This window comes from Juglans microcarpa x Juglans regia, chromosome 6D, assembly GCF_004785595.1.
Source record: "Juglans microcarpa x Juglans regia isolate MS1-56 chromosome 6D, Jm3101_v1.0, whole genome shotgun sequence".
NCBI classification, from domain to species: Eukaryota; Viridiplantae; Streptophyta; class Magnoliopsida; order Fagales; family Juglandaceae; genus Juglans; species Juglans microcarpa x Juglans regia.
In genome coordinates this window covers 10560315-10704493 of record NC_054604.1, presented here as the reverse complement: position 1 = coordinate 10704493, position 144179 = coordinate 10560315, and the positions used below count along the sequence as shown (strand labels likewise).

General features: G+C 35.7%; 4 protein-coding genes across 7 annotated transcripts; 2 read left to right on the top strand and 2 right to left on the bottom strand.

Annotated features, from left to right (window-relative positions):
• Positions 1–12851: 12851 nt before the first annotated feature.
• LOC121235368 lies at positions 12852–21302 on the bottom strand. Its single transcript, XM_041131717.1, has 5 exons — positions 21105–21302; positions 16073–17302; positions 14381–15641; positions 13874–14229; positions 12852–13097 (listed from the first exon to the last, which is right to left on the bottom strand). Exons 1-5 carry the CDS (start codon positions 21300–21302, stop codon positions 12852–12854), a joined length of 3291 nt encoding a protein of 1096 aa, XP_040987651.1.
• A 17132-nt stretch (positions 21303–38434) lies between these two features.
• LOC121234262 (DCN1-like protein 2) lies at positions 38435–62219 on the bottom strand. Of its 3 annotated transcripts, none has more exons than XM_041130130.1 (11): positions 61877–62219; positions 54735–54796; positions 49988–50124; positions 49289–49347; positions 49135–49158; positions 42266–42348; positions 42084–42148; positions 41826–41875; positions 40895–40996; positions 39636–39695; positions 38435–38932 (listed from the first exon to the last, which is right to left on the bottom strand). In XM_041130130.1, the coding sequence occupies exons 1-11, from the start codon at positions 61877–61879 to the stop codon at positions 38798–38800; spliced, it is 780 nt and encodes a 259-aa protein (XP_040986064.1). In that variant the 5' UTR covers positions 61880–62219; the 3' UTR covers positions 38435–38797. The 3 variants fall into 3 exon arrangements, with proteins under 3 accessions (XP_040986064.1, XP_040986063.1, XP_040986065.1); XM_041130129.1 differs by having other exon boundaries at positions 41826–41932; positions 61877–62149; XM_041130131.1 differs by lacking the exon at positions 39636–39695 and having other exon boundaries at positions 41826–41932; positions 61877–62162.
• A 13951-nt stretch (positions 62220–76170) lies between these two features.
• Positions 76171–80687, top strand: LOC121233930 (metal tolerance protein 10-like). Of its 2 annotated transcripts, none has more exons than XM_041129702.1 (6): positions 76171–76528; positions 76638–76750; positions 76917–77162; positions 77843–77923; positions 79594–79824; positions 80063–80687. In XM_041129702.1, the coding sequence occupies exons 1-6, from the start codon at positions 76321–76323 to the stop codon at positions 80408–80410; spliced, it is 1227 nt and encodes a 408-aa protein (XP_040985636.1). In that variant the 5' UTR covers positions 76171–76320; the 3' UTR covers positions 80411–80687. The 2 variants fall into 2 exon arrangements, with proteins under 2 accessions (XP_040985636.1, XP_040985637.1); XM_041129703.1 differs by having other exon boundaries at positions 76172–76504.
• Positions 80688–117084: 36397 nt separating this feature from the next.
• Positions 117085–124623, top strand: LOC121235680 (metal tolerance protein 10-like). The gene is made up of 6 exons (XM_041132042.1): positions 117085–117416; positions 121657–121769; positions 122111–122356; positions 123092–123172; positions 123471–123701; positions 124005–124623. The coding sequence occupies exons 1-6, from the start codon at positions 117215–117217 to the stop codon at positions 124347–124349; spliced, it is 1218 nt and encodes a 405-aa protein (XP_040987976.1). The 5' UTR covers positions 117085–117214; the 3' UTR covers positions 124350–124623.
• Positions 124624–144179: the final 19556 nt, after the last annotated feature.

The window sequence follows — 144179 nt, the reverse complement described above, 5'->3', positions numbered from 1 at the left end:
AGAGGAAACACACAACCCTCTTCCTTATTCCACACCTCCCTCACCACCTCTTTACAATCCTCCTCTAAAGCCCAATTAGCTTCATATTTAAAACCTTGATTTTTAACCCAAATCCTCTTCCTTCCTTTAAGCCCATGAATCAAAATAGGCATGTGATATGAATTTCTTGCAGCAAGTACTTCTACTCATACCTCATTAAACACTTCAATCCAATCTGAGTTTGCAACTGCTTGATCTAGTCTTTCCTTGGTGAAAGACTCATCCTTATGCATATTGCTCCAAGTAAACTTCTCCCTCTTCCATCCTAGGTCATGCAGATTTCTTTTAACTAAAACGTCCCTAAAACCCTCCATCTGCTTGGTCTTCCTCCCTCTTTCTCATCATTTGAAATTATTTCATTAAAGTCACCAGCTATGCACTAGCCCCTCGACCCCTCTGGTTTTAGAGAAGCTAATAACTCCCATGTTTCATTCTTTTTCCCCACCTCAGGTTGCCCATAAAAGCCAGTGAATAACCACTTCTCTTTTGTTTCATCATCCCAAACTCAAGCGTTTATGTGCCTTTGTGAGTAATTTTTTATTTCCACATTCACCCTATCATTCCATAGTAGCAACAAACCTCCCCCTTGACCTACTGATTTCACACTAAAACAGCCCTCACAATTCAATCTTCTTTTCAAACTCTCAAAATTATCCCTTCCACTCTTCGTTTCCATAATAAAAATAATACTGGGTTTCTTAACATCTGCCATACTGCAGAGATCTTGAACTGTCCGAGGGTTCTCCAACCTTCGGCAGTTCCAACTTAGAATTTTCATAATGTTTGGTAGGGCTGACTTCCAGCCACTACCACTACCTTTGTAAAAACTCCTTCCATCTCCATTCCCCTCTTGCTTTTTTCCCTCTTTGATTTTTCTGCTTCCCCTCCATCACTTCATAATTTCTTTTTAAACTACTCAAAGTGACATCCTCATTTTCCCCTCTCACCCCCTAATTTCTCTTGCTTTTCTCTTCCATACCTCTCTTACTCAACTTATTTTCTGGCTTAATTTTTTCCTCCTCCCCCATCTTATCTATCAGCCCATACTCTCCCATTTCTCCTTCCTCTCCATCCTCAATACTAACACCTATCACATCCCCTTCTTCACAGTATCTCATTTTCCTTCTTCTTTTCTCTCCAAACTTACCATTGTTTCCACATACTCCTCTTCTCTACTTGTTTCATCAATATTTCCTTTACAACCATTCTCCTCCCTCTCCCTTCAACCCTCAGAGTTCCCCTCCAACCCATTTGTTTCAAACTCCTTGTCATTTTTTTCTCCCCCTCCCACATCTATTTTTCCTCTTTGTTTTTCTTTCCCCTCATTGTTGTAGTTCCTCCTCCTTAATCCTTGATTGTCCCTCAACCATACCCCATATTGTTCCCCCCATCGTCATCTCCTTCTTGTTTTAAACACCCTGATTCTCCATGCACTATACAGCCACATGAGAAACATAATCTAGGTAATTTTTCGTAGCTAAATGGTATCTATAGGCTTTCTCTTTTCACCTTAATAGTTCTGCCTCTGGGTATAGGCAGCTTTATATTCATCTTAATTTGTACTCTCAGAACTTTTCCCCATCCACTACCATCTACCTCCTCTACATATCCCACAATCCCACCTATTTGCTCTCCACGAGCTTTAGTCATACACATTAAAGGCAGGTTATGCATCCTTACCTAGAAACTCTTTGTCTCAAAACTCATTCTCTGTGGTGGAGTGAAACCATCAAAACTCTTCATAGCTAACAACTGATGGTCAAACAGGCATAGTCTCCTAGCCCACTCCCTCTCCTTATATCATCTTGGGTTTCAAAAGTAATAACAAAAATATTTGTACATACCTCCAAAAATTTTGCTGCCTTGCTAATCCTCCACACCTTGCCCATGGTTGAGCCCAGTACTTCCTTGCTTATCACTCTCGATGAACAAACCTTCCCCACCAGACTTATGTCCTCTTTGTATCTCAATGCTTCATCCTCTTCTTCATTGAACATTATGTCCATGGCCTCCCCTTCAGATGGTCGAAACTTGCACCATTTTTCCTCCAATTCCTTCAACTTCTCCATCTTTCACCATCGTAAACCTCCCTCTATATAGCACGGCTGCCACCTTACACTGCTGTCCTCCGCCACCAGAAACTCTCTCAATCGAATATTCCTCCCATGAGAACGTACCTTTCCGTTATAACTGCCGCCCTCTGACACCTCGTGCCTGAAATCGCTCACTCACGCACTTCACCTCCACCTTTTCAGAGAGAAAAGAGAGAGAGAGAGAAGAATAAAAAAAATGATAATAAGAGTAAGGTGGAGAATAGAAGATTGATCTTAAACATGTCAGAGCATTGGCATTGGCTTCATCAAAGTTATCTCTAAAATTTGATGAAAAGTACATGATTTCTATAAATCTAAAACTTTTCTAGTCATGACTCCACATTGAATTAGCCATTGAATTCATCAAAATAATAATATAATATTATTTTTTTAATAAAAATATTTTTATTTTTTTTCATATTTTACAATTACACTAATCATATGTTGATTAATAATTTAATTTGATTCTTACATTATTATTACAAGACAGTTGGAGATTAAATGTGAATAAAAAAGACCTTTGGAGATTAAAAGTGAATAAAAAATAGATTTGATGAATGAATAGTAGACTTTCAAATTTGAAGAAACCTATAGATTTACTATAGCTCAAAGTTTCACATTTATCTATTTGACTAATCCAATGCAGCCCTATTTTGATGAAATTCATCAAATTTTGCATTTGGCTAGGCTTTTGATGAAGCCAATGCCAATGCTCTCATAGCATATCCTCTAATAAAAAATCTGAAACTCAAACTAGCATGGCATATAATCAATTACATGATTTTAAATTCATTACAAAGCACCAAACATATAATCACATTCATAGGGGCGAAAAAAGCATCATAAGCTTTGATAGTAATGTTAGATAAGGTTAATTTGAATTATCTCAAGCGGAGCAGAATTTTCACAATCCTAAATCTTTAGTCGTCGTACAGCCCACGCCAATTGTTGTGATTGCACCTCTACATCTTTTAGGAAGCTACTAGAGTCTCCCAATATGATTCCACACTTGAATATCAAGAGGTTAAGATGGTTGTTCTAGAAAATTGTAGAGGAAAGCTTTTGTTTGTACGTTCAATGCTTTAGAAAATACTGCATGTAAGACTCTTATTTTAAGAGTCTCCTAATAGACGTAGTTAATTGACTTCTCTATAAGTTAATTAACTACTTAAAGTGGAGAATCAATTAATTACTTGTAACTTTGCCACTCATGTGGACATTATATGGGTCGTAGAGTTACCCATCTACTAGCAACTCTTAAAAACTAAGATTTGAATTATTCGTAAGCCATAAAAATTTAACAAAAACCTTAAACTCTACTTGTGTCCTAAAAAAAAAAAAAAATTCTTTGGAACGTTTAAAAAATTGTTAGCATAATCCCTTCATACCAAAAGGTCTAGAAAAACTCATCTTGCTATTTTGTTTATAAAAAAATAAATCTTAGTAATCATCTATCTTGGAGCTTAATTTTATCTCCACCCTCTATGTCGTCACTTGTGTTGAAATCATAAGCTTGAATCCTCATACCTTTGATACACCTGTTGAGTTGCTTCAAGTTGATTATGTTGTCAATGATTGTTTTAATTTTTTTAAATCTTAATGTGAGCACCCAAGTTCCGCTTGGGATTTGACAGAACTTGAAGTGTTGGGACGTGTAACATACGGTCATATACACCCGTTCATGACAGTTAAGAATGTAGTGCACCTAGAATGCAACTAACAGTATGCAATATTCATAACAGATAATGTTTTTAACAACACAATGTACCAGAACGCTATATCCCAAAACACAAATATATTTCCAAAATATTCACATATCCAAAAGTCAAAACATTTGTCTGAATAAAAATGAGTTTTGGAGATAGCGCCCCATAAGTATAGACATGAAATCAAACTATTGCACTAAATACCAAACCGCTCGAGCAGCTCGGTTATAAGCGCCAAAATGGAATCTAAAAGTTGGAGTACTGACTCCATAAGCTCCTCGAGTGTCCTCTATGGCCTACTCAACTTCATCCAGTTGCTTGAGTCTTGATCCCTGGTCTCCTGACACATCATGTATCATTACGGAGGGAATGGTAGTCGGGATTATCAAGTGAGATTTTACAAGTCTCAGAAAGTAAACTTCTAAACTACCAACAGTATCAGTAGGCATAAATGCCAATAAAATGATAGGTATCTATTATGACATGGACTTGAACATGCTTGACGTGACTTGTAAATAACATAGCTATACATAAACATAACATGACTTGACTTGAACGTGGCTTAAGTTGACATGAACACGACCTTGATACATATATACATGTTTGTTTATGTGAATTGCAGATGCTCCACGACCAATGGCAGTGTGCTCCTGCTGATACTGCACCACATCACATGCATTTGCGTCAGTTGTGAGGATGCCATGATAACTAGAGTTGTAAATGTGTAATTTGGCACCACCGGAGTTGGGTGCCTGACTTTGCTCTGGAAACTAGTTACTTAGGTCTAATTCGTAGCCTGTTGACTATATTTCATCAACACATGAGATTCAACATCCAATTTAAACACTTTAGTGTGGATATAAGAGTTCCACTCGAATAATTCCCCATCCTAACACTTAGGGTTGTGATAAAGTAAAAGATTAATGCATGACTTAGAAGTATTTCAAGACATACTCATGTAATAGATGACATGACATTCGTGGCATGTAATAGATAAACATGTAACATATGACATTCCATTCATGGCATGTAACAGATAAACGTATAACAAATGACATTGTATTTGTGACATGTAACAGAATGACATGTAACAAAGGACATGACATTTGTGGCATGTGACAGTGACATGACATTCATGTAACAGATAATTGATGACATGGCATGGTATATTATGACAATTAAAGTAATCACAAGTGGCATGAATATGAAAAATATAACCCTTGCCACTGTACATACATAAAAATACTGAGAGTGAGTTAGAAGTCAACTTACAGAAGTGTAGCGTAACATTAATCGAAGTGTAAAAAGAAGTAAGTTGAAATGAGACATTTTCTAAGGTCAAGATATCTCACTTAAACTTCATAAAAATAATACTTACTAACTTAAGGCTAAATTTGCAAAGTTACCCCTCTACTAATGAAAAATTACAAAGTTGTCTCTAAAATAAGGATTTTGCAAATGAACTCCAAAACTTACCAAAATTTACATTCCTCAACTCGAAGATTAGGTCAAATAAAACCAAACCTTGGTGTTTTTGGTCTAACACACCCATATCAACTCCAAGGAGTCCAAAAGTCTATAAATAACTTTCCTAACATGTTCATCATTCAAACCTAAGTGCATGCTTGACTAATCACAAAAATAAAAAAAAAACATAAAACACAACCTAACACAATCGGTTTGTATGAAAACTATGAAACGAAGTAAGCATGCTTATGGACCTGAAACAAAGTGACTAGATTCTTAATTTTCATACAGTAAGTCTTGAAAGAATACAACCATATACCTCACATTCATGTTCTAATTAGATCTAAGCATAAAATCTAGCATGTTATAGCAAAAAATTCAACAAAACATTATCAAACCCGAGAGCTTCTGGATTGAGTTTAAAACAACTCTTGCATGTTCATCATCATTCCAACAAAGATCTAAACCATAACTCCCCAAAACGTTATTCTAAATCCATAGATCTAAGCTCCAAGAACAACATTTATAATAATCAAAGCCATTGAATTGAAATCCTAGAGCTAAAATACAACCAAGGGGTTTAGGGTTTCGGTTGGCTTCGAATGATTAGGGGTTTTATTAGGGTTGAAACTCTCTTTTGGTTGACGAAATAGTATTTGGTTGGATGGAATAATGATTAGTGTAAGAGACCATGATGACAAGCTTGAATCACACTCCATCTCTTCACAATTTGTTCTTCTCTTAACATGTGTTCTAGGGTTTCCGAGTGAATGGTTAGGATTGTGTGGCCATGTGGCCAGCCAAAAATTTTCCTAGTGATCCTAAGTGTATTTGGACATCCTACATGGCGATTTGATAGTTGTTTGAACCAGTTGCCACGTGGCCCTCTCCTGAAGGGTTTTATTCATCCAAAATACTTGAATTTTTTTTATTAAACCATAAAATCTTAAATATTCAGATGACTCTAATGGCACAACCTGTTTTGCAAAATTCTATTCCTAAGTGCCTTAATTAAATAGAAAGGCAACTTTGTCACTACAGTGGATTGGGATCCGACTATGCCAATTGACTAAAACCTAATCAATCGCTCGATTTGTGAAATCTTTTCAAGATTTCACGACGTTTCTAAAATCTAAAGAAATTCATCTATCAAATTTATTTCGTTTTGTTACATTATTCCCTCATAAAAAAAAGATTTCATCCTCAAAATCTGGGTGCGCGTATATAAAAACATAACTAAGTACTACAACAACGTAATGAAGATACACACAAGGGCTACTACCCATCACTGGCTGTAGAGTTACTGGACGATGTGGGTGGAGGTGAGTTGGAATCCACTGCAGTGGTATGCTGTGGTAGATTGTATAGTGTGTTGTCATCCCACCAAGAATTGAAGCATTATTTTCGACGGTACAAGTGCCCTTCGTGTTGTTCTCTTCTTCACACCATGGTTATAGTTATAAGGGCTCTATAAGTGTTGTGGCCTAAAGGGGTAAATCGAAGACTTATTTATAGACTTGCTTTTGCCCTCGAATTGTGCAAATTACCCTTATCTCATGCGTTAGAGTGCACTTATTGCAACTTGAGTAAATATGGGAACTGCTCTCACTTGACCCGCTCACTTTTTCATGTAAACTCCTAGTTTCCTACATCTCCCCATTGTACCTTTACCAATGGTACGATTTTAAATCGTAACTTCTGCTCCTTTCAGTCTATGATTCATACTTGTCTCTCTTCATAGGTGAGATTCGACTGCAGTGGAACTAGATTTTGGGTTAATCATTCGAGGTTGCTAGTTTTCAAAAATTTTCCTTAATGAAGAAATGTGGAACACGTTATGAATACCTTTGTATTCTGCGGGTAACACAACCTGGTATGCCACTGGACCTACATTTTCCACTACTAGGTAAGGTCCAATATATCTTGGGCTTAGTTTTCCTCTCAGCCCAAATCTCTTCACCCATTCCATGGGTGATATTTTGAGATATACCAAGTCACCCTCTTCAAAGGTAACTCTTTTCTCCTTAAATCGATGTAGCTCTTCTATTTACTTTCACTCGTAGCCATCATTGACTGTATAAGTTTGACTTGTTCCATTATCTCTTGGATGGTCTCTAGTCTAATCACTTTTGCCTCTTTCAATATTGAGATGTAAATCTCAGATCTCGTTCGACACTATGGTCTTGGGTACTTCATGAAGCCTAACTGTCTCTCTTATGTATAACCGAGTAAGCTTACTCAGCATGTACGTAGTAGTGACTAGTAAAAAGTGGACACTCTTAGTTAATCTATCTATGATTACCCAAATAACATCTTTACCACTAGGGGTTCGGGGTCATCTGACCACAAAGCCCATTGCTACGTCTTCCTAGTTCCACTCTAGAATGGGTAAGGGCTGTAAATTCCAAGGTGGTCTTTGATGCTCAACCTTCACCTTTCGACAAGTAGCACACTTATCGATGAAGTGGGAGATGTCCTGCTTTATCCCTTCCCACTAGAAGCCTTTTTTCAGATCCTGATACATCTTCGTGCCTCTAGGATGTATCGAATATGGAGAGGAATGGGCTTTAACTAATATTTGTCCTAAAATTTCCTGATTACATGGACTACTCTTTGCCCTCTGTACAACAAGGTTCCATACTTGCCCAAGTTGAAATGCAAAGGGTCTTTTCCTCTTTGGATCCTTCCTCTGCTAGATCTCCAATTCATCGAAATCACTCACCCTCCTACATTGTAGTGAGAATTTCCTCTTGTGGTGAATCCTTCACCAACAGGTGCCTTATTCCCTCAAGAAGCAAATCCACATTTGTGGAAGCTTCCAAGCCCTTTGACCTTGACATGTGACTTAGTGCATCACTGACCAAATTAGCCTTCCCCGAGTGGTACTTGATTTCACACCGGTAATCGCTTATGGTCTGTAGCCCTCTTCTGTCTCATATTGATGTTATTCTGAGTGAAGATGTGCTTTAGACTCATATGGTTTGTATACACCTAGCACGCTTCGCCATACAAATATTGTTGCCAAATCTTTGGCATTCTTGAGTTTAGTGAATAACTGATATTCTTGGAGCTTTACTAATACTAACCTCAAGTGATTCTCATGACCATTGGCATCCTTGGAATATAGTAGAATTTTATCTATGAACACCACCACAAACATATCCAAGAATGGCTGGAACACCCTATTCATAATGTCCATGAATGATTGTTGAGGCATTAGCTACCCAAATGACATCACTATAAACTTAAAACAACCATACCTTGTTTGAAACTCTATTTTTGGTATGTCGCACGCCATAATCCTCAATTGGCGATAACCAGACCTAAGATCATTCTTAGAAAGCACCACAGCTCCTTGAAACTGGTCAAACATGTCATCTATCCTTGTTAGAGGGTATCTATTCTTTATGGTCACCTTATTCAACTCATGAATTAATGCACATCTTAAGGGTCATATCCTTCTTCCTAACAAATAGCATTGACACTCCCCAAGGCGATATACTTGGTCTAATAAACCCTTTTGTTAAAAACTCCTGTAATTGACTCTTTATCTCTTTCAACTTGGTTGGGGCTATCCTATAGGGTGCCTTACATACTGGAACTATCATAGGTTTCAACTCGATCAAAAGCTCAACTTCCCTAGGAGGTGGTAGTCTTGGCAATTCTCCAAACACTTATGTGAGCTCACTTACCACGAGTATACCTCGTACCTCCTTAGGCTCTTTCTCCTTAAGTACTAAGTGTACTAAATAGGATTCAACCATGCTTGCCAACTCCTTCTTGGCTTGTAAAGAGGTAATTATTCCCGACATTGATCACAACTTACTACCCCGGAATACTCTATATTCCATCCTAGACACTCGAAATGTTACTGTCCTTTGTCAGCAATCTATACTCCTGAAGTGCCTAAATAACCAATCCTTGCCTAAGATAACATCGAAACCTACTAATTCAAATACTATCAAAATCTACCTCCAAGTTAATTCTGTCTATCTCCAAGGGACACTCTGGAAAATTCTTGGTGCAGAATACGGTTTCTTCATTAGTTAATGCTACCAAAACCTTCTGCTGCATGGGTTTTGCCTTAAGACCACTTATCCTAACGAACGTAGGGGCCACAAATAACTGGGACACACTTGAGTCAAATAGGGTACTCGCTTGGTATTGTGATACTCTAACTCGTCCTGGAATGATCGAACAACTCGTTGCTTATACTATGTTCCTATAAGTATTAACTAACTAACTAAAGTCGGGGTCTCATAACCTGTGATGACGATTGCTTCTTGGGGCGTCCTCGTCGACTTCTCCTGGAGTAAGGGCGTACACTTTCGCTTGTATTGCCTACCTTTGGTCTCCTCGTCCTCCACCAGGGCTAGTTTGATACACTGGCATTGCCTGACGACAATCCTTGGCATAATGTCCCGACTGCCTACACCTATAGCATGAGAGTAGGGTCTGGCAACACTCTCCCTCATGAGCCTTATGATAAAAACCACACACTAGTATCCTTCCTCCCATGCATACTCTGAGAGTAGTTGGCGAGCATACTCCCATTCTTGACACAAACTTCTGAGGGAAACCCGAACTATTTTCCTTGCTCATGAAGTCCTCCTCTTTAGGCCAGTCAAAATGGCCAACAAATTATGTTGCCTGCATTTGATGATAGAGGCTATGTGCACCAACTTCTGAAAATCCTTAATCTCCAGACATGCTACTTGTGCCTTGATATGCATTTGTTGTCCGTCCTGGAACCTCTCTATTCTCATGCTCTTTGTAGAAATGGGGTGACGGGTAAACCTTCCTAGCTCTATGAATTTAGTAGCATATTGCTCGATTGTCATGCTGCCTTGGACCAAGTTAGTAAAGTCCTTTAACTTTTGCTATCTTATGATGGTAGAAATGTATCGATCGTCAAACTCTTTCATGAATCTTTCTCATGAGATCCTTTCCATGGCTCCCAGTCCCATAGTAAGAAGTTGTCTCTTGGCACTTCACCATAGTGTCGCCTCTCTTTGGAGCAAGTAGCTCACATATAACACCTTCTGACTTTCACTGTAGCCAAACACCACAAAAGTCCTCCTCAATTTCCATAATCCACCTATCCGCCTTTATAGGACCTTCGCTACCAAAGCATCGTGGGTAATGGTAGGCCAGAAATCGTTCATACATGAACCACAACTGCTCATCCTTAGGGGAATTGACTTGCTGAATTTGCATGTGGCATGAACAGAGCTCATGTTGCTGTTGTAACACATCTAGAATGAGACTAAGCACCCTTGCTAATGTGCTACTCTCCCTTCAGCCAATGGCTCCCCCTTGCGACTACCTATTGGTAGTTTGCCCCACAGAACTCATGGTCACACCATACTTAGACCCTGCCACATAACCCAACCTATCACTTCCTAGCTTAACCCTCACCTACTATAAGTAGATCAAGCCTACAATACTTTAAAATTCAAGTGTACGATACTAAAAATCAAATCCTATATCTTAGGTAATATTCCTATGTGACAATATGGATTTACCTAGAGTTGTATAAATGCGCTCTAATACCAAGTTTTGGTGCCCCGTTTCTCGGAAAAGGACTTGGTGAGGATCTGTGGTGCCAAGGGTTCCAACCGGTCAGCAACAGCCAGGGTATAGATTGAGAATAGGCATGCAATATTTACAAGAAAGTGTATGTATAAGTGAATAATCATTTAAGATCGTAGCGAAATAAGTATAGATATAGTAGGAGACTAAACACTATTTGTACCAAAGGTTTAAACCGTAAATAAGTTCATTCATTAATCACTCAAATATCCATATTTCACTTCATTTCCCAAATAATAATAATAATATACTGAACCATCTGTTTGTTCCCTATCTCCAAATACGACAAACCAAACATGATTAGTCGTGGGACTAACTAGTGCAATTCCAAACAAAAACAATAAAATTACTTAATAACGGAGACAAACCTCCGTATCTATTGCTCGGGGCGGGGTTGGTCCTTTTTCAGTACCTCTCTTGGGTCTACCTCTGCATCAAAGTTTACGGTTCCGACAAATGAAACCATGGGTAGGTTAAACAGGTATGACAAAATTGCTAATAAGAGACAATGCTTGTGAGGATATAATGCACAATTTTCATGTAAAGTGTTCGTGAATACGTATTTATGCATGGCGAGGAATCACCTTCTAAGCAAGAATACATGTTTTCAAGGGGAAGGTGAGAAACCACCCTCTGATTAAAACACAAGTATATAAGCATGGCGAGGAATTACCCTTTAAGGAGTTACCCTCTGTGCAAAACAATACAAGTATATAAATATATCATCAAGGCAATGAATCACCCTCTTCTCAAGCATGTAAAATCTCTTCATATCACTTTTTTTTTTTTAATATAAGAGAAGGTAGTCACATGTCCAATAGTGACCCCTGCCCAAGTTTATTAATAAGCCCTCGCTTGTGGCGGAGGAAAATCGTGGTTACAGTCACAGTACTTGGCCTTTACAAAAAAATAAAACTCCAAGTACTCAGAAAAATACAAACGACATCAAAAAATTAAAATACATTACCAAACATTACATTCTAAATTTACAATTAGCACTTTCGAATCTGAGGTAGGCCACATGCATCTGTTCTGATGATCCCTTTCAACAAATGTGGAAGCTCCGTTTGACCTATCCACACATGGGAAACTCCACTACTTCCTAGTCGTGTCAAAAAATCGGCAGCCTTATTTCCTTCCCGATATATATGACTCACATCAAAATTAATCTCCCCAACATTCCAACTATTTCTTCCCAAAAATCCTCAAGATACCAAAGAGTACATCTTCCATTCTTAATCCAATTCACTACTATTAAAGAATCCATCTCAATAACAAGATTATCATACCCCCATTGCTTACAATGTTTAAGACCAGCATATAGAGCCATAACTTCCGCAAGATTATTACTCCCATGCCCATATGACTCAGAGAAAGCATATACCACATTCCCTAATTCATTCCTGACTACTCCACCTGCACCCAACATTCCCGGATTATTTCGGCTACTACCATCTACATTCATTTTAAGCCACCCTCTGTTTGGCTTTTCCCATCTAACTGCCTTCAAAACTTCATTCTTTCTCGCAATAATAGGTAAATTCAAAGAATTTAACACCTTAAAATCATTATCCACTAAGCGAGAAGCCTTATTGATTTTAATACCTACCCAATGAATCCAATATTTAACCCATCTCCGTAAAACATGAACCTTTTCTTTCTTACCTTCCATTCTGGCTTTACATCTCCACCTCCATAAACTCCAGGAAATTATCACCGGAACAAATCCGATTAACGTACCAAGTTGAGATGATTTTGAAGCTCTCTGAAACCAAGCTTCAATTGTTGCTTTCCAAGACCGATTTGGGACAAATGGAATACCCAACATATTAGAACTGAATTTCCAAATGACTGCCGCTATGTACCCACTATACAACACATGATCAAACTCCTCTACGGCACCTTGTTCACAACACTCACACTTGGACACTAAAGATACACCCAAATTCCTTATTCAGTCATCCACACCTAGACTTAAGTTCAGGGCCTTCCACATAAACACAGACAACTTCTTAGGGATAGCAACATTCCATATCCAGTCCGTCCATTCAACATTATTATTCCTCTCCCGAACAAGACTCCAGGCACTCATGGACGTAAAGGAACCCTCCGAATTACCCAACCATACGAGCTTATCTTCTCCTAACCTTTGACCCTTAATTTCATTAGTAATTTCTGTAGCTTTACCTGCCCCTACTAACTGTTCCAAATAATTCAAATCCCAGCTATTATTCAACATAACCTGATTCACTTTCAAATTCAAATCACCCACAATCGGGCAACTCTCCCTCAAAGGCCCAGAACTCATCCACTTATCCTTCCAAAAATACACATTCCCCTCACGAATTCTCCATTTAGAATGCAAGAGTACAAACTGCAATTCCTTCGCTACAGATTTCCAAAATCGGGATCCTCTTGTTGGGTTAATCTCCAACGGAGCACACCATGCAAATATTTTGCATTAAAATACTTTTGCCAAATAGAATCAGTGCATAAAAGATTCCGTGCAGATTTAGAATGTAATGACCTTTGAACATCAGTTAATTTCCTCAACCCAAGCCCTCCCTCATCCACCGGACTACAAAGCTTTTCCCATTTAATCCACTTTCTCTTAGGATTCCCATTAACTGAACCCCAAAAAAATGTACTCAAAATCTTATTAATCCGAGTATAAACAATTTTTGGAACATGCATCACTGAAAGGAGATGAATTGGCATACTAGATGAAACTTGTTTTAAAAGAATCAATCTCGCCCCAGCGGAAAGAAAATTTATTTTCCAACCTTCAATCCGATTACGAATTCTTTGAACAATATCCTGGAAATGTAAAGACTTCAATCTTCCTGAGAGAATTGGAACCCCTAAATACTTGAAAGGAAACACCCCTTTCGAGAACTTAGTGATAGATAATATATGCCTTCGTCTAACACTATTAATATGCTTAGAAAATAAAATATGAGATTTGGCATTATTTACCTGTTGCCCCGACCATGAAGCATAGGTATTCAAAATACCAACAATTTCCAAAATAGAAGATTTCCCACAATTAGAACAGATTATCATATCATCAGCATATAATAAATGTGAGACTATACGGCTATGTCTCGGAAGAGAATAACACTTTACGATTCCCTCTTCATACTTCTTCTTAATCAAACGGGAAAGTACTTCCTCCACTAAAATGAATAAGTACGGGAATAAAGGATCACCTTGTCGTAAACCCCTTCCACCCTTAAAGAACCCCTTTGTTGTGCCATTCATTACAATCGAATACCAAGGTGTAGTAACACATTGCCTCAGAAGCTGTCGAATTTTCAGCGAAAAACCAAAACCTTCCAGTACACAAAATAAGAACTCCCAATCAATCATATCATAGGCTTTTGCAAAATCAATTTTCATCAATATATTACCTCCTCTGACTTTTTTTATTAATGTCACGAATTAGCTCCTGAGTGAGACTAATATTTTCAAAGATACTTCTACCTGGAAGAAAAGCTTCTTGTTCCTTTGAAATTATTCTGCTAAATAGCATTGAAAAACGGTTCACTAGGATCTTAGAACATATTTTATAAACCACGGAACAAAGACTAATCGGTCTAAAATTCCCAAATGACGTTGGATTCTGAATTTTTGGAAGTAAAACAATATAAGATGCAGTATAAAACCGCAGAAGTTCTGTCCCGCTAAAAAAATCCGTAATTGCTTCAAATACATCTTCTTTCACTAATGACCAACAATGTTGATAGAACCCCGACCCAAAGCCATCCGAACCAGAACTACTATCCTTAGGAATAGAAAAAAGAGCATTTTTAACTTCGTCCATCAAAGGAGGACTGCGAAAAATCTTATTCTCCTCTTCCGACACATCACCCGAAATTAAATCAGCCAAATTAGGCAATGAACTCGACTGATTTGCCTTTAGAAATTCCTCAAAATATACACACGCCTCCTCATGAATGGCTTCCGGAGAGCTAAGTACACGACCATCAGACATTTTCATTTCCATTACTATATTATGTTTCCTGGATTGTAATGCTTTAAAGAAAGATGATGACGTTTCACCCTGTAAAATCCAATCATGCTTAAACTGTTGAGCAAGGCGAGCTTCCTCCCTTTTTAGCCAGACATCCAGCTCCATCTTGTTTGCTAAAACATCCATTTCAACATCTTCTGAAAACCTCTCTTGCAAACTAGCTTCCCCTTCTTCCACTTTTATTTCTAAATCTTTAATATGTCGGCCAGTCCAACCAAATATCTCCTTATTCCATGTTCTAAGTACCTGTTTTAATCTCTTCAATTTTTTTGCTAACTTCCACAAACCAATTCCATAAACTCCTCCCTCCCAAGAACTCGACACACATCGCCAAAAATCCTCATGAGTAGTCCACATAAAATGAAATTTAAATGAAGAAGGACCATACCTGGATAAAGTAGCCGAAAGACCCAATAGCATGGGAGAGTGATCTGAAGACCTCCTGGGCAAATAATGATTATGCACCGAAGGAAAAAGCTCCAGAAATTTCAGATTGCACAAATCTTTGTCAAGCTGTGCCCATAAGCGAGCCATCCCCGATTGCTCGTTGCACCATGAAAATTTGTTCCCTAAAAATGGAATCTCCACCAGTCCACCAGTATCAATAAATGAACAGAACTCCTCCATTGCCATGAGAAGCCTCAGACATCCACCACGCCATTCACTATCATTCCGCAAAATGTTATAATCCCCCAAAATCACATGAGACAACTGCATAGTATTGATAGAAAGCAAATTCTCCCATAAAACCCGCCTATCTAGATACCGGCACTTTGCATATATAGCTTATATCAAAACAGTTGAATTAATCATCAATGAAATAAACTGATCCGAGCCTCCCACGACATCCACCTGTATCCCAGCAACCCAGAAACACCAAATTTTCCCAGCCTTATCCGCATTAGAAAGACATGCACTATACGAAAAATAAGTGCTCCAATAACTCAGCTGACTATCATCTAAAAATGGCTCCGCCAGAAAGAGAATATAAGGCTTGTGTACCCGAACTAGCTTCCGTAATCTCTTCTTTGAAGTGCCAATTCCTCTTAGATTCCAAAACATAATTTTATTCATCATTGAATATGTTTAGCGGGTCTGCTTGGAACCCTTACTGAACTTCTTAGCATTCGTTTAGGAATAACCTTCTTTTTTGATAATTCAAAATCAGAACTGCCATCCTTCTCCTTTGCTGGATGCGCCAACTCAGCCTCATCCTCAGACTTTGATTCCATACCAAGATAAGCTTGGTCAAAAATCGCCAGTTGCAAATCCTCCGAACTAGGAACCCGTGTACCTCCTATTTGCACCTTAGAATTATCTTCCAGTCCCTCCATAGCAGACACAACCACAGGATGCAAAACCTGGTCATCGCCCATAACCAAATCCAATTCTCTATCCGATTGAGCTCCACTAGATTCTGCCAACATTGTCAAATCTTTCTCATGCACTAAAGGCTCAGCTTCTTCCCTATCAATCTCAGTTTCTCCCTTATCAATCTCAGCGTCTAAAGACACCACCCCTTCAGTACTTCCATCCTTTAACTCATTGGCCTCTACATTATGAATAACCAAAACAGAGGATGACTCGATAGTCTTACCTGGTGGATCTTTTTCAGCATTGTCCGCATCCTCCTTCTCCTTAGGAACCCAAACTCTGTTCGATTTCATAGTCCTCAAGTTCATGGGATCTTTCCCTTCCTTGAGCTTAGTTTTACACGTTTTCAGATTATGTCCTTGCACTTTATAGCAAGAACAAAATGCTGGCAATGTTTCATACTCCACTTCTTGGCAAAAACTTGCAGGATGTCGTGGCGTTCCAATCCAAAAAGAAGAGATTGGATCTTGATCAATATTCATAAGCACGCAAACTCGCGCACCATCAGTTCTAGTTGCACACCTCGTTGCATTATCCATACGTAAAAATATACCAATTGGTGCCACTATATTCCTTAGATATGATTCTTGATAAAGGTTCGGAGGGAGGCTAGGGAGCATAATCCACACAGGTACCTGCACTGGTTCCTCATCCTCTTTAAAATCTACCGTCCATTGAAATGCCCGGTATGCAGCCCCTTCAATATCACAACTTTCCCATGATATGGCTTTCAAGAAATCATCTTCGTTTGAGAACTGTACAAAAACATTTCGTGGCTTGCGCATCACAGACACCATAGGCTGCGTCGAAAGGCCCCATCGGCTATGTATAAAACCTCTAATACGATCCAGAGAAGGCCTTTGCCGCAGGAACTTCAAGACCAAAGAAAAGCGAAACGGAACAGCAGACCGATCCAGTTCTTCCTTAGTAAATTGCACAAAAACTTCTCCCTCAACATGCCTAGGCTGCCGAAGTGGAATATTTACCTCAGGGATTGCCTGAGTCGGATTTCGCAATAAATCCACAAACGTCCTCTGCTAGACTAGAATTTGTGGTGGGAGTTGGGAACCCCCTGCATCAACCATGTTCGTTCGTGAAGGCACTCCCTAGTCAGGGAGCAAAAACCTCACACATAAGTCTTGGAGCGTTCTTGAATTTCTCACTTTTTAGGTTTATAGGTTTTGGAGACCCCATCTCTTCATATCACTTCATATAGAATCTCATCACAAAAAATCTAATTGCATAAAATGCCAACAGGGGAAATCACTTCATCGTTCGACTCGGGGAATCACTCCCACCCAACCAATGTACAAATTGATTCACCTCTTTCAAATCATCCAATCAGACACAGAAATATACTTGTTGCATTGGGGACACATTCTACGTGGCCAACAAACTCCAAACTCAAAGACACCACACATGATACATCTGGAGAATTCTACTTCCCAACTATCAAGCAAGGCGAATACAAAAGCGTTCCACCTTGATCACCACAAGACATTCTCATTCTCATGTGAAACTCATGACAACATGTAGTAGGAATTTGGGGTCATACTTGCACCCCTCGGGGCGGGGTGCTAGCTTTCCGTACCCAGCCCCCTGCCAGGTGTGGGGTTTGCCCATTGGGATCTGGCGCTGGGGCGAGGCCCATTGTCCAGGTGCCGCGGGGCAAATTTGGACTCTTGATCTATTCGGCCAAATGGGCCCATGGCTCATTGGGGCCAAACTCTATTTATGGGCCTAAAGATGGCCCTAGAACCTCTTTTTGGGCCTAAAAATAGTCCAGAACCTCTTTCTAGCCATTTTAGTTCCGGATTTTAAAAAACAAATGTCTAACAAAAGACTATATTTTACATATAACATAAAATGAAACATAAAACATAAAAATCTAAGTATTCTAATCTATTACAATAATACAAATTAATCTAAAAATATTACAAATTGTCAAATAATTTAAATGAGTTTTACAATATTACAAATTGTAGCTAGTAAGATGACTTTGAGTCTTGAGATTGGAATTTGGGGGTGTTGGCTCGTGGGCAGATGAGACTGTGAGATTATAAAACCTAAAATATTAATAAGAAAACAAATTAGAATTACAAATAATATATACATATGTAAAAAAGTTAAAAACATAAAACTACAAGTACAAACCAAGTGAGACTATCAAGAATTGCAGATTATATCATTGAGGATTTGGGAGTAGGGTTGGGCAAGTGAGGTTGTGAGTCTGAAACTATAAAACCTAAAAAAAATAAGAAAAAAAGATCATAAATATAAAAATTATATAGATATGTAAAAAAGTTAAAAAAAATTAAATTACAAACCAAGATGAGATTGAGATCAAGATGAGATCACTGAGACTGGGCTGAGACTATAAAATTGAAAAAAAAACAAGAAAACCAATTAGAATTACAAACAATATTTACATACTATGAATAAATAAGAGAACCATCAATGGTAGATCGAACTACGAAGTCACATTGCAGCCGATGTAGACGTAGGGGCATTTGTCGAAGTCGTCTCTACAACAATTAAATTCGAATATAAGTAATAACACAATATATTATATGCAAAAGTAATATTATAGCAATATCAAAGGTAAGAGCGATTGCTGGATGTAGACTGATCACCACCTGGCTCCTCCTCAGTCTCCACAAAGTCTACCACATCTGGAATATGAATCCGCTTCCCTTTTATCTAATTTTGAGTGCAAAATGAAAATCAATTGTCTCCACAGTGGTAGGAGACAATATCTCCTACACTCTTCTAGATCATACTTTGTACACCCCTAAATCGTTCCCCCCACTACTCTTTTTTTTTTTAAATCCAATCTTTAGTTTAGGTTGATTCTTTTCTTGTAAAGAACATTTAATTGGACTCTTTTTGCATTATTTATTCTTTCAAGTGGACCTTCAATCAGGATGTACCATGTCTCTTGTATTGACATCTATACACTTTATCACAATGGTTACATTTAGCTTGTGGGTTATTGGGGTCACCATCCTCTATATGGGTGAAGTGAGAACACACAATTGAAACTGGTTTCTTACTTGGTGAGCCCATGGGTGGCAAGGTAAGCGTAGTGGTAGGAGTAGGGGTAGTGTAGTGGTAAGGGATTCAGTAGGGTTAGGAGAGCTAGCACTCATACAAGTGGCTGGATTTACCTCAATATCCATTTCTGTTGACTCACAAAAACCTGATATGAAGGCATGATGCAAAAATCACACAACAAGAAGATTCATACGGTCATGATGGAATCAAAACAGTTTTGGGGCTTCAATATCGAAACCAAAATCCCTAAACTAAATTTGGGATCTTAATATTGAATCCCCTAAATTAATTTCGGGAATTTAGGAGTTTCAACAAAACATATTGATTAATTTGGGGTTTCAGATTGAAACCCTAAACTAATTTGGGGTTTCAATCTAAAACCCTATATTATTTTTGGAGTTTTAATATTGAAACCCCTAAATTATTTAGGGGTTCGGATCAATGTTTTGAATATCGTACTGGTGACTGTTTTGGTTGAGGCATTGAAGCGAGATATTTTGGTATCGGTACCGTTTCAGAATTGTCTATATTTGAATAAATTATATATAAATATATATATAAACTATATTCTAAAATATATGTATGAATAAATTATATATAATTATATATATTATAAATAGTCTAATCTGAATTGGAGGGTCAAAAAATAAGCTTGTTGTTTGAAGAAATGAAAAAAAAAGTAAAGGCAGAAATATCGGCCGGTACAGGCCGAAACTGTCGAAATTCTGATTGGTACGAAACTATACCCTTCTATGTACCGACTACGTCACAGAAATAATATATTTAGGCCGTACCGGTCGGTACAGTACGAAATTCAAAACCTTGGTTTGGATTGAACCCCTAGATAATTTTAGGGAATTTAGGGTTTCAAATTGAAACCCTAGATTTACAACACAAATTCACACGCACATCATCATACATTCACACAAATATCTCCATAATGCACAAATTACAACCCCATCCTCCAAATCCATTAATAAATCCCATCCTCCATTGGGATGGGGTGCCCAGATGCGAGCGGCTTACCCTGCCACTCGCATTCGACGGATGGAGCCATTGCCCTACCCAGATGGGGGAGGGGTAGCAGGGGGTGGGGCCCCACTGCCCTCCCTTAGTAGGAATGACTCGAAAAATTCTCAACAAGTCCATGGTGATTGATGCATGATAAGACTTAGATACACCCGAAATCACCACATCACCAATACGAACCATTAACACATCAAGATCTCCAAATCATGATGTAAAGATATTTGTAAACATAATGAAGGAAAATATTTATTATTTCATGAAAAGAAAACGAAATGTTACAAAATATGCAATGCAAATCCCATGACATATGCACAACATTAACCCCACATTTCCCAACGCTGTCTTAGAAGCTAACCTACCTGAAAAAATATTACGACAACATTATAGCTACTCTTCCTCTTCTCTCTGTCGGTCTCTTAAAGTCACTTCCTTTATTTGAAGGTTCTAGCTCCAAAGAAGATCCAACACTTTACGATCTTAAAAGTGAGATTTTGACTTTTACCCTAAGCCATTTTAGGGCGAAATCGTCAGGTGTCCTTTTGACGCCCTTTTGACTTATGATGTGCCTGAATAGGAGCCCTTTAGTCTTAGTCATCTATTTGTAGGATGGCAGAGACAAATTGATAGAAGAAGGCACACAAGTCTTTACAGCTTGCCTTGTGTCCAATCCGCCGTCCTTTCCCAAGTACTGGCCTTCTATGTGGTGCTTGAGCATACCTCTGGGTTCAAATGATATGGCCTACAAAGCCATAGCCTTTTCCCTATAGACCCACTCCAGATGTGACCTTCCAGATGGAGTGAGGGCTTTTGCATATGACAATGCTGCCCTCTAAGCATTTCCGTGTTATCTCGAAAATCTCGTACATCCGCATGGGTCTTGTCCTTGACTGTTGCTGGCCAGAGGCTCGTATCCATTGCTCGCCATAGGCTTGTATCTCGCCCTTCGTCTGAGCTACTAGCCTATTTAGCTTCTCTTCTTGCCTTTTGTACCAACCTTTCTCACTTTCGTCTTTGCTTGCCCGACATAGGGTAGAAAACCCTTTGTTACACCCTGCGTTGAGATGTGCCTACCATGCTTTCTATACGATGCCACTCATCCTTCCTTTGGACTAGTTGCACTCTGAAGACCTTGTCTCCTCATTTTTCACCAAACTAATGAGGGAAGATCATCTTTGCCTTCCACTTGCTAAGGAAAGGCTCTATTCTTTACCTTCCCTTTGCCCTCGGAAGGTGGTCTGTTCTCTTATGCTGGCACGATCGTCACTATGACTCATGGCTATTAAATTATCTCACGAAAGATATTGGAGCAAGCATAATCTATTTCACTATTGTTGAAAATTTGTGGAAAGATTTGCGAGATTCATTTACCCAAGGGAATAGACCGAGTCTTCTTCAACTCAAGAAGGAACTTTGTGCCCTAATGCAAAACCAATCAATTGTAAGCGTCTTCTCAATTTAGAGGATCATGGGATGAATTGTGTTCTTTACACAGATTCCTACCTACACCTGTGTACCCAGCTGTTCTTGAGGTTCCCTACGCATTCTGCTTGAATACTAGTAAAATGAATATATTCTTTATTTCTTGATGGGCTTAAGTGACTCTTTCTCTCTCATATTATAACAAGTCTAATCATCTTAGCAATTCTTCGATTCTTGATAGTGGTGATATTGACTACATAATCAATTCTATTTTGCTATTGACTTTTGTTAAAACCCTTGTTAATACCTATGACAAATTACCTAATAGTTCTCTTATTGATGTCACACATACTAGTTCACTTAAGATGAGTATTTTTTAACTCTTACTAACGTTTTAAAAGCTCCATCTTTCTTTTTTAGCCTCATTTCTATTATTAAACTTAATCTCAATCTTGTTGCTCTGTTCTTCTCCAAAACTATTACTTTTTAAGGGACCCATGCTCTTAGAGGATGATTTGACTGGCTAAGCAAGTGGTTAGTATATATCATCTGTTGAATGTCCCTATTTATGTTTTTTCAATGTATTTTTTTGCTATATGTTCCCTTTTCTTTTGATTTGTGGTACTATAGTTTAGAGCATCTATCACTAGGAAGGATGCAACTACTTCACCACTCTGTACCAAGTATCTCAGTCCCTTTAGTTGGGTGGGCGCTGGCTAGTCTTTCAGCCAGATCTCCTTAAAAAATTTTTTGTGTGGGTCTCCTCACACACGGCCCACGCCATTCGAGGTGGCCCAGCTCATCATTCATTTGCAGTGAAATTATGATTGCTCGACCTTGGAGAAGGACAAGGCTCGCTAAGTCAGAAAAGCGATAATTACAAATTCTCCCCAAGTATGATTTGAACCTACGGCTAGTCATTTAACTTCATCATTGCTAGAAATGATGATAATGTTGTTGCTTCCATAAAACTATGCACTAAACCTATTTCTTTTCCCATGGATCAGAACTTGTACTTATCCAAGTTTGATGAGACTCCCTTAGCTGATCCTCTCACTTATAAAATGCATGAGGTTTACTTTCATATCTTACTATCACTAGGCCTGACTTGGACTTTGTTGTGTAGGTTGAGTCAATTTATGGATAATCTCTATGACACTCCATAAGATAATCATCTAGCTTCTGCACATCGAGTTCTCATAAACCTCAAGGGTACTCCTAAACAAGGATCTTCTTTCTTACCATGACTTCTTTTCAATTGAAAACTTATTGCCATGCTAATTAGCCTACATGTTGTGATGCCCAGAGATGTGTTATTGGTTTTTGTATCTTTCTTGGCTCTTCCCTCATCTCTTGGAAGTCCAAGAAACAATGTATTATGTCTAGATTCTTTACTGAGGCACACTATTGTGCTATGACCACCACTGCTTGTGAGCTTCAGTGGTTAATTTCTTTGCAACATGATTTGACCATCCCTCATTCCAAACTTTCTCTCTTCTAATGTGACAACCAGGTAGCTCTTCATATTGTTGCAAACCCAATCTTCCACAAATGTAATAAACACATTGACATCTATTGCCACATTGTCCGTGAGATATTACAATTTGGTATGCACAAGACTTTATAAACTTTCACATTCGTAGCTGGGCGACATCTTTACAAAGCCTCTTGGTTTTGTTAATTTCTCTAGCATTCTTTCCAAGATGAATGTGCTCAATACCCACATATCATCTTGAGAGGGAGTATGAAAGTTATAGAAGGCTTAGCTATCACGGTAGGTAGACTTGTATAGTTAGTTATATAGTGCGCAATCAATTATGTGTAGTTCTTATAGTTTCTTATATTCTTGTAACTATAAATATACTGTCAATGTAATGTACACGAACAGATTAAGAGGAATGTACAAAAACTTCACTCCATCACTCCATCACTTCTTCTCTGAAGTCTCTCTCTTCTGCACAATCGTTCAAGCTCATACATCCAAGGTTTGAAGTCTAAGTCCTTACACTAATAGCCACAAGATGAAATTTGTTGCAATCAAGGTAAAGAAACATGCATCAATTTATTGGTAACATCTTAATAAGCAGAGAGCACGTGAAGGGAGAAATCAAATTGTGATATGGAGAAGAATGGGAATGGAGCTCAAAAAGAAGTTTCTTTTAGATAATTACAAGCAAGATGTTTCTCTTAAGTTCCACAATTTTAAGACATGGCATATTTAGTATTTGATATTGCAATGTAATGTCATGGAGCCTGAGAACAAACTATACCTATAATCTTTGTAGACTGCATGTTGAACTTTGAGACATGGCATATTTATAGCCTTATGGACTTCTAATGTGTATAAGAATGTAGCTAAAGTGGAAAAGTAATTGAAGGAATCCCATGAAGGTAGTTTAGTTCCACAAGTCATGAAACTCCATTTAAACTGAGGAATGTAGTTCTTTCCAAGACTAATTTTGCCAACACTTTATACCCCAATGAAAACCATAAATTTTGGTGACTAGTTCCAGTCATTCCAGCCCTCATAATGCCTATCAATGTTTCAAATGCCAAGGTATTAGTCACGTTATTCTAATTGTCCCAACCGTAAAGATTGTTTCTCTTATGAAGAAAAATGAAGGTGAGGAAGAAAAGTGTAAATCAATATACGATGTCGAAATAGAAAAAAAGAGAAGAAATTGTGTATGCTGATCAAGGGGAGAATCTTTGGTGGTTTAAAGGAGCTTAAGTGCAGTTTATGTATAAGATCATTTGCTATGCAACAATATTTTTCATACAAGGTGTGTTTCTTGTGGCATTACATGCGATCATCGATGTAGGAAGTTGTGAGAACGTTGTTTAAAAAAAGACGTAACTTAAAAATGAAAGATCATCCTCAACCAAACGAACTTTCTTAGCTTTGCAAGGATAAGGTGGTAAGGATTTGCAAACATTGTCTTGTTGAATTTTCTATTCGCAAGAATATTCGTATGAAGTGTTTTGCAATTCATTCCTATGGAGATTCTTGTCATTTGTTGCTTGTTCGCCCATGGCAATATGATAGGAAGGTATATGTCCGGTACATTATGATTAAAAAATACCTAATCTTCTGTTAAAATTTGAGGGAAAGTTGTGTTAGGACCTACTAAAATAAGAAGTTGTCCTAAACCTTCTAATGTAAAGGGAAATAACTTTTTTTTTGTCTAAAACTAAAGTCAAAAGGGTCTTATTGGAGTTTTGTAACCCCCGCTCCTTTCTTCTTCCGTAAGCTTCTCTCTTTCTTACGTAAGGCTCCTCATTTCCGACGTAAGCAAATTCTGATGACGGAATTATGCAATAGTCTGCCATTCTTTCTAGCGACTGCGAGCATCATCATGTGTGCCGAACCATGACGACGTGCCTCTCGAGATATTAGGTGACTTCTAAAGTACGCCCAGTGTTTAAATGTACTGAAAATATTTATATGAGGTGTTTCCAGTATCGTTGAGTTAAACTTGTTTTTAAAAGAGACAATTATAATATTTTGAAGAGCTCCAAAATATTATAATTGTCAGAGATCATTTTAATATTAATTATTAAAATGATTCCAGCTATTTGAAATATTAAGAGATTTAAATTATGTTGAAAGCTTTAATTAAATTAAATGGTTCATCCTTTTAAATATATTAAATAAGACTTCATCATTTATTAATGATGAAGAAATATTATTTTATAAACTAAAATTAGTTTAAAATAATATTTACCTTAATTCCTCTAAGTGCTTTTAATTAAGTTAACGTTTACGCATTTTCAAATCAGTATTTTAATATCTCAACGTTAGATCGTTTTGAGGACCCCAAGATGAAAGGACTGGGTTAAATACCCAGACCCCTCTCTCTTTCCCCTCACTTTTCCCCAGCTCTCTCTCTCTCCTCCCTCGCCCCTCAAGCGTACGCTGTACGCAGTCCATCTCCACGCCGTAGCTTCCATCACTCAGCCCGACGCCGCCGTGCATCGGCAGCTCTCACCGCTGGCACCGTCATACTCCTCTCCCTCCGGCGAGCCTCCCCGTGGCAGCCTCTCTCCCTCACGCTCTCCCTTTCTCCCTTTCAGAAGTGTAATGCCCGAATGGGCATGATGCCCATTCCACCACCGTGCGCCACCTACCGGCACCACCAACAGCCTCCCCTCTCACCGGTGAACCCCTTCCATGGAACCCAAGCCTAGGGAAGCCCCCCTTCCCCCTCCGTCGCACTCACGCACGAAACCCATTTATGGGTTTCGCACGGCTTCAAGCTACCGACGCTGCTAGCGCCACCGTGCGTGACTCCCACGGCCACCAGGCACCACTGTGAGCCTCCCTCTCCCTTCCTCTTCCCCCTTCACGTGACCCATGGCCAGTAGCCCTCCTCCATAACACAGCCTCCCTTTCTCTCTAACTCACAGGTTGCACACCGTGCACCACCACCCACGGTGGGTAACCACCGTCATCAGCCTCCTCAGGCCACCACCAAGCCAACCCAACCTCCCATGGCCCTAATCTGCCACCCATGCACGCACACTCTCTCTCACTCTCCCACGGCCTCTCACCCACTGTGCGGCCAGATCTGCCGTCGTGAGCCACCGTGGCGCCACCTCGACGCCACCATGAGTTCCATCGCACCTCCCTTAGCCGAGCCCTAGGGTCAAACCACCACTTTACGTGGTGGGTAATCACTGCACGTGATGGACAGTCACTGCGTGTGACTGACCGCTACTATACACGGCTAGATCTGCCGTGTTACGCTTATTGCCACCATCACAAGGCCTTCACGAGCCCTTCCAAGACCACACCTAGCTATCCAAATGCCCAAACAGTTAACGAACGTGGGTTAGCAGTCACGTATGACCTCTCCAACGTCATCGACTGTGACAATCAGCGAGCAACGCACGGGTATCTCGTCGATGGTATAACTCTCTATCCCTTTTAATTATGTTAGATATTGATTAGTGGACTAGGTTGTGGACTGTGCCGTTAGTATTAGGGGAATGACGGTGTAGTATTGAGATGCGCTGTGAAGTGTTGGGCGTATTTGTGAAGTGTTGTGGACTATGCAGTTGTGGAGTTGTGCCGTAATTATGGCGTGGTTGTGCTGTGCAGTGTTGTTGTGGGGCATGTGATGTATGGATGTCATGGCATGTGGAGTGGGAACAGTACACGCTAAGTGTACTTTGCGTGTGGCGTAGTGTGGGATAAGGAGAGTATATGTAGAATATACTCTCCTGGCGTATGTGGAGTGGGAATAGTACACGCTGAGTGTACTCTGTGTGTGGTGTAGTGTGAGATAAGGAGAGTATATGTAAAATATACCCTCCTGGCGTATTGTGGAATGGGATGAGTACACGTGGAGTGTACTCCATGTAATGGAGTGACGCACCATATGGCGGGTATGCCATAATGGTGATGTGGCGTAATGTGTGTAAATGGAGTACATGTGGAGTGTACTCTATGTGGTGGAGTGATGTACCATATGGCGTGTACGCCATAATAGTGATGTGGCGTGGTGTATTTGAATGGAGTATATGTGGAATGTACTCCATGTAATGGAGTGACACACTATACGGCGGGTATGCCGTAGTGGTGATGTGGCGTAACGTGTATGGAGTATACATGGAGTGTACTCCATGAGGCAGCGACACTCCGTGTGGCGTGTCTCAAAGATAAGGATGGTTGTGTAATTGATGGGCGTAGAACATGATGAATAGTGTTAGGAATTGTGGAACAATGTCCCAAAGTAGTTATGGTGCAGCCTGTAGTCTGAGGTGACAAGTGTCACCGTGATTGACTTACGGCTGGAAGCATGCGTGAAGTAGCAGAACAAGTGTAAGAGTACGCAGCGGAAGCATGATTGGGCAACGTCACGAAGTGACGTGGTTATTGACAGTCATGCTTATGATGGATAAGGAGTTAGCTTTGGAATGGCGTAACGAGAACGTGACGAAATGTCATGATGTTACGAGAGTACGTGAGGAATCGTCCTAGTGATGAGTTAAGGGTTGATGTAAGAAATGACGTAGCGGGATGTCAGGTGATGTGACAAGGTCACTGTGTAGCTTGGGAATAGTCTTGAGCTATATGATGTGACATAAGGCGTAGTTGTGAATGGAGCCTTGTCGCACTAAGTGTTAGGATGAACTGTAAGAAGGGACGGGTAGCATGAAGAGTCATGCTAGCCGAGTTAAGAGAATGTTGGTATCGGAGTATGACCCTTGTCCCTCCGAGCAAGTGATCAACATGTTATATGTTGATCTTAGGTGATAAAGGGGTAAGGTACATGTGTAATCTGGTTAGACACACGTGCCGGACGGATTCACCATATGTAATGGGTAATCTGTCCACAGTATAGTTGCACAGTGCTTAAGTCTCAGAGTTGGCTTAGAGTCGTGTGGCTTGTATGGATGGGAATGAGGTTTTAACGTAGTAAAGGGCATGTAAGTGCACGGGATAGAAGGAGAGTGTTCCAAGTATAGTGTAGTTCTATTTATAGTTTAAGTTGCTCATGCGTTAGATAGAGAATGACGTTAAGGTTATGTATGCATGTAGGTTGCCAGCTGACATGCGCATGAATGGACTGCATGGTATGAAAGTAGCATGGAGTCCAGGTAAGTATTACGTTCATGCCCTTCTAGAGTTTTTTAGAAATTACGAAACGAAAAGGAAAAGCTCTTCTCTTTAAGAAAATGCTTACGAAAGAAGATGCCATGCTTTCAAACGTATATGTATGTATGACCCCTCCATGAAAGCCCCCTTTTACGCACCCAAAGTTATTAACTGTACGCATGCGAATGGATGACTATAAGATGTATCTATTATATGTATTTTAAAAGAAAACGAACTGATGTAAATGCACGAAAGACGAGCTTGAGCCGACGCCTTCGTGGATCCTATGGACCGACACTGTCGCGAGCGCCGCAAGGTGATGCTCGTGGACGCCGCGAAGGCCGACGTCTAAGGTGATGCCTACGGATGCCGCGAAAGGTGAAGTTTGAGCCCGTGCTTTATGTTTTATGGACGGTGCAAACTGACACTTTTGTGAATGCCGCGAGGTGATGCTCGTGGACGTCATGAAAGAGGATGTTTAAGCCCATGCTCACGAAATGACGTTTTCTCATGAAAAGAAATGTTTTCTCATGTTAAATAAAAAAGAGAACTAAATGAAAGCTCCAGCTCTTCAGAGCTGGCATGAATGAATGAATGAATGAATGAATGAAAGCATGAAATGTATGAAGATACGTAACGGCCACGTGAATGAATGAAAGGGTATCAATGAATGGGCAGATTGCAATGCCGGGTAAGTAGTACTGGTAGTGCACCCAGTGCTGCCCCCTATGAAAAGGTATTTCCAACCTGTGGCCACGGGCGGAATCCAGGTCAAAGGGCCGCTAACCCTAACACACGGGGCGTAACAGTGTGTACCGGCCTATGAAAGTGAAAAGAAAGAATGTATGTATGTACATATGTATGCATGCACAAACGCACTTTAAGAAATGAAGGCACTGACGGGTGACACGTTTTACGAAAAGAAAGGAAAACCCCGTCCAGTAACGTTTTCAAATGAACGCACGTATGTACGCATGCATGTAAGTATAGTATGTACGAATGATGAATGCATGAATGAAAACCTACGTTATTATATTTTAACTGCATGAAGTAATGCTTACGAGTCTTCGACTCATTTTAGTTTTTATGCATGTCTCTCCCCCCTACAGGGAAGGAAATGAAGCACGGGACGGACACGGCCCATGGGGAAGAGCACGGAAGTCTAGGCACGAGGCTTAAATGTAAGAGAGGCCTTTTATTATTAAAATTGATGTTTTCCGCTGTAAACCTCTTTTATTGTAAAAGCACATTTTTATTTTATAAACGTAGAGTCTTGCACCCTTGGAAGAAGCAAAAAGTTTTAAATCGGACGGTAATTCTTGTCGTCCTTTCTCAAAATATTTTATAAAAAGACCTACCACAAGGACGGGCGTTACAAGTTTAGTGAGAATTATGCCCTTATTTTAAAAGAGAATGAGAAGTGTGAGATCCCTTCTACCATGCACACTTGAGTACCTACCTAATGAAATTCCATCTGGATTGCCACCCATGGAAAATATACAACATTCCATTGATTCCATTCCAAGTACTACTCTTCTTAACAAGACAACCTATGAAATTAAGAAAAAATCTATAATGAGGACATGGTTTAAACCACATCATATTACTCACACTATTCTTTTTAAAAAATAAAATAGAATTTTATGTTTTTTTAAAATAGGGGTGGTTGTCCACCCTATTTGGAGTGGTTTGTGGCCCCTCGACACTAGGGTGGCCATATCCACCTCAGCTGAGGTGGATTTTCACCAAGGTGGCAATGGTGGCTGCCTCCCTAAGGACAACCGGATTTATGGTCGAAGAATTGCCAGAGTGGTAACTACAGATGGTCTTATAAATAATTACAGTTAAGGATTTTAGCAGTTTAAGCTTTACATTTTAGGGTTTTAGTTTAAGATTTTAAAAAAGTTTCTAGCTTTTTACAAAAAGGGTAAAGTCTTTAGGTTGCAATTTGTGATTGTAGAATGTAAAACCTAGATTGTACACCACATCCTGAAAGCAACCGCACTCTAAAATGAGCCCCAAGGAGCAAAGGAATTACAACGATAAGTAGGCTAGCTTATACCTAAGGGGTTGGTTAGATAAAACATGAGCTTATGTGTTTGTTCCAGTTCTTCTTGCCCTTAAAAAGTAGGGTTGGGCAAAAGCTCCGACTTCGGTCGACTCTCGCTTTGACTTCGGCCAACACTCGCTTTGACTTCGGCCAACGCTCACTTTGACTAGGAGTCTGATGGAGTTGAAAAATTCAAAGTTTGGAGTTGAAGTCAGAGTTGCTGTGGAAAAAATAATCAGAATCAGAGTTGGAGTTGATATCGGCTCCGATCCCCGATCCCCGAACTCCGACTCCAATATTTATACTTGATATATTTAATATTGTAATGTATATGATAGGTTGAGTGGCCTAATGGTTGATATGGTGTCTTGGCAACATGAGAACTTGTGTTCAAGTCCCCTAGTTCCACGTTTTGCAAATTTTTTTTTTTTTTTTAAGAAAATCTTAAACAATGTCGTTTTCAATAGGCTATATATTCATCTATTTCAAAACCCTACACATTTCCTCTCTTTTCTCTCTTCCCCCTCCAATGCCTCTACTCTTCCGTTATGTATGCCACTCCATCATCACCTCCACATTCTTTGATCAGACCGAGTTAGATGCCATTCTCTTCCTCTTCTTCATCTTCTGCGTCGTCCCTCTTCCTCTTGTCTTCCTTGAGCTTGCTCGCTTGGTTGGCTTTAAACGCTTCAAGATTCAGCCCAAGGTCGGGTTATCTTCAACTCAAGTGTTTTGCTGCTACAAGGATGTCATACGCATGTTCTTCCTCGTCGTCGGTCCCTTGTAGGTTATCTTCAACTCAAGTGTTTCGCTGTCACTCTTTCTTTGTAGCTTTATTTGTGCATATAATTTCTTTATGTGGGTTATTTTTGCAATTTGATTTGGATTGTTTTCGTTTCTGTGGGTGATTTTGGCCATTAGTTTTGGATTTTGTTTTTTGGGCAATTTTTCTCTATGGCTCCAATGCTCTAACTCTGACTCTGACAACTTCAATTGAAGTCGGAGTTGGAGCTCAACTTGGCCTCCGACTTTGGTCAGAGTCGGAAGTCGGGGTTGGACATTTCCACTCCATCAGAGTCGGAGCCCAACCCTACTAAAGGATGGATTGGTACTAGAGGCATTTGACATCCCAAATGGTATAACCATCCATTTATAAAATTCATCTCGAGTTTTGAAAGCCGTCTTCCATTTGTCTCCTAGTCTCCTTCGAATTGATGATACCAACTTCTGAGATCGTTCTTCAAAAAGATGGTAACATCATGCAATAGAACAAAAGGTCATCAAGTCGCCAAATTGGATATTGATACTTGATTGTGGCCTTGTTCACTACAATACTATCAACACACATGCTAAGATCCATCATTGAATAATGCTTTTGGTCACCAACCCCTTAGCTATAAGCTACTTGTCTTTATAATTCTTCTTGCTCATTAGGACTCATTCTATAGGATGCCTTGTTAGGAAGACCAACACTAGCAATGAAATAGATGCAATGTTATATATCTTTCATGGGTAGTAATCCAGATAGAATTTCATCAAGTACAACATCTACAAATTCATGCAATCAAGTGTTCATGATGGGAGGCATCTCTCTCATACTTCTCATTCTCCTCTAAAACAACAAGGGCATAATTCTCACTAGAGTCCATCATGGCCCCTTCGACTCTAGTCTTAGTCAAAATTATTTCCCACCCCATTACAAAACCTCTCTCAAAATGATGCTGGAAAATGTGGGGAAAAGTGAAAGAATGACAAAATAAGAAGGAAAACAAAGTCCAATTTATAAATAAAACTAGCCACCCCAAGGAAATCCATCTAAGGGGTCAGAGTAGTTGTAATCACAACTCAAGGACAATTCCCACAATATACAGAGTAATGAGACTTAGGGCTAGCCTTCCATTGAGTTGTAATCACTACAATTCTGAGCACTAGCATTGGTTTTGCCAAATGCTAGTACAATGCAAAATTGGCAAAGATGTCTAAAAAATACTCTACATTGGCTAAAATAATGAAAGAATAATAATTTAACCAACCTCATAGCTAACTTTATGGGATAAAATGATTGAAGTTACCTAAAGCCACTTGAATGTCCTTTTTAGCTCAAATTTGACTACAATTATGCACAAGCAAATGGTAATGCTCTAGGTGGTGAGTTTTATCCATTATTTGAATATTTTTCTAGTTTGCTCATTTTTCTTCCACATTTTCAAGAACTTAAAATCAAAATATAGTATACAAAAAAAGTTGTAGTGGATAGTGTTAGTAGTCTAATAGCACCTTTTTTCCCCTTTTTTTGGAACAAGTTATGCGAATCATATTCTCCAGCACTTGAAATAGGTTATAAAATTGAAGAGATGAGGGTATTTCATTCCAACTTATAGAGAAATTCAGGTTGGCTAACAAAAAAACACCACATTAAAGGACATTTATCCTCTAATGTTAACTCATAGATCCCACCAATAGAAATAGAACCATCTGTCACGAGTGCAGTGGGCAAGGCTTGAAGAGGTTGAATGGAAGAATGGAAGTGCAGTCTGTGTAGAAGGTGAATCACGGAATTAATAGATTGGGAATAACAGAAATAACGAAATGAAGTCCTTTAGTGAAACGACGGGTTTTGGTCTATTATAAGGAATAAGTGAAACGACGCGTTTTTTCATTGTTGTATTTCATGCTTTGCGTTTAGTTCTTTGTAGTTCGTGTTTTGAGTATTAGAACATTACACTATTTTTCTTCTTCACGACTACTTCTATAAAAGCAGGAATGATCATGTAATTGGGATCGAAGATTTTAAGTGAGATCATTTTTTGGAGGTTGGGAATCCCTCAAAGATTCTCTGCAAGATTCACCATGGAATCTTGATTGTTCTTTGTGAGTTCTTTCTGTGCATGTCTTGTTGATTTCCTCTATGTGATTCTAAGTGATTGGCAGTGAGGATCTAGAAAGAAACTTACAAGTGGTATCAGTAGTAGTCGATCTTCGAGAGGTTATGATGGCGGATGGTACTCGTGGCGCCATGAAAGGTTAGCAAGAAGGATATCAAAAAAGCAAGAAATGGTTCAAAAGCAGTTGGAGAATCATCAACAAGCCATCAATAGTATGGAAGAAAGGTTAGAACAATTTTCTTACATGTTGCGTTCTTCAGTTGAAACTGTTAATGAAAACTCTTGTTGAGATAAAAGAGGTTTCTAAAGAGCCTAGAGGTCAGGAGGATAGGGGCTGTGCTTCAGAGGAATTTTAGATTAGATTTTCCAAGATTTGCTGGTATTGATCCTGCAAGATGGGTCTTTAAGGCCAACAAGTACTTTGATTTTTATCAAGTACCTTTCCATAAAAACTTAATGGTGGCTTCACACCATATGGAGGGGGAAGCATTGGTTTGGTACCAAGATGCTTTAGACTCGGGGCAGTTCAATTCTTGGGAATCTTTAGTTGTGGCAATGCAAGTCAAATTTGAGCTATCTACTTATGATGATCCAATGGAGGCATTAACCAAACTAAAACAAACTACTTCTACTAATTTGTATAAATCTTAGTTTGAAGCCTTGTCAAATAGGTTGAAAGGCTTGTCTGAGAAACATAAGCTTAGCTGCTTTGTTAGTGGATTGAAAGATGAGATAAGGCTGCCTGTAAAGATGTTTAACCCACTAAATCTGGGAGCTGCTTTTGGTTTAGCCAAGATGCAGGAAGAGTATGTCTTATCCGCAAGAAAATCTTGGAGACAGATTGGGCATTATAGTGATAAGTGGCCTGTTGACCATGGGGGTGATTTAACTACTAAAGGGCAGAAAAGCATGGTTCTTGTAAGAAAGATTACTTCTACTCAAATGGATGAAAAAAGAAATCCTAATCATATTTGCAAGTCATCAAAAGTGTATTTTTTGCATGGGGAAACTAGTGTTGAGCAAGAGGTGGTTGACTGTATTGAAGAGGAATTGTTGCCATAATCTGAAGGAGAGAAGAAGGGCATTGAAGAGTTTGAGGTCTCATTACATGCTATTTCAGGTTGCATTAATAGTAATGCCATGAAGTTGCTAGGGAAGATTGGCTCCATGTCTGTTGAAATTCTTGTGGACTCATGATCCACTCATAACTTCCTAGATCCATTGGTAGTGGAATCTGCAAATTTGAAGGTGATAGAAGATGGTGGTTTGCAAGTTAAGGTAGCATATGGAATCAAAATATTTAGTCAGGGTAAATGTGAAGAGCTAATTAGTATTCAAGGTACTAAATTCAGGGTTCCATTTCATGTCCTCACTCTTGGTGGCTGTGACATTGTGTTAGGAGTTCAGTGGCTAAAAACATTGGGTCCCATCCAATGGGATTTTACTAATATGTCTATGCAGTTTGGGGTTAAGGGCAGGAAGTTGTCATTACAAGGTATCAATTCTGATGTGCGGGAAGCTGGGGCCTATTTTTTGAAGTCCTCTTTTGTTAAGAAGCAAGGGTCGTTATTGCAATTAGTGGTAGTTGAACCAAGGTTGGAAAAAGTTGAGTTGCAAGCTAAAGTAGAGGAAGTGTTGCAGCAATTTGGGTTAGTATTTGAGGAACTAGTGGGGTTGCCTCCAGTTAGAGCCTTTGATCACCAGATTGTATTAAAGGAAGGCACTCCACCAATTTCAGTGAGGCCTTATCGATATCCTCACAACCAGAAATCAGAGATAGAAAAGATTGTGCAAGACTTGTTGAAGAATGGAGTTATAAGACCTAGTCAAAGTCCATTTTCATCTCCTATTATGTTTGTTAAAAAAGCTGATGGAACTTGGAGGATGTGTATGGATTATCGAGCACTCAATCAAGCAACTATCAAAGACAAATTTCCAATTCCTGTCATTGATGAGCTGGTTAATGAACTTTATGGTGCAAAAATTTTTTCCAAGCTTGATCTCAGATCAGACTATCATCAAATAAGGGTAAATGAGGATGACATACCTAAAACTGCATTTAGAACTCATGAGGGCCACTATGAGTTCTTGATAATGCCATTTGGGCTTACTAATGCACCTACCACCTTTCAAGGTTTGATGAACCATGTTTTCAAGCCTTATCTTCGAAAATTTGTGTTAGTTTTTTTTTTATGATATCTTGATTTATAGCCAAAATATGGTGGAACACCTTGCACACTTGAAAACAGTCTTATCTGTTTTACAGCAGCAGTCCTTGTTTGCAAAAGATCAAAATGCAAGTTTGTAGTTACTGAAGTTGATTATCTTGGGCATATTATTTCTGGAAATGGAGTAATGGCAGATCCAACCAGAATTTCTTCCATGCTTGATTGGCCTATACCAAAAATAATGAAGGCACTAAGAGGGTTTTTAGGGCTTACTGGTTACTACAGAAAGTTCATCAAGAATTATGGATCCATTGCTACCCCATTAACAATGTTATTGAAGAAGAATTCCTTTGTTTGGTCTGTAGAAGCTGAAGAAGCCTTTAATCATTTGAAGGCTGCTGTTGCAAAGCCTATTGTCTTGAGGTTGCCAGATTTTTCTAAAGAATTTACAATTGAGTGTGATGCCTCGGGGGTAAGGCTAGGAGTTGTGTTAATGCAGGATAACCAGCCCATAGCTTTTTTTAGCAAGGCTTTGAAGGGCAAGGCATTGTCCTTGTCAACTTATGAAAAAGAATTCTTAGCACTGGTATGTGCAGTGGGCAAGTAGAGGCCATATTTGTTGGGTCAGACATTCAAGATTAAAACTGACCAACAAGCACTGAAATATTTATTGGAGCAAAGGGTGGCTATTACAAGCACTGAAATATTTATTGGATTTTAATGTCGAATACAAGAGAGGTAGAGACAACAAAGTTGTTGATGCACTTTCTAGAAAAGAGGAAGAAGAGTCGACTAGCCCTTATTTCATTTCCCACCCCTGTGTGGTTAGAAGAGCTTAACCAAAGTTATGCATTTTTTGTTGGTGTGTCTAATCTTTTGATTTCTTTACAGCAAGGGAAGCAAATCTCTAAGGAATTTTCTCTTCAGCAAGGACTCATTTTCAGAAAAGGAAAGTTGTTGTTAGTTCCTTCATCACCCTTTCATCAAAAGGTGTTGCAGTATATTCACCATAATCCTGAAGCAGGCCATCTTGGGTATCACAAAACTCTACAGAAGGCTAGGATGGACTTTTACTGGCAAGGGATGAGGAAGGACATCAGGAAGTTGGTGAGGGAGTGCCAAATTTGCCAGATGAATAAGCATGAAACTATGCTGCTAGCAGGGTTACTCCAACACTTACCTATTCCCCAAAGTTATTGGCTTGATATTGCCATGAATTTTATTGAGGGCCTTTCAAGCTCAGGTGGTATGTCAGTAATTCTAACTGTCATGGACATATTAACTAAATTTGGCCATTTCTTTCCAATGGCTCACCCTATACAGCCAGTAGGGTGGCTGAGGTTTTCTTTAATGATGTATTTAGACTCCATGGATTACCTAAAACAATCGTGTTTGACAAGGATGTGGTTTTTTCCAATTTATTTTGGAGAGAGTTGTTCAAAATGCAAGGGACTACTTTGGCTTATAGCTCAGCTTACCATCCTCAATCTAATGGTCAAGCTGAGGCATAAGTGGGATCTAAGCCAAAGAGTCGGTGCACGTGGCTGCCTATGGCAGAATGGTGTTATAACACCACTGTGCGTTCCTCTACTGGTTTCTCAAATTGTTAGCCCCGAGGTATTATAGCCCATTTCAGATCCTTGAGAGGATTGGTGTGGTAGCTTTGTGGTAGCTTATAAGTTGAATCTGCCTTCCTCCTCAAAAATCAATCATATTTTCCATGTCTCATGTTTAAAGAAGAAACTCGGTGATCAGATTTTTTTCATCATCTACTTTGCCTCCAGTTGACAAAGATGGTAGTGTGCAGCCTGAACCTGAAGCAATCTTGGAGTGAAGGGTGAGGAAAGTAGGGAACCATGCCTCTACTGAAGTATTAGTTAAATGGGTAGGGGCTGCCATTGAGGATAGTTCATAGGAATTGCTCTAGAACCTTAGAGCTTCATATCCTCATTTGGTGGGCACAATAATGTGATGTGTCACGGGTGCAGTGAGCAAGGCTTGAAGAGGTTGAATGCAAGAATGGAAGTGCAGTCTATGTAGAAGGTAAATAACGGAAGAGGTTGAATGCAAGAATGGAAGTGCAATCTATGTAGAAGGTAAATAACGGAATTAACAGATTGGGAATAACAGAAATAACGAAATAAAGTTCTTCAGTCAAATGGCGTGTTTTGGTCTATTGTAAGGAATAAGTGAAACGGCACATTTTGTCATTGTTGTATTTCATGCTTCGCATTTAATTCTTTGTAGTTCGCATTGAGTATTAGAACATTACACTGTTTTTCTTCTTCACTACTGCTTCTATAAAAGCAGGAGTGATCATGTAATTGGGATCAAAGATTTTAAGATAGATAATTTTTTGGAGGTTGGGAATCCCTCAAAGATTCTCTGCAAGATTTACCATGAAATCTTGATCATTCTTTGTGAGTTCTTTCTGTGCATGTCTTGTTGATTTCCTTTGTGTGATTCAGAGTGATTGGAAGTGAGGATCTAGAAAGAAACCTTACACCATCACTTCGCTAAGTTAATTAGCGCTGTTTTTATTTCCAAACAGAAAAATTCTACTTATAACATCAATCCTTGGAAGATTCAAGAGGGCTCATTGTAACGCAACCATTTCCATTTTGCTGGCCCTACGTTTGTCACCCAATGTTCTGAAACTAAGAGCACAACAGCGATCATAGCCAGATATTATATACTATATTCTCGACCCTCTTCTACTTACGTTGACGTGACATCATCAGTTAACTCTCAAATTTGTCATCTCAAAAGATAAAAAAGAATCTAAAGGTTAATGAGCGATGTCATTCCAACATGGTAGGTAGAATGAATATGTGATACATAGCATAACTCAGATAAAAATGTGCTCTAGAAGCCGCAAGGATTTCTATGCAATCACATCACAAGAGGAGATTTATGCCCAAATCTATTCTGAACTCTGTCGACCATTCGATTAAAATACTTTTAGCAGCACTGTGAATCCATAATATTGGATCAATAAACATGAAGAGATATTTCAATTCCAGCATACAGATAAATAACATGAAGAAACAACTTCTCCAGACAATAGAAAATTCGAAACAGTGAGAGAATGCATTTACGCCATCAACAGTAGCACTGACTATATAAGTAGCATATGGATGTCACTAGAAAACGAAGGTTGAATTCAGACTTGTGACTTCTCATTTCTTGGGGGGCTTCCTCTTTCAATAAACCAAATTCCAGTCACATAACACCACATTTCATAACGCTAAATAATGATATGATAAAGCACCACTCCAGGAAACCCATCATCGTCTGTGGCTCAAATCATTCAATTGACCATTTTCGATGATGCCATTCTCATTCAAGTACTCAACAAATTCATCAATAAGGTAGGGCCACGCACCTTCAGCATCATAGTCTGACAATGTTGGGCCCACTGTCTGCATACAAAGCATGATAAAAGTTAGTAGTGACGAGACCGGCGGCATCAAGTCCTCCAAGTAACCTATAACTATAATGAATACCTTAATATGCTTTGAATTTCCATCAGAGATCTATACAGATTCAAAAGAACAGTCCCATTCTCTATGACTATAATGATGGGTTTATATGCTTCCATTTCCATGGTAAAGCGAGACTACGATATCAACCAAATTTAACCTTCCTCCACAGAAATGCAATTTAATTTATAAGACTTCAAATTAAACTTCTGGTAATTTATTTGTAAACTTCAACAAGATAAAAATTGATTTGGAAACCAGAATTTATGACCTCATTCTTCTACTGCACAAATTTGTTTACCTCATATCTCATCAATAAGCAAAAAGATTATTGACATGATGAATGGTAGGGATGGGTAGGGATGGGAGTCTATGACTAGCGTCATTTCATCTTTTGCTCATGATTCTAAGATAAAGAACATATGAAAAGAGCCAGCATAGCAATAAAAGAAAAATAAAATAAAGAAAAAATTCTAAGAAAAAAAAAAACAGAAGTAAATATATCAGTATATAATTTTCCCCTCCTTCCCTTTCATATGCGGGTGTAAACGAAAGCATGCACTTCAGCCCAAAATAATGAGCAGGAAAGCGTTTATTAATGCTTTATATCTTCTTTATAAGTTATTAATGCTTTATATCTTACCCTTGCAAACTCCAAAAGTTGAGACCATGTGTCCCTAGAAATTGCTTTATTATGCCGAGCCTGAGGCAGCAATACAAAGACAGAAAGCAAGAACCAAAGGGAAAAAAGTTAATTAATCCCCTCACAAAAGAGAAAATAAGCAAACTCATGGAGTTCATAACATTAGTTCAATAGAAAAAGGTTGTAAAAAGTATACCTAACTAGACACGGAGCTATTCATTGGATTAAATAATTTGTGAAGGCAATTTACCTAGTTGCCTAACTGACCAGAGTTTTACAAGAATTCATTAGCCCAACATTGACTCAATTGGATCACAAAAAATTTAAGGATGGCATAGTTATCACAAAATTGACTGGGATATAAATCCTTCACTCCCTTTCTCTCTCACCCCTCTCTGAATAAGTAGTATAAGCTTTATTATTCTCCGATGATTTTGTTTATAGGTACATTCTCTGATGATTTTGTTCATAATCAGATTAGTCCCCTTGATTCAACAGGACATTATAATTTCCTTCTTCAAGATCTTAACTTTTACAGTGCTGCATTTCCAGAGCCAGCATTCCTCTCCCTTCTGACTGTGTTCTTTGTTCAGCATCATCCAATATTTCATCAATAAGTAATGCGGCCTTTAAACTTCAAGCTTGTATTGGCAATGCCTTTTCGTTCCAAACATAAGTCTTTTTAGCATAATCTCACTGCTTAGGAGTTCTAAAATGAAAATTAAAAGCTAGGGAGCAATAAATAAAAGAAGGAAAAAATAGAAATAAAGGTTACAGAGTGCACTTAATAGAGAGAGAGAGAGAGAGAGAGAGAGAGTACACATAATGTAAATTAAAGATACATGTCTGCTTGTGTGTAAGGGGAAGCCAATATGGTGATTGGGGGGGGGGGGAACCTTTGGGGGTTGCGTATACAAGGCATGAGCGACTTCTTTTGGGGGCCAGGAAAAAAAGGAAAAGAAAAACAAATCTAACAATGTCATAGGTGCCTATGTGAGACACATATACGCCTATTCATTTATAGCTTCATAGACCTGAAAGTAGATCCACAGAGTCCCCTTTGATGAATTAAACACAATACACTTAGCACAATATTTTCATTTCCCACAGCAGTTCAGCTTAACATTGCTTTATTCCCAACTATACACTGCCAGCTACATGATTCTTTTCAAGATAGGTAACAGGAATTCACTTATGGATTCTCATCCAAAAGTTTGAAAACGTGGTTAAAACAGATCACACGATGGATGATAAGCTACCTGTAAGAATTGGCACCAGTGATCAACCAACGGCCACTGCTTTTCAGCAAACAGTAATTGCCACATTCCAATAGCCGTATCCAATGCTAAAGATTTCTGACCCTGAAATACGCAAAGACAAATCAGCCTGTGTGAATAATTGAGGTGAAGACCATTTGGGCATCAATTAATATAATAGATCAATAATATGTGAATAATTGAACTTCTAGTGTCAAATATAATTCACAGCTAATAAATGTAGTTCAGAGCTGTCCAATAAGTTGAAAATAGATTTCCTTTTAATTGTGAGCGCACATGGTGTGTCAAAAGATGCACATGCGTCCTTGTGAGTTTAAGGTCATGTTTAGATTCCAAAGGTTTTCAGATTTTTTTAGATTTGTTTTATTGGTAAACAAGATTTTTTTTATCATAAGAATAGGCAAGAGCTCAAGTGTATGGGACATATACAAGACCAACGCCTATGCACTGCTAGTTTTTTTTTTTTTTTTTCATTTTCAATTCAAACATCTTTTAAACACCAAAAAAAATCTCAAAAAAACAATATTTCACCCAATCATTTACCTTTGTTTCTGGAACCAAAAAAAACAAAAAAAGCACAAACCATACATTCACAGAAAATTAAATCAAACTAAAAGACTCTCCATCCAAATATATTTTCTACAAAGCCCACTAGCTTCAAAAAACCCGAGAAAACCCATCGCAAAGAAGTATACAAGGGATGCTCAGACAAATAATCTAAATCTAAAATTAAAATAAATGAACTAAGGTTAGGGTTTTGATCTTAAAAGAAGTATTAAGAATAGGCAAAATGAGTAGCCCAAGTGCCATGGTATGCTGCAAGAATTGACACACAAACACAGTTCTCATTTGTAGAATTAGAGATATATATTCATTTGTCAATCGAAAGCCTTTTATGTGGAGAAGAAAGTACCTTTTCTTTTGCCCAGCCAAATGCAAAATTATAGATCTCAAAGAACTTTTCTGGACAATGACAAGAAGCAAAGATTATTTCCGCAACAAAAGCACAATTGTTTATCTCTGAGTCAGAAAATGATAATCACAAAAATATCTTTAACATTACCTTTAAGAATATCAATTTAGGAAGCACTTTCCCAGAAAAGACTCATAAAAAATGATATCAAATTATAAATTCAAGTAAATAACAAACATCGTGAATCATTGAACATACGTTCATCTTTCAGCTCAGATCGCAGAAAAGGTATTCTTTCACGGAACTTCTCCAAAGAATCTATCCTGTCATTAGAGTATATAAACCATTGTCAGGGTTTCGTCATAATAATTCAAAACTCCCAATCCATGTGATTATAAAAAAAGGACAAGTAAATCAAACATATCTATTGATAAATTTACCCTAGTGCTTGAAGTCCACCAAGAAACTCCTGCTTGGAAAACTCACACATGGTGGCAGCCTTCATGTGCCATGAAACCACCAACTGCAATAACAGCGGCAACCCACGTTCTTAAGAATTGCCAAGCCACTCATTATCATCGTAAGCATTCATAAAGTGAGACCAAATATACAGAGAGAAATTATAAGTATGTATTCAACTACAAAATATCTCGATGTAGAAGTTTAATAAGAAGCATGGTTAAAATTTTCTCCATTGGAGATGTCTTGTGACCTCACTACGTGGAATGTTAGTTTCATCAGAGTAGCTCATGACTTTGAGGTAGAAGCCTTCGCTGCATTCTTTAATCTTCGACTCCATTGGTGCGACATGAGGGGGTGGAAACAAGCCTTCACTCCAATTTCTAAGAATTTACAGTTTCAAAAAGGAATAGGAGCAGTCAAAATCATAATAAGCATGCTGTTCATGCCGAGGATGCTTCTTTGGGGGACCATTTGGAGATATCTGGTGACCTCGCTTAGTGGAATGTTAGTCTCATCAGAGCAGCCCATGGCTTTGAGGTAGTAGCCTTCACTGCATTCTTTGATCTGCTTCACTCCATTGGTGTGACACGAGGTGGAAACAAGCTCCTTTGGGCCCCTTCCAAGGAAGGATATTCAAGGCCTGCTCTTCTTACGGAGTAAATTAGGATATTATGGGATTTGATTATAATTTACGGAGATATGATTTGGGAAATATTTATTGTATTTTTGGTGATAATTTCCTTTCTAGCTAGATTAGATATTGATGTAAATTAGGCTGTAAATACTTACCTTGTATAGCATATTAGACGCAGAGAATCTGGCAACAATCTTGTATATTCTCTTCTATATAATGAAAGCAAACCCTCAGTAATGGGTATTCAGACCAATTTGACACGGTATCAGAGCCCCTACTCTGATATTCATCTTTGTGGTCTTAATCCTTCGTGTGCAATGGGAAGAATTTTTTTTCCTTCCTCTGTTTCTGCAAGTTCCATCTTGCTCTCGATCAGTCGGTCCTTTTTGTGGTGACCCATTTTGTGGGTTTACTGTTCTATGGTAGTCAACCTCCTCTATGGTGCTGTTCGGTTTTTTCTGTGGTGGTTGAGTGGTGTTCAACCTTCTCTGTGGTGGTCGTTGCTCCGTTTCTGGGCAGTTTTTCTCTCTCTCAGTGCTTGCTCTGTGGTGGTTGGGTTGTTGTGGGACCATCGGCTCTCTCTGTCGCAATCGGCAGTTTCTGTGGCGGTTGAGAGGTGCTTGGCTTCCTCTGGTTGACATCGGTGCTGGGTGCACCTTCTTCCCTGCGTGATATCGGGCCTATCAGCACTCTGGTTTGCCGATTCTTTTGTGCTGGGCAGGTATCATTACTTGGGCTTCTTTCTTGTGGGCTTATTTTGGCGTTACCTGGGCTTCATTGCTATTGGCCATCAATTTATTTTTTTCCTTTGTCGTGACTGCCTAAGTTTATTTGGTTGGATATATTCCTGTTTTCTACATAACTTTCATCATGTTTATTGAGAATACTATTGTTCGCTTTACAAGAAAGAATTTTCCTACATGGAAATTTTAGTTTAAGATGTTTTTGAAAGGGAAATAATTATCAAATCATATTCATAGTTCTGCTAATGTTCCCACTGATGAAAAAGAATTTGCTCAATAGGAGGTCGAGGATGTTAAGGTGATCTCTTGGCTGTTGGGGACGATTGAGTCTCACCATGTGACCAATTTTCGTTGTTTTACTACGGCTCAGGCTATGTGGGATTATCTCCACCTTATTTACGACCAAGATCACAGTGCTCGGAAGTTCCAATTGGAATTGGAAAATAGTAATTACAGTCAAGGTAATTTACCTATTGAACAATTTTATTCTGGTTTTATTAATCTTTTGAGTGAGTATTCTGCTATTGTTCATGCTAAAGTTTCCCTTACAACACTCGTGGCTCTTCAAGGTTCATGCTAAGAGTCAATGCGATCAATTTTTTATGAAGCTTCAACCTGAATTTGAGCATGTTCGAGCCGGTTTATTGAACCGTAATCCGATTCCTTCTTTGGATATTTGTTTGGGAGATTTATTGCTTGAAGAATAGCGGTTATCCACTCATATGGGTATAACTTCTGAGAATGTAGCCTATGCAGCACAAAGGAGAGGGAGGAACAAGTTACAGTGTTTCAGTTGCAAAGAGTTTAGTCATATTGCTCGCAACTGTCCTAAGAAAGTTTGTAACTACTACAAAAAAGGGGCTCATATCATCAAAGACTATCGAGTGCGACCTCAAAATCGCCAATCCCAAGCTTTTTAGGCTGCTGTTCAATTCTCTTCTTCTTCTGCGCCACCCACTGTAAGCTCTGATTCATCTATTCTCACACCAACAATAGTCCAACAGATGATTGTGTCTGCTTTTACAACCTTAGGCCTGCAAGGTACGGGTACTAGCTCAACTTCTTGGCTTGTTGATTCAGGCACTTCTAATCATATGACTAGTAATACGATGGGTCTCCATGGTGTTCGTAAGTATAAGGGCACGCAAAATATTCAGATTGTTGATGGCAGTACTATTCCTATTACTACTGTTGGTAATTTGGGCTCTTCATTTCACGATATTTTTCTCTCCTGGATTGTCTACAAATTTGATTTCTATTGGACAACTGGAAGATAATAATTATGATGTTCATTTTTCTCATGGTGGTTGTCTTGTGCAAGATCAGGTGTCGGGGACGGTGATCGGTAAGGGGCCTAAAGTGGGACATTTATTTCCTTTACAGTTTTCTATTCCTAATGTTGTTTCTCTTGCTTGTAGCCACAGCTCCTGCCAATAATAATAAAGTCTGGAATAAGAAATTGGGTCATCCTAATTCTGTTGTCTTGGCTCATCTTATGAAGCATGATTTTTTGGGCAATAAAGATTCATTTTCTTCTTCTCCTGTGTCTTTTGATTGTGCTACTTGTCGTCTTGGTAAAAGTAAAACTTTACATTTTCCTGCGCATGGTAGTCATGCTTCTAATTGCTTTGAGATTGTGCATACTGAAGTTTGGGGTGAGTCCTGTTATTTCTCATGGTCAATATTGTTATTTTGTGACGTTTATCAATGATTATAGTTGATTCACTCGGATATATTTTCTTCATTCTAAAGCTGACGTGTTTTGTCTTTGAAAAAATTTGTTGCACTTGTCGAGACAGTTCAGTACTTGTACCAAAACTTTACGTTCCGACTCAGGGGGGAGTACATCTCATTCTTTTCGGACTTTTCTTTAGCAAGGGGGGATCATTTCCCAGCGTTCTTGTCCTTATACCCCTCAACAAAATGGAGTTGATGAGCATAAGAATCATCATCTCTTAGATGTTATTCATACTTTGTTGATTGATTCTTTTGTACCTTCTAAGTTCTAGATAGAAGCTTTATCTACTGCTGTCTATTTGATCAATCGTTTGCCTACTACCACTCTAGATTATGATTCTCTCTATTTTCGATTATTTGGCATATCTCTTGAGTATCAATCATTTTATACTTTTAGGTGTGTTTGTTTTGTTCATCTGCCACTTGTTGCCCAGTCTGTCACGTGTGCCTTTATGAGATATAGTCCTACTCAAAAAGGATTTGTTTGTTATGATGCTCAAGCAAACAAATTCCGGATCTCCCGAAATGTGATTTTCTTCAAAAAATCAATATTTCTTTCAGTCTCAAGTTATTTCTGATCCTCCTATTATTCTTCTTCCTGCTTTTAATGATGTGTCTTATTCTATTGAGCGATTTAAACCAGGTGTGCTGTATCATCGATGTCTTTCTCCTTCTTTAACGCCCCTTCCAACCATTGATCTGTCATCTGATTCTGTGATTCCTATACCTCGGTGCTTTACCCGGGTTACACATCCACTGGATAGGTATGGTTTTCTCTCGACATTGTTTCTGTTCCTCACTCTTATACCCAAGCAGCCACCCAAGCATGTTGGCAGCAGGCCATGCAACAAGAAATCCAAGCTCTTAAAGACAATCACACTTGGGATCTTGTGACTTGTCCCTCTGGTGTCAAACCTATTGGTTGTAAATGGGTGTACTCAGTCAAGTTTCGATCTGATAGCTCACTGGACAGATATAAGGCCCATCTTATGACTCTTGAGAGCCGGCAAGAGTATAGTATTGATTATGAAGAGACATTTGCACTTATTGCCAAAATGACTATTGTGCGGACTATCTTGACACTTGTTGCGTCGCAAGGGTGGTCTCTTCGGCAGATGGATGTGAATAATGCTTTTCTACACGAGGATTTGAAGGAAGAAATATATGTCTCCACCTCCTGGCATGTTTGCTACACCTCCCTCAGAGGTTTGTAGGCTACGCCGATTCTTGTATGGACTGAAACAAGCTCCGTGTGCATGGTTTGATAAATTTTGCTCTACCCTACTTGCTTTTCATTTTACTCAGTCAGTATAATTCTTCTCTTTTTCTTCACAAGACTTCCGCAGGAATTGTATTGTTTCTGGTATATGTTGATGACATTGTGATTACTAGCTCTGATACTGAGTTAATTAAGCAATTACAACAGGATCTCAAGGCCTCTTTTCACATGAAAGATCTTGGTCCCTTGCAATACTTTCTTGGCCTTGAGGTGCAGATTACTCCAATTGGTAAGTTATTACACCAGCACAAATACAAGCAGAAGGTGATTTCATTGGCTGGTCTCCAATCGGGTAACTCTGTTCTTACTCCCTTGAAGGTAAATCTTAAGTTTCATCAGGAGAAAGGCGAGCTTCTATCAAATCCATCCTTGTATCGGCAACTCGTTGGGGGTTTGAACTACATGACGATTACTCATCCTGACATTTCTTTTGCTATGCAGCAGGTCAGTCAATATATGCAGGCCCCCGACATCTTCATTTAGCCACTATCCGCCGCATTATCCGATATTTGAAGGACACCTCTACACGCAGGTTGTTCTTTCCTAAGGAATCTTCCTTACAGTTGGTGGGGCATAGTAATGCTGATTAGGCTGGATGAGCGGATACTCGTCGCTCTGTTATTGGCTGGTGCATTTTCTTAGGCAATGCACTCATTTCTTGGAAGAGTAAGAAGCAAGACAAAGTTTTCAAGTCCTCCACTGAGTCTGAGTATCGGAGCAATGTCTTCCACATGCTCTAAGATCATATGGCTCCGTGGCTTATTAGGTGAACTTGATTTTCTTCATCTTCATTTCACTCCTCTTTATGCTGATAATACCAATGCTATTCAGATCACCGCTAATCCTATCTTCCATGAGCGTACGAAACATATTGAAGTCGATTGCCATTTCATACGTGAATCCTTTGACAAACATGTGATACTCTTCCTCACATTTCCACCAAACATCAAACTGCAAACATATTCACTAAAGCTCTTTCTCGGCACCGGCATCAGTTCTTGGTTGACAAATTGATGCTGGTAGATCTACCAGCATCAATTTGAGGGGGGATGTTATAGAGATAATTTAGGATATTATGGAATTTGATTATAATTTACGGAGATATGATTTGGAAAATATTTATTGTATTTTTGTGATAATTTTCTTTCTAGCTAGATTAGATATTGCTGTAAATACTTACCTTGTATAGCATATTAAACGCATAGAATCTGGCAACAATCTTGTATATTCTCATCTATATAATGAAAGCAAACCCTCAGCAAAGGGTATTCAGACCAATTAGACAGCTCTTTCAATAATGCTCTTATCCCTAATGACAATAGTTAATTTCCTTGACAGAGTATCTGGCAAACTGGTACGTGTTTTGCATGAACAGCCTTTAAGGGGAAGATTCTCAACTTTGATAATTTGAGGAAAAGACACATTGTTGTGCTTGACTGGTACTACATGTGTAAAAAGAGTGGGGAGTCTGTGGCTCATCTTCTACTCCATTGCAAGGTTCCTAGCGTTTTGTGGAGTGGTTTTCAACTGATGGGATGGATCATGCTCAAAAGAATAGAGGATTTTATGTTATTTGAAGAGGTAGGTGTTTGTCGAGAAATCATAGCAAAGTGGAAAATGGTTCCTACTTGCCTCATATGGCGTATTAGGAAAGAGAAATGAAAGAAGATGAGTATTGTGAACCGACAACTAAGGAGCTAAAGACTATCTTTCTCCATGCTCTGCTCCTTTTGACAGCATCTATAGATTTCAATGAGCTTAATTTTACATGATTTTCTTCTATTATTTTCTCTTTCTAGATAGGTGAATTAATTGTATACATCCGGTGTACTTAGATTGCTTCTTTTCTGTTTTAAATTTAGTAATCTTATTACTTAAAAAAAAAGGAGGAATTCGGAAGTATATAAATCTAAATCTCGCCAACCTCCTTGATTAACCTAAATTATAGCCAACACTAGAAAAGAAAAGGGGCAAAAGGGGGCATTAACTGCTCAGACAAAAGACAAAAAAAAAATGAGGAAACTACGAAAATAATAAAATAAACGACCAACATATCACTTACAATATCAACTCAATGAACAGCCATGATTGAACTCTCTTTTGGCCTTTTTTTTAGGGGACAGAGGGAGAAGGGATCAGAATCCAACTATAAACTTCCTGATTCTGCCAGATTTCTAAAATTTTCTTAGACTGCTGAGTTTTAAATTGTACCTTCTTTATTACTGGAGGATCAGAAATTTTGTAGAACTAAAACAAAAATCAAGATTTAAAAGATAATTCCTCCACAACAAACAGATATTTAGGCATGCCTGCCTCAGAGATATCTGCCTTTTGTTGAATCTTTTTCATAGCTCGATAGATAATTTGATAAGCCAATGATTTTTTTCCGTGTTTCAGAATACGGTTAACCAACATGTTAACTAATCGATTCCGATCTCAAAGCGTTACACATACCGTAACAATATCTTGCGGATCCACCTGCAAAAAAAATGGGTTCATGTCATTTAAACTGTGAGCATCAATTTATTTAAGATAAACTTCGAATTTACTGAAGTCAAAAGTAATCACTAAATTCCAGATTTTTAGAAAACTGATTCGTAATAGCTACCTGAAGATCATTGCAAAGGAGAGTAATACCATCAACCAGTATCATATCACTGTATGGATCTGTGAAACATATCAGACACAATTTTCTTAGTCAAGAGATATTTCAGACATTAAAAAAAAAAAAAGTTATTTCCCCCGCCCAATTCTTACAAAGTCCTAAATTGAAGTTGGTTTAGTCATTTCTGCTCCTCAACGCTTACAGGCCGAAATTGAAAACCAACATTACAAAGACCCTGCTCCACTAAAAACTAACATATCGAACTTTCCGCACCAAGTCACGAGCTCTTTCAACAAAAGGGATAAAAAAAACTAATAAGCTCTAAAAAAGTCCATACTGATAAGCACTGTTTTAAATGACAAGTAAACCCTTTTTTTTATTGGCACCATGTGTCCAAGAGCAAAGCAAACTAATCACGGTGCATAAGCCTTCGCAAAGACTTTCCTGCAAGTGCACATCGGGTAATTCAAGGAGAAATTCCCCCAGCACGATAGTGTTTGCGTTCAAGAGGATTCGAACCTTAGATTTGGAGGGAGCATACCACCAAGACCAAGGCCCTTACCAAATATGACAAGTAATCTAGAGCTGTCTTCCACCACCACCCCCTCCCCTCCGGAACCCAAAAGAAACTATGCTAAGGGGAAGACATGCAATGCGATGCCAAAATGGGGCAGCCCAAGTGAGAGTATAAGTAAAGCTTGCCTTTATATCTATTGAAGAGCTCCTCCAAATGTCTAGAGTCGGTAAAGTTTTTAACCTGGGGCTGGCTGTAGAATACATCGAATGCTCCTTCAAGATTCCAATCACTGGCCTTTAAAGTCTGGTGGGCAACTTTTTCACTGAAATAGGATTGGAATGTAAGATTCTAACATCAGTAAAATTTCAGCTTAAAACCATACAAAAATAAGGCTACTCTCTCTATCTCTCTTTGTTGCACTCTCTCACACAATAGAAATGTGCATGTGAAAATACACAAACACTACCACATGATCTCAAGCAAAGCATTTGTATAAAGCACCTGATTTTCTTATCAATAAAAAGGAAACTATAGAAACTACAAGTACAAGATGACCGGCTAAGATCGCACAAACATACCTAATAAAAGCTGACCTAAGCCTTCAATTTCAAATGCATGATACTTGGGAGGGTGGGAAGGGGGGAAAGATTTGGTAAAGGGGGATGATAATAAAATAATATTTAAATACTCAAATTGTTACCAAAGCTTAAGAGGACTATAAGCTTGCAAAACTCAAACATCATCCAAATACTTTGTCAGAATTATGTCATCATTTGGCATTTTTTATGATTCTTCAAATCAGAATCATAGCTGTCAATGATCTTGAAAAAATCACTAATTCACTTTACTTCAAGCTCAAGAACAGTTGCATCAAGTTCCATGCTTTTCTTTATCAGTGAATAGTTGCATCAAGTTCAATGCTTAAAGGCAATCATTTATATTATGTCCAAAAACGAAAAAGGAATGCAAGAAATTCACATTCAAGTACTAAAATTTTTTATAGATAGCATTTGCAATATTGCAACGGCATATCATTCCACAAGGCAACCTTGCCATTAATGAATTTGACAGAAGATGGATAGATTTAATCACAAAAATTGTAAACTCAAGGAGGTAATTACTAAAATTAGAAACCTAGGAGCTTTTTGCAAATTCATAAAACCCAAGGACTAATTTTGCAAATAACCCCACCCCATATCGCCCATGTACCTCATTAGAACATCATCCGCCTTAGACCACTCTCATTGGATTAGCTAAAGTTAAAGTACATTTTTTATGAATGTAAGATGAATTTAGCTTTTAGCTATTCCATTCACATAAGTCTCCACATTGGAATAGCCATTTTTTCATTATATGACAATAAAATAATATAAGATGAATTTAATTTTGGCTATTCACATCAAATCTCCACATTGAATTATCCATTTATTCATTATATAGTAATGAGTAATTAATAATTTCAAAAATATTTTAATTTTTTTAATTATGAATTTATTTTATTTTATCATATTTTACTATTCATAATATTATATATTAATTAATAATCATATTCTAATTATATTTTTTCAATTATCATTTAAAAGGGAGAGAAATAATTAATATAAAATGTATTTGATGAATAAATAATTCCTTTCAAATTTGGAAATAATTTTAGAAGTGACTAGCTAAATTCCAAATATTTGGAATTTAGCTATTCCAATGTGATCACATTTTATGGTTTAATAGTTAAATCTTCAATGGATTTAGCTTTTAGCTAATCCAATAAGAGTGCTCTTAGAGCATTCTTATTGGATTGGTCAAATACATCTTCAAATTTTAGCTAATATCACATGAATTTACATTTGCCTATTCCATTTAAAATTCAATCCCCACATTGGATAATCCATTTACTCTTTATATAATAGTAAAATATTATTATTTTAATAATTAATTATTTATTTTTATTTTTATCACATTTTGTAGTTCTACCAATTAAATGTTAATAATAATTATATTCTAATTAAATTAATATTAAAAAAATTATTATTAAATGTTAATTATATTCTAATTAATTTAATTTGTTTGCTTGGAGTGAGAAACTAATATTTTAATGTTTGATGAAGCAATTGTAGTTAGCTATATTTGGTGAAGCACTGTAGCTGAAATCCAAATTGTTTTAGAGATGCCCAATCCAATGTGATGTTTTTTTGACACAAATTATCTAAATTTTAGCTATTCTTCAACTTTGGCCAAGCCAATGAGGATGCTCTTAGGCATGCCTAAATTTGGAATTCACCATGCCTTCCCACAAAGCCTCCCTTTCATTTTGATGCTTGATGCTGCCGAAGCCATTTCTCTAAAAGAGCATGGTTGAACAAAAGTAAGTGCCTAACTCCCTAACCACCATTTGAAATTGAAGGGCACACCTTAGCCCAATTTACTTGGTGAAATTTGAGCTCTTCATCTATACCACTCTATAAAGAGACCCGCTATGAATATAACACATTACAGAACGACTTTACATTAAACACCATGTGCTTTGAGGGGCCAACCAGATCTTATCTGCTCCACCCCTATTAGGCAAAACCAAATACAAGCAATACAAGAACGTGGTAATAAACTCCACCTCCTTGTATTGTGCCCCCATGACATCCAATTGGGGTGCATTACCATAACATTGCAAATGATCTAAAAATGAAGATTCCTCCAAAGCGAACAATGTTGAATAACTCTAGGAAGCTACCATGAGAGTCTGATCCCCACACTTGACCCTGTGCCGTGGTGAAATATGAGCTCTTCACCTGAACCACTCTATAAAGAGTCCTGCTATGAATATTACACATTATAGAATGACCACATTAAAAACCACGCACTTTGAGGGGCCAACCAGATCTTATCCACTCCACCCCTTTTAGGTGAAACCAAATATAAGCGATACAAGAATGTGGTAATAAACTACACCTCCATGTATTGTGCCCCTTTGATATCCCATTGGGCTGCATTGCTAGAATATTGCAAATGATGTGAAACAAAAGGTTCCTAAAAGCGAGCAATGTTGAATAACTCTAGGAAAGCTACCTTAAGGGCTAGTTTGGGTAGTTCACTACTATTCATTATTTTATTATTACTTTTCACTTACTTTTCACTATTATTTACTACTAGTAGTAGTGAACTACTCAAACGCAACTTAGACTATGTTTGGTTGTTGAAATCAACTCAACCCATCTCAAACTAATCATTGGTGAGACTCACTACTTTTTCAACTTCCCATAAAAAAAATTAAACACATCTTAACCTACTTCATACATTCAAACACATATCTCAACCTATTTACATTCAAACATATCTCAAATGACCTATCCAAGCAGGCGACATTCTGCTGTTCAATGGACTCAAAAGCTAGCCCATCGATCTTCGGCCTCCACTCCTCAAGTTCGGTAAGTAACTGCTCAAAATAACCAGCCACATGGTCTTGAATCACCAGGATCTCCGTACAAACAGCTCCATCAATATTCAGCATCTCAATGGCATTAGTTTGCCTATGGGAGTTTGCCACTCTATGAAAGAACTTTGTGCTACAATCACCCTCTTTCAACCACAAAGCCCGTGATTTATGCCGCCAAAAAATCTCATCCAATAGGGTGACCCTCTCTAGATCTGAGTAATTCTGTCCTCCAAGCAAGTTCCTCCAACGAAATTGCTCTTGTATACGACTTGTGTATTTGGGCTTTTGCCTATTCCTACGATTAATAAAATCTTATTTACCGATTCAGAAAAAAAGAAAAAAGAAAGGAAAAAAAAAAGGTCTGATCCCCACACTTGACCTTGTGCCAAAATTTTATCATTGATCCATCACGCACAACATATCTAGTAAAACTTTCACCCAACCCCTCTTGATATTTTTCCAAAGGCCTACTCCAAACAACCCATTAACTTCACTAGGACACCACACTCCTCATGAGCTACCATATTTTGCATCCACTATCATTCTCCAAAACACACTCTTTTGCATAATGCAAAAGCCATTTCCCAAGAGAGCTTGATAATAGTGTTACACTGAAATAAACTTCAGACTCTCATCCTCCCAAGGATACTAGAGAGCACGCCTTGGAACACTTGAACCAAATGGAATGAACTACTCCCCACACCACCCCCACAAGAAATCCATTTGTAATTTGTCCAAAAGATTAACACGGGTAAAATAGAACGATTTTCCATGCTGGAGATCAAGAAACTCATGTATAGAAGAGGCACCCAAAAGACAGTAATAATTCATACATGAAATAATCCATTTATAACAGGTAGCAGAAAAAAAGCTTTCTAGATTAGAAGTTCAATATGCATTAAAGATAACATTAAGGAAGTCATTGTAAGAACCAAATATCCGAGGAATAAGCACAATCTGAAGCTAACAACAACAACAAAAACACCCAAGACCACAAACCTTTCTTGTGTCAAGTTGCAGTGGAGCACCCAAAAATTGATAAGCTCTAGTTGGATTATAAATCAAATTTATGCCAGATTTTTGCATTTCTTGACATTACTAATAAATTGTGCAGGTGGATTGCTATATTTTTTGTGAGGCAATCATATTCAAAGAACAGAGGGGCCAACCGAGTAAACAAGTATACAATAGGAAACACCCAACTTGGGGGCAGACAAAAAAGAACAAAGGGGACAAAAAGGAACATCATACAATAAAATCTAGAAAATTAGTGAAACAGAGGCCGTCTAGAAATAAAGGGAATTGTGCAGGATGATTATCCCAGAAGCATGCATGCATTGCACAAAGATGATAGAGTACCCCATTAAGGTCATACTTTCAGGCCCAACCTCCACCATAGAAAGTGCTTTGTTGCAAGTACTTTGGCAGAGTAAATTAAAGGAGTATCAATAAGCCTCCAGATTAAAATTTAAAAAAAAAAAAGAAAAAAAAAAACGTTGGGGTATTACCTTGCACCAGTGATTGTCATAAACTGTTGGAGTTTGTCACGGTGGCCTCTACCTAATTTATGCTGTCAAAAAAGGACCAAAAAAAAGGGTATGCATGTATAAATATTATGGAATAAATACATGCATAACAATACCACAACCAAAACTCAATGCAATATGAATTCTGATTACAAATAAACAAAGATGAAAAAATTTAAAACAAAAGCACAAAGTTTATTTGTATAGAAATAGCATGTCAACTTAAACTGGTTACTAAATTGAACCTGATGAAATATAAAGCAAATGTGTAATGATCATGCATAAGTAAACCTGTTGCCATCCTCTGATATGTGTGAGGGTTATTCATGGAAACTCAAAGGATGACAACAAAATAAAGAATCCTCTCTAAATAGTACAGATAAGCACTTAAACACCGACCGCCATGAATGCACGCATGAACAAAGAAATACGCACAAGAGGTGCAAGCATGCTACTACTGAAGAAAGCTCCTACTTGAGAGTTTTCAATCTGATGGCCACACAATATTACCCCATAAAAATTATTAGCTTAATACCACATTTTTTTTATAAGCAACTTAGCCACTTAAGACCGCATAACATCACAAAAAATCAATATAGAAATGATTATTACGTAGGGAAAAATTAATTTTTTGATGACGAGAAATCCCGGAGACCATGCAAAAACCCAATGTCTTTTACCTAGATAAGCTCTGGATCCATGTAACGCGTTCCCATCACGTGGATCAGGTAAATCATTGGTTTTTTACAATTGGAACGTGAACCCTAGAAATTATTTGCACCCAAGGGTTCAAACCTTAAACCTAGAGGGAGCATACCACCAAGACCAAGACCCTTACCACTTGAGCCAACCCCTAGGGAGTATGTAGGGCAACATTAATGACATTAGTGAAACCCATATCCACCACTATCCATTAAATATTTTCATATAAAATCTCATTTATTTTATTCATTCTTCTCAATACCAACCCAAACCCAACATGCCTCCCATTCTTCCTCATTTTACTGATGAACTCTAAATAAATATGCGACTTACAAATCTGTGATGTTTCTTATTGACCAAGTAGAAGAAAATGCTTTAACCAAATGTTAAATGCATGCAATATAATTTGCTGTATAAGTTAATTTTGCATGTGTTTTTCACTTCCATAATTACTCCCATCACACACTCATTTTATACAATATTGTGAGTATGTGCTACTGATTTTCTATTATTGTTTATGATAACTCTATCCAACTTAAATTATACTCTATTCAACTTGATAGAACTACGTATTATTTATGAGTTTAGATTATTGCATATTTTCCTTAAGTTTGCAACTCCAAAGGCTTCACAAAAGGCAGTTTTGCATTTGTTGTGGCTTTTGATCTCCATATGGACATAAATATACATTGACAATCTCTCAACTAGTTGAAAAATAAGAATTAGTACCACTAAGGCCTCGTTTGTTTTCACAAGTATTCTCAACTCATCTCATCTCATCTAATCATTACAACTTTCCCAATTTCCCATACAAAATAAAATAAACAATTCAACATTTTCAAATCCCAAAAAAAATAATATTAAAAAAATATATTCTAATAATATTTTATTCAACTTTCAACTTTTATCTTAACTCATCTGCTAAAACAAACCATGGCCATGTTGGGGTATATGTGGAGACTGGTTTTGGAGCTGAAAAGGTATTTGCTGAAAGTTGGCTCGAGCCAACGTTCACTCGACATCACTCGACATACTGCTCAAGCGAAGCTCAAGTCCAAGAGTTCGCTCGGGTCCCGCTCGACACTCCGCTCGAGTGAGACACAAACCCTAGTGTTCGCTTGACCCTCGCTCTACACTCCACTCAAGCGAAGTAAGATTTCCAGCGCCACTCACTATAAATATATCATATTAGACTTGTGTTGAACGGCCTCAATCATATTTTGAGAGCAAACAATTGTCTAATGAGTGCATATAGTGTAAGAGAGCAAAAAACGCTTGAGAGTGTGAGTTGAGATTGAGTGATTGTAATCTCCTCTGGTTAATAAGATTTCTGTAACTCTGTGGACGTAAGCAATTTGCCGAACCACATATATTGCGCATCGTATTCTTGATTGTGTTGCTTTTACTTTATTTGTCATTATTGGTGTACATGTTTTGCATAACATTTCACAACAACTGGTATCAAGAGCCACGGTCGGATCTGAAGGAGAATGATGGCTGGAGATAAAGTGAATGCACCCAGGATCGAGAAGTTCAACGGCACTGATTTTGAGTACTGGAAGATGCAGATTGAGGATTATCTCTATGGGAAAAGGCTCCACCTTCCACTATTGAGAAAGAAGCCCGAGAGCATGGCTGATGCTGAGTGGACCCTGTTAGATCGACAAGTTCTAGGGCTTGTTCAGCTGACCTTGTCCAAAACAGTGGCACGCAATGTCAGTAAGGAGAGAACCAAGGTGGATCTCATGACGACTTTGTCAGGTATGTATGAAAAGCCGTCTGCGAACAACAAAGTGCACTTGATGAAGAAATTGTTCAATCTGAAGATGTCAGAAGGTATGTCTGTAGCTCAACACTCGAATGAATTCAATACGATCACAAATCTACTGTCTTCTATAGAGATTATGAGTTTGATGATGAAATCAGAGCGTCGATTTTGTTGGCATCGTTGCCAAATAGTTTGGAGGCCATGAGGACGATTGTGAGTAGTTCAGCCGGCAAGTCAAACTGAACTACGACGACATAAGTGACATGGTGCTTGCTGAAGAGGTATGTAAAAGAGACTCGGATGAGTCCTCGGGTTCAGGATCTGCCCTAATTGTTGACAATAGGGGCAGAGGACATGACAGGTCAAGCTCCAAGAGCAAGGGGAAGAGCAAAATGAGATCTGGGCAATAGATCACATGCTAGAGTTGTGGCAAGCCGGGCCACATCATGAGAAATTGCAGGAATCAAGAAAGTGCTGAGGATGATGCTGTGAACATTGTGGTAGAAGAAATTCATGATGCCTTACTTCTTGCAATGCACAGTCTGATTGATGATTGGGTGTTGGATTCAAGGTCTTCGTTCTATAGCAACTCACATCGAGAAATCATGCAGAATTATGTTGCTAGTAATTTTGGCAATATGTATGCAGTTGATGGAGAGACACTAGATGTAGTGGGAGTGGGTGATGTGCACATCACACTTCCAAACAGGAGCGTGTAGAATTTACAACAAGTCAGGCATGTTCTAGATCTGAAGAAAAATCTTATCTCTGTGGGACAACTTGATGATAACGGTTTTGTAGTAACGTTCTCTGGAGGAGCTTGGAAGATCATTAAGGGTGCGTTGGTCCTAGCACATGGTAAGAGATCTAACTCTTTGTATTTAACATCATGGTTCAATGATGTTCAGGGACATACAAGAGTGCAAAAAGGCAAGCTTGATAGCGCGAAACATGTGAGGAAGCCAAAGGGAGTCAGCTTTGTCGTTCCTCATGAAAGCCTGGAAAACTTGGCTAAGGTTGCCAAGATTGGTTCGAGACCAGATACTCATCGTGCAGTGGGAGTTGTGAGTCGTCCAGTGGATATGCTAAAAAAGGGCGATGTAAGTGGAAGACTGAAGTCAGACTTGACTTCAATATGTCTTCTGGCTTGAAGACGAGAGTTGTGAGCTGTAGAGATGATAAGGCTTGGCTGGAAACAATGGCTGGCATGTGAAGACCCAGCCTCCAAGTGGGAGATTGTTGGGGTATATGTGGAGACTGGTTTTGGAGCTAAAAAGGTGTTTGCTAAAAGTTGGCTCGAGCCAAAGTTCGCTTGATATCCCTCGACAACCGCTCAAGCGAAGCTCAAGTCCGAGAATTCGCTCAAGTCCCACTCAACACTCTGCTTGAGCGAGACACAAACCCTAGTGTTTGTTCAACCCTCGCTAGACACCCCGCTAGAGCCAATGTTCATTTGGTTGTTCCCTCGAGGCGCGCTCTACACTCCGTTGAGCGAAGTAAGGTTTCCAGCGCCACTCACGATAAATATATCATATTAGACTTGTGTTGAACGGCCTCAAGTATATTTTGAGAGAAAATAATTGTCTGGTGATTGCATACTGTGTGAGAGAGCAAAAAGCCCTAAAGAGTGTGAGTTGAGATTGAGTGAATATAATCTCCTCTAGTTAATAAGATTTCTGCAACTCTGTGGACATAGGCAATTTGCTGATCCACGTATATTATATATCTTGTTCTTGATTATGTCGCTTTTACTTTATTTGTCATCGTTGGTGTGTGTTTTGCATAACATTTCACAGCAGGCCTAAGTTGTCATGTGAAACAAATAGTCCATTTCGCTATTTGTTACAAGTAGCGGTGTTTACAAAAATAAGGAAAGCTCCAGATGCAAGGGGTGACAGCGGCGTCGGCAAGAAGGGCCACGAAGACTTCATCAAGGAAGAGGAAGGCCAAATACCTTGTAAAACCTGTCTCCCTCTCTCTCTTAGGGTAGAGAAACTAGCTCTACCTCTCAAATACCCCAAAATCCATCCAAGTCAGCACCACTCTGAACCCCAACACTTACTCCCAACGCCCCAGATGGGATTTTGACCCCAGTGACATTGTTATCGGGCACACCATTGCAAAGAATTGAGTGAAGTTAATGGATTATCATATTCATCTCCACCGATGGCCTTTCGTTGTAGATCTATCTCGCAACCAACCCTCCTCTCTCAAGATCGACTCCAAGATTGATCTCTACAACTCTTTGTCCCCACCACAAAAACCCATACAAACTATATTTCATCCCGCAGAGTTAGGAAATGCGTTGCATGCTTTGAGAAGCAGGCTCTCTAATCCAACAAATGTGTTGAAGAGCCGGGACCCCTCCCTGGTTCCGTGTCACCTGTGATTCCAACAGCCACGTGATTCGCTTGGAATTGGGCAATTCTGATATCTCTGGGACTTTATGTTCAAAGCTTGTGTAGCTCAAGCATCTACAGTACTTGGAGCTTTATAAGAATGAGATAGGAGGCAAAATCCCAAACGCATTGGGTAATTTAAAAACCTGTGTCAGCATGGATTTGAAGGAGGAATCCTAAAATCTTTATCCAAGTTGAAGCCACTCAGATTTCTAAGGCTAAGCAACAGCAAGCTGGTGGGATCAATTCTAAGGGAGCTCACCAACCTCTCTAACCTCAAGTTCTCAAAGTTTTAGGTAACCATCTTTCAGCTGCTCTTGCTTCTAATGGGTATTTGGAATATGCAGAAACGGTGTTCGATAAAATGGGTGTTAAAGGAGTTTTTCTTAGCACTCTTGGGTTTGGTGTGTTTATATGGAGGTTTAGTAGAAATTTCGAGATTGATATTGATGTTTATGCCTATACTTCTTTGATTACTGCTTGTGCTAGTAATGGGAGGTATGGAGGGACTGTAAAGTTTTTTAAGCAGATGGGAATTGAACCTATTATTGTCAGTTACAATACCCTTCTAATGGTTTATGGTAAGCCTGATTTTTTTAGGGAAGCCATACATCTTTTCCGGTTGATGCAAAAGAAGCATGAGAATTTAATTGTAATTCGTACATTTAGCAAAAGAGCTGGTTTAGTTGGACTTAGAGGGGATTGGAGTTGCCAATTTATTGATGAGGCTTTGGCAGCTAGTGGCACTTCTTGTTCATGGCTGGAGTTGCTGCCTCTATACAATTTGCAGAGACTTAATAATAGGGTTCTACAAGCTATTGGCAATGGTTGTAAGAAGTTAAAAAATCTGACCCTAAGTGCTTATTATTTCTTGAACTGTAGGGGTTTAGAACAATTGAAACAAGAACCAGATGGAGTTGGGGAGAGTGTTGACCCTGCATTTAATGATGGTGTCCAACGTGCTTTAATTGTTGACGATTACAAGGGGGCAATTGCACAGTGCATATCTGCACATAAAATGGCTGATGCTTTAGTTATTCCCCACGATGGTGGTGCATCCTTGTGGGAGAGCACTCGTGACCAACACTTTAGGGATGAGCCATTCACATTGTCTAAAGGTTGTTTCTACTATGGTGAACAATGATCGCTTGAGCATTGTTTATACCAAACCCCTAAGATTCTGGAAGGAAACCCTTGCTCTTCTCCGTAGTTTTGCACAAAGAGTGAAAAGGACTGAGCTCTATGACACGCTTATAAACGTTTGAATGTTGGTAACACGTTGGCTGCTACTCTTTGTTATATATGTGCTGGAAATATTGATAAAATTGTGGAAATCTGGTTGAGGAGTCTTCAAATTCAGCATGAAGGGAAATCATATGTCAATCTTCTTCAGGATTGGATGGAAAGAAATGAATTGAATGGTTTAGAAGCACGCGGATCTGTCCTTATGTACTTCTTGAGAGAGGCTTCCATGGTAGGGACCGAAGGCAGAAACTAAGAGACAGAAGTATGACAAAATTAGTGAAAAGAAAATCCTCGTATTTGACCCGGGTGGTGGAAGCACTAGGACTCCAAAGATTCAACAGCTTTTTGAGGTCTACTTTGGAAGCATAACCGCACCTTGTGGGCAAGGTGCTTTGAAGGGGAAGGGTTTGTCACAGCCCAAGGAAGAAACTGAGCTTTGGGCGAGAAGGCCACGGGCCATGGGCCAACATCTATTTTTCTGTTACGTTATTAGTTGCTTTTATTTACTTTGGGTTGTAACAGATATTGGGCCTCAACCCATAACATTTAAACCCTTTGCATTCAATTTTCCTATTCTCTAGCTAGGCCAATTTTGGGATATCACTGTGTAAGGAGCACTCCCTACTCAGAGGGGATCTATCGAAATGCATTAAGAATTTTCTGCTCTTCTCTCTATTCTCCTTCTTCTTTACTGGAGGTGCTCCCCTCGAAGTAAGCGATCTCAATGTATTTTTATCAAATGACTGGGGAGTGTTACACTTCTTTCTCTTGCCTTCAGTTTTCTCAGAAACCAAACATAGGCTTCCGCAGAGGAAACAAAATCAAAGGAAGCGAACTAAAATCCGTAAACCAAGAACTTGCCCGATAAAATGGGGCAAGAAACTAAAATAAATCACAGACCAAGAAAAAAAAATGGGAATCGCAAAAAACACAATTCTAGAAAGGTTCGAGAAACAACTCAAAATTTAAAACAGACTATAAACTGAATACAAAATAATCGAAACACTGACCATCTTATAGGCGTCGTGAATAAAAACCCTAATTCTGAAGAAGCAGCAGATGTAGAGAGAGAAAATTAGGGTTCCTCTCTCTGTCTCCGTCTCTCTCCCCCTCTCTAGAGTGTACAAGTTTTGGTTTGGATTTTTGTGCTTTCTGTTCTACCGTGGAGGTTTTTGTCTCTCAGTCGGTCCTGTAACGAGTTTACCAAAATGCCCCTCTGTTTGCCGCTTTTTAAGCTTGTCCAAGCTGCTCAATGATTTTTCTCTTTGCCCTTTTTGCCCAGCATTGGAACAGGGAGAATGACGTTCTTGATCGACTTTAAGAAACTACCTTAATTGTGAGAATGACGAGAATTGATTATGCAGCAAACCAAAGCAAGAACTTGAAAAAAAGTGCAACCACTTGGGGCTGCTATGATGCATTTCTTCCTTTCTTTTCACTATTTTATTGGACTTTTTTCCAATTTTTTAATTGAAAATATCACTCAAAAAGTAAAAAGAATCAATACATGCATTGGAACTAAATTACATCAATATCGTTCAACATTAAAATGATTTGTCACACTATGAGTAAATATTTTCATGTGGTGTGATGACACCAAAATGCACTAACACTTCATCTCAACCACAAGCTCATACATTACACATAGAGCCAATATGAAATTCTCGACCTAAATACGTTTTCAAGAGAATGATATTGGGGTCCCCAAAGTGTTTTGAGCTCATTAAATATGACGTCATCTACTTTTATTAAAAAATAATAATTCTATTTAAAAGCTTTCAAATAATGGTACTCAATCTACTCTTATTAAAAATAATCCTAAACTATGTATTGATAATTGTGATTGTTGTTCTTAACATGATTTCTAGTGATTTCTATATTTGGAATCAGAGCCTACATGCTAGGATCAGAATCCTTCATTTAAAAAAAAAAAAAATTTAAATTTTGAATTTTCATTTTTTTTCCTATACAACCCGAACACTCAAAATCAAATTCGTTGAAATCCGTTCGTTGAAAAACTTCAAAATCTTAGGACTTTTATTCCTCTCAATCTTCTTGTTCTTTTGATATATTAATCGGGTCTTTTAATTATGTTTTAAGGATGCAATTAAACCTTTTAATTTTTTGCCTCAATTTTGTGAAAAAAATTGAATTCCTTGTAAATAATTGAAAGACCGATCAAATTCATCAAAAGTTTATCAAACCAAGTTTCTAGGATGTTGTTTACTGGTTTTAGATACTCCTATTTCATCCTTTTGTCCTGGATTTGAGTTTTACAAAAGTTAGGGTTCATACCCATTTTAAAGTTTGACAATTCTATATCAAAAGTTGATATCCATTGTTTTAAAACACTATATATGTGTCTTTCAGGTTCTAATTGACTTTTTCCCTCAATAAATTTTGTTTTTTGACCCAAAATTGCAAGAAATTGAGAAAAACTCATTTTGTAACTCGGTTGACCGAATCCGGTAACCCACGACTTGACATAAACCTGGTTGAAGGTTGAAGATGTTTGTCTCCAGCCGAGATGAAGACCATGCACTTCAGGTGGCATGTGCAGTGCTTGAGACCTCCGAAAAAAATTTCTTTTTATTCAATTCTTTTTTCAAAATTTATTAATGAGCCCTATTAAATTTTTATATGATTTTTGAAAAATTTTAGTACCATCATAAGACACTGTTATATAATTTTGAATATTATTTACACAATTTTTTAGGGGCTACAATGTATTGATTATTGCAATAAAATTTTCTAGTGAATATTCAATGTCTTATATGATCTATGCATATATGTACTCTTCTATATATGTATTTTGGATGCGCATTAATTTTATAACTTGTTATGCGCAGTCTTTTATATATATACTTTTCAAATTTATATTTAATTTTAGATATATCTGATGTCATATATGATTGATCTTTTCATATTGTTTGTCTCTCAATCACATTTGAACTCTAACTTTGATTGTGACAAGTTGATGATTATGATTTTGTTGCATAATTATCATCTTGTGATTGAATTTTCTTATGCATTAAGACTATCTTATTTTTCCATTAAGAGAAATCTTTTGAAGCAAAAATGAGTGGTAGCTGCCAAAGTGGCACACTCACTGATATTTATTCATTTTTCTAAAAAAAAAAAAGGGTATCATAGCATTTTTTTAAATTATTGCACACAATATCTTGCCCAAATGTGTTATTGCGTGTGATATTTTGGAAAATGACATAAGGTAGTTAATGAGATTTCATTGGTCTAAAAATCACATTCTGCCTAAAGGTGATGGTATTTTGAAAACTGATGTGATTTTGTTGATTAGCTTCATGATATGTTTTAGGATTACCTTGTAGCGTGTTGTTTTGTCATCCAAAGGTGATTTTACAATGATACACCTAGGCTCTTACCGTAATAAGGCTTGTATGGTTTCGAGCTTAATTATGAACTATCTAATAAATAGCCCATGTTAGTTAGATAGATATGTTATCATTCATTGACTGCATGCATTATATTTGGATGATATGAAATATAATGTATTGTTTCATGTTTCCACATTTTTTAGTGTCTCCTCTCTTTCAAGTCAATTATCTGTTATTGAAAGTTTGACTGGGAATAATTATGTGAGATGGAAACGAGATATAGAAATAGCAGTTGTTCTTTTGGGTTTGGATTTTGTCTTGGAGGAGCAGCCTTCAAAACCCACAGATAAAAGCACTTCTGAATATGTGACTGAGTATGAAAAGTGAAAAAGGGCTAACAAGTTTTGTTTGAAAATTATCAAGCATTCTATATTTGATTCCATTATGGGTGCTATTCTGGACAATGGCAATGCCAAAAATTTTGTGGATGCCATAGGATAGATGTTTGTTGAGTCTGATAAAGCTGAAACAGGAGAATTGATGGATAAACTAATGAGTATGAGATATAATGGTACAAGTGAAGTTAGAAAATATATTATGAAAATGATACATATATCCTCTAAGCTATAAGCTCTCAAAGTTCCCATTGCAGAGCCTTTTCTAGTCTATCATGTTCTCAATAGCCTTCCTAGCCAGATTAATTAGTTAAGCGTTGCTTATAATGCTCAGCGGAATAAATGAGATTTAAATGATTTAATTGCAGTATGTGCACAAGAGGAGTATAAGATGCATCGTGAGACTGTTAAAACTGTGCAATTGGTTTTTCTGCCACCACTGAATAAGGGGTCTTCTCATAATTATAAATCTAATTTCTATAAGGGAAATAAGTCAAACCAAAATTAGCACAATAAAAGGTTTGGGCTTCAAACTTCTGATGGTGCTAAAGTAACTATAAAGAAAAATGATCAATGTAAGTTCTGCAAAATGAAGGGTCATTAGCAGAATGATTGTTTTAAGTTTAAGATTTGGTTAGAGAAGAAGAAGAGTTCCACAGGTACCTCCTTGGCCTTAGTTTATTTTGAGTCTTGTTTAGTAGATGTAACTTTGAATTCTTAGTGGATAGACTCAGATGCGAGTATTCATATTACAAATTCCTTGTAAGGGTTCATAAGCAAACAGAAGCCAAGTGAGGATGAAGTGAGCTTGTGCGTTGGGAATGGAGTTCAAATGAAAGTTGAGTTTATACAAGTATTAAATTTATATTTGGAGTATGGTTTTTCTCTTGTTTTGGACAACACAGTTTTTGTACCGACAATGAGACAGAATTTAATTTCTATATCGAAACTTGATGATTCTTGTTTTTCCTTTAAATTTGGTAATTGAATGGTTGGGTTGTTTTATTATTTTCGTTTGGTTGGAAATGACATTTTATGTGATGGTTTATATAAAATGTCTTTGCCTCTTTTTTGTGAAGTCTCTTGTGTAACTAATGTAGCAAAGAAATGGTCTTTAATCCATGAATCATCCTCTATGTCATGGCACAAGAGGTTAGGGCATTTCAAAGGAAAGAATTGAGAGATTGGTAAAAGTTGAGACACTTCCCTCTCTAAACTTGACAGATTTTGACATTTGTATAGATTGCATAAGAGGAAACCTACTAAATCCACAAGGAAAGGTTCCACTAGGAGTAATGGTCTTTTAGACTTGATACATACCAATATCAGTGGACCTTTATCTTCTACCATATATGGGAATAAATACTTCATAACTTTTATTGATGATTTCTCTCAATATGGATATGTGTACATAATTAATGATAAATCTCTTACTCTTGAGAAATTGAAGATATTCAAAATGGAAGTAGAGAAACAATGTGGGAAAAGTATTAAAATTGTAAGGTCTATCCATGGTGGTGAGTATTATAGGAAGTATGACGAGTACGGTCAAAATATGGGTAATTTTGCAAAATTTTTACAAGGGTGTGGGATAGTGCCTTAATACACCATGCCAAGGACACCAAAGTAGAATGACGTTTTTGAAAGACGAAATCGAACTCTGAAGGATATGGTTAGGAGCATAATGAGTAGAACAAATTTGCCAGAGTATCTATAGGATGAAGCCTTGAAAACCGCTATGTACATTTTGAACAAGGTTCCCAGTAAAACTGTTTCAAAAACTCATTTTGAATTGTGGATAAGCTGTAAGCTAAGTTTGACTCATTTCAGAGTTTGGGAATGTCTAACTGAGGTTAGGATTTATAATCCTCCTGAAAAGAAATTAGGCCCAAAATCCACTCCTGATTATTTTATTGGGTACCCAAACAGATCAAAAGGATATAAGTTTTATTATCCTAATTGTGCCACCAGAATTGTAGAGTCCATTACTGCCAATTTTTTGAAGAATGATGTTGGTGATTGTGAAAGTTCTGCATTGAAGGAACCTTTTGTTAAACCTAATCAAGTTGGTTCCAGTCCATGTTATACAGGAAAGAGTTGTTTCTTAGCTGATTGAAATTGTTAATGAAGAACCTGGGCATGAAGAAGAACTTAATTTTCCGCCTCCAACAACTATTGAGTTAGTTTCTAAGCCACAAGTCAGAAGATCACAAAGGGAAATAAGGTTTGTATTGCCTAATGATTACATTGTCTATTTGTTGGAGAATGATTTTAATCCTGAGAATATTGTTAATCCTGTTACTTTTAATCAAGCATTGAAAAGTTCGAAGTCAGATAAATAGCAAAATGGTATGAAAGATGAAATGCATTCTATGGAACAGAATGGAATTTGAGAACTTGTTGAACTTTCTCCAGATTCTAAGGTCATAAACAATAAGTGGATTTTCAAAAGCAAATTAGACTCAAATGTTGAACGAAAGAATGCAAGATTGTTGCAAAAGAGTTCACTCAGTGAGAGGACATTGACTATAATGAAACATTTTCACTAGTTTCATCCAAGAATTCTTTTAGAATTATCATGGCACTTATGGCACACTATGATTTAGAGTTTCATCAAATGCATATAAATACAATATTTTTGAATGGAGATCTTTGTAAAGAGGTTTACGTGAGATAGCCTAAAGGTTTTGTTATGAAGGAAAAAGAAAATTTGGTATGTAAGTTGAACAAATCCTTATATGGCCTCAAGTAAGCATCTCGATAGTGGTATTTAAAGTTTGACGAGGTTGTAACTTCTCTTGGTTTGGTTGAAAATATAGTTGACCAGTGCATTTATCTCAAAACCAGTGGGAGAAACTTTATTTTTCTTATTTTTCTTATTTTGTATATTGATGACATTTTACTCGCTAGCTATTACTTGGGGTTACTTCATAAGACAAAGAAAATGTTATGTGACGCCCCCAATCCCCGCGTGGGATGAAATGGAGACTTAGAGCATCGGGACATGCAACACAAGGTTACATACCCCTGTTCAAGATAGTTAGTATGCAATGCATCCTAGTATGCAACTAGCAGTATGCAATAATCGTAGCAGAAATAAAAAGGTTAAGGTGAAAAATATGCCAAAATAACTAAAACATCACAACTTCATTAAATAATCATCATGTTCAAAATACTAAAGTAGCATAGACTTATATACAAAGTCATATCATTCTCTTAATGCGATCTAAAACATAAAGGACTTAGGCTATGAATATCAAAATTAAGTCCAGCTTCCTCTTCAAATCCAACTCCTCCTCAATCATGCGAATCCAGTACTCCATCAATCTCGTCCTAATTTATTCCTGACACTTCTATCATTCCGAGTGGAATGATACTCGGAATGATAGTGGTCCCATAAAATGGTGAGATTTATTCAAAATTTCAATAAGTTAAACAACTAACTATCACAAAGATAAATCAATAATAAAAAAATGATAAATATGCAATACATGAGATGCAAAAAATCGGTATACATGTCTTATATCCAAATTCTTCAACATCTTTTAAAAATATGAAGACACGAATTTTTTCTCAATAAGTAATTTCGTCATTATTTTTTAAAAGATATAATTTCTTCATAAAAATTTCATTATAAATTTTCTTCATCATAGACTTACATCATTATCTTAATTAATAACGTAACGTGCGGTATTGTCACAGTTCCCCAAATGCAATGTGAATACCTGCCGGTGACCATAGTATAACTTATGTTGAAACTACGTTGTCTATAGACTCGTTCTCAATGCATTGGTAAATAGCATAACATCATAAAAATCATAACGTGTACACCCACCAGCGTTAGGTGTCATAACATGTTGACTTCGCTCTGGCATTCTTTGAAAAGAACTCATTCGAAACTTGTTGACTGTTTTTCGTCAACCTGGGGCTACCACTTCATTATTAAACACTTCAGAGTAGATAGAGGAGTTTCAGCAAGATAATTTTCCATCCTGGCTTTTGGGGTTGTGACAAAATGATTTTCATATTATGCTTTAAAAAAAATATTTTTCATGACATGTGTGTATATAGTAAATTTCACGCAAAACAAATGACATTTATAAATGTAATATGTAAAAATGGTGAAAATGTCATATGTTATGTAAGTATGCACTCGATGTGTCATATAACATAATAATTTATGCTTAAAATGATAATTGAATAATAAATGAAGAATTTATTAATAATTCATAAGAAATTTATCATGATGTAAGTTAAAGGCCAACTTACAAACTTCCGGAAAAATTTGAAATTAGCGTCATAGCTACATAAATCGTGTGTATACTAAGTTGGAGTTAATACTGTTATGGATAGTTTCAAAATCAAAGGCTTCAAAAAAATTGGATATTTACAAAAATACCCCTAGACTTTCAAAAAATTTCATTTAGGCCCTAAATTTTACTAATTGTAAACGAACTTCAAATTTAACCAAATTTCACGGACTTCATATTTTTGGTATTCTAAAACCATCTATGCCCTTAGATTTTTAAAATTCAAAGTAAAACATGTTGAATTAGTCCCAACCCGTGGCATGCATCCTAATTGATGCCTATGTATATTTTCAACTATTGATCCCTATGAATGGATGCATATGAGATTTTTTTTAATCATAATGATCACTAACATATTTAGAGACATTATGAAGTCTAATAATTGAGTAATCAAGTTCATCCCAACACTTAATCAAAGCTAAAAAATCTTTAATCACCAATATGTTGAAAACCGATTCATGCTTGATGATCAAAACAAGATAGATTTAAAATCTATCATGACATGCTTCTAATCACAAATTTAACCTTCCATAATTATGTTAAGATAATGATAGATCAGATCAAATCATGCTTAGGACATGCCATAACTAAATTTCTAATTAAAAACATTCAAACATTCCTTTAATTGATCCGGTTTTGCATTAAGCATCATAACCTTCTCAAAACTCAACCAAATCTCCTACCAACACTTGGAAACAAAGATTGACATGCTAGCTAAGATCAAAAGGAAGAAAACTAACAAATTTCGTGGCCTTCCAAGCACTCTAGACTGCCTTACACAAGAACACCAAAATTCACTCCGTTTGCACTCGTTTGATCTCTAAGATGGGTAAATGTTCTCAAGGTTCAAGATGATACTTGGAGCTGTGGTGTAGGTGAAATGATAAGGAGAGGAAAGTATTTATAGGTGGTCAAGGGGTGAGGGACGTCGACTTGAGTGCTTGGTGATTGGTTGAAGTGGGAGGTGCTCAAATCTTCCCCTCCACAATAGCTGCAAGGGTCCTGTAGATGACCCTCATTTTTCAAATTTGCTTGCATGAGCTTAGGTCATTTGTGCAGAATGAAATAGTGTCTTAAACCACCATCATTTCCCCTCCACAGTAGCTACAATGGTCCTGTAGATGATTTCAGGTCATGGGACATCATTTGGATGGCATAAGATCCTTCAAACCACCCTTGAAAACATGTGGATGAAGGTGGTTTTGTGGTGACAAAAAATCAGTTTGGTTTTGGATCTTTTTGGGCAACAAAAATGAGTCAAAATCTTTCATGATGGTCACAAAACTCCTTGTGATTAGGTGGAGAAGGAGGTGGCTTGGGGTGATGGTACAAACCATGGCAGGAGGCTGGTTCAAATTCAATCCAAATGGTTCCTACACAAACTAGACTAAGGTGCACCCAGTTTGGTTCTTTGAGTTGGTTGATGCAACCAATTTCATCCAAGGCTCAAACTGAGTTTGGGAGGATCTCATAAGATGTTTAAGGACCATATTACCCTTGAGAATAAACCACAAAAATGTTGAACCTAAGGGCAAAACAGTCCAAGCATTACAAAGGGCAATGCACAACACCGATTGAAACATGGTTTGGGCTTGTTATGTCATTTTTCTTAATGACATGTGCAATGGTTTAGCTAGGGTATTAATATGGTCTAATCATGGTTTAAAGGAGTATTAATTCAAGAAAATTTGAATTAAAAGGTTTAAGAAAAGATTAAGCATGATTAAGCTTCAAAGTATAGCTTAAAGTGCACTAACCTCAAATATGATGGTTAATGGCCTTAGTCAATTTTTAAACCTTAATTTGGGTACTTTGAGTGTGATTTGAGCTTAAGGAAACCAATGGTATGGTGTATTGGGTCTTTGGTCTTCGAATGGTAAAATGGGTACAAACATGACTTTGGGCCATATGGACTTGAAAAGAGCCAATAGTCCAATCTACACCAAAGGCCTTATATCTTCCTATACTTGAGCCAAGACTAGCATTGATTTCCTAAGGGTTTGGTTCAAGGTTTTCTTGAACTAGACTCATGAATGCGTTTGGGTCCTAAAAAGCCTCACCAAAATTACTAATGGGCTTGTCTCTCTAATCCTTAGCTCATTAACACTAAGTACTAACATTAATGTTAATCCCACTGTCAACCTTAATGAAAGTGATTAACCCAAAAATAAAAGCCTAATTTAGAGTACTTAAGGGTTAATCAAGAGTTAATTAAGTGGGGTGTTACATGTTATTTGCTAATTTTGAGATGAAAGATCTTGGGGAATCTTATTTGGTGCTTGACATTGAAATATATCGTAATAGAGGTCGTGGTTTGTTGGGACTTTCTCGAAAGGCTTATATGTGGCGTGTTCTTCAAAGGTTTGAAATGCAAAATTATGCACCTGGTGATGTACCTATCATAAAAGGAGATAAGTTCAACAAAACTCAATGTCCAAGGAATGAGCTAAAAAGGAAATCTATGAAGAACATACCATATGCGAGTATTGTGGGGAGCTTGATGTATGCTCAAGTTTGCACTAGTCCAGATATAGCGTATGCAGTCTGTGGTCGTAGTAGGTTTCAACCGAATCCAGGGCAGGAGTATTGGAAAGCAGCTAAAAAAGTTATGAGATACTTAAAGAAGACTAAAGGTTACATGCTTACTTTTTAGTGTTCAAATCACCTTAAGGTGGTAGGCTATTCAGATTCTGATTTTGCTGGATGTCAAGAAGATTTGAAATCAATCTCAGGTTATGTTTTTATGATGGTTGAGGGTGCCGTTTCTCAGAAAAGTGTTAAGAAAACTCTAATGGCATCTTCTACTATGCAGACAGAATTTGGGGCATGTTATGGAGCTACAGTTCAAGCCGTTTGGTTAAAGAATTTTATTTCTGGACTCAAAGTTGTTGATTTCATCTCGAGGCCAATTACTTTTTACTATGATAATAGCGCAGCGGTGTTCTTTTCAAAGAATAATAAGAGTTCTGGTGGGTCCAAGCACATTGACATCAAGTATTTGGATGTCAGAGATCGAGTTAAGGAAGGATAGACAAAAATAGTGCATATAAATACAGAGGCGATGATTGTAAATCTTTTGACTGAGGGACTCGCTCATAAAGTTTTTAAGACACATGTTGCTAATATGGATATTGTGGAAATTTTTAATATTTCTGGTTAGTGGGAGTTACTCATGTAAAAGAACTATGTTTTGGCTTGATCCTTTTACGGGGTACGTAGGCAACCCATATGTTTCAAGGTACAACCCCTTCCAACAACAATAATAATAATACATATATCTCCACTATTCATAAACTATGTCTTAAGTATGCATTTGGCTTATGTATTTTATTATGATATCATTAAGATCTCGAAATATAACAAATAAAGACAAAAGATGAGTCTCTTTTAGAGACATGTGGCTTCATTTTGAAGCATTATGAACTGATATGAATTAACACAACTTTGATCACATTGGTGCTAAGTTCATACTACATACTACCACACTGGTTGGAGGATGTGAATCCATGTCGATAATGATGTTAGCATTTGTAGTTGTGGAGTGGTCTTACATCGTTTAAGTGGTGTAACGACTTCCATATTCAATGTTGATATTGTTGTTAGACCGGATCGTGTTTTCTAAGGTGATATCATTAGAGCTATATAGGTGTGGCCACCTATGTAGTCTAACCCGAGAGTCATTTTCAAAATAAATCTTCATTTTATTGCAATCAATTTTTGTTGAAGTGGGAGAATTTTAGAATAATTTCAAAATATGGGCTTCCATTTGATTGCATATTTTGTGTTTTCTAAAAATGGGTTAGATATATAGCTCATAATGGTACTTTGGTTAAACCCAATATGTTGAGTGATCACTTGAGTTTTTTGCACCTTAATTGTATAGGATTATATCCCATTTGATGTGGTAAATTACATATGTACGTAGGCCAGGAAGCTTAAAAGTTTTATTCCAAAAATTTTCTAAACCTTAATTAGACTTAAAGTCTTTAATGAGAGGACTCTAAGTTTTCTATATCAATTCTTCTACGGACAGAGAAGTTGGCGTAGGATTTGCGTAGGGAAAAGTTATTATGCCAGGTCAAGTAAAACTAAAGAGGAAAAAAAAAAAAAGGATGACGAATTACAATTGCTTGCGAACTGAACTTAGAAGGCTGAAACTCACAAACACAAACAAAGGTGTTCATCATTTCCTGCCCGTAGAAAAATTGCAATCCATTTCTTTCATTCACGTTCATCTCCCTCATTCACGTTTGTCTCAAAAGCACTGATTTTTGTAACCCATTTTTGAAACACATTCAAGTTTGTTGTTCCTTCACGACCCATTCCTTGGCTGGGCTGCGCTGCACTCCTCCACCACCCACCTCACCGTCATCAAATTTTTCGAATTTACCTCTACCAGTCGTCTGCGTCGGTGTCATCTCTGGCAGCTTTGAACACTTCACCTCCTCCACCAGTCGCCGACATTATCTGTGGTAAGTGGGTTCATTTTCTCCAAATTTTGTGCTCATGAGGTTGTTATTACTTCTCTGTGAAGTCCCTCCCTCCATTGTTTACAAGATGTGCCAGTGCAGCATAAATATAAGTGATATAGTTTCTGAAAAATCAATCCGCGAAATTAGTATTCCAGGATGTAAACAGTGAAATATCCATCACAACACAGTTCCAAATTACATCCCCAACTGATACAAGATTGCAATTTAAGCTAAAATCATGAATTTTCTCAAAGCACGTGATTTATAAAAGGGGTTGCTCACACTTTGTTTCATGAAAAATTGTTGATTCCACCATTCAATTGAACAAAAATAGACAAACAAGACAGCTCAGAATTTAGGAAAAATTGTGAATAATCCAGACCCAACGTGAACCCTTTAGTCAAGAACAAATGGAATAAACTTGAGAGAGAGAGAGAGAGAGAGAGAGTACCTTCATGGGATCAAGATGGAACTCGGGTCGGGACATGAAGAAGGGAGGGAGATGGCTCTTGGGCTCTAAACCCATCTTGGGTCTTGGCTGCACTTCGGAGATGGAGGTAGTGAGAGTGAAGAAGAATTGATGAAGGGGAGAGAAATGGATTTAAACGGAGGAGGGAGATGGAGGAGAGAAGCCGAATGGATCGTTTGTGCGAAACACACCGTTTCATTTTCCACGTAGGCGTCCCTGTGCGAAGTCTCCTACGGATATCATTTTCGTTTCTATATTAAGAGGCTAGGTCCTCTCTCCTCTCTGTGTTTGTCTATTGGCTTGTCCCATTGAAAACTAATACTTTGTGAGGAGCAAGGAGGAGAATATTTAGCTGCTAATATTTATGGGATTTCAAGATTTGCATCCAAGCTAGATGTCTTCCGCAGGTACATCTCCTAAACTATGTATTGATAATTGTGATTCTTGTTCTTAGCATGATTTCTAGTAATTTCTATACTTTTAACTCTCAATTGTGACAACTTCTTTAAAATATATTTGTTCTCTTTTCTTGAGTTTTATAGAATTTAGATGAAATTGTTCTTAAGATACAACGTAAAAATCCCCAATTTTGTTTTGTTACTCTAAAATAGGACTTAATCTTGATATATGGTAATTTGAGTTATAAAAAATTGCATGCAATGAACTATTATTCTCCTTGTATATCCTAGTAGTCTTTTAATTTTGAGATCATTAATTCATTGATCTCCATAAATTCTTCATGGTCATGACATATTAATCAAACTACAAGATCATAAAATCTAAAATTTAATTAGAACGTAGGAATACCACAAACGACAAGTTAATTAATGCACACACGTACGCATGTCCGACCCCATGCATGCGTGCCATGTGCATGCATTCGTGGCCAGATGATCATGGGCGCGCGCATGCATGCGCGGCCTTGGGGTCTGCTGAGGAAAGAGAGAAGAATGAGATAAGACAGATTACCAAATAGAGCACAAAGTATTATCTGCAGTCTTAATCGATAGTTGTGAACGACGTGAAAGGTATATATTCCTGCAATGGGATTCCTTCCATACTTATGATTAAGATATTTCTGTAATTAATTAGACAGGCCAAAGTCAGCTCTTTCGTTCGATAGCACAAGAAATAGACGTATAAACTAAAAATATTGGATAATGCAACTTTTGTGTTGTAGTAGTGGGGGTAGTTTAGTCTTGCTACCCACTCCAAACCGCTCCTGTTGCAAGGCTAGCTTAATTTACCTACTATACTACCATTTATTTATTGGAATTATCTGTTATACACATTAATACATAACATATCTAATACGAAAAAGGATGGCTAGCCAGGTATCTTGTCGAGTTTTTTCAATAATTTAATTAAGAATAAGGCTGCGTTTAGATGTTAAACTAAGTTGAGTGGAGATGATAATATATTGTTAGAATATTATTTTTTAATATTATTATTATTTTAAAATTTGAAAAAATTGAATTATTTATTATATTTTATATTGAAATTTAAAAAAATTGTAATTATAAGTTGAGACGATTTATGGTTCTAAAGGTATCCTAAATCTCAAAGAGAAATCGAATTTGTTGGTTTTATAATACTTATACATTGTATTAAATAGTCCTCCTAAGGAACCATAATAATAATAATAAAAAAAAAAAAAAAAAAAAAAAAAAAAAAAAAAAAAACAAGAAGGAAACTAATCGCACAAAACACTAGAGTTATGTAACTCTTACCTCCATATAGCTGCAGAGAAATTTATTTAAGATCAATAACCAATGAGTACGACGGCCGTTCAATTATATAACACAGTAAATAAGTAAACTTTAATCAGTAAATCGGGTCAGATCAAGACTAAGGCCCGTTTTATTATCTGAGTTGAGATGAGTTTAGTATTTTTTTAATACTAATGAGTTAAAATGGTGAAGTAAGAGATCTATTTAAGATGAATTTAAATGTGTTTAGATGTTAAGATGAATTTAGATATATTTATAAAAAATTAAAAAAATATTATGAGTTCTGCGTGCAAAGAGTTGTTGAGTAAAAAAAAATTATAGATCCTACGTATAAATAGATTTTAAATTGATATAAATTTAATAATTTAAAATTTTAGTATTTAGACGCTAAACTCATATTAAAATTAGATTTAGCCCAAATTTCGCAGACCTTAAAAAAGAACTAAAAAATCAACATAAATTTTTATCGGGTGCGTAATCAATCGGGCCGCCCCCACGTCCTCCTTTTGCAAAAATACCCTACAATATTTTATTAAAATGACTTGCCAAAAATGGAAGAACTTTCGTAAAAATTATAAGTGACGTATACACATAGACTAGAATTATGTTGGCAATCTTCATGGCGTGCTTATTGAATTCTGAATTCTTTTTCAACCTTAAATGAAAGTTGCTCTATTTAAGAACTTGGAGAGAGTTCTTCCTTCCTCTTCATGTAACAAGAAGAAATGGAAAACGATCTTCGGACGGAATCTTTTGACTACCGAACGGAGCTTCTGTCGCCGGCGGGGATAGGGCCGATGGTTGTAGCAACAAGGCAGCCATCATGGCAGCTCAACATGGATGGATTTCAGTTGCCAGAGAGACACATCAATTCTGATTTTGGGTTTGGATATTTTGTCAAGGCATTAAGTAAGACAGTTCTTGTACTGTTAAGTAAGACATGATTTCTTGTTCTGTTTGAACTCTTGTACAACATCGTTCACTAGTTCTTGTTATGTTCAATTTACATTAAACTTCTTGTTACCTTGTCTCTTTTTGTTAGTGAGAGAAAGAAAACTTGCGGCCTTTTACAAGAGGCAGGTCAAAATCCTGGAAGGATTCAATGAAGTCGACAAATTTACTGAGATCGGCATGTTGCCTACAAGTTCGACCGAGGTTTGATAATATTGGTTGTGTCTGCAATGATTGAGATTGAGTTCTTGTTGACTAGCCACTTGGGATTCAAATAGCCTGTTACAGGGTCTCAGGATGTTATTATCTCTATCTCTGCATCTCTCTCTCTCTCTCTCTCTCTGATGTGCATAGAAAATTTGTGATTCAGGAAGAAGCGGAGCAAGTTGCTAGGAGCGAGAGGATGGCAATATATGCATCAAACATAGCAAACATGGTGATATTCGTGGCAAAAGTGTATGCTTCGGTTGAGAGCAAATCACTGGCAGTGATAGCTTCTACCTTAGACTCCCTTTTGGATCTTTTATCTGGTTTTATCCTATGGTATACCTCTTATGCTATGAGCAAACCCAATCAATATCGCTATCCTATTGGAAAGAACCGAATGCAACCTGTGGTAAGCCCCGCCCCTGTTTAAAAATATAAAACAAAAACTTGGGTTTAGTATTTTGATTCTTTAGAAATGATGTATTGCATTGTTTTGATTTCGATTCCGTCAATGAATTCGCCTTACAATTTAAGTATTAGCTGTCTATAGATTTATTGAGTTTTTCTAGTAAGCCTATGTTAAGATATAAAATAAATAATAAAATCTATATCTTCCCATAAGCTTAAGCGTTTAGGACAAGTGGTGATTTCACATGATACGCCTGGACTATTCTATGGATTAAACTCGACATAATGAGCGCATGCATATGGCTTTTTGCAGTCTAGGTTCCCTCTGTCCGGTTTCCAGAGGATATGATTCTACTATGGTCAAGCCCAGATAGGTAGACCACCCCAGTTTGCCCCCTCCTACCCATTTGAGGCTTAAAAAATGTGTTGCATTGTCAAATAAGAATAATATCATGGACCTTTACAATCGTGTGGTACCTCATTTCTTTTTTAAATGAGTTATCTTGTGGTAAGGAAAAGGGTAATCACATTTGTGGATTTATAGTTGGGTTTTCTGCTAAGCATTAGATGTTATGATGTTTTGAAATATTGGAAAATCATTACCTGCTTTTTCCCTTTTACCAACCATAGCATTGAGAATTCCTCCATTGTCTTATCTTGTTCAAATACACCATTTTGCAGGGCATTGTGGTTTTTGCATCAGTGATGGCAACTCTTGGATTACAAATATTGTTTGAATCAGGTCGACAGCTTATTGCAAAGGCAAGTTTCTCTTGTGGTTTGGGTCAAGCAACACCGGGTCTTGGTTTATAAACTTGTAGTTGTCTCAAAGTTTAAGTTGAATGTTATAGAATAGTACTTTAACTAATGAAAGTTGGTTTATCTAAATAAACTTAATTAAAGAGAATTGCTTTGTCTACACAGAAATCTTACAAAAGGACACACTCACGTAGTTTAATGTGATTTATCAGTTTGTTAAACTCTTTTTATTATAAAGTAAATCTATCGTATTACATTAAACCACGCAGCGTGTAAACTTCCTTGTGTAATTTTTTTAAAACTAAACATTTCTCTTAATTAAATTGGTGGATTTGATATAGATTTGAATCTCTCAAAAGATAAGTGGATGCCTTGATCTTTCCTCAACACTTAATATATAGAAATTATTAGGAATATTAAGTTCACCTCTTGTACTGTTATTTTATTACAGTTATCTTAGTTTGATAATCCAACTTTAATTAGTAGTAGTCTGTTAGTTTGTTAACTTTGGCTCTTTTATTGATAGAGCTCATTTGTGTAAAGAAGAAATGTTGCAATACAATTTAGTTTTCTTTAAGTTTTCATCTTTCAAGTTTTCTCTCTGTAGTTTCTCTCCCCCAACTCCATTTCTCACATGCTAATATATATAGCAATTTCAAGCTTTGCTAGCTGTATGTCTTCTCTAGTTTCTTTGTTGTTTGTAATATGATGTTCCTCCGATTATATATGTATTCTTCACCAATTTTGGATTTTTTGGAGATTTTATTCAAGTTGATCAATCAAGTTTTTACATTTGTTCTTTATTGTATCAATTGATCTTTCATCATTTTGTGTTCGATGCTCCAATTACTAGCTTCTTGTTTTCATTGTGTTATCCGAAATATTGCTCTTCTTCTGTTTGACGAAAGTCTTCAATTGGAATAACACATTCTTTCAAACTCTCTCTGTCCAAGACTTGATGTAGCTTCCTTCTTTCTTCATTTACAATCATGTTCTAGACTGTATATTGCCCTACATACAAGAGTCTTCCAGTTTTTACATAGCCACTGTCATACTCTATCAATCTTCAGGCAACATTAACATTGCAGAGTATTAACATCTATGGGCTTGGTGTTATTATTTCTGTGTTTTTTGCCTTCCCTGGCTAAGAATCTATGGACTTCAAGCAATCAATATTTCGTTTATGGACCATATAATGCAAGTTCTGTTGCATGTACAAATCAAGATGTTCCAGCTAGTGGGGGAGAATTAGATATACTATTTCACCCATGTAATTATGTTATATTACAGCTATTTTAGTTTGTTGGATAATTAGTTTTGGCTCTTTTATAAATAGAGCTCATTCTATGTAAAGAAGAAATACTGCAATACAATTTAATTTTATCATTTTTTTTCATCATTCATTTTTCTGATCTCTCAGTAGCTCTTCTTTTATCTCAGCTCCAATTTTGACCCAAAATTATTTTTTGGGGAATGCTAATATTTCTCGGTATTTTTCTTATTTTTATATGATCAAACTTGTCAGCTACCTTATATGACAACATTAAGTTCTATACAGCCTTTAATAAACGATTACTACTGAAATTAAGCGCTTGGGATGCTTGCTTACATTTCTAGTTTTTAGTTAACTCATTACATTTGCCTGAAGTCACAATTGACCTTATGCCATGCAGACTCAGCCTGAAAGGGACTCCACAAAAGAAAGATGGATGATTGGAATCATGGTCTCAGTCACAATAGTTAAATTTGTGCTCATGACATATTGTCGCAGATTCAAAAATGAAATTGTTAAGGCCTATGCTCAAGACCATCTCTTCGATGTGATCACAAACTCAATCGGTCTTGCAGCAGCAGTTTTAGCTATCAAATTCTACTGGTGGATCGATCCTATTGGTGCCATCATTGTAAGTTCATGATATTGGTTTTAAAATTTAAGCATCGTGTATCGACACACCACTTGTTGTGAGACTCATTATTATTATGAAAAAAGTTAAAACACTGATACTTTTTTGTCATTGTGGGACTTACTTCAATGGCGTGTTGAGGGTGTAAAAAAACAACCTTGCAAGTAGATTTTTTTTTTTTTTTTTCCTTAATCCAATAGTAGTACTTAACAATATGCACAATGAAATTACAATGCAGATAGCGCTATATACTGTGAGTAATTGGGCAAAAACTGTGATGGAGAATGTTTGGTCATTAATTGGAAGAACAGCCCCACCAGAGTATATAGCAAAGCTAACATATCTCATTTGGAACCATGACAAGGAGATCAAGCACATTGATACTGTTAGAGCCTACACATTTGGCTGCAATTACTTTGTTGAGGTTGACATAGTGTTACCAGAGGACATGTCCCTTGGTCAAGCACATAATATTGGGGAGACCCTCCAAGAGAAGCTTGAAATTTTCCCAGAAGTTGAGAGAGCATTTGTTCATGTGGATTTTGATATCACTCATAAGCCAGAGCACAGGTCAAAGCTACCATAACAATCAAGAAAAATTACATCAATTATGAGTACAATAACGGCTTTGGCTTGAGGGAATATTAGGTAGGATTTCAATGTGCAAAGCATCTAGTATATTTTCATGGTCTCTTTGGTTTTATAACTGGCCTGGCTTTTTCATCTACAACTGAATACTTGGTTTACTTTATAAGGTTGTTTGAATTTTGAGCATTATTTGTAATCTAGTGAAAACCTGTTGGAAACATTCGGATTAAGAATTTTTATCTATTTAACAATATAAACACTCTAATATTATACAAGTCCTGTATATTTTAGATATTTTATTTATTAGTTAGATGAAACAGAAAATAAAAACCATGAAATCTTGCTTTACAAAAACCTAATCAATTAAAATTGCAAACTGTCAAATATTAATGAGAAATGTTAGTTGCAGTTGTGAGTATGTAAGCGTCGCACAGTCACTTTGAAAAAAATGAATAAATACGAAACTTACATAAAATAAAAGTTCATGGCCATAGAGGGACCATGACACAAGTATACGAATAGAAGAAACATGATTGATTAAACATGATTTCCAAAAGTGGACACTCGTATCTAATTTGAGGCATGATGGACTATCTTGCACAAAAGAAACATGATTCACAAGGAAAAGAAAGAAAAATACTTCATTACCCGACTTAAATATCATAGGCGTTCTCATTGAATTTTCCAACGGGCTTTGACTGCATTTTTCCCCTTTGTCATGTAGTACTCACCATAGAGGCTCGAGCCATGTCTGCAAATAAAAATAATTGCATAATAGGTATGCAAATTTTCGTATAATCTCTTTAAACAAAAATGGCATCCATATGAAAAATTGACCTTTTTTTTTTCTTTTTATGGTGGTTTTATTTTTTTTTTTCCTCAAATGGATTACACACCTTAATTGTGTGATGTATGTAGTATGGAAAATGCTACTTCCACTAAGAAACGGTATCGAAAATGTGTACCGAATAGTATTTTGTGCTTTTTTTTCTTTAAACGTTTGTGTGTGAGAGTTTTTTTAACATTTGTTTAAAAAAATGCACACATATGCTACTAAAAAATATACAAAATACTATTTAGTATACCCTTTCTCGATGGGAGTAGCCAGGCCCATCTAGTATTATTTGTATGCTATAGATTGGCACTATCGGTGGAGATGTATTTGTGTCACCCAGGGAAAAGAGGTTATGACTCCCCGCACACAAAAGAGCCTTCAAAGCATCACAATCTAGACAAATTGTACCTTTTTCTATGCAACATAGGGCGTCTCGTCTCTGCATTGACTGAAGAAAGAATAATAGAAGTGGACTTGGAAGAGTGGGTGTTAAAAAGTGGACTTGTGGGAATTAGGGCCAAGTGTGGCTAGGGTAAAGGAAAGTGGCTTGAGAATTAGCAGAAGATGGTCGTAAGTTCGTTAGATGCCTCGCACAACCAACGTGGATCCTTGACCAAAAAAAGATGAGAAATTATAGTGCGTTGATTCGTAACATCAAGAGAGCTTAGTTCCTATACTTCAAATCTTGCATAATTACAGTTTGCTACAAATAATGAGGATATGCAAGATCTAGATCTAGAAGCAAGCAGAAGAAGAAACTCAGGTTGTTGAGCAGGGGGAGCAAGAACCCTCTCCACCAACAACTGATGTACCACCACAAATGTTAGATGGTGATGAATCTCATTTGGTTGATAAAACTCAACCAAGAAGATCGGCAAGAGGCTGCCTACTGATTCTGCCAATGAGATATTCAGAATCAGACTATATTTTGCTTACTGATGAGGGGAAACTGGAGAGCTTCCAGGAAATTTAAACTCGTGTTGATAGAAGCCTATGGGTGCAGGCAATGTAAGAAGAGATGAGTTCTTTGCAGACAAATCAGACCTATGAGTTGGTGAAACTTCCTGAAGGAAAAAAAGCCCTAAAGAACAAATGTGTGTTCAAGTTGAAGAAAGATGGCCAAGGAAAGCTGATAAACACAAGGCCAGATTGATTGTCAAATTTTGGGCATAAAGATTGTTCGTGATAGGAAAGCCAAAAAGTTGTGGCTATCACAATAAAAATATGTTGAACGGATAATCAAGCATTTCAATATAGGAGATGCAAAGTTAGTCAATACTCCACTAGCTAACCACTTCAAGTTGAGCAAGAGCTCATGTCCCTCTTCAAAAAAAGAGATTGAAGAGATGGAAGCAGTCTCATACTCTTCAGCAGTAGGAAGCCTGATGTATGCAATGGTATATACCAAACCAGATATTGCTCATGTAGTAGGCATAGTGAACAAATCCCTTTCAAATCTAGGAAATGATCATTGAAAAGCAGTCAAGTGGATTCTCAGGTACCTGAAAGGTACATCAAAGATGTGCTTGTGTTTTGGGGGAGCTAAACTAGTTTTGGAAAGCTATACTGATTCAGATATGGCAAGAGATCTGGATAGCAGAAAATCTACTTCAGGATTTCTCTTCACCTTTGCAGGAGGAGCTGGCTCTTGGCATTCCAAATTGCAAGAAATGTGTTGTTTTATCTACAACAGAGGCAAAATACATTGCAGTAGAGGAAGTTGGGAAAGAAATGTTGTGGATGAAGCATTTTCTCCAAGAACTAGGAGTTAGGCTAGAAGACTAAAATGTACATTGTGATAGTCAAAGTGCTCTAAACTTGAGCAAGAATTCAATGTACCATTCTCGCACCAAGCATATCGACATCCGCTATCATTAGATACTCAAGTGATGGAACAACAGTTGTTGAAACTTGTGAAGATCCATACGAAAGAGAATCCAGATGACATGCTAACGAAGGTGGTTACAAGTGAGAAACTTGAGTTATGCAGAGACATAGCTAGAACGGATAGCATCCAGGTAAGTAGGCATGGAGGGGAAGAATTGTTGAAATCTATACCCAAGCAAGCTGTCAACAACTGCTGGTTGGCGCTCAGCAAGTAATTCCACTTGCAGTTAGATGTTGAATACATATTAAATGCATTCATAAAAGGGATGAGATATGTTCTCCTATAAATTGAGGGACACACTAAGGAAGAAAAGAAAAGAGAGAGCCATGAGAGCTCTGAGAGAAAAATGAAAGTTGAGTTGAGTGGAGTGTGATTCTCCTTCTCTGTAATATTTTCATGTGTTCCAATATTTATTAGTGAAGTTCTTTTCTGTGGATGTAGGCAGTTGCCAGACCACGTTAAATTCTTTGTATCATTGAGTGCGTGGGTGTGCTCTTTTATTTCCATTTTTATTCATTCCATTGTATTGATTTTCCCAACAAATACGAGACTCACATAAAAAAAATAATTTTTTAATAGTAAACCTCACTCTTTCTCAAAGCGATTGCACGACGTTTGTGCACTCCACGACTGTATGTATCATTACTCAAAAAAGATTTAGCAACCAAAAGGCCTAGTACCATGGTAAATTCTGTCCACTTATATTTTGTGCTTTGTTAATGATTAAATCCTGCACGGCAACATAGCAACTCACAAGTCTTAAAGGGAGAGAAAAACAAATTATCTTTTGTTTTATGCTTGGTGCACTATTTTATTTGGTATCAAGTTGTAAACTTTAATAGAGGAAATGTTGCATGAGTAAAAATATCTTTTATTAATTTTGAAGTGTATACATCGAGTATGATTTATAGAGAACTTTCAGTAACTTTGTTTCTATACATCAGCTACTTGAAAATCAAAAGTAATACAACTATAACGTAAGCCAACAATCTAATGTGCGCAATATCAATAACAGTAACGTAAATCGATTCTGGTGGATCTTTGAATACTTCAAATCTGATGTGCGCAATATCAGTAACAACAGAGAAAATCGATTCTAGTGGATCTTTTAATACTTCAACCTTTATCTCCAATACAAGTGAAGTTTGAAGTATTGCAGTTTCAATATTCAATCTAGATTTACAAATATAGTATATTGAGAATTCATATGCAGTCTTCAGGACTAAATCTAATGCTAATTGCGAAGTGAAAACCATCACATTACCCAAAAATAAAAACAAAAAAGTTGAAGAAGGGAGAAATATCCTTCATTTATATGGTAGGTTGACCTGTATAATAGGTTCACACGACATGTATAAATAAATATATTTACGTGTTGTATCAAGTTGACCTGAATAATAAACCTACTGTGTTCGGGTTGGACAAGTCTAACCCAATTATTATTCAGGCTCAGGTTGAGTCAAAATCAACATGAACTGAATGATCGATACAATATAACTTGATTAACAGTCCTAAGTTATATAAAAATATATAATGTGGGAATTCATTGCACTTACTCTAGATATTGTCCGAACTCTACACATTTATTAGGCACGTACTACTTGAGTGTCACAAAAGTTTTTCATCTATCCTGTAAGTTGATGACAATCCTAAGGGGTAGATCTATGAGAAAATCGATAGTCAACAAGGTTCACTTTCTGTATGATTGAATCTAGTCTTAATATCATAGAAGTAAATAGAGCAGAATGTCAAGCATGCTATATGAATATAGGCCTCGATAATTGAACCTTCCGGCCAAACCTTATTTTTTACAAACCACTTGAGTTTTATGATCAGATGCCTCTTGAAAGGATGCGTCACTCGATATTGAATCAGCCTTGGAAGTAAGGCCAAATGGATGGTTAAATGAACTATTACACTGGAGAACGCAAGTGGTATACCATCTTGAGCTTGCATACAACGATGATCAACCTCAATCCGCTTCAACACATCAAAGTTACATGTCCGTGCACACAATTTTCTAAAAGAATAGCTAAGCTGGGCTAGCGCCAGCCTTATAGTGTGTCATAAGTACTAAACAGTTGTAATAGGAAATAATTTTTTTTTATCAAATATGACAATTATGATTTCTTTGTGATTGAGATTTTGCAATCAGTAACATGAATACATCAAGAGATATTTGAAGCAACTTTATCAAGAAATTTGACTTTCATTCAACCAATTACAAATTGTTTTCCTCCCATATCCATACAAGGTGTAATAGGGATACGAAATTGTAAAGTGATCACCATCTTCTTTCCATGGTAATTCTTTCCTTATACAAAGCTTGGACAAGTTGTTGTGCGCATTGGCATTATATATCGTTTTTTCCTTAGTTCATTAATGTTTCCACGACATTTTTGCATATGTTCTAATTAGCATAACATCTAGAGTACGTCTAAATTTTAGGCTTGACCAATGCAACATACTTTAGGCAAGGGGATTTGGGATTGATGATGTTGAGTTGACATATTCCACGTTGATATACAGAACTATCTCGAGAAGGTAGATCAGTACAAATATGGTACAAAAGATGAGCTTTCCTTTGTCTGATTTCATCTATGGGCTCTCAAGAATGACAACCTTATCTAACTTGGTGTCCTGGTTGGATTCACCCATGCTCAGGTCTTCATATTTGCTATTGAATGGCTTCGATCCCCCCATGCCTTACCTTTTATCTACTCTTTGGTGTGATCTCTTTTGTTGAGTTTCATTCTCTATGCAATTCAAAACTTCAGATCCAGGTCTGGTGATGCCAAGGTGACATATTCCACACCGATAATGCTAGACTACCTCGAGAAGACAGATTAACATAAATATGACAGGAAAACATGAAGATTTCTCGAATTCAGATAATGTCGCACACGTGTCACTATTTTGGCCATTAATTTTGCTACGGGTATCAAAATCGGGCATATGATCCCAATTTGGAAAATTATTTTCAGCACGCACGTCATGGTCACCATGCTATCTTGGCCCCTGGTGGTCTCTATTTTGAGACCAAAATAAGTTGTTTCCCCATTCAAATTGTCAATTTAATTTTTTTTTTACCTTTTATGGAAATGTTTTCCTATCACTTTTAGAGATGATTCTTATTCCGATTTTGGTAAAAAAATTTTGCAAGATTTCTATTTTATTACATATTTTTTTATGCAATAAATGAGATTTTTCATTCAAAAAAAATTCTCATAGTCTTGGTCTTCTTTAGCTATTTGAATCCGGCTTGTGGGTTTGAGGACAAATTTTTGAATTTTATCAGTAAACCTTACTCTCAGAGTTTTCTCTCTGTTTTGTATCTTTTCTCAGTCTCATTCTCTAGCTTCTCTCGATTAATTAGTGTCAAAATTATTCTTATTCTGCTGCATCGATATTGAAGAAGATACTTGTTTTGGTCCAATTCAACTCCTCGATGGGGTGTTTTCTTTTATTTGAGTTGTGGCATGTGATTATCTTCTTACCATTTAAAATATTATTTTTATTCTCCCAAGTGTGTCCCGATGGTAAAAACCTACAATATCCTGTGTGAGAATGCTTTTGCCCGTTGGTTATCCACATCAAATCTGTATCTTGAATGCATGATCGGCATGCTAGTTTTTTTCAACATTTATTCGCCCGTCGAAATGCTAGTTTCCCTTAATTGTTAAAAACAGTCCTTATTTGCGACAAAATTGAATTCGTCGGAATTTAGATGGACCCAATTGATAGCTCAAACCCAATATACACACACACGACACATAGATATATACACAAACATATATATACACAAACTTATTTTGTTTTCTAATAACCACCACCTGGAGTTTCTAATTTGATTGGTTCAGGATCATCTTTCGACAAGTAGGTCAGGAATCCAGAGGTATAAGTCCCGTTTTGAAGCCAGGGAGGCAAGTATAGGGCAGCTATAGGTTCAAACCCAAGGGCCGAGAGTGGTAAGTTCGCAGACCTTTGAGATGCGACGGTCGGTGTTGTCCTAGAACAAAATGAATTAGATGAATAGATCCAATTCAACAATTAGTTACAGGTCGGCTATGCCGCCTGACATTGTTAATGAGGAAGACTGTACTTTTGAAGCATCAGAGTCGTCTGTACTGCGATCATGGAAGATTTCAAAACTTGATGTTAGCATGATCTATCGAACCAATTGGTTTGAAAGATCTTTACACACACAATTTTGCGTGCATACTGTTGAACAAACTTATGCTATTTCCAAAACTCAAGAAAAATGTTATCTTTTTCCAAAAGAACAGATGACAAAATTCTTGCATCAAGGTTTTAGATATAATCATATTGGATCTGTCCAAATTGCTACCAAACCATTAACAATGAGAGGTATCAATGCGTCCGTATTATTTTGTTTAAGGGATGTCAGATTCAATAATTTTGAAACAAGTATTCTCGGAATGATCCAATCCTCTCTAAAGGATGGACCAGTCCATTTTAATTGTTATCCAAATTTAGCACTTGCTATTGATGATGAACATATTTCAAAATGTTTAACTTTAAACATTTTAATTTCTGGATATGATATGCTTAAGGGTAGCAAACCCCTTACTTTGATTTACAGGATTTATTATCGTCTTTTAAAAACGAGTTTAAATTCAAAAGATATTGCAAAACCCATACAGGGAAAAACTCTTCTGATCCAGAGTTCAACCCCGGATGCGGATGTTTCAACTCCAAAAATAATTTTTTGGAAAGATATAATTCTTCCCAAATAATGGATTTTGGAAGAAGAGGCTCCTCCAATCCCTCGAAACCCTGTTGACAGTTACCCAAGTAACATTCAACAGTATTTGGATGGAACCATTAAAATTAGTTTTGATCAGACTAGATCTCCAGGGCTAAGAAGAAATTCTTTTACTGGATCTAGTTCTTCTTTTACAGGGTCAGAGATTCCAGTAAGAAGAGACCAAAATCTCAAGCAATTTCTGGAAGATTCTGTTAAAACAGCCCAACCTGTTAATCCTATTTTAAAACTGAAAGGACTCTCTACGTCCTCTCAAGTAACTTCTGCTTTATACTCTGCACAGGATGCTGGATCCTCTAAAGACCAACCTATTCATAATGAAGCCGATAAAGAAGATGACTCATCTTTATCACCTACAGCTTCATATGGTACTCCTGTTGCACTACAAGTTCATCACAGTTTAACTGTGTTAAACAAACCATTTGCATATGATCTTGTTTATCTTTTTGGAGAATACAAACTTTCAAAAAATAGTGCTAGACGAAAAACCTATCATGCAAAGTATTCTGAAAAAGAAAAACAACGTGTTAAACGAAAATGGAAAGAAGAAATGAATAAGCAGCAAAAGCATATTCTTTTCTTCGATTTTGTTGAAAATATTTATATTTCTAACAATACTTTAAATGTTGTTAAAACTGATTTTGTCAAGGAAGAAGGCAAAATGGTAGTTCAGTCTAGCCATCCGCCTTTAGAGACTGTTCTCATCACCCATAAAGGGGTTGAGATATCTGCTTCACCTTTCAAAATCTCAGAAACTGTTTCCAGAGATCCAGAGAAGGACAAGATTCTCAAATAAACAAAAAAGGTTATTTCTTAAAATAACTTTGTGAATCTTGCTCTTCATACAATTGGACAACAGTTAGATCGGATTGAAGAGAAGGTTGAAAAACCTGATCCTATTCCTTTAGTTTTGACTACAGATCAACCAAAGAAAATGATTGAAAAACCTTTGATTATCTTACCTGAAAGTCGAGCCAAAATTGATTTTAAAAATCCACAGGCAAAGACTTTAGATAAGATTGATCAAATGCTTAATGATCTGAAAAGAGAACAGCCTTCTACTAGTACTTTGTCTAACAAAGAAATAGAAGAAGAAGTTCGTATTGAAACTACAGATGAGTCCTCTAACGATCACTCTTCTGAAGAAAATGATCTTGATTTACTTGAAAAGAATTTTCAAGATAGTGTTTTAAAACCTGAAATTGCCAGATTCTCTTCAAAATGATCCAAACCAATGAGTCTAACGAAGAACTGGTATTCCAGGCCTACTCCTCCTGATTTACAGTTTGAAGAAAAAGTTTTTCAAAACCAATCTTCTTACTCTGCCGACAAGGTTTACGAGTGGAATATTGATGATTTCTTTGAACAAGAAATCATAAATACCATGAGTAAAATGTCCCTTGTGACAAATTCTTATGTAAATAATAATATCAGACAACCTGATATTGTTAAGATTTTAACACAAGATTTTTCTGGTGTTTTGAGAAACTAGTGGGATAAACACCTAACTAGAGATGCCAAGGAAACTATTCAGAACGCTGTCAAGTGTAATGATAAAGGGTAACCTATTTTTGATGAATCCATTGGATCTGTCTAATCTGATGGAGTTAATACTTTGATTTATACGATTTTAAAGCATTTTATTGGCACACCATCTGACATAACTAGCCGCATCAACGACCAGTTAAATAATCTTAGATGTCATCAGATGTCTGATTATAGATGGTACCAAGATGTTTTCATTTCCAAAATAATGTTTCGGAATGATAGTCGGAAGCCTTACTGGAAGGAGGAATTTATTGATGGTTTACCTCGCTTGTTCGCTTACAAAGTGAATGATGAACTTACTATTGTCGGGTCTCTTAATTACGACACATACACCTATGGTGATATTTGTGCAGTAATCAAGAAACTTGGTATTAGTATGTGTAATGATCAAAGAATGCTTCGAGAGCAGATGAGAAATAGCAAGAAAGCCAAATACGAAATGGGAACATTTTGTGAACAATTTGGACTTCCTGCTATAGCTCCCTCTAAAAGGAAGCACAAGTTTTCTAAACCTCATGGTGGCATCAGGAGAAAACTCCGTGATGAATTTTATAAGAAAACTTATAAAAAACTATTTTCTAAGCTATTTTTCAAGAAAAAGAAATCTAAGGATTTTTCTCAAGGAAAATATTTTATTTGTGGCAATCCAGGACATTTTGCTGATAAATGCCTCCAGAAAGCCAAAAACGATAAAAAAAATTAAAAAAGAAGTTTAATCAGTTGAATATTGATAATAATGATAAAGAAGAACTATTTCGACTCCTAGAAATAGCTTCGTCTTCATCATCTGATATCCTTGAGTTTAGTTCTAGTGATTCAGAATATCACTCAGAAACTGAATCTCCAGATTCTACTGGTCCTAAGCTAGGTTGCAATTGTAATGATACTTGTTGCCAGACAAAGGGTAAGACAATCCATGTCTTGTCCAAATTTGAAGGACAAGAAAACCTATTGCTAACCTTGATTTATCAAATAACAAATCCTGAGTTTAAGGAAGAATAAGTTAAGAAAGACTATGGCTCGACAAGAACCAAAGTCTTCTAAGCAAATGATTAGTTTTAAAGAAATCTTGGAAAGATTTCAAAAGAAAAAACTCAACGAAATTTCTACAAATGATTTACAACACGAAATAAATCTTGTTAAAAAATAAATCGTCGAACTCAGATCCGAGGTTAACAATCTTAAGTCTGAAAATGAGATTTTAAAACAAGAATTTTTAGTGTTTAAAATAGATAAACAACTTGATCAGGATATTCCTTCTGACATTGAGCAAACAAACGATTCTGGTTCAAGCCAACATGAGTTAGCTGCTGATAATCAGATTTGTTTGATCCATCATACTATTCCGCCAAAATGGTTTTTTAGGATCACCATTGTGGTCGCCCATGATTTTCAATTTTCTATTGTTGCTATGATTGATTCTGGATCAGACCTGAATTATATTCAGGAAGGACTCATTCCTAGTAAATATTTTCAAAAATCATCTGAGAGATTATTTTCTGCAAATGGATCCCAGATGAAAATCACATATGAGCTTAACAACGCTCATGTTTGTCAAAACAAAGTTTGCTTTAAAATCCCTTCTGTTTTAGTCAAAAATATGTCTGACAAAGTGATCTTAGGCATTCCATTTATTTCTGCTTTATATCCTTTTTTGACTGAAAAAGATGGTATTACTACCGACCCTTTTGGTCAAAAGGTCAAATTTAAATTTGCATCTCGTCAAGAAATTGATCAAGATAGAGGTTTGAAATCTTTGCTTTCTGCAAAACAAAAGCATCTGAATTTCCTTCAACAGGAAATAAGATACAAAAAGATTTCTGAATAATTATTTTCGCCAATTTTACTTTCAAAAATTGATAATTTTAACAAGCGTCTTATTTTTTATGTTTGTTCTGATTTACCAAATACTTTTTGGCATAGGAAGAAACACATCGTTTCTCTTATTTATATCAAAAATTTTGATGAAAGCACTATCCCTCTAAAGTCAGACCAATTCAGATGAATAGTCAGACTTTAGAATTCTGCAAAAAGGAAATTGCAGATCTTATGAAAAAATGCATAATTAGGGATAGCAAGTCCCCTTGGTCTTGTCCAACTTTTTATGTCCGAAAAAATACTGAATTAGAAAGAGGTATCCTCGTCTAATCATTAATTACAAACATTTGAACAAATTCCTGCAGTGGATTAGGTACCATATTCCCAACAAAAATGACTTAATTCATAGGTTGAGTAATGCTGTAGTCTTTTTCAAATTTGACCTCAAATCTGATTTTTGGCAATCCAGATAGTCGAGTCAGACCGGTATAAGACAGCCTTTGTAACCCCCTTCGGTCATTTCGAATGGAATGTAATGCCATTCGGTCTCAAAAATGCCCCTAGTGAGTTTCAACATATCATGAATGACGTCTTCAACTCGTTCACTGCTTTTACCATCGCCTATATAGATGATGTCCTTGTTTTTTCTAAATCTATTGATGAACACTGGAAACATTTGAATTCGTTTCTAGACATCATTAGAACCAATGGTCTTGTCGTTTCTGCGAAAAAGATCAAACTGTTCCAAACCAAGATCAGATTTCCTGGTTATGATATTTCTGAAGGGAAAATCAAGCCTATCCAAAGAGCCATTAATTTTGCCAACAAATTTCCTGACGTCATCCTTGACAAAAAACAATTGCAGAGGTTCTTAGGATCTCTTAATTATGTTGCTGATTTCTACAAGGATATGAGGAAACAATGTCGTCCATTGTTCAAACGACTGCTTTCTAATCCTTTCCCTTGGACAGAAATCCATACTAAAATAGTGAGGAAAATCAAAGCACATGTCAAGACTCTTCCATGCCTTGGTATCCCCACTTCTGGTTCATTTAAAATTGTTGAAACAGATGCCTCAAACATTGGTTATCGTGGCATTCTGAAACAATTTATTTCACCAGGTTCTTCTGAACAAATTGTTCGTTTCCATTCTGGAACCTGGAATCCTGCACAAGAGAAATATAGTACTATTAAACAAGAGATTTTATCTGTAGTACTATGTATTTCTAAATTTCAATCCAATTTGTTAAACAAGAAATTTTTACTTCGTATTGATTGCATGAGTGCTAAATTTGTTTTAGAACAAGATGTTCAAAACATTGCATCAAAACATATTTTTACACGATAGCAAGGTATTTTAAGTGTTTTTGATTTTGACATTGAATACATCAAAGGCACTGATAATTCTATCCTGATTTTCTTACCAGAGAATTCTTGCAGACATCCAACCATGAGCGTAAGCAAGAAGAAAGGAAAAGAGAAACAGAGAGTGAACCCCCCACCTCCAATACCCAGTATAAAACTCATCAAGAATGAGTCTGGATCCTCCATTGTGCCCAGTGTCTCCTCAACAGCACTGGATATTGCCAATAGGTTCACACCTCTTGGTAAAATTGTGCAACCGGTGACCTTCACGTCTACGGTTTCTACACCTTTTGATCCATATGCGAAAGTAATTGCATCAAAAGATCTTACTTTGATTACTCCTCAGTTTTTCCTCCCAAAAGGAAAATCTGAATATTTGAAGAAGCCATTTATTACTCATTTGTTTCATATAGAACCAAACCGTTCTAATTTAACAGATCCGTTCAAAATAGCCTATTCCTATTTCCCCCCTAATTTCCACTGGATACCTGAAGATTCCTCCAAAAATCTCCAGTATTATTCCAGTATTTTAATTCTCACCAACTCTCTTGTCATAAAACCCATTTATGATAAGAATGATTCTACCAAATTAATCTATCACAGTGCTTATATCCTCCGAGTCATGACAGAGGCCGAATGGGGAACAAACCCATGGACTCCCAAAAGACTCTCAGACTCTGCACTAAGTTATAATTATTTTGATTACATAACTGCCTGGAGACGTTTCATGTTCTTTCAGCTACTAGATATGAACCATTCATGATTCATCAATTTTGATACAAGATTCAAAGGAACTTTCCCTTACTGGTTTCTCCAATAGTGGGACCAATTCCCACAGAACCTTCCTGAGTAGCTCGCCAGAGCTTTTACATTTTATCAACAAGTTGCTCGTACAAAACTGAACTGGCATTCACAGATGTTTCCTTATGAGCTCCATTTTTGCAAGAACTACAAACTACCGTGAATCTTTAAATGGACTTATGAGAAAAATGCTGATATAATTGACCGAGCTTATTTCACAAAATGGTGGGATAGGTTTGGATATACTGAAAAAGTGATCAACCAGATGATTAAAGATTTCTCTCAAGTTGCTCCTAATTTACAAGACAAGAACGAATTCCCAGCAATCAAATCTGGTTCACAGTCCCCGAATACCCCATGATAGTTCGGGCCCCTAATTCACCAACTGCTTCATCAAGAGAAAAAGCCGCCAGCTCATCCTCAAATAAATCTTCTAAGTCTGCTAAAGATAATATCCTCAACAGACTTGGTAAAAAAGATTTAATAAAAATTGTTGGAGCAACGACTGTCTAAATCTACGAGTGATAATTCTGAAAACGATGAGAATTCAGAAGCATCCTCAGAGGCTTCATACAGTAATATATTTGGTCATGATTCAGAAGGCATTCCAAAGCTGGAAGATGATTGACTACTTACTACGTGAGTTCAAAAAAGACTGACCATAGTCCTCTTTGAGGTATTCGTCATCTTGTGCCTAAAGCAGCCGCCCACAGAGATAGCTGGAAGACACAAAGACGACCGAATGGTATTTTGTCATTTTGTGCCTAAAGCAGCCGCCCACGAGGACAGTTGGGGAGACACAATAATGATACCCTGAGCCCCATGACTAAACAGTTCCCACTGTTCACTCACGGATTGATTTACTGTTTTACTTTAATTGTAAACAGGAACTCCTTATGCTATAAAAGGAGAACCTCATTATGAGCTGAGGCAGAACTCAAACTAGAACTCACTCGAGAGAAACACTTCTGATCCTCTCTACCCTGTTCTTGAGTCTCCTTATCAGTGCAAAACTGCACTACCTTACACCTGTAATTACTTTAAGCTTGTTAATTTTAATAAAACTTATATGTTTTTACAATTAATTTTGCATATTCATACATGCATATGGCTGGTTTAACCGCCTGTTTATTTTGTGCTTGCATAATTTAATTATTGTGCAATATATCTTGTTTCTTCCATTCCCTTCATTCTCTTCTTCTTCAGTCAACTTCGACTTTCCTTATGGCTGGTTTAACCGCCTGTTTATTTTGTGCTTGCATAATTTAATTATTGTGCAATATATCTTGTTTCTTCCATTCCCTTCCTTCTCTTCTTTTTCAGTCAGCTTCGGCTTTCCTTCTTTCCGCTGTTTTGGTGTGTGTGCGTGTGTATATATAGAGAGAGAATATGTATGCAAGTGAAGCATATAGGCTCAGTTATGACATTATATCAAGTTATGGCATTATATTAATTGATCAACAGAATTAAACTTCTTGATTATTAACAAAGGTCTTGCATGGAATATATGGCTTGCCATGGAATATAAAAGTAAATAAAAACCCAAGGAGTAGAATTGTGAGTTTTTCTTTGGAAGGATACTTTTTCTTTTTAAGAAGAGAATGAAACTCCAATTTTATTGATTAACCTACTTATGCTGGACGAATACCTTACACAAAGAGAGAACTTGGGATTACAGTGAGAGACAAATTTATAAAACCTCAAAACCAAGGTCCTAAAAAATATAAAGACCTTACAATAACAAATTATAATGAGAAAATTATAATCGAATAGAAAAAAGACTTACACAATCCATAGAGAACAGAACACTCATATGCTTAGGAAATTGAAAAAGAGACGAGAAACTTACAGTACGTCCCATGGCACCATAGTTGACTAGGCTATTGGCTAACACATTACCTTTTTTGCAAACATGGTTATTATCGAAAGGATAATAGTTCTTGAAATATAAAATATCATCCCAAATATTAGAGAAAAACTAGGGAAATGAACCATTATTAATCCAATTAACCACAAGGAAAGAATTGGTCTTTAACAATATGATCCGAGATATTTAGTTCATAGCCCAAAGTTAAATCGACTCTCAAAGTTGACAATTCTGCAAAAATATTAGTACTCATACCCAAAAAGTGAAAGAAACTAAGAATGATAGAGCAATTAGTACGGGTGAAAACCGATAGCTATGGTTCAGTTTCAGTCCAACCGAACCGATAACGTGTAAACATATCTAAAAATGGCCGAAACCAACTGGTGAAGGGGAAAACTGGTGACATCGATCTCAGTGTAAATTTGATTGGTTCACCAATATCCCATCGATGGCGCAATGAGAGAGAGAGAATGGAGAGAATCAGAGAATGTACTGAAAAGTGAGAACGTTGTGATGAGAGAGAAAAATGGTGCGATGAGAGAGAGGAGAGATATGGGAGGTGCAATGAGAGAGAGATAGATGGGAGGTGGACCGCCGCCCTGCTGCTTGAGAGAGGGAGTGAGAGAGATGAATGAGAAACTGAGAAAGTGAGGAGTGAGAAAGTGAAGAGAGAAATGAGATTGGGAGAAGAAGGGGGAGGGGAGGGGAGGGGTAGGGGTATTCAAACCCTAATTCCAGACGACATCGTTTCATTTTAATTTTTTTTTTCTAAAACGTTATGTGTAAAGCAGCACTATTTTACTTCAAATATATAAATGTTCAAACTGCTGAACCGGCCAACGTTGGTTTCATCAAATTCCCATCACCTGCCAACCGGTTCTCCACTTGTTCCAGCCGATTCCTGACTCTGGCAGCCAGTTTCCATCAATGCCGACCGGTTCTATCGATTCCTATACACCCCTAGCAATTAGTGGAACATAAAATACCACCACAACCTGCAAGCTCAAGATTACCTTTAGAAGCCCGTCAATATTAAGCTTGAGAGTATCCAATGGTGGCGGAATCCACTTAACTAGAATAGGTCTTTTGGTCCGTATAGTGAACCGAGAAATATAGAGAGAGTTCATGCGCACATAAGTGATTTGGTGTTGACGTTAGACACAAGAGCTCTAGGGTTCATAAGATGATTTAACTCTCTTAGCCATTTCTTACTCTTGCCAATAATAGTAACGAGCCTATAACTCAAGCAATGCGTGGATTGTTGTGTATGTTGTATTTATGACCAAACATTTATCACTAAAGCAGTTACAGAATTTTCCCCTCACCACATGTCGTGTGACTCTACGAAACCTTAACTCAGAAGCAACACCCAAAGGATCTTAGCAACAAAAACATGTTTCCAATGTTCCCAACCACCACAACTTTCTCACCACCAAAGTTTGTTTATGAAACGCAGAGGAAAGGAAAAAAAAAATAGGAAGTGTGCGATAGGGCTTTTTTCATTGGTATTGTTTCTCCCGAACCAAACAGGAAATGGAGAAGAAGAAAGCGTTGTGTGGAGTACAGAAGAGAAAGCCCACTAAGCGTAGCAAGAAAAAGCTACTAAATACAATAAAAGAACAGGTTAGCGGCAAAAGATCAGGTTAGCGTAAAATGTCTTACATTCTGCAGCAAAAAACATATAATTTTCAACTCAATTTAGGTTTGTTGGGGAAATCCCGCTTTCCAAACATGGTCAAGGGTAAGTGCATGGACCCAAAAATGAAGATTAGGTCCCAACTCCCAAGCATAAGGAGCTTATGAAGCAAAACCAAACAATGACAAAAGATGACCAATACCCCTTATCTAAAAACAGTATCTCTGCCTTCTTGTCTAAATTAGCTCCTTAATGCGAAGTCCTAGATATGGTATAGCCGCTGCCTCTACCAACCCTGTCAAAACAAAACTGCTTGGGAAACAAAATTAATTTCATTCATTGTCAAAAACTAAAGAAACGCCTCAGACAATATGCATATCGATAGTTTGTTTCACAATCTTTCAGCACGCACGCAAAGGGGAAAAAATGAAACTTTAATCCGCAAGCAAGCGAAGTCAAGGAAACGGTTTGCCATTCCCAGGGCACATCCCATCACTTCAAAATGGGCCAGTCCAACCCAGTTTCCTAAACAAAATTACAATAGGGCATTTGTAACTTGCTCTGTTTTTGGTGCAGGAAACATGGGCATTATGTGAGGTTGAGGGTGCTATTTTCAAACATGTAGGGTGTTGCACAGTGGGATCATTCGTTTTGGTTGAAGTCGATGGCAACCTCGTAGTCTATGTAAGGAAGTCCATCCTTAATCGATGAGGATGATCGGACATCGGGGATTGACTTTGTTTCTATAAACTTGTAAAAACATTTGTCTTTCAACTGGGTTTCTGTTAGAATCGGCCTCGAATAATACACAGGAAAAAAAACTTGCCTCAATTCATTTGTGTACCAAAAATTTATGATGATGAAAGAAAGAAACGGCAGGCATAACAACCTTAACCTGAGACAACACGTAGACTTCTTATAAATAGCTAAAAAAACTTACCTCAGTCTGTTTGTGTACCAAAAATTTATGATGATGAAAAAAATAAATGGCAGGCATGGCAAACCTGGTGATTCTCAACCACTTCACACCGTTGGTGGAGGAGACGGTGGGTCTTCCAACATAACGTTGTAGATCGTCGGTGAAGTCGAAGGGTCAATATATCTGTCGTATATTCAATTGACGTTCCAGTCTAGGCAACTCTTCATACGTATAATAGAGGCATTCCACATCTCACTTTGTTTCACTGCTTGACGTTTCAAATTACCTTCTCTTTTCACTTAGTGTAAGTCTCTCTTTGCAACCTTTCATTTCCGAATTTTATGGTATGAATGCCAAGTAAGTAATTGAAAATTTGACTTTTATATAATTAAATAGATTACATTAGTACGAGAACTTGCTTTACTTCTTGCTAGCCATTACTCCCAAAGGAGATTCCCATTTATACGAGTTTCAACGCCTAACTATATTGCACGAAAGAAACATAATTTCTAACGAGAAATGAGAGAACTCCCTTCATTTGCTGACTAAGATCATATCCTCCAATGGGTCTCTGATTGTTACCCTTTTTTTTCAAAAAAAAAAAAAAAATCTAATTTTCTGCATAAATGTATTTTATGGGTTTACACTGTCCAACCAATTGAACTATCAAATGCATAACCTCGAGTCCTTATGTCTGTGCCCTTAACTCGAGTGAAATCTATTAATTCCATAAAATATATTTATATATAGGAGTAATGACGTTTATAAGCCTCAAATAGATAATTTCTAGTCATTTAGTAAAAAAGTGAATCTCACCATAAAAAGTGTAACAAAACATATTTTTTTTAGTGGGTTCAATTTTTTTACAAAGCGTTCATGCGAAATTTATCTATTTGAAACTTGTACCTTCCAATATTATATACATATATATCTGCTACTCACCATATTTACACCATACACTTATTTAGAAAAAAATAAAAAAATATGTGATATTGAGATGATGAGTAGAATTTCTCTTCCTATATATATATATATATACCACACACATATTTTAAGATTAAAGTTTTGACATGTTGGCGTTCTAAATTTGCATAAAAGACTCAATTTATTTTGAATCTTTGATTTACAAGATAGCACGCGACAAGCAATAGCGACGGTGGTTAGAAATTTGTATTCGGAGATTGAATGATGTGAATAGTATATTTTACACATCTATTTGAGAATAAAATAATTTAATAATACAGTAATGATCAAATAAAGCCAAGATTTCATGTTCTCCTTTTAGAACATTATTTAGTTTAAAATAAGATCTATCATCCAACCCATCCTACCATAAAAAAATAAAAAGAAAAAAGAAAAAAAGAAAAGAAAAGAAAAGAAAGGAAATATGTTATTGTGGGATGCCTAATCATTGATTTTTGGGTGCGGCTACTATGCCGCCTCATCTTGACAGTTGGGTGGTAAAAAAAAAAAAAATTTCTTTTTTCTTTTCATATTTTTTTAACATATTTAAATACATTTAAAAAAAAATATTTCAATATATTTAAAATTACTTTCTTAATTATTAAGTAAAAAAAAATTAATTAACGATTAAATAAAGGTGTCAAAAAGAGTGAATATAATAATGTTTTTCTTTTTTTTTTTCACACGTAACAACCATTCTTTAGTGAAAGGAATCTTTCTTCACTAGATAGTTTATAAATGGATTTAATCGCTGAATTTGCTTTATAGAGTGAAAGGAAGTTCGGTTGCTATTTCCAAGACAAGAATGAACCACACTAATTACAGATAACATATTATAATTTGACTTGAAATCGTTTTTGTTGTTGCATGTCAGCATGTGTACTACTCGGCAGCTTCGTCGTGATTTCCAGTGTTGTTGAGAGAATAAGAGATATCTATTGTACTGGCCAAGAGTGTATCTATAATGATTGGCATTAAGGCATAGAATCCAATGAAAGTTTGATAGAGATATAAGGGGAGAGAGAGAGAGATATATAAATAAATTATAATTATCCACTGTCGAGTCGTAGGGAGATGGACAAGAAAAGCTACGTTAGGTGAATACACACTTTTCCGTATGTAGTCGTTGAGCATCTTCGTTAGTTTGACTAAAATTAAAAAATGATTAAAATTTAGATAATTTATATAAAAAAATTTTACATTCAATTAAATATCTCTAAAATAATTTAAATTTTTGTTACAGTAGTTAGTTAAAGATAGAGAATTATAATTGATTCATCAAACATTAAAAATTAATTTATCACTCCAACCACTTATAGATATTTATATAGATAGATTTTTTATTGACATTGAAATAAGGATGTTGCTAGATATTTAATTAGTGAATAAGAAATTTAGATAAAATTTTAGATAAGTTTAATCTCAACTTTTAGTTATCAGTATTAAATGAATTTTGAAAATATGATTTTTTTTAATATTAATTTAATTTAATAATATTTTATTATTATATAGATAGTGAATGACTAATCCAATATGGAGATTGAATTTAAATGGAATGGAAAAATGTAAAAAAATGTAATATTGGCTAAATTTTGAATATGTATTTGGCCAAGAGAAAAGCTACTTTGCCTCCCTCATTTGACCGCTCAAGTTAACTGCTGGTCAAATTTTTTTTTTTACTTAGTAATTAAGAAAGTGATTTTAAGTGTATTGGTGTATTTTTTTATTTTTTACAAATATTTAAATGTATTAAAAAAATATGAAAATAAAAAAGGAAAAAAAACACTGGGCTGTACGCCCAGCAGTAAAAGTGGGGCGGCATAGTTGCCCCACTCTTTGGCCAAGAAAATGAGGGTGCTCTTACAAGTCTTGAGTAGCACAGTCTTTTTTATACTGCATCATGATTTTATATTTTTTAGATTTCGAAAAATGATATTTATAATTTTAAAAATTTCATTATTTTTTAAAAATAAGTGGTTAAATATGAGATTTATATAAAAAAATAATACTTTTAATGATGAGGCGGATTCCTCATTTTGCTTTTTATTTTTTAAAAAAAAGTGTGCATAACTAATAAGCTCTAAGATTATATCTAACATTATTCCTGCATAAAATAGATTTCAGAGTAGTGTTAGATACAATCATGAGTTATGTAAGTGTCGCGCACTCATTTTGAAAAAGAGTGGGGTCTACTATTAAAAAATTAATTTTTTCATGTGGATCCTATATTTACTCTCTTTTTATAAAAAAAAAATGAGTGTGCGGCGCTTGCGCACTCTATGACCTCAAATATCTTTTCTCTAGATTTCATCATATTTATTAAAGAAAAATTATTCTTATCAGCTATTATTCACCATCTCACACCCCGCACCCTATAAAAAATACTCTCATACTCTATGAAAAACACCTTTGCACTTTATAAAAAAGTTATAGGTGTAGGATATGAGAGTGAATAGTAGCTAATGTATAATAAATCTCTTTATTAAAAGTTTAAAAGAGGCCTCATCTTTATTCTGAATTTCATCATTTTCAATTTTATCAATTGACTTATAAAAATGGTTGAAATGTGATGATAAATCTGAGATGAAAAGTTTCAAAATTTAACTAATGTGGAATCCAACTTTTAAATTTAAGATTATGATTTTTTAAAGTTTGTATTTAAATTTTATGATTTAAAATGAGAAATGGATATATTTTTATAAAATGCTAAAATATAAGTATTACAAGATGGCCACATTAATCTTGGAAATCATGTTTAACTCTTCATTTTCTTTCAAATAATTCATTACAAGAACAATGGCGTTTTGCGGCCTTGAAAATTGTTGCAAAAAGTACTATATGCGCTGCAAAATGTCCATTAATCATCATTGCTGGGTGGACGGTAATACTGCATCTCAAAACTATCCATTGCATCGATTCATACTTGGATGCAAATAAATTGAATTTTGAGTCGTTGCAAATAGTAGAATGTTCTGTAGCAAAAAGCTATCACAAACAATTATTGTTGTTGTTGCAATACTTATTTGTTGCGATTTTGTTGTTGCAAATAAGTATTTGCAGATGCATAAATCACCGCCAATAAATATTTGTGACGTAGCTGTGTAGCAAGAGAGAGGGATGAGAGACGGGCTGGCAAATCGAGAAAGTGAGAGACGCATATAAAGAAGGAGAAAGGGAGACACATGATAGGGATGGATGGAGACTTACCAGAGTGACGAAGTTGCTAATAGCGATGGTGAAGGACTGTAGCGGCGCGAGGAGAGAGAGAACAAAGAGAAGATTTGGAGCAAGAGAGAGAGACGTCGGGGGTGGGGGTTGAGAGGGGGCGAAGAAGAAATGAAAAATGATTTAAACCTTGGCAATTAGAGTTTTTTTCTTTCTTTAATTGTGATCTTTTTGCCGCAATTTAGTGTTGCCACAAATAGTTTATCATCCAATACATTTAGCGGCAAAATAGTATTGCCGTAAAAGACACAAAAGGCGTTGACATTATTTTTTCCATCTAAACTAAAAGACACAAAAAGTATTTTTTTTTGTGACGAATTCCTAGTCATTGCAAATAAAATGACGAAAAGTGAGAAATGTTTTTTGCTGCAATAATAACACCCTTACCAGGAAAAACAAATACAATTGTTCACTTATTTGAATTGCACCCTTAGTGGCAGAAAGTTGCAATGAGGTAAAATTGGCTGCAAAAGATGAGTTTTAGCGTCGATTTCTCTGGGGACTGAAATAATTTGGTTGCAAAATTCCTATTTTCTTCTAGTGTAATTTAGACTTTTTCATTGTAAGTTAAATAACTTTATGAAGTAACTAAGATTTAGAGTGCAAGAAAAATATGAATATGAAGTACATTTTAAAGTATGTATTGAATATTTAATTGTGTTCAAGAAATAGCTATGAATATTGTATGTCTTATTTTATATATCTGCCTCTTTCTATTTTAGATCTTAGGGCTAATTGAACAATGACTACAACCTTGATCAATGGAATAATAACTAACCTTCTTTTGGCATTTTTTTAAAGGAAACTGTCATCATTCATTAATCATAAAAACTTATATCCATGATCGGATATATTATGGGATGTCTCCATATCAAACATGACATCATAAACTAAAATAATACATTTGAAGCTCCACCAGTACATTATTTTCTTTTGTGACTAGTCTAGTCTTCACTATTGTTGATACTCTCTACAGACAAACGTCCAAGAGACAATACTCTCTACCTAAACAGAGACTCAACATAACTCTTCATAGAAAGAGAGAAATCAACCTATACAAACAAACTTTTGAGAGATGAACTTTTTTTTTAATTAATAATAAGGAAACCAAAAAGGAAAACAGTAATATAGATGCGAAAATGGACGGACTACAGTTTGAACCAATTCCGGTAGATTTCAGAATCTGTGATAGCCTATGAAGGTAACACATTTGTCTCTTTTCAGCCACAAATGTCAGATCTGAAAGGTCTAGTGGTGGCGAGTTCAGTAATCTAGCACGCGTGTCAAGAAGAGCTGTCGGAAGGGGTGGCGCATGAGGACCGCATGCAGATGTGGACGGAGAGTGAGAACTATGGGCGGTATTTTTGCAAAACCACCACTTTCCTCTGAATAAAAAATGTGAAACTGCTTGTCCCGAGCAACATGCATGGCAGGCAATCAGATTGCCTGAATTGTGGGCAAGCATGAAGAACAATAAAATCTTGGCGAGTACTTGGTTTTAAAAGCATTAAGTGTTGTCTACATCTGCCTACATTTATTCTAGCTATTGGACTGCTTAATAATTAACATACTTTTAAAATTCGAATTTAAAATCAAACATTATGATGCAAGTTATGATCTGCAATAAGTGGGTTCTTTGATAACTATCATGAAGGATTTTAGTCATTACATTATAATTTATGGTGACAATTAATTTAGAGAGGCCATATAACTTATCTGATCAATATTTGAATTTAGAAGAGACAAGAATTTTCTCAAAAGATATCTCTATCTCTTATTCTCAAGGAAATAGTATTTTGAGTTGTTATAAAAAAAAAATGTTAATTTAAAATAACGAATTTAAGGGCTTCATTATATCTTGGGAATAATCTTATCAAAACTCTATAGGATGTATTTTTTTAAGGGAAACTATCGTCCTTCATTCATCAAAAAAATGTACATCTATGACCGGATACATTCTAAGATGTCGCCATATCAAATATCATATCATAAATTAAAATAATGTATTTGGAGCTCCACCAATATACTATTTCCCTTTATGGCTAATTTAGTATTTACTATTGTTGATACTCTCTACATACAGATAAACATCCAAGTGACAACACTTTCTGCCTAAATAGAGACTCAACATCTACGAACTCTCTTATTATTTTAATTAAAAATAAGGAAACAAAAAATGAAAGTAGTAAAATAGATCAAAACATGACGAATTATAGTTTTGACCAACTCCAGTAGATTTCGAAATTTGTGATGGCCTGTGAAGGTAACACACTTGTTTCTTTTCATTTACAAAGGTCAGATCTGAAATATATGGTAGTGTTGAGTCCGGTAATTTGATATGTGTGTCGAGAAAAATTGTCGAAAGGGCGGCACGTGAGGACCAAGCACAAGTGTGGGTGGCGCATGAGAATAAAACTAAATAAAAAAAACATTAATAGATAAGTCGGGTGAGAAAGAACGAGGGAATGAGAGGAAGGAAGAGGAGCCAAGACCCCCTCCCCTTCCGGTGAAAATCAAATTTGGAGTCGTTGATTTTTTATGGGGGAGGAGGCGCTACATGTGCATTGACTTTATAGGACGTTGAGAAGGACAAAATATGTTCTAAAAAAATAAATGGTTGTTATATACAATTGAGCCTAGAGTCTAAATTTTACTTGCGTTTTGACTTCGTGATTTCCAAATTTTCGTTTTATTATTCCAACGGTGACCATACCAATTTATAATTGGATAGTACAATACACTCAATATGGAAAGTATGTACTCTTAGACAGGTGCATATCCTGTGGGCTGTGACGAGAGTTGCGAATTCACGGCCTGTGATAAGGCATGCAGTGCAGTCCTACGCCATAAGAGCTGGTACAAGATGCAAAACTCACTTGGAGGAGCATGTAAGACAAAGCAAAGTAGGGGTGTGTAACCATATACGGATTCCGAGATCTGGTCATAACCGGATTCGGATCTGAATTTTAAAAACCAGGCACTATGTATGGAATCAAAGATGAAATTTGAAAATAGAAATTTGATTATGACGAACCTATATATATATATATATATATATATATATATATGATATGACAAGTTCTATATGTTAAAATGGATAAGTATCAAATTGACTATTTTGTACATATTAATTATTATATTGACATCACGTGACTAGCTCAATATTTAAACCGAGTCTTTTTATTGCTCTACACAAATAATTACTAATTATTTAATTGTTCATTTTAATAACAGATTGGTAATTTGGTACAGAGTATATAAAAAGAATTGAATAATGTTATGGCTTGGGCGGTAATCACTTGCCCATGCATGGATATGAGAAGATATCCTGTTTTCTTCAGTGGATGCAACTTGTCTTAAATCTCCATCAATCAGTAACTAGTGGAGATCGTACCTACTATTCATTCTTGAAAAAGGAAGCCACTGAATATTTTTTTAATAAATTCTTCTATAAGATCCACAATCCTCTTTATCCTACACAATCATCGATCCACTCAAGGTCCCTTCAGAGGTAAAGAATACCCATTTCAGATAAAGTCCTTTGAGAGGTAAAAAAATGCAACTTTATTTCGTGTAATTAAGCAAATATATAAAATTTAAAATAATATTTTTTATTTTAAAATTTTAAAAAAATTAAATTATTTATTTTATTTTATATAAATTTAAAAAATTATAATAATTAAATGAAATATAACCGAGATAAAAAATTTCGTTAAAACAAACTAGGCATGAATGGTAGAGACGTGCACATAGCTCAAGAAATGACTATACGTACTTTCCAAAATAATATAATATACCGCTACCTTTCTGTTCGCCACGATTGAAAAAAATATTGATATCAGCTCAAAGAGAAATGCTAGAATCCCGAATAAATCTCCGAGCCTTGCATTCCGACTGACGTGGCTCGACTCTTTTAATTAGGAAAAATTTGAGTTGAATTTAAAAATAAAAATTGATATCCTCTTTCCTAAATCTCCCTCCCTCCCGTCCATGAATCCACCGTCCCTCCCAAATCAAAAGTCCTAATACTCCTCTCAGATCTCTCTACATACCGTTCCATCCCTTCCTCACTCCCAGTCACAACTCCACCCTCCCTCCCAAATTAGAAACACTTCAACTCCCTAAAGTCCTGAGTGTCACCATTGAGTTGAACTGTAGCTACCGTCACTTCCATCCCTGGATTCGTGACTGTAACCTCACCATTGAGCCGTTGTCGCTCTATCCCTAAGCCTGAAATCCCTCCGGTGTCCTCTCCCAAATTTGAAATCCTAAGAGCTTTGCCACCTCCCTTCATGCATCCATCTTCAAATTTGCACTAAAATATCTCATAAACAGAGTTGTAGATCCCATAAAGGTAAAAGGTGTGGAATGGAAAAAAAGAAAAAGAACAAAGAACATCAAGAATTGAAATATCCTTTGTACAAAAACAAGTTGCATGAAATACGTTGGAGTTGTAAGCATTGGAGGAGATGAAAATTTACTTTTCGGATTCCTAGAGAAGCGATGACAGATGGAGGGGAGCCGGAAGACGACGCTGGAAATTGAGAGTTGCTACCATGCAGAGTGGAGGCAGGTGCCAGACGGAGGGAGAGGGAGAGGGAAAGGAAGAGGGATTCTTTCGGTATGGGTTTCAGGTTAGATCATCTATAATGTGAGAGGGTATTTATGATTTCAGATCTATTTTCTATTTTCTTTTTTAATTAAATAAATTACGTGGCATGACATGTCAGTTGGGAATCCACATATAATCATGAGGTGCGTTTTACATCGTACAATTCACATATCTCGTGGCGTTTGAGGAGCGTAAATGCCGCATAATCACTTTAAAAAAGATTAAGGTGTATTATTAAAAAATTAATTTTTTTTTCATGTAGATCTTATGTTTATTCATTTTTTTCAAAGCGATTGCATAATTCACAGTTGCAAATATATTTTCTTCTATAATTATCTCTTTACAACTTCACAAATTAATTGTGATAGAAATGGTAGAAATATATTATAAGCATAGAGGTAGACGGTAAGGCCCTGTTTAATTTCACAAATGGTATCAACCCATCTCATCCAATCTTATTTCATTTCAACATTTAAATACCATCTTCAAAGATAAACACTTTTTAATTTTAAATTATTAATTTTTTCATCTAATCATTACAATTTTCTCAAACTTCCGAACAAAACACAAAATATAATTTAACTTTTTTAAGTCTAAAAACAAAATTATATTCTAATAATATTTTGATTTCATAATATTTTTCTTCAATATTTTTCTTTTCTTTTTTAGAATTTTATAAAACATCTTAATTCAAATCATTTTGTTATTATTTATAAGTTATCTTATTATTATTTATAAATTTCTCATCTCATCTTATCAGTTGTAATCAAATAAGATATTAAATCCGTTTAGATGTAGAAATACTCTCAAATCATCTCATCTCATCTTATCTTATTATTATAATTTTTTAAAAATTTTATATAAAATATAATAAATAATTTATTTTTTAAATTTTTAAATAATAATAATATTAAAAATAATATTTTAATAATATTTTATTTATATTAAAGAGTGGTGTTGTTGCATGCGCACTCCTCGGAACCTTCGCGGTGATTTTCATGGTACTGTTGTTGAGGGAATCCCATATCCATCATGGCACAGGCATTAAAGCATAGATTGCAATGAAAGTTTGACAGATAGATAGATAGATATGGGCCAGAAAAGCTACGTTACGTAAGACACTTTTTGGTCCCAAGTATTTTGCTTTTGCACTTGAATCTTGAGTGGCCAGCTAGCTCTTTCTATAAATCGGTTTGACAGTAAATGAGATGGAAGGGGATATTTTAGATAAAAATTAAAAGTTTAATAAAATATTGATGAAATATTATTTTTTAATATTATTATTATTTTAAGATTTAAAAAAATTAAATTATTTATTATATTTTATGTGAAAATTTAAAAAAATTGTAATAATAAAATGAGATGAGATGAGATGAAATCATTTCTATATCAGAGAAATAAAAATATAAGAGAGATATTTTCAGATAAAGAAAGATTATTACGTATCATGAAGGTGTGCTCTACATTGAACTCTCACTTAGTGAAATAACAATCTTTACTTCAGAGTCAATAGTGGTCTCAGACTTGAATTATAACTGCTTAGGGGAAATAAAGAATTATTACTCATACATAGTAACTCAGGTGTTAACATGAGTTTTATTAGCCAGCACATTTTGTGCTAATCCCGGTTTCATGAGTGTATTGAAGAATAAATCTCAATCTCATATAGAGCGGCCCCACTCTCACTCACATAGGTGAAATATGTTAAGCGTGTTCCTGTAATTCTTACACTCTACTCATAAGAGCTACAGAATTTCATTAAGAGTTTATCCAAAAAGTTATCATCCACAACATTACAGGATAAATGCACTCACATCATAGAAATGAGAAATAAAAATAAATAGTACATTTCTTATGGCTATCATATGATTCATTTTTCCTATTGAACACAATTCTTAGGATCTCTGGTCCCCAGGTTGGATATCCTCATACATAACTCATGAATTTATGTGTTTTAATATCATTCCGATGTATTTTAGATCATTTTTCTTGTCAAAGTTTTTTTTTTTAGTGGATCTACATAAATAACACCATTAATAAAAAAAAATCTCACAGTATTATATTTTTTTTCTAAAGGATCTAAATTTACTGTTATAATAACGGTCTTGTAGTCTACCAAATATAGCAGTACTATCACAGTGAATTAGTTGATTTTTTTCGCAAATAAATAAATCTCTCAACTGATTGGCTTCTTTATTGAAGCCAAAGCAGTTCAACTTCATAGTTGAATTAAGAAAAATACGGCAGCTTAAAGCATTAAGCAATAAAATCTTAAAACGGCTAATAATAATACATGCATCCAAACTTATTTCTGGATGACGAAACCAAATCTCAACATTAAAAACTTTCGGTTATGGCACTAAAATCAAAATTAATACCAAATACGTTTTATAAAACCAAATGGCAATAAAGACAAGAGATGCAGCCGACGTAAATAACATTTACGTACATTTAATACCCAAAAAGTTAATAACAACCAGCTTTACTTCCAAAAGCTCAAAGAACTGAAAACTGAAGAGAAACTAAAGACGTTGGAGGCAAAATCTTTTGAAAAAAAAAAAAATTATTTTCTAAAAACTTGACCCCAACTAATTTTTAGATTTAAAAAGAAAATTTTCTTTTCATAAAAATAAATACACCTTACTAAAAAATCACTTTATTCCAATATGAAAAATTGGACTGCAATTTTTTATTCCATATCTAAGAAAGACATAAGCATGTGTGCCAAAATATTTAAAGAATAATGCACATAAAAAGAAACATTCTATACTTTATTCTCAATATTCAATTTAAACATTCCATCACAAGCATAGCCCTTGTCCACAAAAATTTCATTTTTTGTAATTACATCAGATTCCATAGTTTGTTTGAAATCCAAAAAACTCGACATCAAATTCTTTCTCATAGATGGTATATAGAGTACATCTTTGAGCATTAATATACATCCAGGGGTGAATTTCAACTCAACTTCACCACTCCCAAGAACCTTAATTTTACTTGAATCCCCAAATATAATAGTCTTCTCTTCTTCTAAGGGAGTAAATTTTTTGAACCAATCTTTATCATAGCAGACATGCCTATTGGCACCAAAATCTGTCCACCACCCTTCAACAAATTAAACTATGTTAATGTCTGTGATCATTGCTACAAACGGCTCCTCAGTTTTATTAATATGAGGATTATTATTTTCTCACTTTCGGAACTTACAAATTTGAGCAAAGTGCTCAATTTTGCCACAGACAAAACACGCTTGATTTTGTGAAGGGGTCGTTGGTTCTTATCATTTTGGTTTTGAAAACCCTTTTTGTGAGGTCTACTAAATTTTTTGAAATCTTTTCTTTGCGGATTCAAAAAACTATTTTTTGTATTTTGACCTTTGGGCATGCTACAATTTTCAGAAATTAACTTTACCTTTGTCGCGGAATCCTTATTACCATTTTGAAACACCAAATCATCTTGGTTTCTAACTTCTCCCTCTACACGAATTCGTGTGATTAAGGTCTCCAAAGAGATTTCCTTTTGCTTATGGCGCATCGACTTTTGAAACTCTCTCCACGAAGGTGGTAGTTTGTTGATGATGCTACAAACAATTAGATTGTCTCCAATCTTAATGCCTTCGGATCTAACTTTAGCTACAACCATTTGAAAATCTTGTGCTTGCTCCGCAACGGATTTTCCATCTACCATTTGAAAGAAGCGACTTGCTGCATATTTCTTCGCTCTGACTTCTTCCGTATCGTATTTACGCTGTAAAACTTTCTAAATTTTATTTGCAGATGTGTATGTAATATTGTAGTAATCATAAAATTGATCAGTAAGACAAGTTAAAAGATAGCATCGATAGTTATACTTATCTTTAATATATTTTTCAATCTTTTCTTCGTGAGTTTTCACTTGTGTTTCAGTCATGTTCTCGGTAGTGATCTTGCTAGAATTCTTTTCAGTGAGAACATAAGAAATGTTGAGAAGGCTTAGATAGAATAACACCTTGCACTTCCATCTCTTGAAATGAGCTCCTTTGAATCGGAAGGGCTTGTTGAGATCTCCAATACTTTCCGTAGATTTTTCAGTTGTAGGTTCTATATTTGAATCTTCTTAAAATTGTTGGTTAAATATACAATAATATAATAAAAATTACAATCAAAATAAAATTAAAACGAAGTCAGTTTAGACTGAGGCACGAAAATATCGCTCTCTTTAAGGAGATTCAAGCCCTCTATAGTGTACAACGTCTCAAATTAACCGGTACAACAGAACTCATCTTGACTTGACTCCTCTAGAATACGAAAGCCCAACTGATCGTCGTATAACTTAAACTTACTCTGTACAAGTGATTGAGTTTAAAACTCTATTCAAAAAAATACATTTTTTTTTAACTAAAAATACTCTCAAAAGTATCTATGTACACTTTTACTAATTTTTTCTATAATATTGTACGAAGAAAAACATCACCACACTGGAATGAAAAGATCGACATATGATGGACGCCAACCTCCATCAATATTTAAAACAAATCAAATACACTTGTAATTGTGCAATGAAATGATGAAAAAAGTAACGTATTCCAAGAAACGGCACAATGAACAATCAGCCACTGCCAAATTAAAAAGAAAAAACCAACGGCTGAAACTTATGGACCATTAACTAGGAGCCGGCAAGAAATTAACCGATAAAATTAAAGTTCAAACGGCTTGGTTGTAAGAGCGCATTGGATTGGTTATATTCTTTAAATTTTAATTAATATGTAATTTTTTCACTTTTAATTAATCATTTAAAATTTAAAGTTTACATTAAATTAATCATCATATTCTCTATAATAATAAAATATTATTATTTTTTATTATTTATATTTTTTAATTAATTTATATTTTATTTTTATAATCTTCAATGATCTCCAACAGTCATATTCATTTTTATTTTCACAATCTAATAATCTATAATATAATAATTTCAAAAAATACTTTTAGACCTGCTATAATTCTTTTCATATTATTATTATTTTAAGATTTAAAAAAATTAAATTATTTATTATATTTTATGTGAAAATATAAAAAAATTGTAATAATAAAATGAGATGAGATGAAATCATTTCTATATCAGAGAAATAAAAATATAAGAGAGATATTTTCAGACAAAGAAAGATTATTACGTATCATGAAGGTGTGCTCTATATTGAACTCTCACTTAGTGAAATAACAATCTTTACTTCAGAGTCAATAGTGGTCTCAGACTTGAATTATAACTGCTTAGGGGAAATAAAGAATTATTACTCATATATAGTAACTCAGGTGTTAACATGAGTTTTATTAGCCAGCACATTTTGTGCTAATCCCGGTTTCATGAGTGTATTGAAGAATAAATCTAAATCTCATATAGAGCGGCCCCACTCTCACTCACATAGGTGAAATATGTTAAGGGTGTTCCTGTAATTCTTACACTCTACTCATAAGAGCTACATAATTTCATTAAGAGTTTATCCAAAAAGTCATCATCCACAACATTACAGGATAAATGCACTCACATCATAGAAATGAGAAATAAAAATAAATAGTACATTTCTTATGACTATCATATGATTCATTTTTCCTATTGAACACAGTTCTAAGGATCTCTAGTCTCTAGGTTGGATATCCTCATACATAACTTATGAATTTATGTGTTTTAATATCATTCCATGTATTTTAGATCATTTTTCTTGTCAAAGTTTTTTTTTTTTAGTGGATCCACATAAATAACACCATTAATAGTTGAATTAAGAAAAATACGGCAGCTTAAAGCATTAATCAATAAAATCTTAAAACGGCTAATAATAATACATGCATCCAAACTTATTTCAGGATGACGAAACCAAATCTCAACATTAAAAACTTTCGGTTATGGCACTAAAATCAAAATTAATACCAAATACGTTTAGAAAACCAAATTGCAATAAAGACAATAGATGCAGCCGACGTAAATAACATTTACGTACATTTAATACCCAAAAAGTTAATAACAACCAGCTTTACTTCCAAAAGCTCAAAGAACTGAAAACTGAAGAGAAACTAAAGACGTTGGAGGCAAAATCTTTTGAAAAAAAAAAAAAAAATTATTTTCTAAAAACTTGACCCCAACTAATTTTTAGATTTAAAAAGAAAATTTTCTTTTCATAAAAATAAATACACCTTACTAAAAAATCACTTTATTCCAATATGAAAAATTGGACTGCAATTTTTTATTCCATATCTAAGAAAGACATAAGCATGTGTGCCAAAATATTTAAAGAATAATGCACATAAAAAGAAACATTCTATACTTTATTTTCAATATTCAATTTAAACATTTCATCCATAGCCCTTGCCCACAAAAATTCCATTTTTTGTAATTACATCAGATTCCATAGTTTGTTTGAAACCCGCATTGTTGAATAAAAAACTCGACATCAAATTCTTTCTCATAGATGGTATATAGAGTACATCTTTGAGCATTAATATACATCCAGGAGTGAATTTCAACTCAACTTCACCACTATTAAGAACCTTAGTTTTACTTGAATCTCCAAATATAATAGTCTTCTCTTCTTCTAAGGGAGTAAATTTTTTGAACCAATCTTTATCATAGCAGACATGTCTATTGGCACCAAAATCTGCCCACCACCCTTCAACAAATTGAACCATGTTAATGTTTGTGATCATTGCTACAAACGGCTCCTCAGTTTTATTAACATGAGGATTATTATTTTCTCATTTTCGGAACTTACAAATTTGAGCAAAGTGCTCAATTTTGCCACAGACAAAACACGCTTGATTTTGTGAAGGGGTCGTTGGTTCTTATCATTTTGGTTTTGAAAACCCTTTTTGTGAGGTCTACTAAATTTTTTGAAATCTTTTCTTTGCGGATTCAAAAAACTATTTTTTGTATTTTGACCTTTGGGCATGCTACAATTTTCAGAAATTAACTTTACCTTTGTCGCGGAATCCTTATTACCATTTTGAAACACCAAATCATCTTAGCTTCTAACTTCTCCCTCTACACGAATACGTGTGATTAAGGTCTCCAAAGAGATTTCCTTTTGCTTATGGCGCATCGACTTTTGAAACTCTCTCCACGAAGATGGTAGTTTGTCGATGATGTTACAAACAATTAGATTGTCTCCAATCTTAATGCCTTCGGATCTAACTTTAGCTACAACCATTTGAAAATCTTGTGCTTGCTCCGCAACGGATTTTCCATCTACCATTTGAAAGAAGCGACTTGCTGCATATTTCTTCGCTCTGACTTCTTCCGTATCGTATTCACGCTGTAAAACTTTCTAAATTTTTTTTGCAGATGTATATGTAATATTGTAGTAATCATAAAATTGATCAGTCAGACAATTTAAAAGATAGCATCGATAGTTATACTTATCTTTAATATATTTTTCAATTTTTTCTTCTTGAGCTTTCACTTGTGCTTCAGTCATGTTCTCGGTAGTGATCTTGCTAGAATTCTTTTCAGTGAGAACATAAGAAACGTTGAGAAGGCTTAGATAGAATAACACCTTGCACTTCCATCTCCTGAAATGAGCTCCTTTGAATCGGAAGAGCTTGTTGAGATCTCCAATACTTTCTGTAAATTTTTCAGTTGTAGGTTCTATGTTTGAATCTTCTTAAAATTGTTGGTTAAATATACAATAATATAATAAAAATTACAATCAAAATAAAATTAAAACGAAGCCAATTTGGACTGAGGCACGAAAATATCACTCTCTTTAAGGAGATTCAAGCCCTCTACAGTGTACAACGTCTCAAATTAACCGGGGTAACAAACTCATCTTGACTTGACTTCTCTAGAATACGAAAGCCCAACTGATCGTCGTATAACTCAAGCTTACTCTGTACAAGTAGTTGAGTTCAAAACTCTATTAAAAAAAACACATTTTTTTTTTATCTAAAAATACTCTCAAAAGTATCTATGTACACTTCTACTAATTTTTTCTATAATATTGTACGAAGAAAAACATCACCACACTGGAATGAGAAGATCGACACATGATGGACGCCAACCTCCAATATTTAAAACAAATCAAATACACTTGTAATTGTGCAATGAAATGATGAAAAAAGTAACGTATTCCAAGAAACAGCACAATGAACAATCAGCCACTACCAAATTAAAAAGAAAAAACCAACGGCTGAAACTTATGGACCATTAACTAAGAGCCGGCGAGAAATTAACCGATAAAATTAAAGTTCAAACGGCTTGGTCGTAAGGGTATTAGGATCCATCATCTTATTTTTTAAATTTTGATTAATATATACTTTTTTTACTTTTAGCTAATCATTTAAAATTTAAAATCTATATTAAATTAATCATCATATTATCTATAATAATAAAATATTATTATTTTATATTATTTATATTTTTTTAATTAATTTATATTTTATTTTTATAATCTTCAATAATCTCCAACAATCATATTCATTTTCATTTTCACAATCTAATAATCTATAATATAATAATCTTATATGTATATAAATGATAAAATCTCATATCAATAAAAATTATATATATATAATATAATAATTTCAAAAAATACTTTTAGACTTGTTATAATTCTTTTCATATTTAAAAAGAAGAATAGATTTACTGTAACTTATAGTTTGGATGAAAACAATTTAGCTAATTTAATGTGGAGTAAATATGGATGATATTTGTTAAATTTAAAGATAAAAATGCATTTAACTAATTCAATAACAATACTTTAAAACGGACGAGAATGAACATTTAAAAAACAATTGAGCAACTGAAACATTAAATTCAACCAATTTAAAGAGATAAACGTTATTGATAAATACTATTTATTAAAAAATACCAACAGATTAGGATGGAGTGTAAAAGTGATTTTTGCACTCTTTACTCGCACATATTGCGTCATGATTCCTACGATTCTATGGTAAATCATACAAAATTAAAATTCTTTGAAGAAGAATTATGAAATCCTAAAATATGAATGATAAACTCTTCCAAACCGTGACACCATTTGGATTCAAAGACGATTTTAGATAAGTTGAATAAAATATTATTATAATATTATTTTTTTAATATTATTATTATTTTAAGATTTGAGTTAAATTATTTATTATATTTTATGTAAAAATTTAAAAAAATTATAATGATGAGATGAAATTAATTGAGATGAATTTTCAATCCAAACTAATTTTTTTAGTCAATGTTATTGACATCACCCATGGAGTTCACCCAACTCCGCGACTAGTGGTCAGTGTCTAGTCATCACAAACCACCATTAATTAAAAAATAAAGAAGAATTCTTCGAAGAAATATAAGTTTTAATTGTAATTTAATTATGATAAAAATGCTTATATTATAGCTTTGACTGGAGGGTGTTAAAATGACATTTATACCTTAGCCTTATTTTATATTTTCCCAATCTTCTATGTATAAAATAGATTTTACGATATTTATTAGAAATCTAAAAGATATGTCCTTCTCTATTTTAAATTTCATCAATTGACTTATAAAATCGATTAAAATGTAATAATAAATTTAAGATGAAGATTGAAGAGCCTCAAAACTTAATGCAAATTAAAAAAAAGTACTTTATTGTGGAATCCAACTTTTAAAGTGACGGATTATATTTTTTAAAAGCTTTTATCTACATTTTAGGATTTAAAATGAGGAAGAGATAACTTTTTAAAGCATTCAGATAATTTTACTTATAAGATTTAAATTTTAAAATTTATCTTCTAAATTAATTATTCTACGTAAATGATGTGTGGTATAAATATTTTTAAATAAAATTATTTACAAGTATTATAGGAAGGCGAGATTAACTTTTCAATTCCCTTTTAAAATTTCTTTTTTCTTTAGTTTGATCTATTTGGATTTCTTTTGAATAAGTAGGATCTATTATAAATTTTTATATGATATCAGATTTATTATAATTTTTATATAAAAAAAAATATATTTTTTCAAATTTTTGAAAAGAGGAGATATTTCTAAATGAAATTTGAATGGAATAGACAGCTTTAACCTTCTCTTTCATTTTTCGAGAACTCGATTATATAATTAGAAGAAAGTTGACAGATTTGATTGTACGTTACACGTTGAGATATTTCGGCTCGAGTAATATTATACTTTACATTTTTATTTTATTTTGATTATATTAAATAGTATTAAATGATAAATAAATATATAGTAAATAATAATTTAATAGTAATAAATATATTATATTATATTTAATAAGATAAAAATAATATAATAATATGATGTATAGAATTTTAATACCAAAGAAAATAAGAGATTCCGAATTTACGTAGGATAAATTCTAGAGTCAATACTTATTTAATACGTACGAGGTGCATAAATTCTAGAGTCCATACATTTTTTTTTTTTTTTTCTCTGAGAACACACTTATTTATGACTTAAGTGCGGTTGTTACAAACTTTGCATTATACGAGGAGGCTTACATGTGATTCCACAAATCCTTAAAAAGGTAGAAAGGGAAGGCATGCCCTTGGTTTGTTGCTAGCGAGAGAGAGAGAGAGAGAGAAGAGCGTCATGGAAGAGAGCAGGAACGAAGCCATTGATGCAACGCATGGGACTGACAAAAGGGAGCCTCTTCTGTCTCCAGATGTTGAGTTGGCGTCGAGAAGCGATTCAATGTCGTGGAGACTCAATCTGCAGGAGTTCCCGGCGCTGCCAGAGAGAAGAGATGGCGATCGAGATTCCTTCATTCTCCACCGCCTTCTTCGTACACCAAGTAGGACTCCTTTACGAATCTAGAATCACGATGGTTCCTCGTTTGTTTGAGCATTATCTATGTAAATTTGATTTAAAAAAACACATCTGCTTCAAATGGCAATCTTTAATGCATATACATATAAATATGTATTTATGTACGAACGAATATTCTAGTTTGTATTCGGAGATGAGATGAGATTAGATGAATTGAAATTAAAATTAAAAAGTTTAATAAAATATTGTTAGAATATATTTTTTTAATATTATTTTTATTTTAAAATTTAAAAAAATTAAATTGTTTATTTTATTTTATATTAAAATTTAAAAAAGTTATAATAATTAGAAGAGATGAAATGAGATGAATTAAAAAATTTTCTAAAAACAAATGGGGGATTCTTTGTTTGTTTGTTTTATTCTTTCTTTGCAAAATTTACTCCCGCTCAGTTGGTTTGATTAGGTACTTCGGAAATCAAACTAAATTTAACTCATTATTACAATTTTTTTAAATTTTAATATAAAATATAATAAATAATTTAATTTTTTTAAATTTTAAAATAATAATAATATTAAAAAATAATATTCTAACAATATTTTTTTCCAACACTAATGAGAGGAGCTTTGGTGCTTATCCTGAGGTTTGGATATCGTAAACTTTGTATACTTTATCAAGACAAAAGAATTGTTTTTCCCATTGAGGGAATGTCCCATAATCCGATCAATTTTACTCTGAACATGATACGTATTGGCTCATTGTTGCAATCTCTAAAATGCAACTTGGTGCCCGGAAAAGAAAAAAGAATGCAACTTCTGTGAAAAGTTGTTGATGACGGAGGAATCCATATTGGAATATAATAGAATAAGATAAGGACCACATCACGTAAGAAACAAGATACGTGCACGCAAGTTACCCATTATGTACCACACTTATATCTATTTAGTTAGTGTCCGTAACTATACAAAGCATTTAAGAAGGCCTAATCTTGTACTCAACTAGAAATGCTATGAAAATAAGCGTTCATACATATCACGAGACTGGAAAATTCTTCTTATCAATCATTATTTACTCTCACACCATACATTTATAATTTTTTTATAGGGTGTGGATGTGTTTTTCTTAATGTATAGTTTTCATAAGGTGTGAAAATATTTTTTATAGAGTATGGAGTATGGAGTGGTGAATAGTAACTGATACATAATAAATCCCTCAAGACTCGCTTTTGATAAGTATATCAAAAGAGAGAATTCTAGGTTGCCTCTTTACTTCGGTCTTGCTCCCTTTGACATGTCATGGAGGGTAATAAAATTTTAAGAATGTAAATACAGTTGTTAGAATATCATGTCAAAAGTTGTTACTGCTAAAGAAGTTGCTTTCACTTTGGATGCACCTTCTTACAAAAATACCATACACCATTCAACTTTTATTATTCAGCAACAGTAAGGATATACACAGCTTTTTTTATAACTCTGGTTTAAATGGAGGATGGTTATTTAATATTTCAAATTAAAATAAAAAGTTACAGTATTTTTGGTAAAGTGACACTATCACATTGGTTGGTTGTTTATCCAACTAGCTTTTCTCAGTGGTGGCCTAGATGGCAGGAAGCCACAAATGCTCTCTCAGTCAGGTTTGAGCCACAATTTAGAGTCCAACCCTATTAGAGAATTCAATGATCCTTAGGCTGCTAATTAAGAGTCCACTTGGGTGTAACCCATGACCCAGTACAGCCAAAACGTTTGGAAGTAATCCAAGAACCTTTGAGCCACCACCCTTGGTGCTGTATGAATATTATTTTATTCATTCAGCAAATTCACTTTCCATTATTGCATGAGTTGTGTCAAGTGTGGTTTGTTCTTCTACATTTAAATCTAGTTAATATCTCAAAGTAATATACCACACCAGTCAGCATTATTTGTTGCAAAACCCCAAGATGCTTCCCTAGTTTCACCAAGCATGATGATGCACCAATTAAGAAAAATGTGAAATGTGAGAAAAAAATTAGACAAGTTTCAAATTTGATTGAAGATATTAGGAAAATATAACCACATTGGGGTGGTCCTCTGTTGCCTAAGCAAATTAAGCAACATGAAATGCGAGAAAAAAAGAGACAAGCTTCAAATTTGATTAAAGATATTAGGAAAATATAATCAAATTGGGGTGGTCCTCTGTTGCCCTTCCTACCTCAGCCCCTATTAATGAGAGGAGCTGTTTTAGACAAAGAAGACTTGAAAAAAATGCACTTTCAGATATATAAAAAAAGAAAGTTGAGAACAAAGAATTATTGGAAGAGGAAAATCTTTTGATTGCGTTTCGATTGAAGATCGATGTCTCTCTCTAGGTTGGAGAAATGATGCTATATATATATATATATATATGTATATATTAAGGAAACAAGGAAAAACACTTGTGCCTTTTTGTAATGTAACCTAGCAGCGTCTCCTCACAAAAGAGGTTAAAAACTAAACTCCTTTAACACGTTAGTCCATTGTGGACATTTGACTAATAAAAAGAAAAGACGAAAGGTAAATTTTCCTATTGTTAATACATAAAATTATTTTGTATCTTTTAGCAGGAAAGAAAAAAAAGGGATTATAACTGTAGTCTTACCAGTAAAAAAGGAAAGAAAAAAATGATGATGATGATGATGATCATCTTCTTTTCCAGTTTTATCTAATGGGTAATTGTAAGATTTCTTGTGGTTCTGATTTCCAGGATCAACAAGGGAAAAAAATGAGATTCATCATCATCATCATCATCATCATTTTCTTTTCCAGTTTTATCTAATGGGTAATTGTAAGATTTCTTGTGGTTCTGATTTCCAGGATCAACAAGGGAAAAAAATGAGATTCATCATCATCATCATTTTCTTTTCCAGTTTTATCTAATGGGTAATTGTAAGATTTCTTGTGGTTCTGATTTCCAGGATCAACAAGGGAAAAAAATGAGATTCATCATCATCATCATTTTCTTTTCCAGTTTTATCTAATGGGTAATTGTAAGATTTCTTGTGGTTCTGATTTCCAGGATCAACAAGGGAAAAAAATGAGGTTCTAAGAAAACCCCATTTTCTAAAGCATAAGTTTTCAGCTGGTACAATGCTTCTTTGATGTTACAGGAAGTCCCTATTTGTGTATTTTGTTTTCAGGCAGTAGTTATCTTGTCAACTGCTTTGATCATCTTCTGTAGTTGCCATCAAAGTTGAGTGGTTGCATTAGTGATGTTTTATCAATTCTGAGTAATGGCTGCACATGACTTTTCAAGTTTAAGAAGGAAGCTAGAGATAAGGGGATGGAAATTGTAAGGACTAGAGTTTGGTTATGGATGAAGCCTTTGGGTATTACTGACCTTCGTTTATGGCATTTAGAACTTCAAATCATTCATATGAAAGCAGACAGCTGCTTGTATGAAGACAATTTAATGACCCTTCTGATGATGGCATGAAATATTTCTTGGGATAAAAAATATTAGGTGGTGTAAAAGTAGCATTTATACAGATTCTATCCTGTTCTGATCTTCAGCTGTTCTACAACCTGGAAAACAGTCTATGATTGGTATTCCATCCCATTTCTTCTGAAAGTAATTAACATAGCTAGCATAGTTCAATGCAGCAACTTTTGGCTAGTTTACGTCCTCCAGTATGGCTGGAATGGTGCAGGATTTCTATCAAATGTGATGCTTTCAACAAGGCATTTCCTGCAAATATGATCCTGAAATCATTGACGCTTACAAATTGATTATTTAAGGTTGGCCAAATGTGGGGTCTTCCCATATTTGTTACTAGTTCTACAACAGCTACTCTTGTTTGAAAAAATAAATAAAAAGAAAAAAAGATATTTTGCCCTTGCAGTATGAAGAGAATTATTCTTGTTAGATGTCTATTGTGCTCTTCCATTTACCAACTGAGGCTTTCTATGTGCTTTTAGAATTAAGATATCTGAATGATGGAGTCAGAAGCTTTGTGGAATAACTCCTTGCACATTTGTTTGGGATCATATAGAAAGCGACTCTAGTAAACCTGACAACTTTGAAGTTTCCCTTGGGTGTTCTGGCAAAGGCACTTGACATATTGCCTATTTCTCTTAGGTTGTTATGCTTGTAGTTCTAATATTAGAATCATTTGATGTCTTCTTATTCGTTACCATAGTTACTAAGAACTTTTTTAGAAAATGAAACATCATCAAATGATGACTTTGGATGCTTCCATTCACCTTTTATCCCCTGTAGTGATGACTTGACATGAAACTTGTACACTTGACCACAGGGAAACGAAACAAGGTTGCTGATTATTATAGGAAGCAAGAAAGGCTCCTTGAAGGGTTCAACGAGATGGAGACCATGACTGAAAATGGTTGTTTGCCTGAAAGTCTAACAGAGGTTGGTTGTTCTGCTTGTTTTTTTTTAACTGAACTCCCTTTATATAAGTCTTGCGATTTTTTAAGAAATTTTATTGTTAATATTCTTCTTTTCAATTGAATATTCTTTTTTGTTCAACTCGAGTATTTTGAATGCATTTCTTATAAATAAAGGAGGGCAGCAGAGTTTAATTGCAGAAAAAAAATAATTCTATATGACAACTGTTTCTATTCACAATTTGTTTCCATGAACCTGGTTCATGAAAGTTCAAGGTTGCATCAGATACCACCCAATACCCCTAGAAAATAGAAACCATTATGTTTTATTTATTTATTGTTAATCTGCAAACATGTTATTCTCAGGATGAGATGAAGCAGCTTGCAAAAAGTGAGAGGATGGCAATCCATGCATCAAACATAGCTAATGTTGTACTCTTTGCTGCAAAGCTATATGCTTCTATTGAGAGCAGATCATTGGCGGTTATTGCCTCAACCATGGATTCTCTCTTAGATCTCTTGTCTGGGTTTATATTGTGGTTCACTGCACATGCCATGAGAAAACCAAACCAGTATCACTATCCAATTGGAAAGAAACGGATGCAGCCAGTTGTAAGTTCTCCGATCCTATAATTGGTTTCTGTGCTTCTGTCAACCGAAATGTTTTCTATCTGGCCAATAGTGCAAATTCATCTTAAACTAATTAGCATGTTAACCCCACATACTTTTTCTTAGATAGAATTAAGGTGTTAACTCCTAATACTTTCAAGATTAATGTATGTGTTTTTTATTTCCTTGATCCTTCTTGTAATCAATGGGGCAAATAAAACCTTGTGGCTATTTCAACTTTTACTAGTACAAATCCTAGGGGTAAAAAGCAATAAAGAGACATGTATTTGTGTTTGAAATTACTGTAACAAAAGTGTAGAGATTTTTTCAGGCTCATGCTGTAGACTCCTCACTTCTTATCTAAATATTGGGCTTAGAGAATATTGAGTACATTAATAACTAGCTCCTATTGGCAGAAGCGGTTTAATGAGAAAATGCATTGAACAAGAAATTTCTTGTATTGAAATTGGTGAAGTTCCTATACACGGCTTGCTTCAGTACATCAAGCTATGAAATAGGAACAATGGAGTGTTGGGAATAAAATGGAGAACCAGTAAAACAATCTAGTCTTAGGAATAAATAGCATCAATGCTTGAGAATATGTAGGTTCCAACTATGAATTATGGATTTGTGCACCCAATTTATTCTAATAATTACAGCAGATACAACCAGCCCTGGATTTTACTACACTTACACCATATTGCAAGAAATCTATGCTAATTTAGTTTGAGTTTGCAGGGCATCATTGTTTTTGCGTCAGTAATGGCAACTCTTGGATTACAAATACTGATAGAGTCTGTTCGACAACTCATTTCAAAGGTATGTGCTTTTGATGCCACTGCTCCAATAAGTTAAAGGTTGTAGATGACAGTGGACAAGGACACATATTAACCAAAGTTAGTTTTGAGAATTAGCACCCTTTCTGTCATCTCAGTGGTCTAATGTGTCAGTTATTGGTTTTTGCATAAAGAATGAGTTATGGCATAGGTTCAAGGTAACCAAATGTATGAGTTTCTAGAAAGTCCAATCTGAAATTGTTGATGGGATTTTTGTCAACGATCTAAAACTTATTTATTGATAGTTTTAATATAATCTCCATTTAATGTTTTGATTACAGGCCCAGCCTGAAAGGAATCCCGAGAAGGAGAAATGGATGATTGGAATAATGGTCTGCGTAACTGTAGTGAAGTTTGTGCTCATGGTCTATTGTCGAAGATTTAAGAACGAAATTGTTAGAGCCTATGCACAAGATCATTTATTCGACGTTGTTACTAATTCAGTTGGTTTGGCAGCAGCTGTTTTGGCTATCCGTTTTTACTGGTGGATTGATCCTACTGGAGCTGTTATAGTGAGTTCATACACAGCTCATTTATTTGGCTTCTTTCCTTCTTTTCCTTTACTATAGATAATGGGGTTCGGCGTCTTTCAAAGTTTCTATTTTCCTTTCTTAAATCATCACAATCATCAGTATAACCTATCCTGCATTATGAAAGATTTGTGCTTCAATTTTTATCTCTTTTGTTAATAAAGTAGATTACCAATCCTTCCCTTTACATGGCGCTGTATAAGTGTCATGAGGATGGGTTTTGGTTTTGCTACTTGTACTCAAAACTTTGTCTATTTATGATGATTTCTTGAACCTGTGATGCAGATCGCTTTATATACAATGAATACTTGGACAAGGACAGTGATTGAGAATGTATGGTCACTAATCGGAAGAACAGCACCACCTGAATTTTTGGCAAAGTTAACATATCTAATATGGAATCACAATGAAGACATCAAGCACATTGATACGGTTAGAGCATACACTTTCGGTTCTCATTATTTTGTGGAGGTTGACATAGTTTTGCCAGAAGACATGCTTCTGAACAAAGCACATAATATTGGTGAGACATTGCAAGAGAAGCTTGAGCAGCTCCCTGACGTTGAGAGAGCCTTTGTACATATAGATTTCGAGTATAGTCACAGGCCTGAACACAAGATCGCGATCTAATGGGAATGACGATGACGATGGTGGTAGTAATGATCAGATCTCAACCTTTCCACGCACCAATAAGTATCTTATTCAAGACCTGGTACGTTCTAGTTCTGCTGCAGTTTACCATCTGATGCCAGAACATCATTTATCTTGAGTTTTCCAGCTCATGTATTTAATAGATTGAGCATCACTGGGCAGTCTCTTATGCCAGTCCTTGATATGCAAGCCCTTTTGTTGAAAGATTTTGGATGATATGTGAGTTGAACTTCAAGATAAAACTTTGAAATCCTGTCAATAGTCAAATACATGAGATATCACACGTTGCAAAATTTATATGGGAAGGTATGATTTTTGGAAGCACCTAGTGCTAGGATGCGGTGTAAAGTCTAAGTTTTACACCCTCCAAGCATAAGTTGTCCCTAATGATTATACAAATTATAAATAAAGTAGACCACATAGGATTATTACTAAAATCCCAAAATATGAAGTTTAAAAAACTACTAATCTTTCATATATATATATATATATGTATATAAACTACTAATCTTAATTAATTTTCAAATCACCTCTTGTCACTGTTTCGGTCATTTCTCAGGGTGGTATTGAGTTTCAGAATCTAAATGTCTTTATTACAGTTTTAGAAGGAATCAAAATAGAAGGAATCATTATTTTGGCCTTGTTTTAGAATCGGGATCATCAGACTATGCTCAAGTTGGTTTTGAATGAGTGTTAATATTGTCTTGTCCAGAGCATTTGATCTTCTGCTCTTCTTTGCCTTTTTTGTGTGACGTGCTACATATGTAAAGTTTCATTACACATTTGTTTGGGTAATGGCCTTGTTTTTTTCTTTCTTTCAGTACATTTTCTTAATTAATTAAATGACAAACACGATATCATAGTCACCTTTACACTAGTCCATTGGAGCTCCACTAAGTAATGCTACATACAGTTGTAGAGTGTGTAAATGCAGTGCAATCACTTTGAAAAAGAGTGAGATCCACTAATAAAAAATTATTATTTTTATTATTTTTTTCACGTGGATCCCTTATTTACTAACTTTTTCTAAAAGATTGTACGGCGCTTGCGCACTTCACGACTACAAATATCATTTCTCTTATTAAGTAATGCTGCATATAGTTGTAGAGTGTAAGCGCAGCACAATCACTTTGAAAAAGAGTGTGATCCACTATTAAAAACTTATTTTTTTTTCATGTAGATCCCGTATTTACTCACTTTTTTCTAAGAGATTGCACGGCGCTAGCATACTCTACGACTACAAATATCATTTCTCTTATTTGATTCCCCGTTGTCCTGCCATGCAAACCATCAAATATCACTTTTTTTTTTCCTTGGCATCCATGAAATATCAATAGTTACATGCCTATTGTAAGGGAGAATACAAAAATAGAATAAAAAATGCCTATATGATGATATCAATCGTTTCCTTATATGATGATTTGAGGAACCTCAACCTCCTTATCATTTATGAAACGTCCATTTATTTATCAATAATCCTATTCAATATATCTAACTACTGATGGATTTAATGGCTCTCACATAACCTTATAAAACTTATTCAAACTAATTGCAACTTTGATAGCTAACAACAGTGAGATAATTATGCATCCCTTGTTTAAGGGAGAAGTACAGTCCGTACCATTAGATTATGATAAGAGATTTTTACGGTTTAAACTCTAAACTATTAAAATTGAAATATTCGGATCCGCAACCGGATTTTTAAAAACGGGCAGATACCTATTCGGATAAAACCGGTTACAACCTAGTCGGATATCCAGTTTTAGATTATAAGCAAAAACCAGTTATTCGGATTGTAACCGAGTTAATCGGTTGTTAACCTTTTTTTTTCCCTCATTATTTCATATGCAGCAAAATTTTAATGAAAAGAAAAATGGTACAAAGTCTGAAACTTAAAGTGCTAAAATAAGTATGAATAGATACCCTAAAAAAAAAAAAAATCTAAAAAATCTAACAACAGAATAAAAAAGTAGATACGTAAAAAATCTTTAATAAAAATCAAAAAATCTAAAAAAAAAAAAAATATAAAAACAGATGCCTAAAAAATCTTTAAAAAAACTAAAAATCTAAAAAAAAAAAAAAACTAAAAACAGATATCTAAAAAGTAAAAGTGTAAAGATTATTTTATTTTATTATTTTATTTTTACAAATATATAATCATTCTCTCTTCTATTCTTCTTCTTCTACTAGATTAAAAACCTAAAAAATAAACAATTTTATAGACATATAATTCATTCTCTGTTTTAATCTAAAAAAAAAAAAATCTAAAAAAGTAAAAGTGTAAAAACTAAAAACTTAGAAAACAAACAAAAGATTAAAAACCTAAAAGATAAACAATTTTACATACATATACAATCATTCTCTGTTCTTTTCTTCTTCTTCTACTAGATTAAAAACCTAACAAACAAACAATTTTACAGACATATACATTCATTCTTTGTTTTAATTTAAAAAAAAAATCTAAAAAAGTAAAAGTGTAAAGATTAAAAACTTAAAAAACAAAATTTTACAGACATATATAATAATCTTCAAAGGTATTCATTTTAGGACCTTCAAAGATGTAACAAATAAAAGAAAGTCACATCTTCAAGTTATGCAATATACAAAATGGGCAATTCAAATTGCATAGAAAGAAAAAAAAAAAAAAAAAAACTCAATAAATCTACATGTAATCTCACCACCACCTTCATCAAGTTAAAAGATCCACCCTTTATCATTTAAAGAATCATGTATTCTTCCACGGTTTCACCCGGAATTTCACTGTCCTCAAGTACATCCTTAATATCTCCAAATTGGGAAACCACCATTCCATACAATGTCAAGGCAACAGGGCATGACCAGTAGTACCATCTCCACCAAATGGGAATCCTCTATGTTGACCAGGTAGATAAATGAAAGGAAATGAAAAAAGAGAGCTAGCAAATATTATGAATACCTGTACAATTAAAAACCTGCACATCTAAAGTGGCAATTACTTATAGTTCTTTATGGTGATGGTCCCTGCAACATGTTTGCTCTTCATCTTTAGTATTACCTGCAAAAAGAAGTGAATGCAGGGTAAATGATAGATAAAACAGTAGATCAATACCAATGGAATAGTTTACAACCAGTTACAGGTTTTTTAATCTGATCAGTGGTCCCACCATCACTATCTCCTTCTATAAACAAAATTTCCATTTAAACTTGGTGTTTCAGCAACAATCTTACAAAGCTGCAATACAAATTTACTAGTATTATTATCTTAAGCAATACCAATTTACAAATTTACCAATAGTGGATGGATACAAAACCCCACCTTAAACAAAGTAAATCCAAGAATTTTCTTTATTGATCTTGCTAATTTGGCAAAGATAAATCTGTAACGAAGATAAACCATTGACATTGAAAACAGATATCCATAATACATACAACATAAATCTATTCAACAACAATTATCCAACAACAATCTTACAAAGCTGTAATACAAAGAACCACTAGCAAAGTCTGAAAATGTTTAAGTTGCTAAAGTTGAAGGAGGAGGATTACCTTAAGAAGAAAAAAAATGTAGAAATTAAGTTAAATGGACAAATTAATAATAAAAAATAAAAGCAACAAATAAAAATATTTATCTTTGATGTCAATGTCTTCTACATGCTCCCCCACCTCCTCAATATTAATTGTTTTATGACCCCACCAATTTTGAATGCAGATTAAGGCTTGTACAGCCCCCGGTGCTAATGAGTTTCGATAGGGGTCCAATAGACGTCTACCAATGCTAAATGAGAACTCTGATGCAACAGTGGAAATATGGATGACCAATACATCATGTGCAATCACCGCTAGGATGAGATATTTATACGATTTCCTTTTCTACCAAGTCAAAATCTCAAATTCGGGTGTTTTTGGTTCAATCACATTCGACAAATACCTATTGACTTCTGAGCTAAATACTGAACTGTTTTGCTCCTCAAAATATTGCTCTAGAGTTGTATCAGAATTTTCACAGTCTGAGTCGTCACCAAATACTGGAGGAAATTCTATGGGCCACATTTGATCTTCTACTAATTAGCCCATGAAACTTGTGGTATTACTCAATCAACCGATTCATAAGCAATCTCACTTTGGCTTTGAAAGTACCTAAGTATCCCTGTATCGCAGTGAAAATATCTATCAATTCACTCAACAAAATGGCTAGTCATTAATTATGCAATAATTTGATAAATAATCAAATACATAAAATAAACGAAGTGCGTAACACTAATTTTGGTTACGAAGGAAAACCTTTTGAAGAACTCCTTAAAGGTAAAACTTTACGCGGTAGACGAACCCAAAAAAGTCAATCTTATTATTTGACAATCAATTACTAGTAAATCTCAACTACAAAACCTTTGTAACTTGACTCTCTTACTTGACCAGAGAAACGACCTGTTTGTCTTCTATCGCAGTAGCAGCCAGAACTTCTAGCGATTTTCAAACTATTGACTTCTCTTATGGAACTCTAGTGGCTGAACTTGATCACTTCCACTTCGATACAGAGTAAGTATGTACTCAAAGAGAGAAAGAACAAAACAGTAGAAATTCATTCACAAGAATTCTCACACACTGAAGCACTTGGATCTCTCTCAAATCTCCAAGATCTCAACATAAACACTGATCCAAAGGATGTTTGAAACCTTCAGCCGAAATCTCTTTAAATAAGCTGCTTAGTAGTTATCCAATTCTGCTGAGGGTTACATTCAGTTATAATTTTGTTACGCTGCTGACGACCAGTGTTGAAGGTTCATCAGATAATTGCTTTAGATAAGTTCTTGATAGTTTGGAATTCTTTCTGCTTGATATCTTCTTTTTGAATCTTCTATCCTGATCACTTGATATCTCCACTTTTTGAACATTCAATCTTGATCAAAAATCTTTTGAACCTTTATCTATTCAACCACTTATCTTAGAATTCAAATATTCATAGATAAAGATAAAGACAAACATTTATCTATTAATCTACTTATCTTTGAATTTATATATTCATAGATTAAGATAAAAATAAATTACATTCATCCAATAATTTAAATAGATCCTAGTCATCTAATCCTAGCCAACAAACTTTTACATAAACAATCTCCCCATTTGGCAGATTGGTGATAAAACTAACTTGATGAATGTAATATAAAACCTATCAAAAGCACAAACGGTAGACCATGAATAAAAAATAATGACATAGAACAATAATGAAGATTAAAAATCACAAGATTTAAAATCTAAGCATGTTCTAGTTTTGGAGTTGAATTATATCCATAATTTAGTTCTCCCCCTCAATATTAAATTTTATTAATCAGAACAAAAAAAATTCATTCAACTCCCCCTAAATTTCATAATATCAAAAACCATCAATCTACTCCTTTAATCTCTCCCCATTTTTTGTCACTAATCTGACAAATCATAAACCTTATCCTAAATCAGAAACATATGCAATGAGAGTAAAATGATGATTGAACATAAATGCATGTAAAGAGATTTACAAATGCATGATATGTAAATAGTTGAGGCAAAACATCAAACACTTGTGGGCATAATATCGATGTGTATAAAGCACCAGCCTACCAAAGATCCCATATTCATGAGGGACCAAAAAATTATGCACATGAAAAAATGTCTAGATGCCAAAAATAAGAGAAAAAAATATAAAAATAAATAACATAAAAGTTGACCCACACTCTTAAAAAAAATTTAAAATCTTTACTCTTTCGAAGCCAAATCACTTGCCTAAATGCATCAAGTGTTCAAACATAATATACCAATCACACAACCGATATTGAAAGAGGTTCATACTTTCTTATTTAAATTAAAGACCCTAAAAATAAGTGTGGACACACCACAAATTCATAATGGCCCTATGTGGGTGTGTGAGTGAGACAACTTACTATCACCATAAAATATTTAATTATTTAAATATATATTTATAGTTTGCCTTTTTGGGTTATCTTTGTCCTCAAAAGTCAAAGTTTATACTAGAGTCTAGATACTTGAAATTAGTATCTCCTCTGAACACAATTTTGCACAACCCTTGATATGTCCATTTTATTGCTCATCTTTTTCCATAATGAATATAGCAACAATTTTTTTTCTATAAGAACTTAAGGGACAAGATCCGTGTAAGGTATTTGCCTTTTTCAGCAATGAAGAAACACCAACTTTTTCTATATGGATCAACCATTTATGTTCGGCAAGAAGAGACTTCTTGACTTTTAATATTATGTTCAACTAGTATTAGTCAATTTAAGGTTAAGACTCCCCATTTGGATAGCATCAATGAGCCTTTATAGAATATATATATGTGGAAAATATGTTTCTCATAGTGTACTAAAAGTTAAGAAGAGACCTCTTGCCTCGTTTGAATTCAAAATTCACCTCAACTCATCTCAACTCAATTCATCTCATCTCATCATTACAACTTTTCCAAATTTTCACACAAAATATAATAAATACTTCAACCTTTTCAAATTCCAAAATAATAATAATATTAAAAAATAATATTCTAAGAATATTTTATTCTACTATTCACAAACCATCTCAACTAATTTCTGAATCCAAACGGGGTTGTAACTTTGCCAAAATGAGTCAGTGGTTTTATACTTACCTTGTATACTATATAAAAAAATAGAGAGATGTTCCAACTGCAAGTATGGAAAGTGTGAGGGTTCAAGTATTCTTGACTTGGCTAGGCAAAAATTGATCTCTTCCTTTTTCAATTTTCAATTTTTTTTATATGAAAAACCAGAAAAATAGAAGACAACTTAATCAAATCAATGTAAATAAAACAACAAAAAAGAAAAAAAGAAAGAAAGGAAAACACCTCAACTAAATCAAACAAAAAGAGATGCAAACAAATAAAATAATGTGAAATGTATGTTCTAAACTAATGATATGCAAGGAATGCAAGAACATGTAAATGATCCTATTAATTAATGTCACACGACATCTTCTTTGACTATTCATTTTGCTTTTAGTTTTAAGCAATTCTTTTCATCCTCACCATTTTTTATGATCTTTTATTTATTGTGAAGATAAAATTCAGATAGTTCACAAAGCTTAAGGCTCATGAAAGTTATTTGATGACTCAGCTTTTCAACCTTATTTTCTAGAGTCTTTCTCTTCATATTTGATTTTCTTTCACCTCCATTTTTCAGCACTTTGCTCAAATTAAAACAATATGGCTTTATGTGGCCAGAAATATCACAATGATGACAAATAAGTCCAAACTTACCTCGATTAAGCTTCCTTGGCATTGATCTTTCTTGAAAGGCTCTTGGATTGTTTGATTACGACATGATCTTATTTGGAGTATCCACACCTTGACTTCCCTTAACAAAGATGATACCTTTAGAAGTAGTGGCAGCGGATGATGAGGGTAGAGGTTCTTGGCCATGGAAGTTGTGTACCCTAAATCCGTACAATCATAACTTGATTTTTGAATGCTCATCATCTCATCCAATTTTTGAGTTGCTTTTTTTTGCTTATATTCTTGAGATTTTTCTAATTTCTTCTGAAGTGCTCCTCTTTGAGTATTTAACCTTGATATTTTAACTTCTGAATTTTTCAATGCCTCGGACAGATTTTTCTTTTCATTCTCCACAGTTGTGAGTTTGTTGTATAGCTTCTTATTTAATTTTCTCAACTTGACCACTTCTTCACATAAATCATTATAAGTTTCATGTATACTTAGCTCATGGTCAGCATCAATAAGCTCTACATCCAAGTTACTGTCATCATCACCGCTTTCAGATTTTGTTAGCACAATTTTAGAATAATCAACAATAGTGGTAAGAGCTATAAATGAATTTTCATCATCAAACAATGAACTAGAAGTTTCAGGTTTTGAATTATCACTTAGATTCAATACTTATTTCTTATTTTTCTTAATGTTTGGGCACTCCCCTCTAATGTGACCATATTCGGAGCACTCATAACATTGTAACTTGTAATTTTTTTCAAATTCTTCTTTATCACTTTTCTTTTCAGGAAATTTGTTACCTCGTTTTTGTTTTCCAATAGCTTTTTTGTTAACAAAGAATTTTCTGAATTTCCTTAAATAATATCTATATCCTCATTGTTCAGATTTTCTTCATTAGAAAAATAATCTTGATCTTCTTTAATAGTTTTAAAAGCAATAGATTTACCTTTTCTTTTTTGAAGAAGTGAGGACTCATATGTTTGCAAGGTGCTGATTAACTCTTCAACCTTAATAGCATCCAAATCCTTACTTTCTTCAATGGCCGTAACTTTTGGGCGAAATCTTTCAGGAAAGGACCTTAAAATCTTTCTCATGACCCTTGAATCTTCCACCTTCTTGCAGAGATTAAACCTGAAATTCACAACATCATTAAGTTTAGCATAAAAATCATCAAAGCTTTCAGTTTCCAACATCTTAATCTCTTCAAATTTTGAGGTTAACAACTGTAATTTTGAATTTTTTACAATCTTTGTCCCCTCATGTGTATCCTCCAAGATATCCCATGTTTCTTTAGCAATCTCACACATTGAGATTTTTTTAAATTCATCGGGAGATATAGCCATGAAGATAGCATTAAGTCTCTTGCTATTCCAATTAGAATTGGTGATCTCATCTTTTGTCCAAGCATTAATAGTTGTCTCGGGTTTAATCCATCCTCACTCAATCGCATGCCACACATCTAAAAATTTGAGGGAAGCTTTCATATAACAGAGGAATGGATAGTTTTTCCCATCAAAATATGACGTGACATATAACGACATGGTCAACAGGGGAATGGATCACACTCGAATGAGTGAACCATGCTTTGATGTCAATTGAAATTACCCAAGTACCCTTGTATCGCAGCGGAAATATCTACCAATTCACTCAACGAATTGGTTAGTCATTAATTATGCAATAATTTGATAAACAATCAAATACATAAAATAAAAGAAGTGCGTAACACCAATTTGGTTACGAAGGGAAACCCTTTAAAGAACTCCTTAAAGGTAAAACCTTATGGAGTAGCCAAACTCAGGAAAATCAATCTTATTATTTGAAAATCAATTACTAGTAAATCTCAATTACAAAACCTTTATAACTTGACTCTCTTACTTGATCAGACAAACGACCCGTTTGTCTTTTACCGCAGTAGTAGTCAGAACTTCTGGCGATCTTCAAACTATTGACTTCTCTCCTAAAACTCCAGTGGTTGAACTTGATCACTTCCACTCCGACACGGAGTAAGTATGCACTCAAAGAGAGAAAGAACAAAGCAGTAAAAAATCCTTCACTAGAATTCTCACACACTGAAGCACTTGGATCTCTCTCACATCTCCAAGATCTCAGCATAAACATTGATCCACAGGATGCTTGAAACCTTCAGCCGAAGTCTCTGTAAATAAGCTGCTTAGTAGTTATCCAATCTTGCTGATGATTACATTCAGTTATAATTCTGTTACGCTGCTGACGGACTGCTGACGGCCAGTGCTAAACCTTCATCAGATAACTGCTTTGGATAACTTCTTGATAGTTCAAAATTCTTTATGCTTGATATTCTCTTTTTGAATCTTTTATCTAGATCACTTAATATCTCCTATCTTTTCAAACCTTCAATCTTGATCAAAAGTCTTTTGAACCTTTATCTATTTAGCAATTTACCTTATAATTCAAATATTCATAGATAAAGATAAAGACAAACCTTTATCTATTAATCTACTTATCTTTGAATTTAAATATTTATAGATTAAGATAAAAATAAATTACATTCATCCAATAATTTAAATAGATCCTAGTCATCTAATCCTAGCCAACAAACTTTTATATAAACAATCTTCCCCTTTGACAGATTGGTGACAAAACTAACTTGATGAATGTAATATAAAATCTGTCGAAAGCACAAACAGTAGACCAAGAAACCAAGTAGAAATTCCAGACAAATAATCACGAATAAAAAATAATGACATAGAACAATAACTAAGATTAAAAATTACAAGATTTAAAATTTAAGCATGTTCTAGTTTTGGAGTTGAATTATATCCATAATTTAATTCTCCCCCTCAATATTAAACTTTATTATTCAGAACAATAAAAATTCATTCAACTCCCCCTAAATTTCATAATATTAAAAACAATCAATCTGCTCCTCTAATCTCTCTCCCTTTTTGTCACTAATCTAACAAATCATAAACCTTATTGTAAATCAGAAACATATGCAATGAGAGTAAAATGATGATTGAACTTAAATGCATGTAAAGAGATTTACAAATGCATGAAATGTAAATAGTTGAGGCAAAACATCAAATACTTGGTGGGCATAATATGAAAATCGACGTGTATAAAGGACCAGCCCCCCAAATATCCCATATTCATGAGGGACAAAAAAACTATGCACATGAAAAAATGTCTAGATGCCAAAAATATGGGAAATAAAAAAAAATAAAAATAAGTAACATAAAAGTTGACCCACACTCTAAAAAAAAATTTAAAAAATTTACTCTTTTGAAGCTAAATCACTTGCCTAAATGCATCAAGTGTTCAAACACAATATACCAGTCACACAACCAATATTGAAAGGGGTTCATACTTTCTTATTTAAAATAAAGACCCCAAAAATAAGTGTGGGCACACCACAAATTCATAATGGCCAACGTCTATGTGGGTGTGTGAGTGAGGCAACTTACTATCACCTTAAAATATTTAATTATTTAAATATATATTTTTATTTTGTCTTTTTAGATACTACCAAATGGGTTATCTTTGTTCTTAAAGTCAAATTTTATGCTAGGACTTAGATACTTGAAAAGAGTATCTCCTCTGAACACAATTTTGCACAACCCTTGATATGTCCATTTTATTGTTCATTTTTTTCCACAATGAATAGAGCAACAATTTTTTTTCTATAAAAGGGACAAGATCCGTGTAAGGTATTTGCCTTTTTTGAGCAATGAAGAAACACCTACTTTTTCTATATGGATCAACCATTTATGTCCAACAAGAAGAATTCCGTCCCATCTTTAATTTTAAATAGAAAACTCCCACCTAAGCGTGCTAGTTTAGTGATACAAGGATTACCTCCCATCTTTTTAAATACATATTTATCTGATTTGAACTCTAGTTTGTCATGAACAGCTCGATTCGTTTACAATCACAGTAGAGTAAACAATGGAAGCATTTAAAATGTGCCCAAAGGCCAGCCAAGATGACATGCCCAACATACTACAAAACCATAGTTAAACTCAAAATCTGAGGATCAACAACCTTTTCTTTCGTTTTATTAATAAGTAGATCAGCAACCCCATCTCAAAAATCACATTATCAAGCCAATCAATCAATATAACTTAATATCAACCATTTGGTTGCTCACAAGATGTGAGTTTTTAACTCTAATTATGGTTATAGAGGCCTGCTTAATGCTTATTCCTTGCCTCATGTCCCTTTGCAGAAGGAATCAAATTCAAATTGTGCCAAAACCTTATAAAATAGAAATATGGGTTGAAGAAGAAAAGCAACAAAATAATAGATAGTACAACACACAGATTGGTGGCACATTGTGTACCGATCACAATTTCTTGAATCACATGCAAGAATCTATTTTTCGACTTACCATTGACTGCAACACATGGTTATAAGAAAATGAGATGCAAACTCCATTAAACCCACATCAGATCTAAAATACTAAGCCAAAAAGGCTTTTAATTGAAATTATGATATAACTTCACATCGCTCCTCAACTGTGTGACTGAAATATGTTCTGATTAATTAATTTTTTATTTACTGTGTTTGCAGTCACTGGCTCCAGTTCAAACTCCATCAAAGTCAGGTCCATGGAGAAAGGCATGTCTCATAATTTTCAATATTTCCAATTGGGAATTTTTTCTTAGATTACTTTAATGTAAATCTAGTACTAGATTTACATTGAAGACAGATTTTAATGCTTTAACACTAGATTTTTGTTGAGGTAGTCAAGCTTTATTTAACATATGGTAAAAGGTCAAAAGTAGACGTTTATTTTAAAGCTTCTGAACATGTTGAAGAAAACTTATGTCATATGGTTATATCTTCTAGAAACCAGTTCATGTTTTGTCTTTTCCATTCTCCCTTCTCTCTAATTTCTCCCAACTGAATTCAACCTACCACCAACCTCACTCTCTCCCTCAAGGAAAGGCCCATTTCCTTTTCCTTTCTCCTCCTCTTTCCTATAGTAGTTAGAAGGTTTTTTTTATTTTTTATTTTATTTTTGTCTTGATCTATCCTCTTCCACCATTTTTCTTTGTATTTCACTACTCCTACCTTTCTGTCCCCCTTCATCTGTGCTTGTTGCAGTATAAAAAATTGGGCTTTTTGTCTGTAGACTAATTTCTAGGTATTTTGGGTTATATGTATATATGTATATTGTTTGTTATTGATATCTTGATGCTGTTACTGTTGAGAATGGCATTATGCAGTCAATCTGTAGCTTGAGATTTGGGTACTCTAATCTTTTCCTCTAGTGTGATACTTCTTGTTGATGACTTACAATTACAATAATTTTATGTTAAAAGAATGGGGAATTTGATCGGTATTATGGTATGGAAAATGTTAATGTGTTGTAATGAGCTAAGAGTACTTGTCTAACCTTATTATAGAAGAAATTAGTTTTGGAGGGGTTGGAGAAGTACTGGCGCCGCATGATCATATATGCATGTACGAAAATACTCTTGCAATTATTTTAGGACTAATGTAGCAATGTTATGCAGTCTTTTGTTTTTGAGATATAGTTTCTTTTGTTTTATTTGTTCACGTAAAAATGAAAACCATTTCATTATATTAAAACCATCTAAACTAAAACCTACCTATCCTTCCCCCAAAAAGCTGTTTCTTTCAGCTTGATTCTAATTGGAAATGGGGTCTTAGAATAGTGATATTTTAATTGACCATAGAGATCATATTATATAGTGCAAGCTAGTGAAGAAAAAGAGAGGTGATGGTACTGATCAACCTGTTTATAAAAAGTTTGTGTTGAAAATGGAGCAAAAGAAAAAGAATGCAATATAAGTTGTGCCAATTAATTAAAGAATGTTTCTTTCTCCATCTCATGACTGGTGCTTTATTAAAGCTAATCTTCCTAATATTGATAGTGATTGGCATAAGATGGCCAATTAATTACATGTGCATCTTCTTTAATGTGATAAGTACTGAATTGTTTTGCATTTGTTTTGTATTATCAGTCACCTTGTCTCACTCTCTGATCATCATAGAAAAAAATAAATAAAAACTGGTTTTTATTATTGCAGCTTGTTTTTGATAATATCTATGGACCATAGCTTATCCCTTCATTGTGCTACTTACAAAGAAATTAGGTTCCTTACACACCAAGTGATCAATAAGGCAATCATTCAGAATTTGTTCTTTAATTAGCAGGCAAAGAATGGCTAATCATCTTTCTTAATCAGTCAATATTCCCTTTAAAAAAATGACTAGCTAGCATGTATAATGATTTCTAAACCATCATGCATGTATAATGACTAGCTAGCCACATGCAAATTCCAATTGTGCCTTAACTTTTTAAGAGATTTTGTAGCATATTATGTGTTTCTGCCTTTAATATTAGAAAGTGTTTGGATAAAAAGGATCTCATGGCCGTTTTGTTTGTTTTGCTAAGGGGAGAGAGGAAAAAAGAAGACGGAAAGTAAGAGAAGTGTCTGCTTGGCACTAGAGGCCAATCTCTCATGTTTGGTCCTCTTTCACATAACCAAACAAAACTATGTTTGATGGCCATTGAAGACCACATTACTTTTAAACTACTAAGAGCCTTAATAATTGTTCAGTGTAGGTTGTGTCACAATAACATGTAGTTTTCAATTTTCTGAGACATGTAGTTTTCAATTTCCTGTTCCAATAATATAGATTGATCATTTTAACTACCTTTAAAAGGCATGTAAACTACTTAAGTTTTGAATGTTTCGTCCTTTAGTACTTGGATATGATGCAAGCTTGGATGTGTTGAGTTTGAGTGATGTATCTTGTAGCTTCTGATCTGTCTATCAACTAGAGCATTGGACCTTTGGTTTTAAGATGAGTGTCTTCTTTTGCTTTGAAAAATTCTTATGCGTATGCCCTCGCAGTTTCGTCTTACTTTACAGCAGATATAATACTGTCTAATAATCTGTCTTTTTTCTTTTCCCTAATTTGTGATTCTGGGCCGAATGCAAATGAAGTTGTTTTCCAAGTAATAGAGTTTTTATCTTATCTTGGTGTACTTGTTGATAACTATTTTTGTGGTCATCGGCAGAAGACAAGCAATGAAATGGGGACACAATATCCCAGACAAAATACTCCAATTGTTGTAATGGGATATTCAACTAGATTTTTGAAATATAACAGCTCTCTCGGTCCTTCTCTTCAAGTGTTGGCACCACAACTCCCGACAGGATATCTGATATGGGAATTGTGGAGACTATTAGGGAAGATCATCTTACTGATGTATGATCCAAGTTTCATTGTTTTTTTCCAGAGATAAACCAAAGGCTAGGCTGCCTTGTAAAGATGACTTCGCATGTTTGTTTCTATTAAAATTTTCTTTCCCATATTGGATCAAAATTCCTTTTCAAATATTTTCAATCTTCCTTGTATTTATACATTGGCAGGAGTGCCTTTTCTATTTTGTTTCATTTGGTGCATTGGAGACCTACAGAAAATCTATTGTTGAATCTCATTTGCTACAGTCTGAGATAAATATTTTTTTTCTTGAAAATATTTCTTCCATTCATGTTCATTGTGAATAAGAGTGCCTATATATCTTTTTCCTATGCTCTCATCATTTGTTCTGTGGTTGTTGTTGGAGTGAGTTGTAATATATGGGAAGATGAGAGGAATTATAAGAAGAGGGATGGAAAGAAATTCTTTCCTAGGAACCTGATTTGTATAGCCTAAAATAGAAGTTTTATTCTTGTCTTATATACTTGTAACAAACGATTGTAAAAAGATTGATGATGAATGATACATAGTGAATATTTTTGACATGGTATCACAACCTAATCTTGGGCCTTCTCGTTCCAGCCGACCCTAAGCCTTACCTTACCTCACCAACGATGTCGTCGGACTCTGATCCAGAGCACCGAATTGGTGCCGACTCCATCTTTACCAAATTCACCACTAAAATAACTGAAGTTCTTACCAAAGTCCAAACACCGACCCTGTCCACCAAACCCTCTGTTGCTCCCATTGGCATCAAGTTGGACGGCACCAACTATGCTCTCTGGTCCCAAGTTGTCAAGATGTATATCTTGGGCAAAGACAAGTTGGGATATATCAATGGCGACATTCCACAACCACCTTCGACGGATCCATCATTTCACAAATGGTGCACAGATAACGCTATTGTCAAAGGCTGGCTAATTAACTCCATGGATTCCTCCTTGATAGGGAATTTTATTCGGTTTCCTACTGCAAAAATGGTGTGGGACTCCATTGTTACCACTTATTTTGATGGTAGTGACACATCTCAGGTCTATGACCTTAGACGTCATGTGACGCAGCTTAAACAAGCTAGAGGCTCCCTAGAGCAGTACTACAACGATCTTCAGGGGTTATGGCGTGAGATTGACTTTCGACGCCCCAATCCAATGGAGTGTGCAATTGATATTCACCAATATAATACCATCCTTCAAGAAGATTGGGTGTATATTTTCTTGGATGGTCTTGACGACCAACTGGACAAGATTCGGGACGACGTGCTTCAGCTTCGCCCATTCCCTATCGTGGAGCAAGCCTATGCTCATGTCCGCCGCAAAGCAAGTCGTCAGACTGTTATGATTACTGGCAGCGCAGATGCTGTTCTTGGCGCTGTTCTCACCACCAAAGGACTTCGACTTGGGCCTGCTACACACACGTCTACCGTGCACAATGGGAAGCAGAAATCTCGTGCATTATCTGAAGGCGTGAAATGCACCCATTGCAGCAATTAGAAGCATACTCGGGAAACTTGTTTTAAGTTGCACAGTTATCCTGATTGGTGGAATGATCTCCAGACTAAGAAACGTTGTGACATGGCCATCAAAGGCAAGGGTCTCAGTACCACAATTGTGGCTACTACAGAGCCTCACTTATCTTTTACACCATAGATTGCCCACGGTTCGGACATTTCCTCCTCTCCTGACTCAGGTAACCTTGGTTGTGTTTGTTATGGTTTGTTTGGTGATGATGACTGTGGTGCATGGCTGTTGGACTTCGGCGCCACTAACCACATGACATTTGCCACTAAGAATTTCACACAAACTTCCTTACCGAGACGTGCCAATATCACCAATGCTAATGGCGTTATTTCCCATGTCACTGGCGTGGGCACCATGGCCTTAACCCCTACTCTACAATTGCACAATACACTATTTGTTCCATCACTATCTCATACGCTCCTCTCCGTAAGCCAGGTGACATCTGACCGTAATTGTATTGTGCTTATGTATCCTACTTTTTGTCTTATCCAGAACATTCTCACCAAGGAGATCATTGAGCGTGGTACTAAGAGGGGGGGGGGGGCGGGCTCTATTATATGGAAGACTTTAGTGTGGGCTGAGCACACCATATGCAGCATTTTGTTGGTGTCAAAGAAAAGGAGATCTGGCTTTGGCACTGTCGCTTAGGACACCCATCCTTCACTTACATGAAACACTTGTTTCTTGATTTGTTTTCTCAGTTGAAACATTTTGATTTTCAATGTGAAACTTGCGTATTAGCAAAGAGTCATAGAGTGTCTTACCCTTTGAGTCCGAATAAAAAAGATACTCCTTTCGCCTTGATCCATTCTGATGTGTGGGGTCCTTCCCCAATTACTACTGTGTCCGGGCTCAGATGGTTTGTGCTATTTGTTGATGATTGTACCCACATGACTTGGCTTTATTTGCTAAAACATAAAGATGAAGTTTTTGGTGTGTTTAATTCATTTCATGTTATGGTGAAAACACAATTTCTTGCTAAGGTTTAAGTGTTTCGATCGGACAATGGTGGTGAATTTGTTAATCGCCAATTTCGTGGCTATCTCGAACACCATGGCATTCTTCATGAGACTTCATGCCCCCAAACCCCGCAGCAAAACGATATTTCCGAGCGAAAAAACTGACACGTCCTTGAGATTGCCTGAGCTCTTTTGCTAGGTGCCCATGCTCCTCAAAGGTATTGGGTTGATGCGGTTGCCACCTTTGTGCACCTCCTTAACTGAATGCCTTTTTAAGGTGTTGGGTTTCCAAACACCATTACAAGCCCTCGCGATACGCCCTTGCCCACGGTATTGATGCTTCCATCTCGTGTGTTTGGGTGTGTCGCTTACGTTCATCTCCATAAGAACCAATAGACTAAACTAGACCTGTGTGCTCGTCAATGCTTATTTTTGGGATATGCATTTCATAAAAAAGGCTATAGATGCTATGATCCCATTTCTAGTCGCACGTATGTCTCCATGGACATCACCTTCTTAGAAACCGAAACCTTCTTTCCACCTAATTCTGCTCTTCAGGGGGAGACTGGACATGAAGAGCAGAAATGGATGGAACTAGACTAGCCAGGCTTGTTCGAAGCACATGTGGTCCTGAGAATGATCACGAAGCTGTAGTTTCTTCCCCCTCTACAGTACTTGAAGACCCAGCTCCTAAGAATGACCCTGACGTAAGCTCTTTTAACACCAATATCATGGAATCTCTAGCTGGTAGGGGTGCCTGCTGCCCCGCCTCGCTTCCGCCCCGCCCCCCCATGCCGGGGGGCTACCCCGCTCAACCCATGCGAGGGTGGGGTCCCCCGCCCCGCATGGAGAGAGCCTAGCGGAGGTGGGGGGTGGGATGACCCCAGAGGGGCCTTGCCCCACCCCGCCCCCCGCCCCCGCTCCACATATATAATTTCATGTATATATAAATAAATATATTGTATATAGATATATACAATTTATTAAAGAGTTAAAATTGTATTCAAGTCATCGGATTGCCTTGGCCTCCTATATAAAGGTTGGCCTATGAGGCCAAGACAATCCAAAATCTAATTCTAATGAGTTTAAGTTCTTTTTATATTTATAAATTTTAATTTATTATTTAAATTATATTATAATTTTGGTCTAAAAAAATACTTTTAGACCAATTTTTTTTTTAAACATAGTATGTTGGCCTAGGCAGGGGGCGGGGCGGATGGGGTTTATTCCCCCGCCCCCCGGCACTGGGGTGGGGGACCCCGCCCCCGCCACCCGAGGGCTGGGGGAGGGAAAAACCCCAACCCCCCACATGGTGCTGGGAAAGGTACCCCCCGCCCCGCACCAGGCTGGTATCACCCCTACATGCTGGTTATGTATTACCTCACAAGCACAATTGTGGCCAACCACCAAGCCGTTACTCACTAGATATTGAGGAAAGAAGATCACGATATCCCATTGCCAATTATGTGTCCACAAGGGGCTGACCGAACCTCTCAAGACCTTCATGCATGATATTTCTACTTATCATGTTCCAACAAGGGCGGAGGAAGCCATGGAAGACCCGAAGTGGACTCAAGCAATCAAAGAAGAAATGGAAGCATTAATGAAGAACAAGACAGAATCTAGTGCCATTACCGAGAGGAAAGAAAACAGTAGGGTGCTATCAAACACAAAGCTGACGGATCTATAGAGAGGTACAAGGCAAGACTCATGGCAAAAGGGTATACGCAAATATATGGTCAAGACTATCAAGAAACTTTCTCACCAGTAGCTAAACTAAATACTGTTAGAGTGTTGTTATCTCTTGCGGTGAACTTAGATTGGCCACTACATCAGTTTGACGTGAAGAATGTCTTTCTTCATGGTGATCTTGAAGAAGAGGTTTATATGGACATTCCTCCAGGATACTTAGTGACCTTGGGAACTAACGAGGTGTGCAAGTTGTAGCAAGCTTTATATGGGTTAAAGCAATCGCTGTGGGCGTGGTTTGGGAGATTTAGCTTGGCAATAAAGAAGTATGGTTTCTAGCAAGCAACTCAAATCATACGTTATTTCTAAAAAGACAGCAGGGCAAGGTAATGGCTTTAATTGTCTACGTCAATGATATGATTATTACAGGAGACAATAGAGAAGAAATATCACAGCTCCAAGGGCAATTGGCTAGTGAATTCAAAATGAAAAATCTGGGTGGGCTTAAGTATTTCTTGAGAATAGAGGTTGCTAGATCAAGCCAAGGCATCTTTCTATCCCAAATAAAAAACATCCTAGATTTATTATCTGAGTTTGGATTGTTGGAGTGCAAACAGGTGGATACTCCAATTGCCCAGAATCATAAGCTTGGGTTATATCAAAACCATAAACCAGTTGATAAGGGGAGATATCAACAATTGGTTGGCAAACTAATTTATTTATCTCATACTTGTCCAGATATTGCATATGCCTTGAGTGTAGTGAGTCAATTTATGCATTGTCCAAGTGAGGAACACATGGAGGCTGTAACTCGGATACTGAAATACTTGGAAGTCTTCTCCAGGGAAAGGCCTCATGTTTTCTAAGAATGATCATTTGAAAGTCGAGGGCTATATAGATGCAGATTGGGCCGGGAACATCTCAGATAGGAAATCGACCTCAGGGTATTTCACATTTGTTGGTGGAAACCTTGTGACATGGAGAAGTAATAAACAAAAAGTGGTGGCACTCTCTAGTGCAGAAGCATAATTCCGAGGGATGGCCAAGGTTTGTGTGAACTTCTTTGGCTAAAAAGGTTGCTGACTGAGATTGGCTTTGCTCCCACATTCGAAATGAGTCTTTTTTGTAACAATAAAGTTGCCATAGATATTTCTCATAATCCAGTTCAACATGATAGAACTAAGCATGTGGAGGTAGATCAACATTTCATCAAACATAACCT

Excerpts from the sequence above, each read along its gene's own strand:
- LOC121233930 (XM_041129702.1), top strand. The coding sequence starts at position 76,321 with ATGGAAAACGATCTTCGGACGGAATCTTTTGACTACCGAACGGAGCTT. Across the intron at positions 76,751-76,916 it reads TGCCTACAAGTTCGACCGAG|GAAGAAGCGGAGCAAGTTGC; the intron begins GTTTGATAATAT and ends TTTGTGATTCAG. Across the intron at positions 77,163-77,842 it reads AGAACCGAATGCAACCTGTG|GGCATTGTGGTTTTTGCATC; the intron begins GTAAGCCCCGCC and ends ACCATTTTGCAG.
- LOC121234262 (XM_041130129.1), bottom strand. Across the intron at positions 49,159-49,288 it reads TCCTTTGCAATGATCTTCAG|GTGGATCCGCAAGATATTGT; the intron begins GTAGCTATTACG and ends TTTTTTTTGCAG. Across the intron at positions 39,696-40,894 it reads ACTGGTGCCAATTCTTACAG|GCTCGGCATAATAAAGCAAT; the intron begins GTAGCTTATCAT and ends TTGCTGCCTCAG.
- LOC121235368 (XM_041131717.1), bottom strand. The coding sequence starts at position 21,302 with ATGGATACGAGCCTCTGGCCAGCAACAGTCAAGGACAAGACCCATGCG. Across the intron at positions 17,303-21,104 it reads CATATCATTTGAACCCAGAG|GCAATCCCTGAGGTAAATAT; the intron begins GTATGCTCAAGC and ends AATCCGACTCAG. Across the intron at positions 13,098-13,873 it reads CTTCATGGTCGGGGCAACAG|TTAGTAGGGGCAGGTAAAGC; the intron begins GTAAATAATGCC and ends TATTTGGAACAG.
- LOC121235680 (XM_041132042.1), top strand. The coding sequence starts at position 117,215 with ATGGAAGAGAGCAGGAACGAAGCCATTGATGCAACGCATGGGACTGAC. Across the intron at positions 121,770-122,110 it reads TGCCTGAAAGTCTAACAGAG|GATGAGATGAAGCAGCTTGC; the intron begins GTTGGTTGTTCT and ends TGTTATTCTCAG. Across the intron at positions 123,702-124,004 it reads ATCCTACTGGAGCTGTTATA|ATCGCTTTATATACAATGAA; the intron begins GTGAGTTCATAC and ends CCTGTGATGCAG.